The 144179-nt window shown below is 42.9% G+C and overlaps 7 protein-coding genes across 11 annotated transcripts in view; 4 read left to right on the top strand and 3 right to left on the bottom strand.

Moving 5' to 3' along the window:
- Positions 1-5309, bottom strand: part of atad2b (ATPase family AAA domain containing 2B) — a 636500-nt gene extending 631191 nt beyond the window's left edge. For both annotated transcript variants that reach the window (XR_014570787.1, XM_083791050.1), the window contains exon 1: positions 5098-5309. Coding sequence is in view for 1 of the 2 variants with exons in the window: in XM_083791050.1 (XP_083647176.1) it covers positions 5098-5196 (99 nt within the window). In the remaining variant the exon portion in view is untranslated. The remainder of the gene's footprint in view (positions 1-5097) is intronic.
- Positions 5310-7464: 2155 nt separating this feature from the next.
- ubxn2a (UBX domain protein 2A) lies at positions 7465-15764 on the top strand. Of its 4 annotated transcripts, none has more exons than XM_083790422.1 (7): positions 7465-7599; positions 8064-8124; positions 9952-10063; positions 11063-11172; positions 11660-11797; positions 13876-14037; positions 15382-15764. In XM_083790422.1, the coding sequence occupies exons 2-7, from the start codon at positions 8081-8083 to the stop codon at positions 15563-15565; spliced, it is 750 nt and encodes a 249-aa protein (XP_083646548.1). In that variant the 5' UTR covers positions 7465-7599; positions 8064-8080; the 3' UTR covers positions 15566-15764. The 4 variants fall into 4 exon arrangements, with proteins under 4 accessions (XP_083646548.1, XP_083646551.1, XP_083646549.1 ...); XM_083790423.1 differs by having other exon boundaries at positions 7535-7599; positions 9960-10063; positions 15382-15762; XM_083790424.1 differs by having other exon boundaries at positions 7563-7599; positions 9966-10063; positions 15382-15763.
- Positions 15765-25518: 9754 nt separating this feature from the next.
- Positions 25519-55968, top strand: mfsd2b (MFSD2 lysolipid transporter B, sphingolipid). The gene is made up of 14 exons (XM_083789717.1): positions 25519-25946; positions 35854-35988; positions 37144-37268; positions 44532-44655; positions 47254-47332; positions 47501-47688; positions 49495-49585; positions 50876-50997; positions 51629-51712; positions 52172-52255; positions 52905-53014; positions 54160-54303; positions 55114-55290; positions 55844-55968. Exons 1-14 carry the CDS (start codon positions 25566-25568, stop codon positions 55890-55892), a joined length of 1893 nt encoding a protein of 630 aa, XP_083645843.1. The 5' UTR covers positions 25519-25565; the 3' UTR covers positions 55893-55968.
- Positions 55969-57065: 1097 nt separating this feature from the next.
- On the bottom strand, positions 57066-64727 carry wdcp (WD repeat and coiled coil containing). The gene is made up of 4 exons (XM_083789716.1): positions 64643-64727; positions 62077-63989; positions 61674-61794; positions 57066-57311 (listed from the first exon to the last, which is right to left on the bottom strand). Exons 2-4 carry the CDS (start codon positions 63958-63960, stop codon positions 57085-57087), a joined length of 2232 nt encoding a protein of 743 aa, XP_083645842.1. The 5' UTR covers positions 63961-63989; positions 64643-64727; the 3' UTR covers positions 57066-57084.
- A 611-nt stretch (positions 64728-65338) lies between these two features.
- Positions 65339-82335, top strand: fkbp1b (FKBP prolyl isomerase 1B). The gene is made up of 4 exons (XM_083790191.1): positions 65339-65510; positions 69474-69521; positions 80259-80371; positions 80880-82335. Exons 1-4 carry the CDS (start codon positions 65474-65476, stop codon positions 81006-81008), a joined length of 327 nt encoding a protein of 108 aa, XP_083646317.1. The 5' UTR covers positions 65339-65473; the 3' UTR covers positions 81009-82335.
- A 993-nt stretch (positions 82336-83328) lies between these two features.
- Positions 83329-120239, top strand: mmut (methylmalonyl CoA mutase). The gene is made up of 13 exons (XM_083789917.1): positions 83329-83390; positions 85849-86285; positions 91044-91411; positions 92024-92181; positions 93515-93686; positions 96027-96275; positions 96679-96790; positions 102114-102229; positions 106045-106160; positions 107450-107581; positions 108374-108521; positions 115770-115937; positions 119481-120239. The coding sequence occupies exons 2-13, from the start codon at positions 85892-85894 to the stop codon at positions 119607-119609; spliced, it is 2262 nt and encodes a 753-aa protein (XP_083646043.1). The 5' UTR covers positions 83329-83390; positions 85849-85891; the 3' UTR covers positions 119610-120239.
- A 5262-nt stretch (positions 120240-125501) lies between these two features.
- opn8b (opsin 8, group member b) lies at positions 125502-141335 on the bottom strand (the record flags this gene model as incomplete). Its single annotated transcript, XM_083790626.1, has 4 exons — positions 125502-125879; positions 127135-127460; positions 128682-128975; positions 141266-141335. The coding sequence occupies 4 exons, from the start codon at positions 141333-141335 to the stop codon at positions 125502-125504; spliced, it is 1068 nt and encodes a 355-aa protein (XP_083646752.1).
- Between the last annotated feature and the right edge of the window lie 2844 nt (positions 141336-144179).

The raw sequence follows: 144179 nt of genomic DNA, 5'->3' as shown, positions 1-144179 counted from the left end.
CTTTTGCAATAAGCAGTGCACTAGCGAGCTAAAACGGCTGTCACTTTTCATTTGAAATTTGAAGTTGAATTATTATTCAAACCTGATGAAGCATTACATTCTCAAACTAACCAAAAAATGGAGTAGCACTGCACCCTGACAATCAGTGTTAAAAATACACTTTTTTCACCACTGCCAAAAGCCATGACCAAATTATTTTCGAGTTCAATTCAAACGATTCCTTTTTATTTTCAAGGAATAGTTGAGCTTTATTCTCAATAGCATCAAGTTAATTTAAAGGGTCAATAACATGACTTGTCACATTTGGGTTCTGTGATTTCCTTCTATAAAAACATTCATGAAATTTTAATACAGAGTCCTTTTGTTTTTTGGTGGTCTGGGCATTTCTAAAAATGTGGACCTTCAAATCATTCATGTCATACTCTCATATTGCCATGGATTCTTTCTTTTAATTTGCTTATCTGTGAGTCAGACTATGACATACCAATTCATTGTCATACTGAACGGACGAATCCAATAGAGGGTATGCGCATGCATAAAGTGAATGGCAGATCGAGTGGCAAAGTGAGTGACAAAGTGAATTTAATGTTGTTTAAAGTAATTTAATACAATAAAATAGGACCTTTCTGTTTGGATGTATGGGCTGTCAAGGCCAGAAAGTAGTTCTTTGCCACTCAGTAGGGCGAGCCGAGCATGGTTCCTTCCTCGGGTTGAGTACAGAGTGACGTAGAGGGTGCGCTGTGACTGGCCAGTCGCTGTGATTGACAGCCTACACCGAAACCTAACCCTAACCTTAACCTCAGTAAAACTATACCTAAACCTAACCCTAACCTTAACCTCAGTAAAACCATACCTAAACCTAACCCTAACCTTAACCTCAGTAAAACTACACCTAAACCTAACCCTAACCTTAACCTCAGTAAAACCATACCTAAACCTAACCCTAACCTTAACCTCAGTAAAACTATACCTAAACCTAACCCTAACCTTAACCTCAGTAAAACTATACCTAAACCTAACCCTAACCTTAACCTCAGTAAAACCATACCTAAACCTAACCTCAGTAAACTATAACTAAACCTATTAACCTAACCTCAGTAAAACTAAACACAGTGGCTGGGGGCGTTTCCAAGAACCCGGAAGAACGACGGAATGCGCAGAAGATCCCCTCCTCGCCTCAGTAGGCATTCCCGCATTACTTCCGGGTATGATGATGATGTCACATGCATAGTTTGCATACCCTCTATTCGACTGTCTATGACAATTCTGAGTCAGTGACATCCCTAGAGCACAGGCCATTTTAAGTGAATCCTTTCACTTAGGGAGTTCCACTCCCTGCTGAATAAGCACCCTGACAAACTTGTAGGAGTCGGGGAACATAGTGAAATTATGTTTGTTGGAGGCACCGCAGAGTAATCGAACCATGTGTCCATGGTGGTGGGCAGGTAGCCTACTTTACTCATTTACCATCCGGATGCCACTCTCCAACCATTTATCAATAAACAACTGTCTGTATATTGTAGTCTAGCTCTAGCAGATGGCAACAGATTCCCTGTGCTTGAAAACATGAAACCTGTTAAATTGACAGAATTTGCCCTGTAAAGTTAGCCATTTCTGTTAACAGTACACAAACAATGGTCATTCCTTTATTTTAAGCGTAAGCAAAGCAACAGCTTTGCCTTGACCAGCCACACTCCAGTGATGGCCCAAACTTTCTGACACTGCCAGAACTCAGTCATAACCGGCTACAACAGTATGAATCACTTTTTCTTAACCCCGTTTGACTTAACGACCCAGGGCAAGACTCTTAAACATTTTTGCAGCAATGTGGAAATGTGTCTGTGACAGCACCAAGATGCCTGATATTGTACAGTTGAGTGTGTGTGGCCAATGATTACCTAAGCTAAAGTTCAAGCTAACAGCTGTGTGCACAAGGTACTTTATTTCCCTTAGTGATTCCTGTAAGGTAAAAATATAGCCATCATGTATTGTACTATTGCTTGCAGGCGGTTCAAATAATTGTACAAAGCTTCAATTCACCAGCGTCATAGACTTTACAATCTGATTATGTATGTACCAAAGTGAATATGAGTCGAGAGAACGTATACATGATCTCTTTGGGGTTTCGTAAAAACAACAACAAGAAAAGTGATGTAAATAGGTTTTCAATGTAATGGGTTCCCAGGACCAAGGGGTGGTCTTTTAGTTGAAGTAGGTGTAGGGTCCCAGGGACATTTTATGAATCCTACTTCATACAGTACTGAGTACAGTATTGCATCCCAGGACCCCCAGAGGGTGACATGATTGCGTCCTTTCTCAATTTAGTGAGTCTAAGGATGCAGCCTATTTGCATCACTGTCAGATGCACAACACTGCTATGTAGCTCTGTGGCAGTTATACGACAGTCAATGGGTAAAACCTAGGTAGAAATATAAATCACTATCGCTATCCCATTGGTACCTCATGGTAGAAGCATAAATCATGCAGGAATTATAATTATGTCTTAGGCCGGGGCAAATGGCATGGGGGTCTTGTGCTTGGTTAGGCAAGTGTGAGAAATTAAAAGAGACATATTGTTTCCACAACCTGGAGGTATTTATTTAGTGATCAGTCAGAAAAGCTTACAATGAACATAGTCTATCTATATACTTCAAGATGACAGCAAGATGACAGCATGTCTCTGGTCTCGTAACCATTGGCAACCAGCGTACCAGCCCATCTTGTCTTCTGCCTTGCAACAACCTCACTTGACCCTACATGATGGATGTACTAAAAGCGTGCCTTTCTCATGCAACTCGCCTCAGATAACATGCAGGGCTCAGAGCACAAGGGGCCAAATATGTCCAACAATATTTGGTCCGAATCAATCAGAGTACTATACCACTTTCCACTAGGCCACTAAGGCCAGACTAGTTCTGTTGGAACAAATACAACATAGCATCTCAAAAGAACATACAAAGCAATCACTTATTTACAATATTTCTACGAGTATAAAAGGGCAGGTTTGTCGGTATTCAACCTTCACCAAAAATGTGAATGGGGATATGAAGCCAAACATAAAGAGGCTCATACTTCAAGGTTGAGGAGGGGAGCAAGTGTTTTTTGACAATTCCAAGGAAGGGACAAGGGAGTAGGAACAGAGGAAGCCTGAGATAAGATGAATCATAACAGTGAGCAGCCTATTCTTGATGCTACATGTCCTTCACACTCTTTTAACTTCCCCACTGACATGACAGCCTCTCTGCACTGCTGTCACGCAGACACCTGTCTGCAATGTCTGGGGAGGGGTCTGTCTGTTTCCATGCAACAACACAGGACAAAAAGAACATCAGGTGCATTACACATCAATAGACAAGCACACAGGGGAATTTTATTAAGGTGCGGTTTAGTCATTTAATTATTGCATGATCCATCTAAATTATTTTCTCTTTTATAGATGTGATTGGCCTAGATAGTGAATTAGTGATCGTGGCAACATAAAATAAAACATAAAATAAAACATGTTAAAAATGAGCCAGTTGCTTGATGTAGACGACCAAATCGGCTAACCAATCACATTAATTCAGTTGTTCATGAGATGATGTATAATGATATATAAATCACACCCGTATATAAATCACACCTGTGTTCTTATCATTATACATCATCTCATGAACAACTGAATTAATGTGATTGGTTAGCCGATTTGCTCGTCTTGGCAATGGCATTTAATGTTTGTGTTGCCACAAAGTTAAGTCATATTTGAGGCACATATGACCTAATTTCTATAGCACCCCTCAAAAAACAACCACCTTTAAAACCATACGGAGAAATGATCACATCTATTGTGTAGAAAGTATGTAGTCTAAATAATAATAAAAATATACATCTTCCATATATTCCATTCAGCGGTGGTAATTTTAACGTAATACAAAGGCTATATTGCATTTGTTATCAGCAACCTGGCTTACGCTCCACTCAACTGGACGCAAGCCATGGCAAGACTCAAAGTTCTGAAGCACATAGACCCCAGTTCAAACCTCAATGCACAAAACTTTGCCAAACAGCCCATTAAAGCTAAAGACTCCGAAAGTCGATTAAAATAAATAATCTTAATAGGGCAATGAAAGATGTCGGGCATTGTTGTGTCTCGCAGCAAATACGGCTTCCTGTCCTCAACAAGTTCAATGTTTGTTTACATTTTCAGACCCTGTGTGCACACAGTGTGCAGACAAAGACTGTCACTGAGCCCAGGTCAGAGGATCACAACATCAATACTGCAATATCTAAAAGGCTTTTGTAGCTGCACCTTTCGACCCATGTGTCAAATCACACAACGATACGGTAGTGGGCTTCGGGGGGCATAAGGCATTAACAACACAATATAAGTTCACAGAGTTCAACCTCCTCCTAACGCTAAATAAATTACGTGGGTCAGCCAAGAACTGTGTGAACCTGGACTCCCTTCCCCCACAACAACCTAGCTTCGTCAGCTAGCTCCCAATGCTGCCTTAACGTTGCCTTTTTAGCACATAACCGCTAAAAAATAATAACGTTCCCATTTCTAAGGTGCTTCCCGCAGCGAACACGCACCGTGTCCTCCTCCCCGTGGAGCAGTCATTATTTTATAGACAAATAAGACACCAAGGCGGGGCAAAAATTACCCAAACACACACAAAGGAAGCTCAACTTGCAGCTAGTAGCCACGAGTTGACGGTGGCTACCAGTCTGCGAAAATGGACCAGTGTTAGCGTATTTTAATGCAAAACCCAAGCTTATGACAATGCATTCAACACATCTATCGCCCGTCTACCAGGTTCAGTCGGTGTCACGCACAGAAAAAGAGTGTTTGTTGTTAATATTTCACTATGAAACACCTGAAGGCCACAGCCAGCTAGCTGTAGCCCCGGTGTTCAAAGAAAAGGGAGCTCACCGGCCACCGGCTCATTTATTATTATACTAAGTCGCGCGAGCGTCTGCCTGTCGCTCGACAAAAAAATAAATTAAACAACGTGTTTATTTTAACTGGAAGAAAAATATCCTGACACTTATTTTTGTCGAGCGAAACGCTCGCGCGCCTCTTAAGTATAATGCGAAGCTGCTTCTTTCTTATCTTACATGGTGTTCCTCAGAGTTTGGCTCGTTTATTCTCGCAGAGGACCGGGTCCTCGATGAGATGAAGTTGGTCGGTCGCGACCTCTTTCTTGTGTTCACCATGTTTTGTCTTTTATTCCTTTTCCCCTTTATTCAGTCACTGACTAAAAAGCGCTTCTTCCAAACACTGCCTTCCTTTCCTTTAGTGGGCTCAGTAGTAGCATCGGGGCGCCGCCATTTCTCTTTCTCTTGTCGCTCTGCTGCTGTCTGCTGTCAGCCAGCAGGGTTCGCCAGTAGAGGTGGTGTTATGCCAACATTGGTGACTCTATCAGAATTCTGCGACTGCAGAACGAGCGGCTCTTTGCTGTGAAAATTGGTCTACAGCGGATGCGGGAACGTTACGTGTGTACTGTGTATCTTATTTTGTTATTTATAATGTATGCTCAAATTACTGGAAACTCTAGACCGGATCAGGCTAAATAGGGAACATTTAAAACACCACACTTATTTTTATTTTATTTTTTTAACATTTCAGCTTTTCCTAGCGCACCATTATCACGGATCTGCCTTTCCGGAATGGCAATGTGAAAATGTGTGGTGTCCGGTATTTGAGATTGTTTGTTGTAAAAGTGAGGGTAAAGGTTGAAAAACCACTTGTATTATTGCCAGGCATTTACAAATTTAGATATATAAACTGCCTGGAACCCATGAAATAGAAATACCGATTATTTGTCCTGAGAAGATGTATTTTGAACATGGATGTAGTATGACACATGTTATTCCTTATTCGTTCTTCAATGTCTGACCTCGGTCATGATATGATCATCTGACCACCAATGAATTAGCTGAAATTGCAAAACAGGCTTAAGCTGTCACAGAATTCAATAGATGACCAATGTCGGTATAACACCCGGCAGGTGCATTTTGCCGGCTAGACGTGGGCTAGACAGCGTTCGTAAAACAGTGCCTACTATACATACATGATTATTTGGATGAGAAAATAGAATAGGCCTGCCGCCTACTAGTCTTACAATTACCGTTTTAGTTTTAAATTTGTAAAATAAAGCGGACATTATTGCACAGCAGCACGTATACCATAATAGTAGGCTAAACGACAGTATATATCCTTACTCAAATTGAAAAATGTGGTTCCTTTTCATTGTGGATGTAAGTGCTTCTGTATTAGTGTATGCTGCATAGTTTTGCAAACGAAACATAGCCCATCGTTTTTCACTTTTCTGTGAGTGGATGAGTTTAAACTAAAGACAGTACAATATGCCGTCTGCCGTGCTGTCATAAGAGGCAAAGTGAAGTAGCCTACTTTTGACCTGGGTTGCGCGTCCGGAAAAAATGCTCCCTTCAGCACCATAGACAGCGACACTGCAATAATGTCACACACAAAAAACAGGCTACAATTATAAATTCGAAAATGCTTGCAGAAAATGTAGCCTATGTTAGGGGGCTGTTTGGAGTTTAAGACAAAGTCTTAAATCAAGTATAGGCCTATACAAATTAATATTGTAGTAGCCTAATACTATAGATATAGGGTGGCATGCTTTTCTTTCTTTCTTTGTTTCTTCTTCTTTTACTTCCCAAAGGTGTTCCATTTTATGTGTTGATGCAGAATGGGTATAGCTACCTTTCAAACGAAAGCACAACTCAATACAAAAACTGTTACTGTGGACGACACTATGATAAAGCATTACACTTGTTTACAACCATTTTCAATTCATCAGAATATTTAGAGATGTATTGAAATATACACTTCTATATAAAAAAGAAACCAGGTTGGTTGGTTAAGATACCTGCTGTCAGTCAGCATGCACACACACACACACACACACACACACACACACACACACACACACACACACACACACACACACACACACACACACACACACACACACACACACGGTGACGTCTTGATGAGAATCACATTATAGTCATCGGTTTAGACTCAAGTCAGTCTCTGAGCCATGCAAGCATTATAGCCCAGACTGTTATCCCATGACCACCTCACCTGCAATACAAATAAATGACCAGAAGGGGGATATAATAAATACGGGGGTATTTCTTATATCACCCTTCTCAGCCTTCTGGTCATTTATCTCCCCTAAGACCCATGTGCTTTTGTATTTATTTATGTATTGATTTATTTATTTGGAGGGGGCAGGCAGGCAGACAGACAGGCAGACAGACAGACAGACAGACAGACAGACAAATACTTTACTTATAGGCTACTAATGTAATAGCTTAGTGCTTGCTGCTTAGGAAGACAAATATATATTCAGATTTCGTCAAAAAACTTGCTGAGCAGTCAGCAGTGTAAAGTGTTTCAGCTTTATCACGGCAGTTGCCAACACAGTTGCAGAATGCAGTCGTACGGCATGCGTGTTGCCTACGTCACAGATATTGCTCAGCAGAAGACTGCTGCCCTAAACTTACGACTGCAGTAGCCCAGTAGCCTACTGCACATCTGTGTACCACTACCCAGAGGTCGGATTTATGAGAAAATACGATCTGGTAAAAAAAAAAAATCATGCTAATTGAACTTTAGATACAGGAATGTATGCGTATATGTATTTTTTTCCCGTTTGCGTTATGATCGCCTTAATTTTTGTCGCCGATATTATGCAACGCGAACGCGTTACGCCAGCATGCAGCCACTGCATGCATGCTCGTCTCGCCCCTTATGTAATAAACATCACATGCATGATGCTTGTTTCTCGATGGGTGATGATTTTAACGCATGGCGTTAAATTGCATGGCGTTAAAATGGTGTTTTAAGATGAGAAAGCATCCCTTGTATCAGTAGGCCTATAGCATTCCGTTGTGTGAAATGTGAATGTGAAACAACAACATCAGCGAAATGATTCTGCGCTATCAGGCATGACAGAGCGATCAATCATCATCAATGATCGGTCTGAGTTGATTGGCTTCTCTCACATTGTTTGCTTTGCACATTTGTCCCATGTTTCCTCTTTTAGATGGGAAACACAACATCATGAAAGACGTAGGCACAATAGGCAATGAGAAAGATGAAAACTGGTGAGTATTTCTGCTCGGTTGACTCACTACGACTAGATCGTAATTGTGGCTACATAGTTTTCCAGTAGGACTTCTTTTGACTCATTTCCCATGTTGTTTTCTGCTATAATGCTATAAGCCTCAAATAATAACAACAACAATAAAAGGATAATAATAAAAATAGTAGTAGTAATAATAACCAGTGAGGCCTCATTCACACTTTACAATTTAGGGATTTAGCAGAGGCTCTTAATCCAGAGCGATTTACAATAAGCAAAAACAAAAAGCATGTTGGCAATACATCACATACTGTACATAAAAAGTAGTTTTCATATATGCGTAAGCTAGAACGTAACAGTGGAATGAAACTATACATATAAACTATACTATACTATACTATACTAATATACTAGAAAGTGCTATGACTACATCAAATGCAATTCTAGTGCTGTCTACGTAACATGCTATAAGTCTGTATAAAATGCTATCTAAGTCTACATAAAGTTCTATCTAAGGGGCTAGGGTAAATGTCCGTGTCTTGTTTGTGTTTAATGGCCACCCCAATGCATTTCCAATGGCAGTCACATGGTTTGACCAAACATGTTTCTCTGATGGAGGGGAGGGGGGCAGAACACAGCCATCAAACAAAATTGTTTGGTCAAACCATGTGACTTCCATTGGAAATGCATTGGGGCGGCCATTAAACACGGACAAGACACAAGACAGGTGTTGTTTAAGTGTGAATGAGGTCTAAGACACCTGAGGGCGAGAAACGACCTCACCCTAAAGGGCGAGGTCACGTGCACACAGCAGACTGTTGGGCGAGCGCTGGCGCTTTGGCATAATTTCCGGGCCTGTTGAGAACTAGTTTTCTCCGGCTGCCGGGCGCGGCTGCACTAATAACTTTGGGGCAGGCCCGTCTAGAGTTTAAATGGACAGGTATCAGTCAAAAGGGAAACATCGAAGAGGAAGGATGGATGGGGAAGGATCAACATATGGAATGTCATGACAGGTCAGCTCCATATGGAGATCTAAGGGTTTGAGGTTTGAGGTCAGATGTAGAGTTGTTGGCCAATATCGATGACATCAGGGATCTCCATATATGGGCTTAATATTGATGACATCGGGATCTCCATCCCTGATGATGTCACGTGATGTCACATGCTCCATCCCTGATGATGTCACGTGATTTCACATGCTCTCACGTGCTCTCTCAACCGACCAACATACTGACGGGAATTGCACGATTCCATAGTTAACTGCGTCCTTTGGTCGCAATAATTATAATAATAATGAGTTCTAAAGTGTTTCATCTTGAGATAGGTTAGGCTAAGTCATACCAGTCAATATTTTGAGAATGTTTCACATTATTATGAGTTTCTCATTTTGAGATACTGTTATTATTGTTATTTTCAAAACGTTGAGACATATTCTACCAGCAGTGCATGTGTCATTGTAAATGGAACATTCAGTCAAGGGAAATGGTGCATTTATATAGCGCCTTTATCCAAGGCGCTTTACAGAGATGTGCATTACATTCAACCATTCACACACACACATTCACACACCGATGCCGGAGGAAACCATGCAAGGCACCAATCTGCACATCGGAAGCAATTAGGGGTTCAGAGTTTTGCTCAAGAACACTTCGACACTAACTCTGGGGGAGCCCAGGTTCGAACTGGGAACCTTGCGGTTCCCATCCGGTCACTCTAGCCCTGAGACACTGGGTAAATGTCACATTCGAATTCTGCCTGTAGCCTATTGTCAAATTGTGGTTCAACCAAATAATGGACCTAAATAATGGACTACGTAAATTAGAATAATGACTTCAGCTCTTCCCTTAAGGGTTGAAGGTGCAGAGGAAGAGGAGGAGGATTCGATGAGGCGTACGTTCTCCGTAGAGGACCTTCTAGAAGAGGTGGAGAAGATTCACAATGACGCCTCAGGGAGTTCAAAGGTCAGGGGGGAGTAGAACATCCACCGTTATTTAACCCATTCTGACCTGAGATCAGATTCATAACGAGGTTTCCGCCAGACACACACTGGTCTGATTGACCCATTCTGACCTGAGATCAGATTCTAAAAAATGTCAGTCGCTCTTCGATTTTTCAAAAATAGCAGACCTACAAGCTCGTATCGCGCCACTCGGTGGCGCGATATGAGCTTGTAGATCTGCTATTTTTCAATAGCTAAAGCATAACATGATGCCGACACCAAAATGGGTGCCCGTTCAGAATGGGTTAATCTTTCCACTCACTTCTTTACATGTCACATTTTGGTGCAATCACACAAAAACATAATTCCTTGTCACGTGTGAGCTTTCCAGGAAGTCAAGATTTTAATCCATGCAATGTATAGCTATTTTTGTGAGCTTGTAATGTAGATCGACCATTTTTGCCATTTATTGTCTTATGTTTGAAAGAGAAAGTGAAATTAGTTAAGTCTATCCTTGGATCTTTATATCCTTTTTCATCTATTTTCATTCCTTCATGTTTCCCTCGTGAACGTAAACAAGGGAATGTCTTAAACACTTAAACTGTATATACTGTGTTGTATGCCAAATAGCAAAAGGGACAGACCTACAAGTCATAACATTTCGCAACACGACTCATTGTGAGTTTGCTAATTTCGCTGCATGTCCACCTATTTGTGACGAATGTTTGCCACTTTATGCAGAATGTTTGTCTAGTATGACGCTCCTAGAATAGGGACACTATTTATCCAGGGACATCGGGGACCCTGGTCAAGCCTATTTACATGTAGTCTACCTGTTAGGGCAGCATAACTCACATCTTCATGATTTTCTTGAGTATGGAGTTTGATGACCTCAGCAGATTTTCAGCATACCTCCACCACTGTGGAGGTGTGTTGATCAGATTCTGGACGGTTGTGATGCAGGGCAATGCCTGCAAACCGAGTCACTGACCGGCTGGTTATGGCTCTCTTTGTGTTTCAGGTAGAGTTGGTCGTGAGGCTGTGGAAGGATGGCTTCACCGTGAACGACGAGGAGTTTCGCAGCTACTCAGTACCAGAGAACCAGGTTTTCCTGGAGGCCATCAAACGTGGGTGGGTTGGAGTTCATTGTTTTTGACACACACATGCACAGGTTTGACCTTGAAGGAAAGGTTTGACAACTTTCTATTTTGTTTTTTCAGCACAGTATGTCACAGTTAAACACCGATTTAAGTAAATCAATGTCTCCGTCAGTCAGTAATAAGTAGGCTATGTGAGTGAAATGCCCAATATTATTAAAGTTCTCAAACCAGCTTTAACAAACTGATTTAATAAATGGGGCCTAGAGCATGAGGGCCTCCTTGTGTCTAAGCTGCTAGGTATCGACTATGACTTAAGCACAATACCTTAGCAGCAATCTATTATAATTGATTGTCAATTAATCAATTAAACCCATCAGTCACCTACGGCCTAGGGTGAAAAAGTCACACCAAGAGATCACAGCCCCAGACAAAGCATACACTAAAGGTCTCATTTGTCATATTGATCTATCTGTAAAAGTCATGACAGCTTGCCTGGTCTTTGATTTGTTATGATTCAGGGAGCTCCCGACTGAATGGGAAAGCCGAGCGGAGGAGCAGGAGCTGGAGATCAACGTGGAAGATCTGACAGAGGAAACATACGTCCCCAGAAAGAAAGTCTTCCATCCCTTCAGTGGGCGAGGGTACCGGCTTGGCAGGTAAAATACACACCTGCCACAGATTGAAGTCACCCATGCTGCGTCTCTTAAAGGACCACTTCACCACGTTTCAACCTATCTTCACTAATGTTCATGATAAAATAGCACAATTATTTTCCTACTCAGTCTGTGTCTCATAGGGCATTTCCGTCCACCAGTGACATCGTCGATGGGGAATCCAAGCTAATAGAAACTGCAGGCTTTCTATTCCTGAAAAGTTGCAATGCGAAAATGGAAGGCATCGAAAATCTTTTACAAATCTTGTTTAAAAGGAATCTGCGATGATGAAATCTATGATGATGTCACTGGTGGACAGGTTTCTGAACTGCCAACAGCCCTACTAGACACAGACTGAGTAGGAAAAAATCTCACCCGTGTGAACTCCCCTCTCTCTCTCTCTCGAGGATATTCTTGGCTCTTTAGTCGACAACTATGGCGCTGTCCGTTGTGCTGATCAGACACACAGGTTCGGATCTGATTTCAGATTTTTCATTGCATCGCGATCGAAATATAAACGTTTCTCGAGGAAGATAGCTAGTGTGAGCTAATGCGTCTGCGCGCCTCCTCCGAGCAGGGGAAACGGAAACACTTGAGTAGTAGTAATCTCCCCAATTCCGTCCCCGTGCAAGCTATTTAACCCATTCTGACCTGAGATCAGATTCATACGAGGTTTCCGCCGGACACACACTGGTCTGATGAACCCATTCTGACCTGAGATCAGATTCTAAAAATGTCAGTCGTTCTTCGATTTAAAAAAAATTAGCAGACCTACAAGCTCGTATCGCGCCACTCGGTGGCGCGATATGAGCTTGTAGATCTGCTATTTTTAAATAGCTAAAGCATAACATGATGCTGACACCAAAACGGGTGCCCGGTCAGAATGGGTTAACACTTGGCCAACAACCACTGTCGTCATTTTAACTTTTTCTCCTTTGTATATATAGTTATTTTTATTTGTTGATGACATGTATCAATGTGTGTGTTAATCTGCGACCGAAGGTCACAGATTACTATGAAAACCTGCAAAACCAGTCAGTCACGCCTCCATATATGGCCACGCCTCGTGACATTACGCCTCCATATATGGTCACGCCTCGTGACATCACTCCTCCATATATGGTCACGCCATGTGTTGATTCTTCCCCACATGTCCTTCCTCTTCGATGTCTCCCAGTCAAGACACTGCCCCCGCTGCCACCCTTAGATCTCCATGTATGGAGCTGACCTGTTAGGACATTCCATATGTTGATCTGACCTCACCAAACCCTGTACACTCAAGACACGCTCCATATATGGCCAGTACAGAATTCATTCCATATGTTGATCTGTTTGCCGTGCGGGATATGTATTAATTTATTCATTCATTCATTCATTCATTCATTCATTCATTCATTCATTTATTCATTCATTCATTCATTCATTCATTCATTCATTCATTCATTCATCCATTCATTCGTTCATTTATGTATTTTAAACATATGTTTATTGATTTTTCTTTACAACATAGTATTTTCAAAGCAATTATTCACATATATTTCTGATATGCATTTATTTTGATATAAGATATTTGTTTTATACAACCTCTAGTGTTATTGCAATATGTTGGAAAACATCTGTTTACAAATAGATCATGGAGCAAGTAGTAGTAGTATAGTGCAAGCATAGTAATACAGTAGTTGCAAAACTCGCATATTATTGTAATATTCTACTGTACAATAGCTGCTGTATATAATGTAGAATATTATTTACAGCAGCAGTGGTGTTGAATGGCATGTCATACCATTCAACACCACAAGGTGGCGGTCTTGCTTCAGGCATCTAATTCATAAACTGAGGGCTAGAGACAGACACTGTGTGTGTGTGTGTGTGTGTGTGTGTGTGTGTGTGTGTGTGTGTGTGTGTGTGTGTGTGTGTGTGTGTGTGTGTGTGTGTGTGTGTGTGTGTGTGTGTGTGTGTGTGTGTGTTGTGTGCGTGCGCGTGTGTGTGTGTGTGTGCCAACTGAGTAAGTAAGGTCTGTAGTACAGGGTGATCATTGACCTCTGACTGTCTGATCTCTAATTGTCTGTCCATTGCCCCAGCGTTGCTCCCAGAGTGGTGGCCAGGTCACCATCTGTGCACGAGGATGGAGAATCTCCTCCTATCCCCATGGTAACACTGGACCACGCCCTCCCTGTCACCTCCCTGCAGATTTGGTTGGCCGACGGCAGGAGGCTAGTGCAGAGGTTCAACCTATCGCATCGGTGCGTTCAACTCTTTCTGGGCTAAAGCTGTTTAATATACATCTGATACAACAGCTAGTAGGAATGACTAAACTGAAGACTGGGTTGCTTAATTTGTATGTGAATCCCTGTATTTGTGCATACAGCCGTAGGCCATAGATAGACACTCAGTAGGGACATAATTAACTGGATCTTTCATTTAACCCATTCTGACCTGAGATCAGATAAAAAAAATGTCTATTACATCCTGACAGTTTCATTATTAACCCATTCTGACCTGAGATCAGATTAAAAAAATGTCAGTCGTTCTTCGATTTTTTCAAAAATAGCAGACCTACAAGTTCGTATCGCGCCACTCGGTGGCGCGATACGAGCTTGTAGATCTGCTATTTTTAAATATCTAAAGCATAACATGATGCTGACACCAAAATGGGTGCCCGTTCAGAATGGGTTAAAGAATAAGTGCAAGATTAGAAAAGGTTGAGGCTGGCCTGGCTGGCAAATTACAAGCATACACAATCATCGCGTGTGTGTGTGTGTGTGCGTGCGTGCGTGCGTGTGTGCGCGTGCATGCAAGGGGTCAGCCGTTGGAGATGATGTAATACCTGATCCTAGCGTTGTAGACTATGGAGTAGTGAGTGAGGCCCATGCATAGTTAGTTAGTGCTGCATGGTGCATGTTATCATCTGCCATAGTGCATGGGCCTGCAGAAAACATCATCTGAGAGAGGGAGCAATGGGGTGGATCTATAAAATCCCCCAGAGAGGGATTGCATAACTGAGATGCAGAGTTTATATAACGGGTTTAGTGCAGGGACCTTCTTAACCCAGAGCTAGTGCAAGTGCTCGTGTGTGTCTCCATATGGCAGCTTGCATATGTATGTATGTATGTGGGGCTGTTGTTAATTATAAATGATGTTGCTAACATTGTGATTTAAAGAGAAATTGTGTATATTGCTGATGGAGAGTGGCGTGTCTTGTCTGGGAACGCTTAGCCATTGAGGAGTCAAAATGAAACTCAATATAGCATAGCATAGTATAGTATTAACCCATTCTGAACGGGCACCCATTTTGGTGTTAGCATCATGTTATGCTTTAGCTATTGAAAAATAGCAGATCTACAAGCTCATAGCGCGCCACCGAGTGGCGCGCTACGAGCTTGTAGGTCTGCTATTTTTAAAAAGAATCGAAGAACGACTGACATTTTTAGAATCTGATCTCAGGTCAGAATGGGTTAATCAGACCAGTGTGTGTCCAGTGGGAAACCTCGTATGAATCTGATCTCAGGTCAGAATGGGTTAAAAATGACTACCCCATGTATTATTCATTCATTCATTCTTTCTTTTCTTTCTGTCTGTCTATATAGGATCAGTGATGTTCAGCATTTCGTGGCACGCTGCCAGAGGACTTGCCCGCCTTTCGTCCTCACGACGTCCCTTCCCTTCCGAGAGCTCAGCGAGGTAGAACTCAGTCTGGAGGAGGCAGACTTGGGCAACGCAGTCATCGTCCAGAGGCCCCTGAACACACAGTCTCCCTTCGGACACTCATGACCAACAGGGCCCCATAACACACCACGGCATGCCCCATTCAGCCCCGCTGAACCCGTCCCCCTCTTCCAACTGCAACTACTCCCCCTTTGCCTGCCTCGTCCAACAATGGATGCTGTGTTGAGGCGGTGGCATCGTAAATACCTCTCTGCGTTCACGTCTGGCCTGGGTTACCTGCCCCTGCCCACCAGCCAGTCGGAAACTGCCTCGGTTAACCCATTCTGACCTGAGATCAGATTCATACGAGGTTTCCGCCGGACACACACTGGTCTGATGAACCCATTCTGACCTGAGATCAGATTCTAAAAATGTCAGTCGTTCTTCGATTTTTTTTCAAAAATAGCAGACCTACAAGCTCGTATCGCGCCACTCGGTGGCGCGATATGAGCTTGTAGATCTGCTATTTTTCAATAGCTAAAGCATAACATGATGCCAACACCAAAATGGGTGCCCGTTCAGAATGGGTTAATAACACACATCTCCATATTCACAGACATTACAAATGCCCTGATGTTACTTATATAGACTTTGTATTCCTCCACTGGGGACGATGTTAACCTACTGCACAGAAGTACTAGATAACTGCCAGAATAAAGGACATTTTAGACACAAGGTATTTTAAAAGCAGTGACCTGACCACACTCATTGGTTTGATCCAAGGAACAAAGAAAAACAGCTTAAGCATGGCCACCTTGTCATTGTGCTTTTCCACTCCAATATACCGGTTCAACTTGACTACTTGCTTTACTGTACTTACTTTTGCACTGCAGGTAGGACGCTTTCCAACCCTCTTGGTAGGACAGTGCTAAATAAGTTAATGTACTGTCTAGGAACGATATCCATTTTACCTTCCAACAAAAACTGTTTCCGATAACATTTTAAGTGTAAAATAGACCATGCAGTTGCTTAATTTTAATTAATTTCACAGTATTTATTCAAGATCCTCCATGCAGTATATTGGAGTCTGTCATGATGTAATGACACCATGGTTGTGACAATTCTCTCTGGCCAATCAATAGTCTGCAGTGTTTTCACATCACCTTTTGATATTGACTCAACTCATTTGGAATGTGGGACAGTGGACAGTGATTTTCTTGGCTTACTGGCAGCATGCAAAGTGTGGTGCTGATCAATTTGCAAGATTAGCCATGGACACAGACATATACACATCTTAATGTTAGTCTTACCCAAATAGGGAGGGAAGGCAGGACCGTGAATCTGACATTTGTGTGTGTGTGTGATCAAAATGTGAAGAGATTTACATCCTTGGATGCATGCATAAGATCAGTTCATGTGATTTGCGAGAATAGACCACGGACACAAAGACCCTCTTCCAGTAGGAGCCACAGCATAAGAACATATTTTGGTGATTTACTTCCTTGGCCTCAGCATACACAAGACATTTGGCTCTGATCAGTCGAGTGGTTTGCGAGATTCGTCTCAGACAGACACACACAGACAGAATTTCTTCTAGACAGCTCTCCCCCTCGGTGCCATGCCGTAAAAAGCACTAGGTAGTTTAACCTAATGGAAAACCAAAAAACGTCGAGCCGGTAGCATGCAGTGGACAACATTGCAATAACAGTCTTTGCTAGCACCTTCAGCTGTCCCGGAAACCATAAATTAAATTACCATTTTCCAGCACCACCATCAAAACTATAAATAACTGAATTTGTAATGAAAGACTGGTATTATAAATGGTGTCCCAGCCAATTCACACGTTTTAGGAACTTTTGGTCACATAAAGCATGGTATAAATACACAGACAAAACTAAATTAGTTTAAAGGTGTGTAGAGCATTATAAAGCTATTCCATCAACACTGCTGGCGTTTCCTTTATTTTGACGGATGTGCCTGTATATCCTCCTGACGTATCAAGCTTTGAGTCTTCCTAAACTGTGATTTCTAACTTTTATGCACTAAATACAGTGAAAGCAAAGGGTTTATTAAAATGTCACATTATGTAATATTTACAGTATGTTTCAAAATGATCTGTATACGAGATGAGAACTTTGCCCAACTATTTAGGGCTGTGAATCTGTGATATGTATAGTTGTTTGCCAGCGGTTTCTTGAATGTTTTCATTCATTTGGTTGAGGGTTTATTTTGAAAACCACATTGACTTCTTTAACCCGCTTTTACTCACTAATCTAAAATAAATATCCTATGAAAACCCCTGCATATGTTATCAGCTTCACGTACGTAGCATCACATCTGCATTGTCATCAGGGATTTTTAAAGAGAGGTGTCATCATCAGAGTGAAGGAATCTGCTTTGGGATGGAGCCAAATCACAGCAGGAGTTCAATAAGCAAGCAGCAAAACTGGGACTTCCAGAATTACCACACCTGTGTGTGGACGGTATGATCAAAACCATTGAACTGGGAGCTGATGTTAGTTCTCACCACACTGACATAGTTGTGTCTCAACACTTGACATTAATGGTGCCTCCCTAGCTGTTAATGGAACATAGAATTGGACTCCTTTGTTTGCCAGTTGCACTTGCCACATCTAAGAAGGAAACAATGAGTGGATACAGTGAAAGGAGTTTAATCCCACCAATTGCCCTCTAGGGACAAATAAAGTTGAATTTACAGTGTTCATTTCCAATGTAATTAGCCATTTGTTTTAGATTAGATTAGATTTGTGCCACATTGTTTCCGTGTGTGTGTGTGTGTGTGTGTGTGTGTGTGTGTGTGTGTGTGTGTGTGTGTGTGTGTGTGTGTGTGTGTGTGTGACTGTGTGTGTGTGTGTGTGTGTGTGTGTGTGTGTGTGTGTGTGTGTGTGTGTGTGTGTGTGTGTGTGTGTGTGTGTGCGTGTGTGCGTGCGTGCGTGCGTGCGTGCGTGCGTGCGTGCGTGCGTGCGTGCGTGCGTGCGTGCGTGCGTAGTTGCAATTATCTTTCCTCATAGTCTCTCCATGGCCTGGGGAAGTAGTTGAACACCATTACCCATCTTCAATATTTAAAGCAGCATGGACATAACAGAGCATGATGAAGCATGAACACACTCCAAGCTGAGGACTCGAGGCTGGGAAAGAATCAGCACAAATGTATTTTGCCTAATAACCTCTGCACAATGACTGTCCTTCCCGTTAGGGTCTATTTGTACAATCTCTGAGTTAAATTAACTTTGATTTTACAATATACATTGGGGTCCCAGAGATAGAAATGCCATTAAATGGGGAACCGTAGGGACGTCATTCAGGTCAAACCTGGCGTCCTTGAAATGAAAATGGTTGAACTGCTAGAACCGTAAAAATTCTCTTATGGGGGATCATTGGCATATATTTTCTAATGGGGGTCCGCAGGCTATTGAGTGTCAATTTGAGGGTCCTTGACGTGAAAATGTTTGAGAACCATTGTCATACTGTATACATAAAAACACAAAAACAAATCTATGCTCTAGCCCTCTGCAATTCGCACCTGGGTGTGGTATAGTACATACAATACAGTAAACGCAAAAGCATTGTTTCTTTTGTTTTGTTTTTCTCCTCCAGATTATAGCGTAAAAGAGGACACATTTCCTCTCTGTTGCATATTTAATTAGAATAAGCACGCATGGAATTACATTTCCTCAAAGCCCTATACATTTCCTTTTCCTCAAAGCATTTTACCTATAATTTTACCTCTACTAGCCTTTCATTTCGTGCATTCCTCTTCACGCATTATCGGAAACATACCTTGTGCTAATGCAGCTCATATGCCTGAGTTCTCTTTACTATTATTGATAATAAATGTGTGTGTGTTTTGGAGGGGCATAGTGATTTGAATGTTTGGAATGATGGAATCTGTGGAGAAGTCTGGTTCTCCATGAAATATTTGTTGCCATGGCCCGGGAACATAGATTTATTGTGGATAATAAACCTTTCTTAAAATTAGGGTGCTCCCTGGTGCTGAGAATATAACCCTCTTTTGTGGGGAATGGAGGACAAGCGCTGAAATTATACGTCCAAAGACCAAGTTCTCTGTTTTAGCATGCTGAAATTAGATTATGTGCATGGGTGCGAGCTCATGGCGGCTTATTGGTGTACCAGTCCAGTACTATAATGAAAACAAGGCCAGTTTTAAAAGGACCATTCCTATAACCAGTGTCACTAATACAGGTTATTGTCCATTGTTAACAGCAGCTACATAGTTTATATAAACTTTGACCATTTCCCCCCAAATTGCTTTACATTTTAGATATTGTATTTGTTTATATTTGGACCTTTAAAAAAAAACCCTACTAAATGTAGGCTGCCTGATCAGCTATAGTCAGCTTCACTGCAAATGTTTTCTCCACACTGTTTCAACATGAACGGTATAGTGCATGTCATGTACTGTATTTAATGGGCTAAGATCTGCAGTACTAAAGTATACACTGCATACTCTTATTGTGTGCAGAAATGCATTGAAGGGGGGCAATCTATAGCTAATAGTGAAACAGCAAGTCCCCCAACAAATAAATGAAAAATGGTCAAGAACAAAAAAAAAATGCTTTAGTTTAGAATTGGGATGCTGGTAATGCAAGTGAACTGGGCTAAATGTGATGTGGTGGGCCTCGGTAGAACTGGACCCTGTAGTTTCAAATGTATATTGGCAAGTAGGCCTACTATGCCATTTCCATATGTGTACTGTAGATTATAACTGAAACTTGTGGCTTGGCTATTGCTATCTCAACAGATACGTAGTTGACATAGGTGCAGTGATCGCATGAGACGGAATGGATGATGACGATTGGGATGGTGGTGTGATCAGACTTCTCAAGGAGGCTGACGCCTCACTTTTACAGTACATACAACACACCTGGGAACTATTTACCAATGTTTGATAATGCGGTCACTGTCACGCACAGCGGCTACCTGTCCTTTATCCTGTTCCAAAACATTGGTGCAGCTAATTACTTCAACATATCATCAACAACTGAAACCAAGCCGCATTTTCCAGATTCCATTCTTACCACATCATACATTGACTGGTGCGTGTGAACATTCGTATCAAACAATTATCTGAAGTGAAGTTGCTTCTGTAATCTAATAAAGTCTAACACACAAGAGAACTGGACACTTTAGCGGTGTGCAGAAATTGTAAAATTAAATTAGCAGGAAAATGTATCAAAAACACCCAAATCATAAAAGTAGGTTATTTGTCTATATGGGCAAATTGGGCATCCACCATTCCCTAACAGATAACTAGTGCTGCCAGTACTTCAAACAGACAAATACAATGCAGCCCTACTGATATAAAAATGTGGGAAGGACACAAATCATAGAATAAGCCAAAGACTAGACAAAAAACTAGGCCAAGTCCTAATGTGTGATTAGTGAAACAGCTATGCTGAAAGGACTCATCCACACACTGTGTTTCATAAACAATTAACATTATGTAAAATTATGTTTTGGTCCAGGTCAAGATTGAGGCTTTCATGAAATAGGGGTTTCTGGAAGATTGAACATGTATTCTATTGGTAGTTTGACCACTTCAAATACTAAATATTAAAACAACAAGTACGCTATCTACAAGCCTACAGTAGACTTGTAGATAAGCCTATTGTCGATGCATGGCTGCATGTTAGAAGACTGCTGACTTCTATGGAATCCAAATGACTGAAATCAGTCGTGGCGACTGAGAACTTTAATACATGTAGACTAGATGCATTCTTGATCCCTGGAAATGCATGTGTCATAGCAGAAGTGAGAATGAAAAACAAGAGAGGTACAGCCAAGAGTAAAGTCAAGGAGCAAACCAAATAAAACAACATACTGAGCTGCTGACCTACTGTAAATATTTTCAGTGGATCTCAATGAGTGAATGAGAGAAAGAGTGAACATATTATTATGGCCAGGCTACAAGACCACAAGAAAAAAGTGAAAAATATATTTAAAAAAAACAAAAAAACTTGAGTAGTGAAGTGACAATACAAATCCACAGAACACAGCGAATCACCGGGAACCCAGGCTAATAAAGTGTGCAAAGTGCAAAAATGTATAATTTGATTAAAAATAAAATAATGAATTTAAGAAGATGCCTCCAACAAAAACCTGTCAGGGAAACTAAACTGCCAAACACACTGATATGAATTACTAAAGCAAACAAAAAAACAATTTGTGTGGTTGTGATTGGAGCTGCCTCCAGTCCCTGCTTGCCACCACTGTCCAAGCAGGACCAAGCTAACACACTGAAATACAGGATTACGAGCACACACACACACACACACACACACACACACACACACACACACACACACACACACACACACACACACCAGAGGCCGGCAGTAACAATACAATTAATCTACGTATATATAAATACACAATGAATACGGTATGAATGTACATCTATTGGTTGTCTACAAGTGCATGTATACCTTATGGGTGGATATACTGCACATTCTATTCACATTATACATTTAATGGATATAGGGTTTTTTTTACGGCTGTGGCAACAAACAGCTAAGTACATGGCTTTTACTACATTCTATAACAAATCTTCAGTTGTGAGGAAGGGCTGGAAGGCATGTCTGAGATGCATCCATAATGAACCCCTCTATTGTTCTAATATAATGTCTGCTACAAGCAATGACTCCTTAAGATTTCTTGTCAAACCAAAGTTCTGAAATCCTAGTTCTTTACTATATATAAAAATCACACTCGTGTGAAGTGAGGGGCGCTCTTATCATCATACATCATCATACATCACATTTCGTGCTCAGTCAATCAAATCATCACTATGGGGGTGATCAGCCAATCAAAAGCCAATGTTTGTGTTCACACAAACCCAGGAAAGCTGGGCACAGGAGGGGCTGGCGCTCCTCAAAAAAGAAAATTGCTGTCACAGCTGATCACAAGGCTTTCCCTAGAGTTGTACAGGTTGTATGGATTGGCACAAACCTCTCTTTACCTGCACAGTGTAGCCTTTGTGTATTAGGGAGGAAGCTGAGCCTAATAACCCAAGAGCAATACAAGGACGTCAGTGACGCCACACTTGATGATGAAACTTGTGTGTGTCTTGGCGAGAAGGATGGCATGTTGCACTGTCCTGGTGTCCAAGGCCCACCTGCACCCATCAAATCAACTATAGACTCTCCATGCTGTCCTTTTTTGATGGTTTTTGTTTCTTTCGCATCTTCAAAACATCTGGCCAATATGATCAATTTGTTCCTCGGTAAGTCTACATGGACCTGAGCTGATTATGTAATTGCAAACAAAAGCAGAAAGCACAGCCTTGTTGCCAATTAATGCTTGATAGCTCATGAGAAAATACATTCTCCAGGACACATCTCTTTCACTTTATGATGATGATGATGATGATGATGATTAAAACCCCTCAAACTGTCACAGTAGGTGGATCTGTGTGCAGGCGTGGGCTTGCCTCCCAGCTTCCAGCACACCTGTCTGTGGTCACCTATAACCTCGAGAAAAATCCCTTTGAGAAAAATCGGTTTGAGTTAAAAAGAAGTTCCAGATTGATGGTTCCTGCCTGATGACTACAACACATTGACTATAACATGACGTAGCGATATCATCTGCTCCCCGACTGGACCATAAACCTCAAAAGGAATGCTGCTCCGGCTAGGTCAGCTCATCGCTCTCAATCACCTGCCGGCCATGAACTCATCAGCCCTCACAGTACTTAAACCTTCTCCACTCATTGCCAGATCATTCTGTCTGACAGCCGGACACCGGACACAGAGTAGTGCTACATGCCATCCTCCTCGCCAAGAGACACACAAGAGTCATCATCAAGTGTGGTGTCACTGACGTCCGTGTGTTGATCTTGTATTATTGCAAGTTGCCGCATGGCTCAGCTTCTGCCCTAATGCACAAAGGCCACACTGTATATGGAAAGAGAAAGTTGTGCCAATCAATACAATCTGCGAAAAACTGGGGAAAGCCTTGTGACTGTCTGTGATACTATACAAGCAGTTTTTGTTTAAATTGGAAAAACAACTGCTTTCACAAAATTTCAGAAGCACTTAAGTCGGAGAAACTGAAAGGCTAATAAAAGGCCCTATAAGTCACTTTGTTTGACAGCAAATCTTGAGAGTCGTTTATGGTCAGTAGAGGAATGAGAAAGGAGTTCATTGATTGTGCCACTCTGGATGAGTCTTGTACTGTACTGTACTGTACTGTACTGTACTGGTAACCACCTCAGACATGCATGCCTGGAATTCAATTGTCCCCAACATGAAGATTTGTTTGCAGCATGTATACCATGTACTAAACAGCTGTTTGGCGCCATAGCCATAACAAAAACAGTATAGGCTACTTTGGAATCCTGTATGGGGAGACGTGGTTTGCAGGAGTCTGGAGTCATCATGTACAGTAGGGATGGACAACGTTGACGATGGAGAGGGCCACTATATTTCCACACTCACTCCAGAGTCCAGAGGGCCACATTGTGTATAGGCCTACTGTTGTAGGCAAAAAATAGCCGATCTACAAGCTCAAATGTTGCTATTTTTTAATTGGAAGTGACCTTTTTATGCATACAGAATACAAATACATTGGACATAAAATACCATTACTGTCTGTATGCATATACCTTTTGGATATTTATTTTCCTATTCAATGACCTACTGTATAATATACATTTCAAATAAGACACTGTACCATTGAAGAGCCCTACATTGTCAGTATTTTCTGTTCTTGTTCTACCATGCACTACCAGTACCAGTCCAGTCCAGTATCTGGGTAGTACAGAAACGGAGCTTTTGATGTTAGAGCATGCCATTATAGAGGCCACACAAGCATAATTACCGGCCAGTACGCTGCCTAATCCGTTGTGTTGTGTTGTGTTGTGTGCGACCGTCGCCGCCGAGGGGCGCAGTTCCTTATCTGCAGTTTCAAACAGCTGAGTGAAGACATGCAGACAGGCTGCATCCTCCGCAGTCTCCTCATCATCATCGCACAGTATGAGAACCTCTCCGTCTGACTGACTGGTAATCTGGTTGACCGTCTGTCCTGGCGCCGACTGTTTGTTTTTTCTCCATCCACAACGGGGTAAGGTAGGCTTCTATTCATTCCTTTTCGGTGCATATTATTTACATCACACACGTGTCGTGCAGAGTATTGTGCATGTTGATGCACTTTAACGGAGCGTTCAGCCAAAACAATCCCGATACGGGACAAACATCTGGACTCCCGTCTGTATCTCGGGTAGGAAAGTCGGACCACAGCCGTAGCCTATACAGCCCGCTGCCCAAGCCCAACACCTACATTTTAAAGGCTAACTTTAAATGAATCAGTGAATTGTATATGATAGCCTAACCTTAAATGCCATTATTGATGGCTATTAATTGTTTGAGCGGTTACCTATTATGCCCACTCAAGCCCAAGTGTGTTTGTGTGAGCCTGTGTCCAATAATGTGCCTATGGCTATGTGCATGTATCAAGTTTGCATGACTTGTGTTTGTGTTATTGTGTGTGTGTGTGTGTGTGTGTGTGTGTGTGTGTGTGTGTGTATTATTGTGTGTGTGTGTGTGTGTGTGTGTGTGTGTGTGTGTGTGTGTGTGTGTGTGTGTGTGTGTGTGTGTGTGTGTGTGTTGTGTGTGTGTGTGTGTGTGTGTGTGTGTGTGTGTGTGTGTGTGTGTGTGTGTGCGTGTGTCAGGATACACTACACACTGTATTTTATTACGCTTTAATATTTTATCCTATAGGTTTAAGTTAGCCTATATTGGGGTTTTACAAATCAAATGATGTCTGTCTGCCTGTCTGTCTGTCTGTTTCTGTCTGTCTGTGTGTGTGTGTGTGTGTGTGTGTGTGTGTGTGTGTGTGTGTGTGTGTGTGTGTGTGTGTGTGTGTGTGTGTGTGTGTGTGTGTGTGTGTGTGTGTGTGTGTGTGTGTGTGTGTGTGTGTCACGTGCGCATGTGTGCGTGTACGTGTGCGTGCATGCATGTGTGTGTGTGTGTGTGTGTGTGTGTGCGGCTGTGTCTGTCTGTGTGTCTGTCTATACTCAGTCCCTATAGCATCTGTGTGTGACTCCGCCTGTCCCTCCTGGCCTCGTTCCAGAACAGTGTGGCGTAAAATGGCATCAGAAAGCAGCGGAGCTGTCACTGCAGACGAGCAGGCGGATTTCCCAGCCTCTGCCCTGCAGGGGCCCGCCGCCGACGACCACACCGCGCACGACGAGCACAGACGCGCGCACACGCCTCCGCGCAGCCAGAGCCACAGCCAGTTTCAGCCTCCGCCGCACGCCCAGAGGCTCGCCCCTCGACCTCCAGCTCCCACGCGGAGTCACAGTCACACTCAGTTCAACGGCGCGGCGTCTCAGAAACACATCACCGCCGGGCCCCGGCTCACACACAGCATGTCAGCCATGAAGGGAGAGAGAGGAGGAGCACTCAGCTCGGCCAGCAAGCAGCTCATCAAACCCCCCGATCCACTGTTCACCAAACCTCCGCAAGAGGTAAGTGTGCATTTATTTAATTTAATTTTTTTCTAACTTCTATAGTGCAAACGGAACCAAATGGACTTATACACAAGGTGTGTGTGTGTGTGTGTGTGTGTGTGTGTGTGTGTGTGTGATGTGTATATATATAGTACTAATATTATGTGTCTGTTTTTGATGTAGTTACAGAACAGTATAGATACAGGTCTCTTGAACCGGTGATGTTTCAATTACAGGTGCTGTATGCAGTCACATATACCGGTGTGCCCCTCTTTTTTTTGTTTATTCATTTTTTACACCCCTCTTACAGCATTTTTTATTATGTGTGGAGTTCTCTATCTATGTAGACTGTAGAGCTATGCCATTGCTTTGCTTACACTAGGGAGAGTCATTTGACAGGGAGTCTGAATTAAAGGACATGCATGGCATTCTATACGTAGATCAGCCCACGGTGTGCAATCCTCCAGTATATCAGTCTAACCGGCCTTTGGCGTTTGTCATTGAGCAGTTTGGATGTATTACTCTATACTGAGTGATTTGGGGCATGGCGGAATAGGTGGTTGAGAGATGGGAAAAGGGACCTGATGCTTATCTAATGATGCCATTAATCAGGTTCATTGTTTCCCTTGGAGGTGTAAACTCCCAAATAATCTTCTTGAGTGACTGGAAGTGAATTGCAGTCATCAGTGGTTCCACCGACGGGATTATTTCCTTGATGATGACAACGAGGATTGCTTTCTTTGTCTGACATCATTGAACCTTTCTTTACACAAAACAAAGTCCTTTGTGAAGGGAAACTGGCTCACTTCATGTTTGCATACTCAGAATGACAGTCCGCAGTTTTTTCACTATTTTAGAAGATTTAGGTTTAACCAATTTAGAGCAGACCTGAGGCCCGTTCTAAAAATACCTTCTAAATCCTGAATTAAGAACATGTCATTTGTTGTTACTCTACAACTGCGTATTCTGTGGAGACTTATCCTCACCCTATGCTATGATCTGAATAGTCATTATTATTACATTCTCTCATTCTTATACATTTTCTTCAAGCCAGTGAAACAATAGTGAAATGTTTTGGGAATTGAAAATAAGCGATCTACAAGCTCACTTGTAGCTTGTGGTAGAGCATCTAATTCCACAATCTTTCATGAAGTATAAAATAGGGCTTAGTCCATTTTCCTGCCCGCGGACCCCCTGGATCTAACTCAAGGACCCCCGGGGGTCCTTGGGAACACCACATTGAAAACCACTGCTGTATAGAGGATGACTGCCGTTGTGCCATAACCCATTCTGACCGGGCACCCATTTTGGTGTTGGCATCATGTCGTGCTTTAGCTATTGAAAAATAGCAGATCTACAAGCTCATATCGCGCCACCGAGTGGCGCGATACGAGCTTGTAGGTCTGCTATTTTTGAAAAAAATCGAAGAACGACTGACATTTTTAGAATCTGATCTCAGGTCAGAATGGGTTCGTCAGACCGGCGTGTGTCCAGTGGAAACCTCGTATGAATCTGATCTCAGGTCAGAATGGGATAAGGCACATACAGTACAGTAGCAGCAGCCAGGTCTGTGGAAGTAGGTGATTGTGCGTGTCAGTGTGTCAGCGAGCTGTGCACGAGGAGGAATGTGAATAAATGGAATGCTTACTTATTGATGTCGTTCCTGAGCACACATGGCTCAAGGGCATATATTGCAGAGGAAAGAGACAATGCTACGGTACATGCTGTGTGTACTACTGTCCCTTTACCAAGACATTATATAAACGATAAAAATCACACCCGTGTGAAGTGAGGGGCGCTCTTATCGTCATACATCATGACGTAAAATTATTTAATTTCCAAGAAAATATTGTTTCAGAAGATATTTAGACTTCCAGGTTCATTTATGCCATCTCTGAAAGACAAGCTTATTAATATCCCTATAGATGATGATGTAATTAACACTTTGAAGAACCAGGGCCCCTTCTGAAGCTGGTATAACTCTCTTTTTTTTTGTCAAATATGTTTTTATTGAACAGATTATAAATTATTACAAACATTATGATATGAAATCCTTTTTTTATGAAACAAAATGAAAGAAAAAATAAACAAGACAAAAAAGAGAAAGAAATCCCTTAACCCTCCCACCCATACTGCTCAGTGACACTGCATACTATATAATAAGATGATAGAAAGCTCATGGAAAACATCTGAAAAGAAAATGGCGTACAGTCAACCATATCAATGGTATCCTGTCTATTAATGGTTTCTACTCAGGTAATGGACAAGGGGCAGCCAAACCTTAATCAAACTGTCTCTCCCTGTTTCTCAGGAAATACCTTATTCTCTCAAGATGAAGTGTACTAGTCATTTCATTTAACCAGTGCTTAAATGCAGGAGCCTCCTCCTTCTTCCAGTGTGTCAGAATGCGTTTTCTCGCTGTAATCAGACCATATGAGAACAGTTGTTTCTGTGCTCTCGTCGGTATAACTCTTATTGATGTAAAACTTAAACGAAATAAATCTTACAAGATGTTTTGTTCACCGGCCCCACCCAGGCTGCCGAGCAGGCTGGATGGCGTGCCGTGGGTTCGACTCCCGAGCCTGACGGCCTTTGCAGCGTGTCACTCCCCATCTCTCTCCCCCATTTCCTGTCTGTAAACTGTTCTTTTTAAAGAAAACCGTTTGCTCACCGTTTTGCTCAGACAAATATGACTGACGTAAACTTTGTGTAGGACAAAAATACCGATTTGCTCGTCCACATATGACGTAAATACACCATTCATTGTCAATGGGAATATTAGTTTGTGCAAGATGAAAATCTAAACTAATAGCATAGAATATGTACAGTATGTATATATAGTACTGTATGTAAATGGTACAAGCAAATAAAGTGCAGTGAAGGAGTTGTGCTGAATCATATCAGTTTAGCGTGTATTTAACTTGAATACAACTCTGGGAACTGTTCTAGGCTGTTAAGAACTGGAACAAATTAAGATGAATGAACAGCCAGCTTCCCTCAAGAGGATAAGAAGGGCTTATCACAAGGATGAAGGGCTTATCTTTGCGATGAACCGAATTTAAAGTCAAACCATTCTCTAAATGATGCTATTAAGCCGGAAAAGAAAACCTTGAGATGTCTTTTGTGTGTTTGATCAAAAACATCCTGGCGGTTGCTGCGTCAGAGTGTGGCTCTGCTGTTGTATTCTTCCTCTGTAATTGTCATAAAGATGATGATGAACAGTAGCAGAATACTCTTATGAGATTCCTTAATTGGACCGGTGCCATTGGTGAGACTGGTGGGACTGGTTGTATACAAATCAGGGATTATCTTGTCTCAAAACTTGTGAATACATGGGATTGCAGTCTATCAATGCTTATGACAAGAAAGAATGTAATACATGACTTTACCATGATTTATACAAATCCATAAAATGCTGTCGGGTGGGTGGGGATGCAAGTTTCAGAGATTTGAGGAAACTCGTTTATGAAAGTAAGGAGATTACAGTAAATGCTCCAGCTTTTAGGAAGAAAGGAAGGAAGGATTATGTTTACTATGAGTATGTGACTATTAATTCTGACTAGGGGGTGACTACAAATAAAAACAGCATATTGTAAAATAATTTCACCTCAGTGAGGGTTTCAATATACTAATTTGAAGCAAAGGATTCCATATAGTATTATATGATTTACTACTGTATTCTCAGGCCAGAGTGATCATATTTGCAACACATAAAAGCATACAAAATTTATTCTTTGTAAGTTATCATCAGCCATACTATACTGTATAGTATATAATGTATGATTTGCAATGTACCGGTATCTAATGTGAAAATGGCGGAAGCTATTTAAAAATATGTGCATTTGTTACTGAAGAATGCGTTCATATTTTCTGACATAAACTAGACTTCTAAGTTTTTCTCTTGGCTGTTCCAAGTATTACTGTATTTTAGTTTCTATATACAGTATTTCAAATACTTCTACTACTTCTTCTTCTTCTTCTTCTAAATGCAGTCCATGCCTAGCACACAGTCACAGCTAATCTTCCATTTGAAAGCCCCTGTGAATCTCTGAACTACTGCTAACAGACACAGCGAAGAGACGTGTCACTATAGCGTCTTAGTTGAAACCATTCCTCTCTACTCTAGGGAAGCAGAACATGACAGAAATGCTATAGCGTGCTCAACGGAGCACATCTCTCTGGAGCTATGCAGACTATTCTTTGGGATTCTACCCACCATCGTGTGCCAAGTAGGACAGGCTGCTGTGATGACATGTTTAGCACAAAAGAGATTTATCACAGTAATTTCAAGCCATCTGCTGCTGCCAGCACAGTCCAAATCAATTGTTCCTTTATGTAATCCATAATCCATACAAATAAATGATGGGCTAAATGGAACTACTGTCGAAGCTAATATATTCTTCATTACTTCACACTTTATTATTTTTTGCCTCTGCCGGCAACAGCCGAGGCCGGCCATTATGCCATTATGTTTCTGAGTTGTATGTGTGTCCGTCAGTCTGTCCGTCTGTCTGTCTCACTGTCTATCCAACCCAGCATTGTGAAGGTGATACCTCAGGAACGCTTTGAGGGAATCTCATGATTTTGCATAAATGTTCACTTGATCTCAAGGATGAACTGATTACATTACTGTATGTGGTCAAAGAAAGGTCAAATGCAAGGTCACTGCTACCTCAATCAAGTATGTATATGAATGTGTTCACACACACACACACACACACACACACACACACACACACACACACACACACCAATCACAGCACTATATGCCACACATCTATGCACTCAGGAGGAGTAATCAGAGAATCCTACAGTAAATAGAATACAACTTTAAACAGCTTTGCGCCTTAATTTCATGAACTTTAGTTTACACTCCACTGAGATGGCATGACTAAACTGATTTGAAGATGTTTTTAGGCTGTCATCCTCTCCACCATCCTCCACCCTCTGTCTGTGCATATCTCCAGCCCATTGCAATTAAAATTCCCAGGCACACAGTCCAAATAAAGATTATCAGAATACGGTAATTATCATCAATTATGGGCTCATTTACATTAGAAATCTGCATTTCTTTGTACTTGTTTTGCTGACAAACCGAACCTTGCAATCTGCAAGGTTCGGTTTGTCAGCAAAACAAGTACAAAGTACAAAGTAAAACAAAATGCAGATGCTGTGTAGACTTCTAGAGGTGTGTGTGTGTGTGTGTGTGTGTGTGTGTGTGTGTGTGTGTGTGTGTGTGTGTGTGTGTGTGTGTGTGTGTGTGTGTGTGTGCGTGCGTGCGTGCGTGCGTGCGTGCGTGCGTGCATGCGTCCTGCAAGCTGGTGTGTCCAGACAGAGGGGATATCCTGTTTATGTCTTCTGTGATAAGAACCTAGAAACGAAAGACTGATATGAGAATATATTTTGAGAAGGAGAGAGCGACAGAGTGAGAGAGAGAGAGAGAGAGAGAGAGAGAGAGAGAGATAGAGAGAGAAAACATTGCTGGCTGCACACCGTGAGTATTTTTGCACATCATCAGTTAAGCAGCAGTCTCCAGACACCAAATGTCTTTGATTTCTTCGCTCTCCAATTAGCGATAATTGCAGTGAGAGTGGGGAGAAGAGAAGAAGGGAGTTTTGAAGTTGGTCTTTACTTTACCTCTGACCCTGCTTGTCTGGCGTTTGAATAATTACACAGCTCCTCTCCTGGTAATTGTCATCCTGGAACTCATCGATGTTTTCATGAGGAAGGAAAAGAGAAAAGTCAACCCGGTAATAACAGTATGTGGGTTGGGAGCTGTGGTTCCTTTGGTGATTTCCTCCTTTCATAAACCCGTGACAGAACTCGCTGCGGGCCAAGCCTTGCACACTGCATGTGGAGTGTGTGTGTGTATGTGTGTGAGTGTGTGTGCAATGCATGCGTGCATGAGTGTGTCTATCTGTCTGCTTCTGTGTAAACAACAAAGGTTACTGCATGGGAGTGTAGCAAAACTTGAAGGGGATAGGAAGATGAAGAAGTGTGTGTGTGCGTGCGTGTGCGTGCGTGTGTGAGTTTGTGTACACACACAGACTGCCTCGTAAAAGACTGCCGTAAATATTGGGCTGCCTACTTGGCTGTGGTTTGTCTTCTTATTCATGTGTGAAGATGAAAAAGTCCCTCCGCTATAGCTCCATTCATGGAACATCACGTTCACACAAATATACACAGTGACACACAAACATATGTGTACACAACTACATGCACGCAGCACACATACACACATCCTTGTAGCGCTATACTGGTGAGGAACGCCCTCTGAATTCCATTTACTAAAGTTCATTCATTAGCGTCTATAACCCTCAACTCAACATCATGCCTAACTTTAACCTGAGGCTAATTCTAACGCTAAACATAAATCCGAAATCTAGAACAGGCTCTTCCAAAGCTAGGAACAACTAGGAGTTATTTTAACTCCTAGTTAAAATAACAATGAAGATTTTACAAATAGACCCAGCAGGAGCTCTCAATAGACCCTCATGGACTCTTGTGGGGTCCATTTGTACACTGTTAGTTAGAATAACTAAGTGAATTTTACAAATGGACCCTTACAGGTCCTTATGGCTCCATTTGGTCCACTCTCTGTGTGAAGTTGCCCGAACGGCCAAGGCTCCAAGAGCAGTCAGAAATGGTACTGTAGTTAAGGGCTTTTATTTTCCCCAAACTCCTCCACCAATCTCCATACAGTTTTCTTCAGTGCAATTCACATATCACAAGCAAAAACTAAATACTGGCCAACAATAGACCAACAAATAAATACTTATGCAAACACAATTGAACAAGACCAAATAGGATGAGAACTCTCTTCATGTTAAACCTTGGTCACACAAGGCCCTGTAGCTCTCCCTCAGGACTGTTACCCGTGTTAAAGCCCACAACCAACTGACTAGTCTGTCCCTGCAGCCTCCCTTAAATAGGAGTGGATCCTACCACAGGACAGAATCAATTAACAACATTTCTTACACATAAATAGTTATAAATACTTCCATAAATAATCCATTGTATAAAAGTAACCTAAACATACCAAAGATGTGTTACAAATTACAATTAAACAAATATAAATAAGCATGAAAACTCAATGACAAATACTCAAAGCACAAGAAGTAACACCCCTCTCCTGCACAGCACTTGGCCCATTCCTAATCAAGGGAATTTCCACCCAGCAGTGCAGGAGAGAACAAATCAGTGAATATACTTTCAATGCACAAGGTTAAAACATTAGTCCTTTCATATTATAGAAAGCAGTTTCATGTGTTCAATTCATTTGTATATAGGCCACGGGTTGCCCCGTGACACTCTGAATTAAACACAGTACAATCCAATCAGCAGGGGGTCCCTCTCTGATCCTCCTAATCTCACACATCAACAGCAAAACAAGGCTTCAAAGTAACCACTGTCACTGACGCAGTGCAGGAGATTGATGGGATGAGGACATTTTAGGATTGTGGTGGGACGTGTGTCTGTCTGTCTGTGTGTGTGTGTGTGTGTGTGTGTGTGTGTGTGTGTGTGTGTGTGTGTGTGTGTGTGTGTGTGTGTGTGTGTGCGTTTGTGTGCGTGCGTGCGTGCGTGCGTGTGTGTGTGTACATGCGTGTGTCTGTGTGTTTGTGTGTATGTACTAGGGACACATTTTGGACACACTGGGGAGTGGGGACGCATGTCTAACTGGGGACGACATTGATGTACCCAACTTCATTTTTACACCAGTTTTATGCATTTTATGGTTATGGTGAGGGATATGGAACAAATGCAATGTCCCCAAAAGTTTGGAAAACTTTGAAAGTGTCATGAAATGGTCACATTTCAAATACAGAGCCTGACGCAATTTTCAGGTTTTTTATATCAGCTACTCATGGGTAGGCGGCGTAGGCCTATCCATTACTTTATTGCAATACATTACTCACACACAACACAACACAACGTTCTATTTGAGAATTCTTGGAATGCAGTTCTCAGGAACTGACTGAGAATGATGCTACCTCCGTGACCCTTTACGTTACATTAGATGCACACTTTTTATGTGACAGTGACACACCTTAAGGGTGTTCTTTGAGCTTAGCATGGAATTCTGTCTGCCTATATGCACATATGAGCACACCCTTCTCGGGTGAGGTAAGTAATTAAGGCATCATCAGGCAAGTTCTCATTTGCCTTTGGGAAGTCAAATCCAAAATGGCTTTTAGTCCATTTTATGTTTAGAACCAAACACAGTAGTAGATAAATGTTTAAAGTATAATTTCCAATTAAATAGGCGATGGCTTTTCAGTTAATGATTTTGATTTCCTCAGAATCAGCACTGGTCGCAACATCCAACAATGTCACACCTGATGTGATTCAGACAATGAATTATTTAATTAACATTCCTCTAGCAGAGAGCAAGGAACTTTATGCAACCAATGGAAGTGGAGTCATCTCTGTTCTCCTGGTGATTCAAACTTGGCCTGGCTTGTCCCATGTCCGCAAGAGGTGGCTGAGACTCGTACTTTTTCTTCATACTGTACATGTGGCAGGTGCAAAAGACGTGTAAGAAGGTGACCGTATGTACTGTTGACACTGATGTGGTAGTACTGTAGCCTCACGTTGCAATACTGATATACCACTGCGCTGCACTGCTGCCTCTGGGCAGATGCATATGCATTATGCAATAGGGGCGGATAAAGTCTGGCTGTGCCAGGCTAGTAGTACTGCCTCTGGCTTCATTCAGCAAGACGGGTTCCGAATCCGATAGTAGCCAAATAACTATAACACAATCTCCGAATGCTATATACTAGAGTCTGGAACTACACCTCCCGAAATCTGAGTAATCTGTTTGTCATCTCAGTGAGATATATTTCAGTCAGATATATTTTTAAATATCTTTAGAGCATCTTTTTAAATTATCTCCATTTCTGCTAAGCAGCAAGCTATATGCTTAGATAATGTATTTATTCATTATTTATATTAGGATAAATTTGCGTGACTGTAAAGACGAAACGGAAGTGGGGAGGAGGCTTCACTTCCGCTTTATATTTTACTCATGATCAGAGCTTCCGTGCTCCAGACTGTACGGCGGAAGCGTCTGAATATTGCGAGAGGCAACAGTCTGGCTCGTCGAGACTATAGTCCCGATGAGCTGTGGATTGCCTTTGCTGTTGGATCAAGCTTTCAGTACATAGAGTTCATGAAACACCACAATGACTCCAACACAGTGTCTGACTCTCCCAGTCTTTCACCGGGTGTGTGACACCCTATCTCTGTTCGCTTTCAGTGAACTCCTATGCATGCCAATTGGGGTCACAGGGTCAGTGAAGGATCAATGTTCCTTAGTACCAGAGCGATGTGTGGTGCTCATGTTCTGTGTGACAGTGAGTGCACAGAAGTGAATGATGCCAGGAAACAGCTCTTCACACAGAAGTCAAGAACACTAGCTCAGGGCATTCCTCCAACCCAGCTCAACTCGAGCAACACATCAAGTGCACTCGCTACCAGGCCAACTGTTGGAACCAGGCATTGGTCTTGGAACCAGAGATGCCATGGAGAGCCATCTGACTGGGGCTGGACAAAGGAAACAACTGGGTGGCAACCAATTTGGACCACTCTCTCTGAAGCATCAAAATCGTGCCATGAATGAATCCGCTGTCGCTACATGAAAGGGTGTACTGGACTGTGCCTCGATCTGTTCTGGAGACAGAGTTGCATTTTGATTACCATTATCATAACACAACTTTCTTTTGCCTTGTTTTTCTTCTCTTTGCTGTACGTAAGATGTGACAACGAAGAATCCTTGTCGAACCTTCATTATTGTTGTTTACTATTAGACTGCCACCATGGGTTTATTCAATTATTGTTTTGTATTATTCCTATTCTGTCCTATTCTGTGCCACAGGGAAGTCATATTATGATGGTAATTGTGTTTTCATTGTACCCTCCTCAGTGCCCACAGACTGATCTGAGTCAGAAGTTATCAGTGTGCAGTAAGCTGTGTTTTGCCATCGGCGGAGCGCCCAAGGAGGTGGCTGGAAGCGCCACAGCTTTCTTCCTACAAATCTACCTGCTCGATGTCGCCCAGGTATAAACGACAAATGTGCTAAAGAGGATGAGAGAATGTACGTGTGTGCGTGTGTGTATTTGTGTGCATGGCTCTGTGTGTGTTCTTTTTACCAGAGCTGTGTGAAGCACAGCTGAGCTGGTTTATGATTGATCGCTTTGCCTTTCTGTACTAGCAAGCTATCTTTCTCATTGGCTGCCATATAAGTGGAGGGGTGGCCGTACTAGCAAGGTATCTTTCTCATTGGCTGCCATATAAGTGGAGGGGTGGCCGTACTAGCAAGGTATCTTTCTCATTGGCTGCCATATAAGTGGAGGGGTGGCCGTACTAGCAAGGTATCTTTCTCATTGGCTGCCATATAAGTGGCCGTACTAGCAAGGTATCTTTTTTATTGGCTGCCTCGTCTCTAGTTTTTACGATATTTTGGGGCTTTTTGCCTAAATTGATAGATATACAGTAGTCAGACAAGAAATGTCGAAAGAGATGGGGGGGGGGGGGGGGGGGAAGACACACAGCAAAGGTCGTCGGGATCGGGACTCGAACCTGCAACACGCTGTCCAGCTAGGTGCCCAGACTGAACGGCTGCGCCAGCCGCCCGGGCCTCTGTGTGTGTTTTTGACCAAGTAGGGACACATTTTGGACAGTTGAGTGGGGATGCATACATGTCTAACTGGCGACGTCATTGATGTACCCAACTTCATTTTACTCCAGTTTTATGGTTATGGTGAGGGGATATGGAATGAATGTCCCCAAAAGGTTGGAAAACTTAGAAAGTCAAGTGTGGCTGTGAATTTCATTGTTTGAGAGTTCTAAATTAGAGGGCCGACAGCCCCGCCCCCACCTATTCATTTCAATTGAAGGTGCGTGCACAGAAGTACCTCTACTTCCTAGATTGGCTCCATTAAATAGAGCAGGCTTACAAAAGCAGAGGTCCTGCAATACCAGAGATGGCTTCTGAGGCTCCGCTTCAGTCATTCTCTGACGGTTCTTGGGGCTTGTTTGAACTATACAGTGTATGTCACTGTTATGTCCCTTCCTGCTTACCTTACCGTGTGTGCACGTGTAAACATGTATAGTAGGCTACACAAACGCACACACGCACGCACAGGTAGCCTATACCTGGCTGCACATGGTCTTGTTGTTCACTTGCTCTGTGTCCTGCTCTGTGTTCTATAGATTAACCCCTTCCAGGCCTCCATGGTGCTGTTCATCGGCAAGGCCTGGGGAGCTGCCACCGACCCTATAGTGGGTTTCTTCATCACCAAGAGCAAATGGACCAAGATCGGCAGACTCATGCCCTGGTAAGCTTCCACATTTCCAATCCAATCGACTTTCCAAACTGTAAACTTTCAATAGTTTATTTTAATTGAAAGTACTTCGTACTAAAGTACTAACTTTAGTCCTGACAGGGACTCACATGATTCTGTGGTGGCTGTGGATGGAGAATGCCCTTGATTGATTGATTGATTGATTGATTGATTGATTGATTGAATACTTTATTAACAGTTTGCAGAAATAACAGAGGAAATAACCCAAGAAAGCACTATGGCTCATTTCCATTGGGGTCCTGTGTATTCAATTCATCGAGACATTTAAAGACAAACAATAATATACAAAATATTTATCATATGAATGAGCATGTAAAAAAGAAAGTGAGAGAGAAATATGAACAGTAAACAGTTGCTGGTCATTTCTGGAGATAAACTTTTACAACTTTTTACAAGGGCAAGTTGTGAATTGCATGCAGCCACCTGTAAGTGCTCGATCTTTCAGAGCGGTTTTGAGTGTCCCATTAAATGTTTTAGGGGGTTATTTTAAACAAGCAGCCTTCTGTCTCTCATGAGTAAGAGAGAATACCACACACATAAGGCTACAGTTCTTCTTGCAATTGAGCCCAGTGTCCGACTCCAGACCAAAAAAAAAGAAAAAAAAAGTCAACTCAACTCCAATCTCCACAACCTGTTCTCTCTGTTCACTGTCCTATCCGATTAAAACATTGATAGGTAGGTAATTGTTTCATGAATTCTATTACTGCTTCTAACCTATTACTGTTTTTTGTGTTTTTATGGGTGTGGGCTGTCATTGGAAAATACAGTAAAAGCCAAGGAATTACAGTCTCTAATTAATGACATGCCGAGACACTAATCTGCAATAGACATTTTCCAAATTTTGCATTGCGCTTCATTTGACGCCACACCTGTTTTCTTTGTCAAAGGTGTCACATACTGTCTCACGGCCATTTGCGTAACAGGCCATCGCGCAGGAATGCAGAACACATAATTATTCACATGAATGCTTATTACAAAACCCTTTTCGGTATGATTGAACTTCAAAACCTTTTGATCTTTTAGACAACTATGAATACATTGTAAAGGATTAGCATTTCTATGACGCCTTTATCCAAAGCGCTTTAGCAATCATCCATAGCACCAACCTGCTCATCGGGAGCCTTCAGCAATGCATCTTGCTCAAGGACATTTTGTCCTTATTAAGCCAGGAGGAGCTGGAGATTGAACCAGGAACCTAACTGTTTCCAGATGGCCGCTCTGCCTTCAGAGCCACTGCCACCCAAATTACATACTACAAGCTTTTGTGTCAAACCCGTTACAGATTAATTCTCGTTACCGATGTCACCATGGGAGTGAAATTGTCATCCTAGTGGCACTAGGAGGTTGGAGGTTACAGCTCTCTAGTGTGTTGGATTATATGGAGGTATTAGCGCCATTCTCTAATAATCACTATCTCCAAAGATGATTCTATAAGTGCTAGATTGTATGTAAATCCTCAGTGAGACACTGAGAGTGTAAAAAACGGAATTGACAGGCCGTAAAGTGTTGTGCGCATACATGAGATTTAAGGTGCGTGAGCATAGCCGCTGGTACAGTATGTGTTCCTATAGACATAAGTGCAGGGACAGTGTCAGTGCAAGCACATGAAGATTATGATGACTTAAGGAGCATCGGCAAGTGCTGTTCCAAGCTAAAAACCAAACTGAAGCAAGTGTAGCGTGACGCCATTCACTTACTGTACTGTACAGTAATGACACAGCCTGTACCTACAGTAGCAGAGGGGTCTGATGTGTAAGTGCATGCCACAGATTATAGCCAAGCTGACAGTCCGCTGGTGGGAGACCAATCAACCAGACTTAGCATCAGACAGATGCTAAGTCTGGTTGATTGATGCTATTTTGGTTGTGCGTGCGTGCGTGCGTGCGTGCGTGCGTGCGTGCGTGCGTGCGTGCGTGCGTGCGTGCACATTCGTGAGTGAGTGAGTGAGTGAGTGAGTGAGTGAGTGACCGCACTCGCAGGTCCGTGTGTGCACGCAATGTGGCGTCAGTCACTTTCTATTTGTGTGTGATGATGAACACTGTGAGAATACCAGACCCTCCCTTAGCATTGCCCATCCGCTGGAAAGCCCCCTTCACCCATCGGACAGGAAGCCCTCATCCCCCACTGGCTGTCACACCAGACAGAAGGTGATCAGTATCTCTGTCCTTTAGGACAGAGTCACACCAGACAGAAGGTGATCAGTATCTCTGTTGTTTAGGACAGAGCCATTTCCCCCTCAAACTGGCATCCCCCCTGGGCTCTGTTCTGTTTATTGTTGTGTGCGCTTTCAGACACCCACTAATGCAATGGCACAAGGGATTGTTTTTAAAAGCCATTTTTGTGTCTGTGGAGAGAGACAAGAAGGAGAGGGGCAGTGAGCGGGAATATGAGATGCTACGGTACACACAGGTCTGGCCTGGACTGCAGTCAAGTCTGGGATGCTGCATTAACAGGTTCAGTCCCCTGGGTGCCTCGGCAAGAGGAATCAATGAAACAAACATTGGTTTCTACAGAATCCCCTCCCACTGCATTGCTCTTCTGTCAGAGCTCCATCCTGTTGTTCTCACCTCGTGGTCACGCTATATTTCCTCTCGGCTGAACCCATCACAGGTGCAGAGAGAAGCGGGTCAGGAGAATACACACTTTCTCCTCGCTCTGCTTCCCATCTCTAATTAATTACGTTAAAAAAATGTATTGACACAATTCCTGGAACAACTCACCCTTGTCTGAAATCACACACAATCTTACTGTAATAAGTCACACCCAATGGTGCAAACGTCTAACTTCTGGGATCCAATTCAAGCTTTGTCCACACACACACACAAGCGGTCCAAAACACATAATTGACAGTTTGTTACACATTGGGGGGATTTATTTCAAACACTGCTACCAGAATATTTAGAATAACGTTTTTAATTTTGGAACTGAAAATTGCAGAATTACGGTAACTATCCAGATAAGCCATTGTGCAACACCCGGGCAAGAAGGAATTCAAAACAGTACTGCAACACTGCAAATACCTAGTCATTATAGTGGATGTGAGAGTTATACTGTATGTTAATTTTGGTAGGCCTATATAAAAGAAATGTTAATATGTGAAAAGTCACACTGCCAAAACAGAGTTCTTATTGCACAGTAAGATACCCAACTTCCATAAGCTTTACAGTATTTCCAAGTTGTAGCTATAGGTTACGCAGCACCGGCATCGTTGTTCATTGTTCAGGTCTGGTTCAGGCCATTATGCGGTATCTCCTGCATTGGACAGACTCCACAGGCACAGACACTATAACCACAGGCATCCACAGAGGTGTTGCTGTGTGTGGAGGTCACAGTCATTCACTCTCCACCTAGAAAAAAGGATTCCTCAATCACATTCCGAAAAGGGGAATAGGCAGCCCAATGGAAACTTACGGTATCCCAAATACCATACAGTATACTGTATATACACTGTGTATATATACTGGGCTTGCTCTGGTTGCACCTGGAGAAAGGTTGTGGTCACTGCTGTTTATGTTGTGATGACTTGAGTTAATTATAATGACAGCATGTGAGCATGTGTTGTTGTATGAACATACAGTATAGTGCAATTAAATCATTTATTTGGCCACTTTTGTGTAAGGTTTTACAAAAATACTTGAATATTGAAACCTGTATACAGGTTATATACTGTGTACAGGTGAATACTATTTATGGTTATTGGAAATGTGTGTTTGTGTTGGGGGATGATGCAAGTGTATGAGTATATATGCTACAGGAACCAAACAGCAGCGTTTTTTTGTTTGTTTATCTTTTGTTATCCTTCTTGCAGAGGTAACCCCTGTTGAAGAGGAGTTCTGGAATGATGTACGCCTGCAGCTAAGATTTAGCTGGGACCAATGTGTTGAATTTGAGCAGTAGAGTTATGTACAATGTTGAATTTGGTCTATTGGCTAGGGACAGAGGGGGATGCTTTATTTATTCTACAGTAGTTTAACTTTTGATGTTCCCTGGCACGCTACAACAACTGCCGAGGGCAGGTTTGTTTGGAGCAAAGTAAAAGAAAGCAAAGCTCAGGTTTTCATTTCACACTTCACTCCTCCCAGAACACTCGCCGATATGCAGACGGTCGGGGTGGGGGGGGGGGGTTGGGTGGTTATATCTTAACCCTGCACACATGTGTTCATGTGTGTGTGTGTGAGCCGTGGTTACCTCTCTGAACACAACCATCTTACAGAACATTCTAACTGTTCAGGGGGCCCTACCTCCCATGACCAACCACTCAATACTGCAGTAACAGCGTTGTCAGCCGCCTTTTGTTAGACCAAACAATCAGGAGAAGAGCCAGAGGGCTGGGCCTGCTGCCTCAATGACTGGACGATGCTGGAAATGACCATTCCCTACCTCTGCTTCTCCCTCTTTCTCTCTTGTTCCATCTCTGCACTCATTCCTCACTCTCTCACTGTCTCGTTCTCTGCATGGGAGCTGTGTGCGGAATGCAGAGCGTGGGTGGAGCCCTCAGAGTGAGGAGGCGGAGTCTTTAGTAATGAAGGGGTGTGGCCGAACACCTGACTGCCTGACTTCTTTTTTGTTTTTCGCCATGGTCTCTAAAATGGTACATTGTCTGTGGTGATGCTGGTTCTGCACAATGACTCTGCCGCTGTCCCACAATCCAACCGCACGTGTCAGAAGAAAGCTATTCGTTTAGCTTTTTCCCCCGAAGCTCTGATTACTTAAACCTCCGGTCTTGGGTTGGTTGCATCCAGTGGGTGATATATAGTGGCGTTTACAGAGCAGTCATACGGCGGTTCGCCTCCCTTCCTTTCTTTTCTTGTTGAATCCGAAAGGCGCAGCTGTTTTCCTTTGACCATAATGATATGTACCAGTTGTTTTCCTATGAATTATACATAGCCATATCACTCCTGCTGAAGGCAGCAAAACACAGCAGAAACCCTGTGTGTGTGTGTGTGTGTGTGTGTGTGTGTGTGTGTGTGTGTGTGTGTGTGTGTGTGTGTGTGTGTGTGTGTGTGTGTGTGTGTGTGTGTGTGTGTGTGTGTGTGCGTGCGTGCGTGCGTGCGTGCGTGCGTGTGTGTGTGTGTGTGTGTGAGTGACTGTGTGTGTGCAAGTGTGAGCTGGCGTGGGTGTGTGTGTACCTGTCTGTGTACTCTGTCTATATGTGTGTGTGTGTGTGTGTGTGTGTGTGTGTGTGTGTGTGTGTGTGTGTGTGTAGTGTACAGTATGCATGTACGGTATGTGTGGCTGCTTCTGTAAGTGCACGTCTTCGGTTTGTGGTATTTCACTGTCCTTCCGCACAGCCCAGGATGGGCTGTGTACAAACACATAATCACAGCTGGTTCACTAAGCCTTCCAGTAATCTGCTGGAAATTTGGTCTAAAATTGTTATCAAAGTTATATAACTCTCACTTTTTCTAAATAGGCCATTACTAGCACTGTACTTGGCCTTTCCCTGGTTAAACAGACACAAAGCAATATGTTAGTTTTCAGAGATTAGACAGTTTATACTTTTAATAAAGATTTTATCTTAATTCTTTTAGTGGGCGGGGGCTGGGTTTTGACTCAGACTTGACATGCCGTTTTGCTACTAAAAAGTAGAAAATACACAACACCAAATAGGAGACTTCTGGTCTGGCCATCTGCACTTCATGCATGGGCAGACCAGGATTTGCATAATGTATGAACTATTACTAAATATAAATATGAATGTGGGCAAACACACCCTTAGACGTCTCTCTGCAAATGTATTATTTGCTGCCTGGGAATGAATCATTCAATAGCACCGTTGCGGTCTTCTGACTACAATCGCCTAGAATGTGAGGGTTTTCAGGGTCACCTCAGGCAGCTGAGGAAATTCAAGGTGTCAGAGAAGGTACTGAAAACTTTATGCTATATCCAATACAACCCAGAGCATCCTGTCAGGGGCCATGTCTGTATATATGGTACAGAAAGAGCTCCCGTCAGGGGCCATGTCTGTATATATGGTACAGAAAGAGCTCCCGTCAGGGGCCATGTCTGTATATATGGTACAGAAAGAGCTCCTGTAAGGGGCCATGTCTGTATATATGGTACAGAAAGAGCTCATTCCAGGAAGGTGATGATCGGTCGGTTGAGTCCACAGCTGGGAGCTCTCTCCCATTTCTGGACATATATGGATGCAAAAAGAACTATGAAGGACAAACATAATCCTTGTAAGTCTTAGTAGTCAGTGTGGTTCCCAAACTTTTTAGCCTGTGGCCCAAAAGAGAGATTAGATTTGCCCGGGACCTCTAACTATAGTGAAAATTGCAGATCAGCTCAGATCAGCAATTTTCACTACTTTTTAAACATTTGCTCTAATTTATGGAATTTCTTAAGATTATTATTTTATTCCTTCAATGAAATTACTGAAGAAAGAAAATCATTGAATTTGTTTTTTTAATTAATGAAAGAATTTGCTTGTATGTGTCACATTATTCACATACAAGTCACATGGAATCTGATTTATCAGGTTGTTGCATTCAGACTGAGAATCAGACTGAAATCAGATTTGAATCAGATTTGAAACCACCTCTGAATGTGATTGTTCATTTGTTTTCATTTGCTGCTTTCTTTCGTTTCAGCGATTGTAGTGATTTTTGACAGGGGGGCGGGGGCATTCGAACATGGGGCTACATATGCATTTATTTTTTAACATTTTATGGTGATTTTTTTTTTTTTTTTTACTATAATCCTACTAGACCCCAGGAAATTACATCTGGCCACAAAAGATCACGGGATCTACTGGTGTGGAGGTAGAGGTACTGGGGGCTCCCATACTGTGTGTTGTAGGCTCAATATGTCAGTTTGTCACCACCTCCTTCACACCAGTAGTTCCCGTGATCTTTTGTGGCCAGATGGGGTCTAGTAGGACTATAGTAAATAATAAAAAAATAAATCAACATAAAATGTTGTAAAGAAATACAACATAGCCTCATGTTCGAATGCCCCCACCCCTAGTAAAAAATAGTTAAAATCGCTAAAACTAAAGAAAGCAGCAAATTAAAAGAAATTACCACCCATCTTTTACTTTCTCTAATAACAACCTAAAACATTAACTTTGGTTGAAAAACAAAAACAAAGTTGTCCTTAAAACAATTCCAATCTGAATGTGGCACAGATCTGACTCAGGCTAGATTTGGCTGCCAGTGTAAATATGGGGCCATACTATAAACCCTTCTTGATTCTTCATTGTGCGTCGCTGTGTGCTCCTGTGTCCTCCTCCAGGATGGTGGGCTGCACTCCGTTCGTGGTGGTGTCGTACTTCTACCTCTGGTTCGTTCCTCCGATCGCCGGCAGCAGGTTCCTCTGGTACTTGGGGTTCTACTGCCTGTACCAAACGCTGGTCACTGTAAGTATATATGACTGCTGTCACCTCAAGTCCAGAAACACCATCACCATCCGTCACCGGGGCGAGTACATTAGAGATGTACAGGGAAATGCACTTACAGTACAGTAGATCCAGATCTCTCACATTGCACATCAATCCATATACAGAACTGGACTGGACAGGGCCTTAAACACTACAACGAATGGAGAAAACAGACGAACTACAATATTTCAATATACATAGAGACAAAAAAAAGAATAAATCCACATCACACAAAGGCTAATGGCTAATGTATACTTAGTCATATGACCATATTGCTCGTTGAACATAACTGAATGTAAACTGAACTCTTGTTATTTTCAGCGAGCGACATGGTCGTACCACAAAGTATACAGTCAATTTGGCCTTGCCTGGCTTGTAGGCCATGTTAGTAAAATGAGCCGTTCAGCTTTTTGCTTACCAATTGCAAAAAAGGAAAATCTTTGAAAACGAAACCACTGCCGGCCTTATTTTAACTGCAATTGTTATTAATAAATGTTATTGTTTTGTTGTAACTCACCATGAATAATGAGGGTCTCTCCCTCAAAGTGATTCTGAGGTTAACATAATGATTTGGTGACGGAATGATACATGAATGAACATGATAGAGTAAATAACAAAGCAGTGCTACTGTTTACATTTCCATTCATCTCATGCCAAAATGGTTTTTTTTTGTTTCGTTTTGTTGTGCAATTAAACAATAGATCTCGCAACTCCAACATGTCCATAGAGAGGTTTGGTTAAGAGATATAGAAAGTTACAGACTAAAAGCTCTTAGATATTGGGACCTCAACAAGGATGTGTATTTATTTCTGGTTTCCTTTTGTTAACTGTGGTCCAATCCATTCATGGGTCCCTCTCAGAGGTGGTGTGCCTCTGGCTAACCCCCATAATGCACTGCAGAGTGCACAGACCGCTGTATAGCCACACTGTGGGCCGATGTAATGGCATGTCACTCTAACTACTTGATAAGTATATGACAAGTCCCGGCCAGGAACCGCTGGCTGGGTAAATGCTGGTTACCACTTTTAGCTTCTCTTCATTGTCTCTGGATGTGTGTGTGTGTGTGTGTGTGTGTGTGTGTGTGTGTGTGTGTGTGTGTGTGCGTGCGTGCGTGGAGCGAGCTCTGGGACAATACAGTTGTTATTGTTCTGAATTTGAGGGCTGTCATACGTGAGCGCATGCAAACATACACTAATGCTCATCAACGGAAGGGAGCCTCTGATCACAGGGCTGCCATTACATTGATTAGTTCTCCCTGTCGCTGCAGTGTAGCAGTTTTTAATTCTATAAATGGACGTTTCCAGCAAGGCCCCACAAATGACATGCTGCATAGCCACCATGAGGCCTGAAGGCTTTCATGGCAGGACGTCTCACGGCCGCATTTATTTTGGTCGCGGTTCACTATGGACGCTTGGGCAGCCACAATGCTGACTGGGCTGCAGTGTAAATTAAAAAGTGAAGAAAGGCCGGGGTTGTGCGCCTTATTCCCTGGGATAGGTGGTGTACAGCGAGGGCAAGTACGGAGAGCTGAGGTTTGTCGGCACGGAAAGTCAAGTGTTTACCATCGTTGACGTATTCACGTTTGTGTCTGTGGTATTCCCTGCCAGGCGTGTGAAAAGGAGGCAGTCAAAGAGATGGGAAGGTTACCGTTTACGCCGTTTCGCACGCATCAGTGTTGATTTCGTCGACTAAAACTAACAAAAACATCGACTACCTTTTTCTAAATATTTCGGCAACAAATAAAAACTAGACTAAAATGTTAGGAAGGGACTAGTGGACAAGCAGAATAACCAAGGCAACAACGACTTGCACTCAAGCACTCTTATTTAAACTCAGAAAACCCTCCCAGGGCAAATATAACATAAACTCCCACTCTCTGGAAACACAGCATTATAATCGAGCAACCTAACCAATAACACAGAGTCCCTAATATACCTCCATGCTCATTAACCAAAGTCTCTTCAGCTTAGAAGCGCAGGTGGACACAGTTTCACAATCAGCCAGGGGAAGAGGGGCAAAGGTAGGGACGACGGTCCAGGCGTGGTACGTCCTAGGACAGGACGTGACAGTATAAGTCATTTTACAACAGTTGCATGCTGAAAATAGACAATCTACAAGCTCACAACGCGTCGCAGCGCAACGCGTTGTGGGCTTGTAGATCGTCTATTTTTCAGCATGTGAAAAAAACTGTCGTTACGACGGCATCAAATACATTTTAGTCTAGAGTAGACTAACACTAAAACACTAAATGTGACTAAAACTAAATTAAAACTATTCAAAAGACTATGACTAAAACTAAAATAAAATGTTGCTCAACAATCAAGTTGTTTCAAATTCCACTTTGAAACATTAGATTCAATAGCAGAATTTACTGCCACTCATTCACATTTCAAATAAACTCATTATTCTTGTCAGATGAAATCAGTTTAATCAACAAAGTACATATCAGTCTCCCAAAGATGTCTCTGTGCCTGCTCCCCAAACAATTGCTGTCTCCTTTGCTTGTGGGTTATTTTTATTTTATTTCATTTCCTGTCATGTTCTAACCATACATGTTGTGTCTGGGCTCTTTTGCAGTGTTTCCACGTGCCTTACTCTGCCCTTACCATGTTCCTGAGCACAGACCAGAAGGAGAGGGATTCAGCCACCGCCTACCGTAAGTCAATTAGCATGCATCGCATTGTTTGATGGAACCGAATAGTCATTATCATAATAGATCGTGTCACTTCAGGTCTTTGAGTTTGTTTGTTTTTGTGATGCGTGTTTTCTTTGTTCCGTTTTTTCGATCTATGGTTTTGATGCGTGTGTGTTTGCATGATGGTAGGCATGACCCTAGAGGTTCTGGGAACGCTGGTGGGCGCTGCCATCCAGGGCCAGATCGTTGCCGGGGCTCACACCGGGAAGCACTGCTTCCCGGTGACGCACAACGCAACCGCTGGTCACCTCGGCAACAGCAGTGGAGCGGAGATCGTCAAGAGTCTGGCGCACTCGCAGGACTTCCTGTCGCATGCTGTAAGTATCAGCTTTTACCGGCCCTGACCTGACCTGAGGTCAGATGCCAGCTAAGTATAACGTGGATGGATTGTCGCTCACCAATTTTTCTTTTTTGAATGAATAAAATATTATTTGACCTCTCTAGTACAGGATGTTAATATTATAACTAGCACATATCGGCAGTGGTTGAAGTGTTTGCAATTACCTCTCATCCAGAGAGAGACAATGGATTGTAGTTTTAACAGAAAAATAACAGAACAAGATGCTTTTCTCACATCATTTTTTTACCTTCAAATCTGTTATTTTCCACTAACGACACCGTCATGCAACTAATCGTATAAACGGTGTATTAATACTCAACATCGCTGTTTACTTTCACTGTACTTCGTTCGGAGGCCGGAAAAAGGCAGCAAGCAATACACCAACGTCGAGTGAAAAGGCATGTTGTATTAAATTAAGTTCATATTTACTGACTGTCTAGCAGTCACCACCTCAAAATGACCTCGCGTTCTATATAACCACTGTTTGATATCTGAACCCTGCATCCGGAGCCAGCTCCCCTTTTCACTCTGACCACAAAAGGGGTTCCCTTTCCCTCACATGAGACCGTTCAAACCCCTGCTCCACACTGAGGGGCCCTCTACAATCTGTATGCCATTAAGCCTATTTATAACCCCACCCGAGAACACTTGAAGGCACCCCCGGTCCCCAAATTCAATAAGTAGGAAAATGTTGTAGTTTATTTCAACTCCACCTCCAGTCTAACTTAGACTGGGAGGCATAACACAACATGATGAGACCATGTTGCTGTTTGCAGGAGGACCGTGAGTAAACAGGACTAGAGACAACCCGCAAGAGCCTCACAGTGAATCCCTTCTGGGACTTTCTGAGAAGATGAAACGGACCCCGGAGCCCAAAGTGTCCCGTGTTGGATTCGGTCCCCGCCACAGCTATTCGGGTGTTCAAATGGTTCCTTTTCCAATGGAGTCTGTGTGAACCCTATCGGGGCGGCCCGCTCACTGCTCCAAAGCCGTTCCTTATAGCAGCCCGCTGCATTCCTCCGTGGTCAGGGGTGAGGGTGGCACACCGTCTGGGGGCGCTCCCTCGGTCCGCGGAAACGAGCAGCGTTTGATGTGAATAAATAATAAACCACTCCGCTGTGCCACATGGAAAAATAGCAAACAACCTTGAGTTGTTTAAGGCAGTACAGTTCCTGTTGGGTTTTTTTAGGCATTTTAAGTGTGTACCTTTAAGTGTGTATTTTAGGATACAGAACAGCCGGAGGTTTCTTTCCTGTTGATGTAGTTATTTGTACAGTTTGGCTTATCCTGGGCTGAGCTGCTGGAAAACAACGGCAACAGAAAGTTGAGATTGTCACTTAATATAAGTCTGTATAATGTCTGTTTTGATGACCAAGATGTTTTGTCTGAGACCATCGAGAGCACAATGAACTGAATATTAACCGCTTTTAATCCCGCATCTCGATTCTGGGCATGTCATTATAAGCAGAATATTGTTTTAAATTCGGATCATTCTATTTTCCGAAATCATCATCATCATCAATTCTCAACGACTTCCCAAAAATCTATGTTAAATAAAGCGAAAACAGCCGATCTACAAGCTCACAACGCATAGCAATGCAATGCATCAACTGGCTATATTTTCGTGCCGTGACGCCATTGTACGACGAAGCATAAAATGATATAGTTATATAGTTATATGGTCATGGAAGAGGTCAAGAATAGAAGGCGATGTGTTGCATTTTGTGCATGCAGAGAAGAAGAGACGGATTGATGTTCATTTCCCCTATACTCCTCTCTGCAGAAAGAGGTGTACATGATAGCGGCCGGAGTTATCGGAGGAGTGTTCCTCGTTTGCACCGTCGTGATGGTCCTGGGAGTCAAGGAGAGAGATGGTGAGTGATTGTGTACATGCTTGTTTGTGTGGGAACATACTATACTACGTGTGTGCTTGTGCACATGCCTGTGTGTTTTACGAGGCGTGCCGTGAACGCACTGACCCTTCACCCCGTTCCAAAGTGCCCCATCAGCAATCTTGCAGCCAATGCTGTACATAATAGAGTATCTCTCTCTGTGCCATTTCTGTACCATAGCCTATATAATCTGTACTTACTTGGATAGAATGATTGAACAGAATCACTGTGAACCACCACTGCCTTTGGGGCTGCTGGTGTGATGCCCTCCCTCTTTCCCCCGCTCTATACTGTATTTCACTGTACTTTGCAACCCCCCCCGTGGGGGGCAAAACCCAGCGTCCACCGCAATGCAGGGGCACTTCTAGTGTTGCCAGAGTCAGCCAGACAGCCAAACCCCTCTGCTTATCAACGAGGATGGATCTATGGCGTTCTATTGCTCGCGTGTTATTTGATATGCACAGTGGAATGACTTCATGGGGCGTCACCACCAGTTACACATTGGACTAATAGTCACAGTGAAAGAGAAGAAGGTAGCACTTAACAGTCATTGTCCAAGTGGCCGATGTTTTCAGATGTCATTGTCACTGGTTCACGTGATCCACTTCGCACTTACACCACACAGATCCTAATGTCCCTAATTATTCTGGGCATGGCATGATAGGCAAAGATATTATTGTGTAAAAAAAAAAGAAGATTAGTGGTATAGGCATAGATTATAGGCATTTGTGGTTAAACAGGGGTGTGTCACAGGCGGAAACAGTCATACATGCACGATAAGTGACTCACCATATAGACTCCTTAATCCATTCTGAACGGGCACCCATTTTGGTGTCAGCATCATGTTATGCTTTAGCAATTTAAAAATAGCAGATCTACAAGCTCATATCGCGCCACCGAGTGGCGCGATACGAGCTTGTAGGTCTGCTATTTTTGAAAAATCGAAGACACTTTTAGAATCTGATCTCAGGTCAGAATGGGTTAATAATGAAACTGTCAGGATGTAATAGACATTTTTAGAATCTGATCTCAGGTCAGAATGGGTTAAGGTTTAACCAAATGGACTAAATATAGAGTAGGTCACATTGAAAAATTAAGAAGGAAAAATACAATCAAATTCATGAAACTGTACAGTAGTTTGATCTTGAGATCATTTGGGGAAGCGGGGGGGGGGGGGGGGGGGGGTTATTGCATACTTTTGATCATGGACAGGCTTTCCTCTCCTGTCTCCATAGTTTGTGAGTGACCCCTGCTGTATGTATGTCCTTTCAGACCCGTACACTTTTAAGACGGACAAACAGATCCCCTTCCACAAGGGCTTTATCCTGGTGATGAAGCATGGCCCGTACCTCACCCTCACCGCCTCCTTCCTCTTCATCACGGTGGCCATTCAGGTAAATGCTACGCCTTTTTTTTTTTACGTACTGTATTTACAAAGCTCTTCTCAGACATGACGCATAAGGCATTAACTGTAAATGGGGGATGGTGGGTGGCTGCATGGACGTTGTGGGGGGGTGATCGGCAGGATCTGAAATGTGTCTGAATGGTGGGCGCTCAATGTTGATTAGATCAGCGTCGCTGAACACTCTTTAAAGTTAAAAGCGTCTGTCAAATCGTATAAACACAGCATGTCATCTTGTTGTTTGTATTGTGGCAAAACATCATCACTTGCCTGCATTATATTTTTGACATACAGTATAGTTTATTCTTTAACACATTTCAGACTCTTAGATGTCTGAATCTTTCCACAAAGTTGCTCTCTCTCTCTCTCTCTCTCTCTCTCTCTCTCTCTCTCTCTCTCTCTCTCTCTCTTTCCCCTCTCAGAGGAGGTGTCAGTTGTCATTTCTTGCAAGCCCAGAGTTGGGATAATCCCCTGCATGGAAAGGCTGTCAGCATCTTTTCTTGTCTCCTCTTTGCTTGGCACTCAGCACAGGGAGACGTCAAGCAGGGATGGTGCTGCTGAATAGATAGGACGGATCAGGCAGGTTCTGAGTGGCTAAATAACATTTAATCTGTGCTTTCCAGTTGGTGCAGAGCAACTTTGTCCTGTTCTGCACTTACGCTGTGGACCTGAGGGATCACTTCCAGAACATTGTGCTGACTATCCTGGTGAGTACGACCTCAGATCAGACGAGAGGACCCGCTGAATTTAAGCATATTACTAAGCTGAGGAAAAGACACTGTCCTGTTCTTCTTGGGAACACCTATGGAGATGGGATTCTGTGGGAATTACAGTGCATGTGTACTAGTAACAACAGACCATATATTTATTATAGTGCATATACAAAAAAAAAAAAAAACTAAAAAGTACAGGTGATCCAGCCCTTAGACTTAGATGTATTCACAATGCTTTGCCACGGTTAGTTCTAAGAACAATCTTTAGTTTTACTCGTACCCCGCCAACCCCTTTGCAAGAGCTGCTCCACTTACAATACTAACTATGAGCCGTTGTCTTCATTACTAATTAATTTCACGGAAGATATTGATCGAGCTGACTGACAAGCTCGCACAACCAGTCACTTCACATGCATACCTAACACACATATCCGGTTGTACCCGTTTCTGCAGGTTTCTGCTGTGGTGAGCATCCCTCTGTGGCAGTGGTTCCTGGAGCGCTTCGGGAAGAAGACAGCTGCCTTTTGCGGAATCACGGTTCGTAGTGTTTTCATCTCTTCTGCGCTTCAGGTTTTCTGAGGTGCTGAAGCGGTTATTTATACCACGAGTGCTGTTGATGCTACAGTGCCCTCTTGTGGACAAAGATAGAAGGCAAGGCAAATGTAAAAAACATGGAGGGGAACTCTTTCTTCAGTTAAACTGCTTACGAAACTTGTAGATCCACGAAAAGGATATTTTTTATACATTTGAAAACTTCTGTACAACGGGTACTTTTACATTAGGCATTTTAAGTACATTTTGAAGCCAGTTACTTTGGTGCTTTTACTCAAGTAAATGTTGAACTCCAGACTTTTACTTGTGAACAGAGTATTTCTACAGTGCAGTATTGATACTTTTACTTAACCCATTCTGACCGGGCACCCATTTTGGTGTCAGCATCATGTTATGCTTTAGCTATTTAAAAAATAGCAGATCTACAAGCTCATATCGCGCCACCGAGTGGCGCGATACGAGCTTGTAGGTCTGCTATTTTTGAAAAATAGAAGAGCGACTGACATTTTTTAGAATCTGATCTCAGGTCAGAATGGGTTCATCAGACCAGTGTGTGTCCGGCGGAAACCTCGTATGAATCTGATCTCAGGTCAGAATGGGGTTAAGTACTTTTTCTACCACTGTGTGTCTCCAGTGGATCATGCCCTTCACGGTGATGCTGGTGTTCATCCCCAATGTGGTGGTGGCGTACGTGGTGGCCGTCTCCTCCGGACTCAGTGTGGCCGCGTCGCTCCTGCTGCCATGGTAAGCATCTTAACGTTCCAAGAGTTGAAAATAGTGACTACATTATGCATGTGAATGTTATAGCCTCGTGTAGCCACAGCCTTCATCGGCCTTTGCGATGCATATTGCCCCGGGCAGATTAAGTCTGGCCCCTCTCAATTGTGGGAGGACTTCACGGCCGAAATGGTGACGATTATAGTATCTATAGTACCTTCTAAATCAGTAGTTCTCAAACTTTTTTAAGGACCCCCATGTATTTGGCCGCGGACCGCCCCGTCTGAAAATGTTTTATGCCAGGAACACCCAGAAGAGAAGAAAACGTCTAAAATAGCTGATGTAGATCTGCTATTTTTTGAATAGCCAATGCTAAAATAAAAGAATCACACCTGTGTGAAGTGAGGGGCGCTCTTATCATTGAATTAATTTATGTGATTGGTTGTTGGAACACTTGCTAGGCTACCATACATCCAAACAAACAAAGCCTCATGTCCCTCCCCCGTAATCTTTGGTTGGTGACCTGTCAAAGGGCAACCCTGACCCCAGGATTTAGGAAACACGGCTGTAATACATACACACACACACTTAGCTATTACAACACAGAGTGGGGAGCAATGTCATCCTCTGTCTGTTTGTCTCTCTGTTATTCTATCGTCTCCATGATAGACCTCCTCCACTGTCCCCTCCCTCCGTCAGACCCAAATTACAGGGTCTCCCAGGAGGGGGGGGACTCGTTTGGTGTGGGAGGGACATTTGTTTACCCAGCGTTTATCCCCACTGTGTCCCTGTGGGCCGGTGGCACTGCTGATCATTTGATGGTGTCATTAGTTCTGTAATTGTAAGTCCACCGTCTTTTTTCAGGGGCCCATTAGTAGACCACGCATCCTCAGACGGTGCCGCCTCAACTGGGTTGTGCAAGACCGAGGTCTTAGCTTTACCGTCCCTATATCATAAAAGTGACGCTGGTCATTAGTGGTGAGGCACAAAATAAAACCTCAAAAAACAAACCAATCAGACGAGCAAAGGAAAAATGAGGAAATACGAAATACACTATTACATTTTTTTTTTATATATATATATATATTTATTTATATATATATAAAATATTATTATCATGTTATTATTAACATTCTGTTTTCCTGTGTGTGTGTGTGTGTGTGTGTGTTCAGGTCCATGCTACCAGATGTGGTGGATGACTTCAGGCTGGCTAACCCCTACTCCAGAGGTCACGAGGCCATCTTCTACTCATTCTACGTCTTCTTCACCAAGTTTGCTTCCAGCATCTCCCTGGGAGTCTCCACCCTGTGCTTGCAGTAAGCCTTTTTTCAGTTCATAGTTTGGGCATTTAACCACTTTCTGCTTCACCAGGCATTGGTGTGTATGTGCGGCGGAAATAGCCAGTCTACACCGTGTTGTGAGTTTGTTTTTGCTATTTCTTTTGAAGTTTTTCTTTTTTGTGTGTGTGCAAATTGTCATCTGTAAAAAGTATAAATACATGCCAAAAATAGGGACACCGGGGTTAACGTGGTTAAGAGTACGTTGATCTCATCCTTATGAAGGTCAGAATACAGTAAAGTGCTATGATGTACCTCGCCTAATTTATTTGTCTCCATTTCAAGCGAGATTAGTCATTTCTTTTTTTTTTTTTAAGATATATTTTTTGCGGCTTACGCCTTTTATTGATTTTTTGAAGGGACAGACAGTAGGCTGACAGGAAACGGGAGAGAGATGGGGGGATGACATGCAGTAAAGGCCGTGTCGGGTCCGGGAGTCGAACCCGCGGCACACTGCGACTGGATTACCAGTCCGGTGCCCAGACCGTTACGCTACGGCCTGGGCCCGAGATTAGTCATTTCTGAGAGACAAAGTGTTTGATCAATTAGAGAGAGTGCTAAGAAAATAAGTATAGCATGCGCTACGTAATAATAATAATGTGCTACAATGTCTTCTTAACACCATTGCTAGTCGTATAGCATTGTCCTCGTTAGCGATACTCATTTGCTCTACTCAATGGCGTCATACTATATCCTCATCTGCAACACACAAACGTTAATGTCTGACTTCAGGTCGATGTCCTGTAACCTGAGTGTAAAAGGGATGTGTGTGTGTGTGTGTGTTTATAGATTTGCTGGCTATGACACAGGCGCCTGCAGACAGCCTGCCCCCGTGGCCTACACACTGAAGCTGCTCATTGGCGGAGCGCCGGTGGTCTTCATCATCACGGGGCTGATGATCCTGGTCCTCTATCCCATCAGCGAAGACGTCCGACTCAGGAACAAAGTCTGCCTGGAGGAGCTACGGTGAGCAAGCCATCATATCGTCCAGAATTCAACCCATTAACCCATTCTGACCTGAGATCAGATTTAAAAAAATGTCAGTCGTTCTTCGATTTTTCAAAAATAGCAGACCTACAAGCTCGTATCGCGCCACTCGGTGGCGCGATATGAGCTTGTAGATCTGCTATTTTTAAATAGCTAAAGCACGACATGATGCTAACACCAAAATGGGTTCCCGGTCAGAATGGGTTTTAAGAGAGGCATGAGGCAGATTCGACAAATATCCTCTACATTTCTCAGTTCTCACACTTAAGACCTTTCAAAATAGGCTAGCAGATGTACAAGCTTCTTCGTGACATGCTGTATATCTATTGAGCATAATCTGCTATTTTTGAATAGCCAATGCTAAAATGTAAAACGAGACAGATGCTCACGGTTTAAATGGGTTGATAATTGTATTGCGAAACCATTTTAAATAAGTGCTACAAAAAGTGTTATCATTACTGCTATAGAGCCGTGCAAGTGGTTTGCGATACTGCTGGGGTTCTAATTTGTATTTCTTTGCTGATTCCCACAGGAAACAAGGCCTCACTTCCAGAACAATGGAGGATTTAAGTAATGCGTGATTTGAAAGTTTGACCGCGAGGGATTCTGCAAATCCAACGGCCACGTATTCCAGAATCCAACTGGGATGTTCTCCATTCATTAGTGTATATTACACTGAGCAAAATAACCAAACAAGTTTGTTTTATTGTAAACTATTTTGAGTTTAAGTGTTTTTCACATGATCATGTAATGTACAGCTATATATAAATAGAGAGAGATGCAAATACTTAATTTATAATAATGAATGTATATTACTATTTGCTGTGCTAGGTTCTATATAGCTGGTATTTATTAACGGTATCTGATTACAACAGCTTGATGAACTAAATAAATGCTATTGACGTTGGGTTAGTAGAATGGATGACTTGAGTTATTTGTCCTGAAAACAGACAACACGAGACAGTAAACATTGAAAGGCAAAGAAATAGCAAGGCAAACACCAGAATACACTCAAGATTGCAGTCCAGTTTAATTGTCAAAGCGCCACCACTGAGTCTCATGTTCCCGCGGTGACCCCCATCACAACTCTACACGGTTCCTTTCCTTATAAGATTGAGTACAGCAGTCATTCTCAAGGTGGGGTCCGGGGACCCCCTGCGGTCCTTTAGGTAGGGGGTTCCTAAATGATTGATAGCGAGGAACCAAATGGCCCCTTAATGGGTGTGTAACTCAGTGACCCAAATAATGGACCCAAATAAGGGTCCATTTGTACTATTGTGGCATAATCCATACCAAGCCGTGGGCCCTTGAATTTAAAACGTTTGAGAACCACTGCATTACTGCACTCAACAACAGTCAGAATTGACAAAACACAATGGCAGGAAGGATTGTTTTTGTTTTATGTTTCTGCCCTCTAGTGGTGGCTTGTGTTACCACACAGCCTGGTGTTGTGACCCGAAACTGGGAAGAAGGAACTGCTTGTGACAGAGTAATAAAAAACGCCTGTGGTTTAGTTTAGTGATAGAGTGATATTGTAATAGCATTAGAGGCCTAAACGGTAGCTTAAAAAAAAACAACAACGGAAGAAACCCCAACAACTTTCAAACGTGCAAACAGTTTCCTGTAAAAAAAAAAAAAAAAAATGAGGAGAAAAAAAAAACAATGTACATTCCTAGAAAGCGAGAAGCTATCGCTCACAGCAGCTCTGCTCTGGTTGTTCGTATGAGTTGAATCTCTGTGCGTTTAGGCAAGTGGGTAGAACGAGTCTCCTTATTATGAGTCCAGGGTGCTGGACTGCTCTGGACTTGTGCTGGGCAGAGTGTTCACGTTGGGGCCGGCGGTTGAGCGGGTTGGGCTGGGCGGGCAGGAGCTCTCCGGACTCACAGGGGCACGCAGGGATGGTTTCCTTTTGCCGTTCCGTACCATGAGCTCCTCTTTGGACTTGAACGTCAAGGGCACAAAGCCGTCCGCATCGGCGACCAACACGACCCACAACGGACCTGGAGGAAGAGAAAACATACAATGATAAGCGGCACGAATGAGCCGGTATCCACTGTTTGTTGTCAACACTGTTGACATAAATATTCCTCTAATTAATCATAACGTTGCACTCATCTAGGGCTGCAACTATCGATTGATTTTGTATAATCAACTTAATTGATTAGACCGATTAACCACTTTTGGAAAGCTGTTGGCAGTAATATACTTTATTGTAAAGGATGACTTCAAAGCTCTAAACATGCAAAAAACACTCTTATGGTCTTTTAAACATGGAGTGCCATGATTTCTGTACTTTGTCTGTTTTGTATGCGTCTATTGAGTTAACATTACTCTAATAGACCCACTAGTGTGGTTATAATATTCAAGCCAAAAGGCCCAATCAAAATACCCCAATTTAGATTTTAGAGACATCATAAACAGCTGTAGATGAGGCTTAAGTTCATATGTTTTTATGTGTGGGATTACAGCACTCCATCTTTAATAAAGTGAGAGTGAAATGAAAATTCAGGGTAGAAGACAGGGTTAAGCAAATAAACATGGGATTGGGATCTAAGAGAGTCAAACAGGCAGTGCCCTCATTACCCTCATACCTGACTAACTACTTCTCCAAAGTGAGGGACACACCCACAGTTCCAATACTAGAGGGAGCGACAGGGATCTGGTACTACCCAAATATAGAACCAAATTCTACTAATACTGACACCATCCACATCCATTAAAAGATGGTGTCTTATCAGGAGATCACAAGGGGAGATAAATGCAATTCCCCAAAGAAAGGAGGTCATTCACTGCTGCCATTTTTTTTTAAATCTTTTGTACATAGTGTTTTTGATTTTTTTTTACATTTCACATATCACTTATGGACCAAATATTACCAAAAGCACTAATACTATACATGCAATACCTCGTTTAGAAGTACATTTTGGACCCCCTCTCTCTTATGCAACTATAGCCCGTGTGATTTTATTCTTCTTCTCCATTATTGCTCAGCCCTACTTGTCTCATAGGCATGTAATGAGGTTTGGGAGGAAGGCGACGGAAGATAACAAATCCCCTCAATTGTGTCACCGACATCATTGATGCTGTGTTCATCAGCATGGCGAGCCGGTCATGAAGAAGCAGCAAATACACAGGCCGTTTAACCCATTCTGACCTGAGATCAGATTCATACGAGGTTTCCGCCGGACACACACTGGTCTGATGAACCCATTCTGACCTGAGATCAGATAATAAAAATGTCAGTCGTTCTTCGATTTTTCAAAAAATAGCAGACCTACAAGCTCGTATCGCGCCACTCGGTGGCGCGATATGAGCTTGTAGATCTGCTATTTTTCAATAGCTAAAGCATAACATGATGCTAACACCAAAATGGGTGCCCGGTCAGAATGGGTTAATTAGAGTAGTAGTAAGCTGCTTCTGAATTAGGACGTGTAATCACCTCTAGTCTTTTAATCACCTTCCATTTATAGACTCTGCATGTTGACAGAGAAACTATTGCTCAACAATACCACGACGTCATAACGAAACGCCCCCATAATGACATAAGATATTTTCTTACTCCCGTGAAGGAAAATAATGTACCGTATTTAAAAATGATAGTTGCGAGAAATTGAGGAAGCCATTCAGTTGGGACTTCACTCATGGCTTATGTGACCCAGGTGACCTAGAGCGAAGCCCTCCATGCCAAGCGTCTACTGAAAATACCGTTTCCTGGAAGTTACTAACCCTTTGTACTCTCCCTCTGTCAGGACAGAACTAAGATTACTATAAATTGCTTCTTCGTGAAGATGAGACTATCGTCAAAAATCAACCCATTAAAACCGGGAAAGCATCTGCGATATATACCTGTATATGTCACATTGGTTGGCTATTCAAAAACAGCACATTTACAAGCTCATAGGACGTCACTTCGTGCCACGCTATTAACTTCATGAAAATCATGAACATTATTTTGTGCAAATCTTTGAATAATATATATACAGTATATATATATATATATATTTTTTTTTAAACATTTTTAACTAAAATCTTTGCTTCTGGGTGTCCCTGGAGGAATACAATATTTTTGCGATGGGGTCAGTGACCAAATACATATCGTTTTGGGGGTCCTTGTACATATGTTTTTCAGAAAACAGTTTTAGAAGACATCAAGCCTTAGGGCTTGTACATACTGCACGATATTTACTCTGATTATGCTGTCGGGAAGCATTTTTGGCGCTCGCCGACAAAACCCCTGATCTGACGCAAGATCGGGCTTTGATCGCCGAGGTATTGCTCGCTGTGTGTGTGAAAGGAGCTGCGAGAAGATCCAGCGCCGATAAAAGCGCTCGCCAAATCCTTCCCGAGCGTTTCCGAATATCTAGCAGGTTTGATATTTGGCTGTCTCGCCGACTGGACATCATACACATACAGTATGAACTGGGTTGCGACCGCATCCCGAGAAGGCCTGTATTACAGCCAATGAGAGCTCAGGAAAGCTGTGCTCACAGACAGAAAGTCTGTATGTCTGTCTGTCTGTCTGTCTGTCTGTCTGTTTGTATCGATAGATAATAATATATAACATTTATTCCGGGTGTCATAGGTAGCTATATTAGCCTAATATACTAGCTGTTAAATAGTCTATAAACCAACGCATCTCACTTGAATAATGTTGATATTAAAACGCAGGACAAACATTTGGACCACCACATGCGCGTGTGTGTGGGCAGTGGTGGAGGAGCGTCCTTGTTGCCGAAAGGTTGCCGGTTCGATTCCCCGGACAGGCAGGGAAAGTCTGGGTCCGGAAGTGATTGGTCATCACTCACCCAATACCGCTGAAGTGCCCTTGAGCAAGGCACTGAACCCCCAACTGCTCCAGTGGAGCTGCTCCAACAGTAAAAGGCTGAGGTTGTACTGGTCAGCTCCCAGGTTTTAATGTGTGTGTGTTTTTATGTGCAGGGCGTTGCTGAAAACGAGAACTTGTGCTCAGCTACTAGTAGTGTGTGCACGAGCAATGATTTAATGAAAATCAAGATTTTAGCGTCCTGACTCCTGTCTCACTTTATTTCGCCCTGTATGATCCTGTGTGTGTGTGTGTGTGTGTGCGGAGAGAGAGAGAGAGAGAGAGAGAGAGAGAGAGAGAGACGCAGGCTACATCCTGTCGGACATCACGGGATCCTGCACCCATACGTGAGACGTCAAAATGAATTGAAATAAAAAACAAATGTAGCATCATGTATGTATCGGGTCTGGATCGCATCGACTTGCAGTATGTGATCCCTAGTCGGTGATCAATCGTTTAGTGTGAGTGACACAAAGATATAATGACAGCCGATTAAAAAAAAGACTCCCGAGTCCTGTAGTGTGAAATACATAACAATCTGATGACTCGCCGACAACTTTAAAAGTCCTACAATGTGTAGGGGCCATTAGTGGGAGACTCAAGACACCACATTGATGGAAATACAGTGCAGAAAAATGACAGGTAAGGTAACTACTTTGGACCCCCAAATAGCCAGAGTATCTGAGCATCTATTCAAAATGTAACTAATTAGAGGATAAACCCCTTGAGATGCAGCATCTTGTTTTCAAGGGGCTATTTTATTACTAAGTAATAATAATAATAATAATAATAAGCACACACAACTTTGTGGCCTAGGGCTAGGCTGTTATCATCATCATCATTTTTCGACCACGGTCGAGATCATACATTTCACAGACTTCCCGCCAGACTTCCCGGTCCTTCATTGACATCCCCAGTTCCTGCTTACTGATGCATGTGTCTCTACCGATGACATCAGTAAGTGGCAGATTTCTACCTCTGGTGACTGGTCTCTGCTTTGAGGCAGGATTCCAGAGAAGAAGGGAAGATATAACCTCATGATCAGCTCTGTAGCAGTGGCCAGCAAACTGTGTGAGCTGTAGCTTCTTCTTGTGGGGTTTATTTGGCGGTTGCTGTAGCTCGCTCTTCCGTCACAGACATTTAGAGGGGCAGGTGCTCAAGTGAAAAAAGGGCACCTTGACTGTGCAGCGGATTTTGGGGCGGGAACCCATTTTGGTGCTTTATAGCTATTGAAAAATAGCAGATCTACAAGCTCATAGCGCGCCACTGAGTGGCGCGCTACGAGCTTGTAGGTCTGCTATTTTTTTTAAATGAAGAAGCACTGAAATAGAAACATAGCTTTAGATTGTGGGGGCCTAAATAATATAGTAGAAGCGTTTTTTTTTTTTATGAGCAAAATTGCCAAAAGGGCAGGGGGTGCTCTAGCACCCCCTAGTGTCTATCTGTGCACGCCACTGCTAGTTATAACTAAAGGGCCCCTCTGTGTTTGCCCACCAAGTCTGAAATCAAAACCAGTGCGTGGGGCTTGACGCAGACGTACCATACATCATCTCCACCATGGTGAGGTCGAAGAGGTCCTGCACGACGCGGAGACACAGCTTCCCCTCACACAGCAACACCGGCCTTCTCTCATCGATGAACACGTTCTCCGACAGCTGCCTCTGCACGGAGGTGAACACAACACGCAGGGGTGTCAAAATGCATCACATGTACAAGAATGTTCACGGTATACCAACAAATGCCTCGTCATTTCTCACGCAAACCGATCCCTGCCATGGGCCAATCGTTCTTTATCCCATTAAGACCCGAGGCCAACTCTACAAACGCCTTCTCACTCAGTAGTTCTCACACACTTTCAAGAATAACCAATAACACCAATAACCAAATAAGCACGGTAATATTATATATTTAAAGCATACAGTACATTTAAATAAACAGCATACCTGACATGTGACGTTAACATATGGGGGTTCACATGCGTTTGGGTATGCGCTCTGCGGCTTCCTCCCATTCTGGGTGTATTCTCTCATTTCAGTCAGGCAGTGCTGTACTTCTGCACAGCGGCTAAACAGCCTTTCCATGGTCTGAATCAGCTGCTCCAAAGAGCGCTCATTCACAGCGCTCGTTTTGTCGCCCGGGGGCAGCGTGCCCTCGGCGCGGAGTCTGCTCGGCGGCTCAAATCGTGGCGAGCTGGCGCGGCTGGAGTCCCGGCTGGCCGCGGCAAAGGAGGCCATGCGTCCGCCGTGGTCCATGTTGAGACTGTCGATGGACCGTTGTTGCTCCGACGTATGTTTGGAGAAGTCCACGGAGCCGGCGACAGGGCTGGGAGGATCGCTCAACTGTTCCACTAATCTACGCCTGCTGCCTGGTGAGCGGACTACCCCTCCGCCAGGCAACAACAAGTCCTTTATCCCCAAAATCTCCCTGTCATCTTTAGGCAGGCGATGATCCGAGTGCCTCCTAATCCCTGCGTCAGGGGAGGTTTCGAGGCTGTGGGAGGCATTTTTCACGAGCGGGGTCTCTTCGTCAAACAGCTCTTTAACCATGATGCGCAGCATGTATTTGTCCGTGTTGGAGGATTGCAGGAAGGTGGGGTCCGTGGACTTCTGCCTCCCTACAATCACCAGCAGGGTCTTGTTGTTCAGGAAGCATACTCCTTTGGGCCTCTCGTTCTTCTGCAGAGAGATCTGCTGAACATTGGGCATTGACGAGGCCGTGACGCAGTACACCAGCACCATGTTACAGGTGTTGGATGCCACCGCCATCGTGGAGCCCCGTGGGTCAAAGGCGATGATATCTGGGACCAGAATGCCAGGAATGTTGACCTTCCGGGTGGTGGTGACCTTCCGCTCGTAGGTGACCAGGATCAGGTGTGACGAGTCTTGGCCGGAGCCCGTCATGGTGTCGCGGCGTCGAAGGCTTATGAGGGGGCTGGGCTCGGAGTGACGGTGCCTCTCCAGGAGGTGTGTGAGATCTATGGGTCCAGGGCCGGGGGACATGCCGGAGGATCTGTCGGACTCAAACGACCTCCTCCGGGAGTCCACGGAGCCGTCGTCGTCCGACGCGACCGAGTGTGACCCCCGGGCGCGCAGGTGCTCGCCCTCCGCAGGGAACTCGAAGGCCATGCCAGCGTTTAGCCCGCAGATCTTATCCAGAGGCAGCTCCGTGGCCACTGCCACCTGAGCCTCCCCTGTGGGCTGTATGGCACAGATGTAGCCTCCCACGTCAAAGATGGGGCAGAAGGAGCAAGCCACTAGACTCTTCTGCGCGTCGTTCCATATGTAGGATTGCAGTGCGCTGCCGACGGCCACCACCAGACGGGCGCCGTCCTTTGTCCAGCAGGCGCAGTGGATGAGGCCGCTGCCTCGGATGTCCGCCTTGACCCTCCTGTTGTCAACCCTGACCGCGAACAGCACGGAGGTGTCCTTCTTGGACAGCACGGCCATGATGTCCAGGCGAGGGTGCCACACGCAGCCCTGGGAGAGCAGGGGGAACGGCTCGCTCATCTCGCAGGTCTGCGTGCAGAGCAGCTTGTTCTGCTCCAGGGCGCTGAGCTGCAGCTGCCACACGGTGACATGCTTCTTGTGCTGAACAGCGAGCAAGGCGGGGGACCCCGAGCAGCCCGGCGGGCCCCAGGAGAGGCCGAACACGTGCTCGAACTGCCCGATGACGTTGGTGTCACCGAACGTCGCCTCACCCTTGGTGCAGCCGAAAGACGTCAGGCAGACCTGCTTCCCGTCCGTCCACGCGATCCCGTGCACTGGGTGGATGGCCTGGTGCAGGGTGTTGACGCCTGTCCTCAGCAGCTTTGCCTTGCCGAGGTCCATGCCGATTGCTCACGAGAAAAAGCAGGCTTCTTCAGAGAGAGAGGGAGAGGAGGAAATGAAAGAGGTGTCACTCAAAATGAGAATATTAGAAGAGACTCCATACGATTTGAAATGGCCCTTGCTTGCTCCTCTAGGACTGTTACCCACTGCCACCTACACACACTAAGAATAGCGTTAATCCCCTCACCCTGTGTTGTAAGGAGGGACTTACTGCTGCTTATGCTTGAATGACCTATCACGGTATCCACAGGATAATGACATAGTAATTATAGTACAGTAGGTGTGCCCCTCATCCCATTACTGCCATTTAAATTCAACTCAGTCATGATATACAAAAATCTATCGCAAACTATAAATACATATTGCTGTAGAAAATAAAGTTACTTTTAGGATGTATTGGTGAAAATAGCAAACGTTTGTAATAATAAATAGAACTGTAACACTGGAAAGCCAAATGGGGCTTTTAACAACTTAAGTAACAACTAACAGCCATTTGAAGTTTAGTTATTACGGTTTAAATTCCGTTTTAGGTCTCCAGAGCTATAGTTGAGAAAAAATACAATAACAAATTAAATGTCTGTCAGGCAAGTAATTCAAGCTTCATACTTGTCTAATTTGTTAACACATAATGCACATGATGTAGCGATTGTAGCCTATATAATTGAACAGCAAAATAAAGTACCTTTTCAGTGGCAAGGTGCCACTGCCAGATATATCGAGACTTTACAATTTTCCGTTCACGTTTGACGTTTCCCGGCTCAGCTTTCCGCATACTTGACCTGGAAATAAAAACAACAACAACGAATATCTCAGTGCATCATGGGACTTTGAGTTTATTAGAATCGTTCAATTTGTATTCGCACTAAAATTGTTGAAATTATTTTGTCCATAGGCCATGGATATATTATTAAATAAAACGTATTTTGAATGTAGTAAACGCATTTACTAAACGCATAATAATCGATTCTTATAATAGCGTGAAATACATGACAAACTAAATTGACGAATGCTGAAGACGACAATGTAGAGAGAGTTGAATATCTCGACGGATCCGTTCAAGGAAAATGCTCTGGTTGGCAACATGCTTCAGCGAAGTTCGTGACCCATGGAATACTGTGACTCAACTGGTAGCATTGTCCGCAAAATAAACTGGATGGCGCATGATGTGAGCGTTTGCTGTCGTAGTATACATTCAGATTCAGATAAACATATTCTAATTCAGGATGCAGTCTTTTTCAAGACTGCTGTGCATATCTACCTTATTTTCGTTCGCATTCGGCTCTTGTTTTTATTTGTATTTATTATTATTTGTTTTACAAACAAGCGACCTCTGGAGTCACACAATTCAATAGCTCACCAATAAGTACGTAACAGGTTACCGTTATCGCATATACTACAGTGGTCGTAGTGGGTGAATGCATGGTGCCAGCGCGCTGTATTGCCGCAAAACGGGTCTCGAAACGGCATTATAAAGACTGTATGCTTTAGCAGCAACGTTTTAAATAGAACAATTATGGGCGTGGAAGTCGAAACAATATCTCCTGGAGATGGTAAGTTCACCACGTTATTGATTTCATACTTGATTATATTCGTTTCGGCTGCACCCACCAGCCCAGACTGCTCCTCGCCTTATGGGGCATCTAATCCAAATATTGTAGGCTACTGGCTGCCGCAAATTAACGTTTAGGCAAACGATTGATGATAATAATAACTACAAAATACAGAAAATAGGCTCCGCTCCTTTATCCTCCCACTCACACATGCATGCGTTGCATAGCATACTGTAATACAGAGCTGCCATGTCTCACCCTTTGAGTGTGACAGTCACGCAATTTAACCCTTTACCACGCACCACGCCACACATGCCATTTCACACGCATTATAATGATAAATAACAATTTTCTCTGCGGCTCCGCCGCGTAATAACGCACGCTCCGCACAAACGGTAAAATAGCCGATCTGCATGCAGCGCTGATATATGCATGAGGGTAAACAGTGGACCAAAAACGTCAGCAGGGTCCCTGACTGTGTGACGCATGGAAATGAGCCATGCGGAGTTGAACATAGCTTCGAAATATTTTTCATGGAAGACAATATAGCCCCCACAAGTTACAACAAGTGAGTAAGTGACCTGTGACTATTTCTCTTCTATACTGGTGTGTGGCGTCTCTTGCGTGATATGAGGAAGTGGAACGGTGCCAACTGCCATAGCCCGTGCACATTATAGGGACAAAGTCGTGTGTGTGTGTGTGTGTGTGTGTGTGAAGTGAAGTGAAGGGGGAGGGGCCGCATCGCGACTTGTTTCTGTTCATAGAGAGAGAGAGCCCACATTATGTGTTTGAACTAAGAAAATGTAAAAATAAGGAATTTTCCCACATTCCAGTTTTCTGACATATTCCCCAATTTCCACTGAGATTATGGGGTGAATGAATGTGGCCAGACCCATCTTCTCTTTCTGTCATAGTGACATTGTCCTGCATCAGATCATGTCCAAATCAGGTTCTCCAATTATCTCCAGTAGCCTCTGCAGTTTTTTGAAGATTTTTTGAGTGGTGCAACCACTCCCTTACGGAGCTATGTGTGTGGCTGGCTGGGTCTGAGCACTATGTGTGTGGCTTGCTGGCTGGCTGGGTCTGAGCACTATGTGTGTGGCTTGCTGGCTGGCTGGGTCTGAGCACTATGTGTGTGGCTTGCTGGCTGGCTGGGTCTGAGCACTATGTGTGTGGCTGGCTGGCTGGCTGGCTGGGTCTGAGTACTATGTGTGTGGCTTGCTGGCTGGCTGGGTCTGAGCACTATGTGTGTGGCTTGCTGGCTGGCTGGGTCTGAGCACTATGTGTGTGGCTTGCTGGCTGGCTGGCTGGGTCTGAGGAGCATAGATAGATAGATAGATATCTTTTTCATTTCTACTTTAAGCATGAGGAGGCTGTCAGTGCAGGGAGAGCAGCTGGCATGGAGGTGAAGACATCAGTGTTAAGGTTAAATATCAACGTTAAAACGGGCCAAATCGACATAAAAAAGCCAATTTGTTTTCGCCGCCGCCCTTCGGACGGCGTCGAACACATTAAGACACTAGAGTCTCACTCTTGACATTTTCTGAAATATGGCAGCCCTGTGTAATATTTAATAATTATACATGTGTGTCACAGTGTGTGACATCACAATACCTTTCTGGATGTCTCGACGACCACTAACTAATTTATTTTTGCATGCTTATATATATAGTTAATGATTTCCTTCAATATTGCAATAGCTGTTGTATGTAACAAACATTATATCCTCTTGGTGTTTTTCTTCTTCTTTTAATTATAAATGGCAGGGTTGCATTATTATTTGCGCCATTGATTTGTGGACATATAGGCCTACCTCTTTCATTGTACTTTTCTGTATTGCTATTCATTTGTCCTGCCAGCATTCTGCCTACACTATGGTTTTTCAACCAAGTTCCAACACAATTCTGCTGCATGGGTCACAACCGTCTCACACACACACCGTCACACACACACACACACACACACACACACACACACACACACACACACACACACACACACACACACACACACACACACACACACACACACACACCCACACACACACACACACACACACACTCCAGTGACTCCGCAATCATGGGCATTTGATAATGTGATAGCCCCCAGTTTGCATTGCAAAGAGTATGCTTATACAGGCTATTATATATTGGGTTATTGAGAGTGATGGGTATAGTTTACTTCCACACTATGATGAATTCCTGTTCTGTTCTTTGACTATTGACGAGGAATTTCCATCATGCATTCACTCAAACTCGGTCACCAAAAGGACATTTAAATGTATTGACAAGAGTCTATAAATAAACGCTTTGAAGCTCGGAACCACGCTGTGATAACAACAGTGCCTGACACCTGTGACCTGGGATCATTTCCTGCTCACCTGTTCCCCTCCTTTACCTCTGCATCCTGTTCCTAAACCCCCACTCTCTTTCTGCCCCATGGGTGGGGTCTATCACTGATATAAACTGTACCTCTGAATTGTGACATTGTGCCTGCCTTGAGACCCGCCTGTGCTGCAGCATCCGTGTACTGCTGTGCACGTTAAATAAAGATAATCTCGCCTCCTGATTCCTCACGCGTTTAGTGTGTTTAAAACTACCACATATCACTATATAGTCAAAGAACAGAACAGTACAAATAGAACAGTCTGTTTGTAGCCTACGTCTCTAAATGTTTTGATGAATTGGACACGGACTACCCTCTTGTAAACAAGTGTAATGCTTAATTGGGTCGTCCACTCACAGTTAACAGTCTTTGTATTGAGTCATTGTGCTTGAAATGTACCGTAATTCTGCAAACTGTTAATAAATATTTCAATCGAAAAATCTATCAATCAATCAATCAAATGTCTGCACTCTGCAGGCATGAGGAGGATTTGGCATTCTTGCCAGGAACACCTCGCCAGACCTTAATACAGCCATTGTTACTTTATAAGCCTATTCGTGTGACAGCCTCACATGTTTACAACATGAACTGTCAAGTAGCACAAGCCAGGCAGTATGAATTAAAAGTGACATTATATCAAGCATCAATATTTCACGTGTCCCAATGTTGCCGTTTTCCCTAATCATGGCCTAATGATTTAATGCAGCATTCTAGCCTACTGGCATGTTGTTATTATGCCTACTGTTAAAGCAGAGGCAGTGGGGGAAGAGGAGGTGATTTTAGCGTCTTTTTCCTCTTACATTCTTGTGAGATTAAAATAATCTATTACGTTGGCGGCTGGAATTATTATTAGCCTGAAGATTTGCTTGTGTCAGTAAGTGACATGCAATGGAATATAAATTAAGCATAATACTCTCTGTATGCATTTCCTGTCTGTTTCTTAACTGTCATAATAATAAAAAAACAAAAATAAAACATGATTGTGATAGCAGGTGTAATAAATGTTGTAGAAAGAAACCTGAACCTCTTTTTTAGGTTAGGGTTATTATTTCACTTTAAAACACTTCTGGAGTAATTTCTTTGAATGTCTACTCAGGCTTTTGTACGCACACCGGACAGTTTTTATGTTGCTTGATTCAATATTTAGATATTTGATATTAATTTATCAGACATGCCCTCCTGCTATAGGCCATTAAGTCCATTGAACTCCAAACTCCATCTTAACCATGTTAGACTAATTGAAAACACATGTCCCTGACCCTGATTATATTGTCCTTCTATGGCCTGAGGGGCCATGTTTATTTCTATTGAATCAAGCAACTTAAAAACTGTCTGGGGTGCACAAACTGCACACAAAAGCCACAACAGATGTTAAAATGACTTCAGATTTAAAAAAAAAGTGAAATACGCCTAACCACAAATTATTGATTAAGCATTGGAAATCTGACATGGTAACTTTATCTCTAATACTCAAGGCACTTTAACACAAGCGGGGGGGGGGGGGGGGGGGGGTGATAAGCCATGTATTAAGTTAAATAACTGTGTGTTGACGCTTGCTTTCTTCTCTCTTCTTCACAGGAAGGACATTTCCAAAGAAGGGCCAGACATGTGTTGTTCATTACATAGGTAGGCTAATTCATATATTACAGATGGTTTGCTTTCAGCCGTATCAAAGACCTCATACCTTTTCCCTGATCTGTTTATCCAGGGAGGAAGTTTGTCCCTGCATGGATTTATTTTGTCGGTCCCAACACGACATTGTGCAGTGCAACATATTATCATGCTGTGTGTGTGTGTACACTGAGCAAGCTGTCAATGCCCCAACTACAACATCTTGAGGTTGTTTTGGATGGACAGGGAGGTTCTGCGTCACATGATCTGAATGATGTTTGAATGGTCTTAACAACCTGCCAAGAGGAAATCTTCAGGGAATGCAGTGCACACACACACGCACGCACGCACACACACAGACATGAAAACACACACACACACACACACACACACACACACACACACACACACACACACACACACACACACACACACACACACACACACACACACACAGCTTGTATTTTGGTATGTACTGTGCACGCACGCACGCAGCCACACACACATACACACACACACAGACATGAAAACACACACACACACACACACACACACACACACACACACACACACACACACACGTACGCACGAAATCACACACACTGCTATTGCCTGTTTATCTCATGTCTGACTGGCTGCCCAATTTTAGAGGTGGAGCACGCAGAAGCAAAGAAGCCTTTTGGGAAATGAATGTGGGTTATTCTGTGCCTCAGGGTCGAGAGTCCAGACAACTAGGCCAGACAAAAAGTAAACAAAACCTAGGCGGCATGTGATGTCATCACTCAGTCTGCACATCACTGGCTTTATTATACATTCTATATTAGCAGTTATGACGTCTGCCATTATGACTGCTGACCGTAGGAACTGAATCCTGCAACATCTGTGTGTGTGTGTGTGTGTGTGTGTGTGTGTGTGTGTGTGTGTGTGTGTGTGTGTGTGTGTGTGTGTGTGTGTGTGTGTGTGTGTGTGTGTGTACCGACAGTATGTGCACGCGTGAGTGACTCTTCTTGACTAATTTGTTACATGATGGTGTTAATAACATAATAGCCTAAATCAGATTTTCAACCTAAAACATTTTCAGCGCCCCCGCAATAATCTTTGCTTGGCGCTTGATGTCCCCATAAGTTTGAAGTCTGAAGTGTACTTGATCGTATGATTACTGTTGAGCAACGAAAATGTGTTAAGCAGATGACTGAATATTTTGCCTTGTGTAAGCTAGCTTGGCGCCTCCGATTGACAGCAGATAAAGCAGATAAACACACAGGCAGACATACAGGGATGTAGGCTGCCAACAAATACAGATATACTGATAAAGAGACAGACACGTCTGACTTCTTTTCCAGACAACAGGTGTTTTAAGGCCTACGTTTTCAGGTGCGGCTCTTCTCTTTGTCCACGTCCAATTCCTTGCATTTCAACAGAAGTAAACCTACTGCAGTAGAGCCTGACCGATATATCAGCCATTATTTTACTTTTCTGATTACGTCAGGGTCTGCGATCATGCAGCTGAATTTGTAACTGCTTTCAAGGTGGTGTCCCTATTCTTTCAAAAGTAAAAAAAAAAAAAAAACATTGATCTTGATCATTGATCGGTGGTTTAGGATCCCTTAATTTTTACGGTCTAAAATTAGGGTTGGCATCAAACCAACAAATAATCTGGCATCCGTCGGGCTCTGCCTTTGATCATGTATGGACAGGACACAATGCCAGTCTTGAGTTGAATGGTGACATGCATATTGCCCCAGGCAGATTAAGTCTGGCCCCTTTCAATTGTGGGAGGACTTCACGACCGAAATGGTGACGGTTGCATCCTAGCGATGTTTTTTAGTTGTTTGTGACCGCTCACGTCTGCAGGAGAGTGGACCTTATTACTGGGATTCTAAAGCACCCAGAGACTGTGCTGCAACTATCCATTATTTCTTAGCGATTATTCTAAGGATTACTTTTTTGATTAATTGCATAATCGAGAAGCACGTTTTTTATGCAGTTGTTCTTTTTTATGTCAATGAATCTGCACATTTTAAATATTTTTGAAAATAGATTATTTAAAGATTTTTACTATTAATTATTATGAATTAATACTGTAGCATTAGATTACTTAAATTTATCACAGTCTAAGCCAGGTCCAAGAATGTTGTCCCCACTTTCACAGATGCACACTATACTTGAACTGAGAGAGAGAGAGAGAGAGAGAGAGAGAGAGAGAGAGAGAGAGAGAGTGTGTGTGTGTGTGTGTGTGTGTGTGTGTGTGTGTGTGTGTGTGTGTGTGTGTGTGTGTTTCCTCACAGCCAGACCCATGGCTTGCCCCCTTTTGACTCCTGTAAGAAAGTAACCAAATTAGCTCAGGCTTCACTTACACAAGGAGGTGGCCATTCCCAAACAGGCAGCGTACCCAATCAATTAGTAATGAGATCCCCCTCTCTGTCTGTATTCACTTTCTTTCTCTCATACCCTCATACAGGAGGGTCTTCATGCTGTAGCATTGATAGCAACATTGCTATCAGTATTGTCAAAGACTAGACTTAGTTTAATCATAATGGCTTCCTTGAAAATAAAACAATCATGGAAGGCTTTAAAATAATGAAATGTTCTCACTACGTTAACTAAACATGCTAGCTCTTACAGTACCTGTAATGCACACACACACACACACACACACACACACACACACACACACACACACACACACACACACACACACACACACACACACACACACACACACACACACACACACACACACACACACACACAACTGTGCATTTAGACTGGGAGTGGAATCGAGGCATCCGATCAGATTTTGTTCAGACTGCACTGTCTTCACGTGAATAGGATTTGTATCAAATTAGATCTTTAAGACCGACTGACTACACTGTTATATGCAATTATAACGATCAGATCAGATTTAGGAGAATTGACATTGTTGACCTAATCTGCATTGTTTGCTGTGGTAACGATGTAATGACAGACAAAGGAAATTGTGAGCGGTATGAGCAAGCTTCTTTAGAAAAAAGATTTGACAGATCGCGAACAGATCACATTTCATCATGTGATTTATTTTTGCAGTTCAGACTTTATTAAAAACCAATCTGATTCCAATCTGGACTGGCCAAAAATCGATCCGCTATTTTCAATTGATACATTTGAAAATTTGAAAAGAGACATTCTGCATAATGACTACTTTTCTACTTTTGGAACTTTAAGTACATTTTGATGCCAATACTTTTTGCACTTTTACTCAAGTACATTTTGAATTCCATTGAAGTAGTGAGACTTAAAGATGCAGTACTTTCTCCACCACTGATTGCCGATGAGGTCATGTCACGCTGAGCAGCATGCCTGCCTGTTGCAGGGCTCCACGGGACGGGATGGGGCGGTGATATCATGTCCTAAAAGGGGACGCTCCACGCCATGTTTGAGCTCTGCCCCTCCTCCTCCTCCTCCTCCTCCTCCCCGCAGCTGAAACGTGATGAGGTGGGGGAACCTATAGCGGCACCTGGTGAGGGTGTCGCACAGAAATAGACTGCTAATATAGACTGCGTATACAGCTGTAATTTAGCAGACGGGCGAACTCTCTCCTTTCGGGGGCAGAATGTTGTGGCTGAATGCCATGTGAAATGCTGCGTGGACTCCGTGGAGTGTACAGTACAGTACGTTGTGTAATGTGGTGTGTGTGAGTGTGTCAGAGAGAGGGAGAGAGGTGCAGGGGAGTCCACTGGACAAGACAGTTGTGTGACACGGAGTTGAGTTGAGGGGAATAAACCCCATACAGTTCAAGTGGTGCTGTGCACTTCAAGCCTATACTGTACATATAGCTGACTGTGGACCCCTCAGGACCTTTTTTACTATTTTATTTAATAAACATTTTTGAATAGTACAAATGGCTATGTTGATGTAGATTGGCTAGTTCAACCATTTTAAACTGTTTTAAAAAATAGTAATACAAAATAAAAAAGGAAGGCAAAGAAGTTTAGGGATTAAGGGGTAAGGCGCTGGCGAAAATAGGGACATTTAAATCTCTTCTCTCTGAAAATAGCGAATGCAAAAGCTCACTATACTCATTGCAACGTGGCACGTTGAGCTTGGAGCTATTTTAGCCGAATGTTTGCCCCAGAATAGGGATTAGGGAGAAGATTAGGGCTCATGTTGTTAACCTCTATTCAGGGGGGGGTAACATTCACAGAAAATAGTGGGAAAATAGTGGACCAAGTACAGAGCATACCTGGTCAAGTATAGAGTTGAAATAGCTTGTACGTACCAGACACCCAGATGGATTGTTTCCAGTTCCCTTGTTAGTCCATGCATCCTCTTTTATTTTGCAGACGACCTGTGTGGGTGTGTGTGTGTGTGTGTGTGTGTGTGTGTGTGTGTGGTCGAAAAGACTACAGGACAAGTCAAGGTCTATGTATGTGCTTTCGCCTTTATTTTATATTTTTTATGGAGGGACAGACAGTAGGCTGACAGGAAATGGGGAGAGAGATGGGGGGAAGACATGCAGTAAAGGCTGTCGGGATCGGGAGTCGAACCCGCGGCACACTGCCAGACTGGATTACCAGCCCTGGTGCCTGGACCATTGAGCCATGGCCCAGGCCAGGGCACAGCTTATTTTGAGGTCTTCCGTCTTTCAAAGCTCTCAGCAGGATCCTACCCAAAGAGCAGCATATACACATGCACAGTGTCACATTAAACATCAAAACATCTCATCCATGTGCTTGGAAATGCCAAGGAATAAAGGTAAGTCTTGAGGCGTGATTTAAACACCCAGAATTTTTCCCCAGTGAGGGGTGGGAGAGGCTGGACAGCAGACGGCTGGATTTTGAATTTCTCTAACTATAAACTTTCCTGACAGCAGACAGCCTAAGTACAAATATAATTTATGAAAAGCTACTACAGTGAAGTCTGTTCACAGAAGTTGTTGTAGGATATGTGGGGATTATCTGACGAGGTACCATTTGAGGGGGCAAAACCTTACATATACTAAATAATACTAAATTGTTTATAGGGTCAATATAAGTTATATAATATAGCCTTTCCACAGGAGTATCTTTTTATATTTTTCTAAAAAGAATACAAACAGCCAATAAACTCTATTTATTACAAAGTTATCCCCCTCACTGGGGAGAATTCCGGGAGGAAAGACGGGCACGCACCGGGGTGAGTCTTCTTGTTACCTGGAGGGTGGCGGGCTTGTCTTATGTGCAGAGGCAGCTCATTCCAGAGCTTGGGAGCTGCCACTGCAAAAGCTTGGTTCCCTCTGAGCTTCAGCTTGGTTTTATAGGCACCACCAGGAGAAGCCTGTCAGGCCAGGCCAGTCATATATTTGAAGGAGGGCAGGCAGTGCATCTTCATGAATCATCATTATCCCTCCATACAGGGACAGGGAGGCCCGGAGGAATGCAAGAGCATGTATGTAGCGTGTGCCAGATTCAGAACATACGTACAGTAGATTAATTCCCGCATGCAGGCCACCGTGGTGGTGGCCTGCATACTCGCCACTTTTATCTGGAGTACCGGTCTCATCGCGAAGCATTCTGAGCTTGTAGATTGGCTTGTAAAAGTACAATATTTGCCTGTCGTGGAGTATAGAAGTAAAAGTATTGGAAATTGGAAATACTCAAGTAAAGTACAAATACCTCAAAATTGTCCTTAAGTACAGTACTTAAGTAAATGTACTTAGTTACGTTCCACCACTACAAAATATGGATTTTCAGAAAATAAATATATTTTCACATTTTGCTGCTCAAAAGTGATGAAATAGGCTGCTCTGGTAAACTGCCAAATTTATAAGTAAAATTTATATATTCGTTATCTTTTTTTTGTCTTGATCCGTAATTACGTCTGTCTATTTTACCTTTTGTCTGTAGGTAATCTTAACTTTTTCATTCTTGGAAACTGAAAGTGCTATATAACATTCTCATTACTCAGTAGTTCATGACAAGGTGCATGACAGCAGTGGCAGTGATGCGTAGAAGACCAGATGATTACAGCGCGGCTGCATCTCTGTGATGCTCTCATTGTGACGTGACGACACTTACAAGTCCTGATTATATCCGTCAGCGGCTGCTGTTTGATCTATGATTCAAACCACCAACGGGTCTTTTTTCTCAGAAACATGTCTGTCTGCAGCTTCGGAATATGCCACCACACATACTGTATAGTGTATAAAGCCTGTCACAGAGAGATAATATGGCTTATACACACGCTATCTGGTTTCGTCCGGACCTTGGCCCAAGAAAGGCTGCTGGTCCTGGCAGCCGTTCTAGACACTGCGCCTGAGATGAGGACACAGTAGACTGGGTAAAAATAGCTGCCCTCCCTCGTCCGTGTGCACTACAGCTTTTCCAGATCCAGCCCGAGCAGTCGCGGAGCTTTAAAAGCTCTCACGCCACTTAGGAGAGGCTGGGAGTGGGCCTCAGGAAGGGACAGGCCCTGTTTTTATTTTCACTGTGAGACCCCCACCCTGCTCAAAGAATGATAAGTCGGCAGTGATACGAGTGGTGCTCAGATTGAGGCTGCTCATTGGCTGATGCATATTGTAGACTGTGAGAACTACTTAAAGGACCACTTCACTTTTCAACCAATCTTCATATAATAGGTCCTCACTAATAATCATGAAAGAATGGCGCAAATTGTTTTCGATTCAGTCTGTGTCTCATAGGAGGTCTGTGGGCAGTTCAGAAACCGTCTTCCAGGGACATCATCGATGGGGAATACAAGCTAATAGGAACTGCAGGCTTTCTAGTCCTGAAAAGTTACAATGCGAAAATCTGAAAATGAAATGAAAATCGAAACATTTTTGTAAAATCTTGTTTAAAAAAAATCTGCCTAATGATGATGTCACTGGAAGACGGTTTCTAAACTGTCCACAGCCCTCCTATGAGACACAGACTGAGTAGAAAAAGATCGTGCCATTTTATCATGATTATTAGTGAGGACCAATTATACGTAGATAGGTTGAAAAGTGGTGAAGTGGTCCTTTAAGCCTCGCACCCTCTTGCACTCCAACACAAGTCATATTGGACATTAGAGCCCGACCTGACTCCAGGTTCTTGGCTCCGATGCAGATTCCACATTTTCCTTTGAAAAAGTTTGATTTGATTTGTGTTGTGAGCTTATAAATCTGCCATTTTAGAAATGTTTTGGAAATGTAAGATGTTTGACTATAATGCCCGGGCCAAAATAGGGATATAGGCCTACGGTTCAAAGTGGTAAAAAAGTAATAATGTCGGGCCGCGTAATGGCCGATACCGATGTTGTCAAAAAGATCAAAGGACATTGAGTTGAGTCTTGCCCAGCCATAGCACGGTTGAATATGTTTGCACCGGGATCTAGTTGGTACAGATCAGCTCTGTCTGACTCGTGTCTCCGTGGGAAGATAGTAGCAGGTGGTAATCTTGGTGTCTGTGCACCCAGTGACTGTACGCTTGGCCCCGGCCCAACCTGCTTGATATCTGGGCGATATCTGGGCTAAGTTTAGGGAGAGTGAAAGGGGAGAAGCAATGTACACTAAGTACCAAGCATCATATCTGACTGGGGACGAGCTATAGTCTGTCTGTCTCCAGAGTTGAGTTATTACGCTACGTTTTATGCCGACTATTTACACTCAGGTGCTATACTGCTATTGCTGTGTGGTCAGTGGTGGACATAAATCACAGGGTTGTCTTCAGGCCCACTAAAGGTAGTGGTTCTCAAAGTGGTCCTTGAGGAGTTACGGATCTGTAACACTGAGGGTGTTACAGTGAAGATTGGGGTCCCAGAGAGATAAAAACTGTATCAAATGGAGGTCTGTGTACAGTAGATGGACTGTCTAGAGGGAGAGAGGGCGCTCTCTCTCTCCCTCTCTGCAGAGCGTCTGCCTCTCTCTACAAGGCAAGACTACCAGTCCCCCCCCCCCCCCCCTCTACTGGCTATGTTTATACTCCGTCGTACCGTGGTGTCGCACACCGAGAATAGGCGATTTACAAGCTCACAACAGCGTGTTGCAGAGCGACAAATTGCAAACTCAGTTGGACAATGTATGTATGACCGAAGCATTTTGACCCATTCTGACCTGAGATCAGATTCATACGAGGTTTCCACTGGACACACGCTGGTCTGACGAACCCATTCTGACCTGAGATCAGATTCTAAAAATGTCAGTCGTTCTTCGATCTTTTTCAAAAATAGCAGACCTACAAGCTCGTATCGCGCCACTCGGTGGCGCGATATGAGCTTGTAGATCTGCTATTTTTCAATAGCTAAAGCATAACATGATGCCAACACCAAAATGGGTCAGAATGGGTTAATAAGAGAATCGTGAGCAGCAAAGATTGGAGATATTTTAGTGACATTAAACAAAAATAAACAAGGAATTGCAGGAAGCCACTTATAATGCTGAAGTGCATTTATTATTTATTGTTATGTTGTTCACAGTATAGCATAGACTAAAAAGTAACACTTGTGTGAAGTCAGTGCCACTATTATACGTTACAAGACAGGAATGCAGTGTGTTATTGTATATAAAACAAAACCTGTATTTATATTGGCCACATGATGTCTCATGTCGTCATTTTAGTGCTCTAAACAAAGCCCTCACAGACTTGGCTGTCATAATAATGCCGTGCTTTGGAGGGGCTATTAGTGCCCCTCAAAAAAAACAAAAAAAGGCTTCAGATAGTTGGTGATAAGCAAAAAGCTTTTGCTCAGGAAGCGGTGAAATTAATAAATTAGTTACACTCATGGATGGATGGTAGTGCATGTCAATTCATCATTTTATCAAATCAATGTCGAAGACACACTCAATTTACAAATGAAATCAAACTACCGGTACTCATTTGGCTAGGAACCCTGTGAAGAGCCCAAGCGTATTAGATGGTAGCAACCACGTAGAGCAGGGGTCCTCAACTAGAAATGACGAAGGTCCACTTTTTTTTTTTAATAAGACCGAGGTCCGGTCCCATGCGCGCCGTCCTTCGGAGAGCGGGTCTCTATGCCCGTTTAGTATGGTCAAGCCAAGCTTTTTGGGTGGTCCGCAAAGAGGTGGTCCGCGGTCCGGTCGCGGACCGCGGTCCGCCAGTTGAGTACCCCTGACGTAGAGTCTGTGGGGGCCACGGGGCTGCAGCCCCCATGAAGACTCCCAGGGCCCCTTTAGGCCCCCATGAAGATTTTTGTGGACATTTTACATTTACATTACAGATTTTCCGAACATTTTGGACCTCTGGGGAGGCGGGGCTGCGGGGGGCCCCCATGAGGATGATGAAAACACTCCGGATGGTAGTACTGGACCAATTCATGTCATTGTCTATTCATAGCTTCATTAACAAACCTACCTGAATAGATGAATCAACGTTAATCTCACATTGCCAGATAATCAGGGATCTTCACCTACTGATATATTTGGGGAAATCCAAATTAAATTATTGCGTTTGGAAGGTGGAGAAAACCAGTGGTAACAAACCTACAGTACCTACAGCCTTACTGCTTTGAAAACCAAATTATGATATGGACTACCCTAAAATCTTTCTATTGGTTCAGTGAAGGTGTTATTTGTCACATTTCCGAATAAAAGAGGGTCTGGCTAAAAAAGGCCAGACCTTCTGTATGTCCCTTACAAGCCCTATACTGAGACGAGATCAAGTTAGGCAAAGAAAAACATAGTACTCCCCCAGTGGAGCTGTCCTTGGGAGAGACAGTGGGAGCTTGTTGGAGGATGTGGTTATGTAGGCCTAATATTATTATCGTGTCTGATAATGTGTGTTATGCACAGTGTGGCGCTCTGTTCTCCTCTTCTGCCCGTGGTCTAGCCCATTCTGACCTGAGATCAGATTCATACGAGGTTTCCGCCGGACACACACTGGTCTGATGAACCCATTCTGACCTGAGATCAGATTCTAAAAATGTCAGTCGCTCTTCGATTTTTCAAAAATAGCAGACCTACAAGCTCGTATCGCGCCACTCGGTGGCGCGATATGAGCTTGTAGATCTGCTATTTTTAAATAGCTAAAGCATAACATGATGCCGACACCAAAATGGGTGCCCGGTCAGAATGGGCTAGATACAGGCAAGCAGTGGCCTACTTAACTTCAAAAATAATCCAGTGAACCAAGCCATGGCTTCCTGTTTCGCGTTCCCTTTGTTCATTTGGATCATTTGAAATGAGCCCAAGATCTTGATAAGGGGCCCTCAATAGAATAATTCTTGTTTTGGGGCCAACACTGCATTATTGAGAGCTTGCCCGCCTCTTTGTCTTTGATCCAGAAATAATACCTAATTCCATATAGCATTCCAGCATTGTAGGAAGAAGGGTGTGGATAGACCTGGCATCAGCAGGGTCCTGTTTGGCATTTGTTGCATAAAGGTTACAGTTTACAAATCACACATGATGTTGTTTTGTTCCACTCAGGCCAAAATCAGCTGTAAAACAACGGATGTTCCTCGAGTGTACATGATCTGGTCTGTCTGTCTGTCTGTCTGTCTGTCTGTCTGTCTGTCTGTCTGTCTGTCTGTCTGTCTGTCTGTAAATTCATTTATTTATTCATTTGTACAAGTGCATTGGGGAATGTTACTACTATCCTGTTAGTCAACATTCACTTTGCAATAATTATTATATTTTAGACAGTAAGTGCACCAACTCCATCTTTTATAATGCAAACATACCTTGCAATAAAAATTATCCAGATTCTTTCATTGAAAAGTAATATCTACTGTGTTACGTCTTGAAAGCAACTTATACACATCACTTCTCTCAAAGACCTTTATTTTCTCTCTGGGCAGGTATGTTGCAGAACGGAAAGAAATTTGATTCCTCCAGAGACAGAAACAAGCCCTTCAAGTTCAAGATCGGACGATCGGAGGTCATCAAGGGCTGGGAGGAGGGGGTCGCACAGGTAGGAGGGGAGTGAGGGACGACATCAAGGTGCTGGGAGGAGGGGGTCCACAAAACCTTAAAGGGATTGTGACATTAAAAAAAAGGTTTTGGAATTGTTTTTTTTAGGTTTTCTAATCTCAATTGCACCCAAAAAACATGAACTTTTAACATTCAGTAGATTTTCTGTGATCTGGGGTTTTCTGGCTCAAACAGGTGCTCTGATTTGCCGGCAGTAAGTGACATCACTTACTGCAAATCCCATATATGTCAATGGGATTTGCCAGCAGATGTCACTGTTTCACTGTGTTGCCTGTTTTCATTGTAGCTCAAAAGGCCCAAAAAACCCCAAAGAAAACTTCAGACCACAGAAAATCCACTAAATGTTCAAAGTTCAGGTTTTTTGGGTGTAATTGAGGTCATAAAACCTAAAAGAAAAAAGAAAAATAAAAATAAATGAAAATGAATGTCATAAAACCTTTAAGACATGTCATACTGACCCACTCTCGTTTGTTTCTCTTCCTGCACAGATGAGCCTGGGCCAGAGAGCTAAGGTCACCTGTACGCCAGACATGGCCTATGGAGCGACAGGCCACCCCGGTGTCATCCCCCCAAACGCCACGCTCATATTTGACGTTGAGCTTCTCAAGTTGGAGTGACGCCACCCAAAGTTCTAAAGGTTTCAAGTCCTGTAGCTGTGTTTGTGCCACCAGACATCCTCGCCGGGGGAGAGGATAAGATGCATTTATACTCCGTAGAAAATTAGGGTGGATGCTTGCCGACAAGAAATTAGCTTGCCGACAGTTCTTGTCGGCAAGCGACAATATGGAGATCACTATGGACATTAAATGAGGCTTTAACCGAGCACTAGCATCCCTATTTGGGGGGGGGGGGGAATTCTGCAACAAATAGCAGATCTATAAGCTCACAGCGTGTCACAACGCTACAAATTGTGAGCTGTTAGATCGTCTATTCTCAGCGAAGAGGTTTGCCGTAGAGGGGAAAGTAGCCTACATGGTGGTAATAAGTGGTCTTAACAGCGGCCAATGCTCCCCTCCATCAATCATCCAACCATCCATCCAACCATCCATCCATCCATCCATCCATCCAGCTACAGTCTTTGATTTCCACCTTCATGTTCTTCAGATCACCATTTAATGACTATCTACTGCTGCTTTTGTTTTTGCCAATTTGTCATGTTAGTTACTACAAGGATTTTAGCCTTTTTACATAATATGCACACGCACGCGCGCACGCACACACACACGCACGCACGCACAGTCACACACACACACACACACACACACACACACACACACACACACACACACACACACACACACATACACAGTTTGGCTTCATTGTCTTAACCACTTCCAACCTGACGCCCCTATTTCGGGCATGTTATTATATAGATGAAGATTTTGAAAAATTGCCTAAAGCTCACAATATGTGACATTTTGTGAGCTTGTAGGTCTGCTATTTTTTTAATCTTTGAAATAGGGCTCATCATGTGGTTTTAAAGTTGTCAGTTGGTTTATCAGTTATTTGTTTTTGTATTGTTTTATTTCATTTTAGGTTTTATTTTTATTTTCTTTGTTTTTGTTGAATCAACAAAGAATCATCTGATGGAAGCTGTACGACATGCAATCAAAACATACTGCCTTACAGTTAAATAATAATAATAATAAAAGAAGAAAAAAAACAGAGAAAGGGTACATTTCTAAAGTACAATACTGAAGCTCTGTATATTAACCGGGCATTAACAACCACTGTCTGCATTGCCACTTTGATAAACGTCTGTCCTGCTGAATGCTTTGAATGACGTTGCTGTGTTTAGTATGTTTTATATCCCTCATAAACATTTACTGCAAGTGTACCACAGAAGGAATCCAAATCCAATACTGTACAGATCTACAAGCCATGGCTACTATGACCGTTTGATCGATCAACTCTTAATAAAATGGCAAGTACTGTGTTGAGAGATGACGTCTCAGGCTTTGTTCTTGCGTGTGTTTTTTGTGCTTGAACTCGGTGTTAATTTTGTCGAATAATAACACTGACGAAAATGAAATAAAAACTACCAGCTAGTTTATGCTTGGTTCTGTGTGGGTTCAGCACCCCGAAAATAGCAGATCTACAAGCTCACAACGTTGTGCTGCGACACGTGTTGTGTGAGCTTGTAGATTGGCTATTTTCGGAATGCGGCCGAGTATAAATCAGGCATTACTATGCCATCATGCCAATCAACTGTAGTTTTAGTTGATTAAAATCGTACGATAGCTTGACTAAAACTAAAACATTTCAGAAGACTAAAATGTGACTAAAACTAAATAGAATTTTATTAAAAAAAAAGACTATGACAAAAAGTTTTTGTCAAAAACTAGGCTAAATAAAAAGGATCACAGCTTACTTCAACTTCAGTTTATATTGTCACATCAAGGTTTAGGCCCTACACAAAACGTTAGGGCTGAAGAAAAACTGAAAAATAGTCCTCATACTGGATCATGCTCCCATCATCATATTACTACCATATAATAAGTACTGTATAGTGTATAACAATAATTACACATGGGACCATGTCCCAACTTTTCTTACATGACAAGTTTGAACACCAGGTATAACAGTGTTTGAAATGATTTTGTGCAAGCTTCCATTCTAAATAAAGAATAAGAGTGAAAGTAAGAATACGAATATAAAAAATAAAATAATAATACAAATAAATTAATAATAATAATAATAATAAGGGTAATAAATAATAGATAATAAAAGGGTAAGAATCTGGATGAGACATTTAAACGTACACAGTATGTCACATCAGCGTCTCCTCCTGGCCAATTCAGTGTAGCACACTGAGCACAGTGGAACATCTCTTCAGTGACGAAGAATCTTTGCCTTTGAATTACATCCGGTGCTATCGGGTCAAAAGTCAACCCCTGACGGCGGCTTGCGATTGGTTGACTGTCCAATGTTATGAAACCTGATTGGACGAAGCGACTCACGCCTGCTTTCCTCACAGCCACGCAGAACATAACAACAAGGTCAGAAATGTTCCTTAATCAGTATGAAACAATAAAACATGCGTACTTTACAGCATGGAAGAGTGTCAAATATTGTCTATAGGTTTGTTGACATTTTGTTTGTGTCCTTATGCATAAAAAAGCCCGGTAATTACTTGCTGGTACGACTCGAGGCTGCTAGGCAGCTGAGCTGTTGGCTATCAGGATTGAGAATTTGAGAGTTCTCAAAGCCAGAAAGTCAGCCTCTCTTCCATTGTCTTATACATTTATCTGGAAGGCTTGACAGGCTGGAATGGCTTAGGGTTGACGATAGCCCCTCTCTAGCCCCTCTCGGAACCCTCCGTAAAGCCTTTCTAGTAGCATTGGGTTCTGCTTGTAGGGCTACTTGCAATGGGTCTTCTGGTCCACAAAGCACCAAGATACCCATGTCTAAATAGTAAATACTTCCTTAATGTGAACGAAGTCCATGCACCACAACACCAGAGGGAGTTCAACTAACCATGTGCAACCCAGATTCGGCACAAATAAGGGACTAAATTAATTTCGCTCCTATGCCACCAAAATGTGGAACGCCCTACCAACAGTCATTAAGACATGCACATCCCTTGACTCCTTCAAAACCGCTCTCAAAGGGCACCGCCACCTACGGACGGCTGCAATTCGAAACTGCACCCCAATCCCCCACCCACCTCTTTGTATTTTTTCCCCCTTGTTACCAACTTGATGATGATTTCCTGTTTTTGGCTATATAGAAGTGTATATTTGTCTCTAATTGTTATGATGAATTGAAAACGGTGGACCCTCTTGTAAACAAGTGTAATGCTTTATGGTGTCGTCCACTCACAGTTAACAGTTTTTGTATTGAGTTGTGTCTGTGAGTTATTATTATTATTATCCAGTAAGGCTTATGCTGACTGCGTTCAGAGGACACAATTATTATGATATATTATTATGTCATTACAGTCTGCAGCTCAGAGCTGCCTTACTGAGAATACATACAGTACAGCAGTGGTTCTCAAAGTGTGGTCCTGGGACCCTCAGGGGTCCTTGAGGGAGTTCCAGGGGGTCCCCAGCTGAATGATAGTGATGAACCAAATGGACCCTTTATGGGTAATGGGTGTCTATCTCAGAGAGTACTGTACACAATGGTTCCATTTTGTACACTCAGTTAACCCATTCTGACCGGGCACCCATTTTGGTGTCAGCATCATGTTATGCTTTAGCTATTGAAAAATAGCAGATCTACAAGCTCATATCGCGCCACCGAGTGGCGCGATATGAGCTTGTAGGTCTGCTATTTTTGAAAAATCGAAGACACTTTTAGAATCTGATCTCAGGTCAGAATGGGTTAATAATGAAACTGTCAGGATGTAATAGACATTTTTAGAATCTGATCTCAGGTCAGAATGGGTTAAATTAACATTGACTCAAGACTCAAGACACAAGATTCAAGCATCAAGATCAAGAGCACCTCAACACATACGAACCAAGGTGTCTGACCTCACAACCCAGACCCCTTCGTACCGTATAGGACTCCTACGCTCCGAGGTGTCTGGCTTTACAACCCAGACCCCTTCGTACCGTAAGGACTCCTACGCTCCGAGGTGTCTGGCTTTACAACCCAGATACCTTCGTACCGTATAGGACTCCTACGCTCCGAGGTGTCTGGCTTTACAACCCAGACCCCTTCATACCGTATAGGACTCCTACGCTCAGAGGTTTCTGGCTTTACAACCCAGACCCCTTCGTACCGTATAGGACTCCTACGCTCCGAGCTGTCTGGCTTTACAACCCAGACCCCTTCATACCGTATAGGACTCCTACGCTCCGAGGTGTCTGGCTTTACAACCCAGACCCCTTCGTACCGTATAGGACTCCTACGCTCCGAGGTGTCTGGCTTTACAACCCAGACCCCTTCGTACCGTATAGGACTCCTACGCTCCGAGGTATCTGGCTTTACAACCCAGACACCTTCGTACCGTATAGGACTCCTACGCTCCGAGGTGTCTGGCTTTACAACCCAGATACCTTCGTACCGTATAGGACTCCTACGCTCCGAGGTGTCTGGCTTTACAACCCAGATACCTTCGTACCGTATAGGACTCCTACGCTCCGAGGTGTCTGGCTTTACAACCCAGATACCTTCGTACCGTATAGGACTCCTACGCTCAGAGGTATCTGGCTTTACAACCCAGATACCTTGCATAGCTGCACTAAGACCACCATGCCAATTACACCTGTTAAACATCCCGGTTTAAGTTCTAATCGGACACCACTGAGTCGATCCCTAAATCTAACATTTGAGTAACAGTCCTTATCGATCCTATTTAACAATGCTCTTAACTCATCCTGCAATGTTTTACTTTGTTTGTCTAATTTTGAATATGCCTCTCTGGCCTCTTTTCCACCAAAATAAATTTGGTTCTAGAACTGATTCCTTCTCTCTGTCTCTGTCTGTGTTCTGCTTTCTCTTCCCCAGGAGTGTGGGTTCCATGTGTGTCTGAGAAGACACAGCAGCGATCATGCTTCATGCACAAAGGGCGTGCGCCGCCCTGGCCGCATGCCGCCGCCTCGCCGACGTGGCGTCCTCACGGCCCTGTCAGTTCCACACCGCCGCCACGCCTCACCATCAGGACCGGCAGGAGCTGCACGCAGAGTGGGCCAGCCTGGCTAAGAAGCAGCTGAAAGGGAAGGACCCAGAGGATCTGGTGTGGCGCACGCCGGAAGGCGTCAGCATAAAGCCGGTGTACACCAAGTCGGACTCGGCCGCGAGCGCAGACGAGCTGCCGGGCGTGTTTCCGTACACCAGGGGGCCCTACCCGACCATGTACACGTTCAGACCCTGGACCATCAGGCAGTACGCAGGCTTCAGCACGGTGGAGGAGAGCAACAAGTTCTACAAGGACAACATCAAAGGTATACAGCTAGAGCCCGACTAGTCTGGCGTAACTACTCCAGACAACTACTCCACAAATCTCCAAAAGCTATATATAGAGAGTAGAGACTGGAGCTACACCTCGCTACCGAAACCGGAGTAATCAGTTTTGTCATTTCCGCTCACAAAAATAAATAAATACAGTATATAAAAAAAAAAAAAATCGGTTTGTTATTTCCATTCTGCTAATCAGCAGCAATATGATTAGATCATTTTCATATAATTGGGATAAATTTGTGCGACTATAAAGACAAAACGGAAGTGAGGAGGAGGCTTCACTCCCGCTTTATATTTCACTCATGATCAGAACTTCCGTGCTGTGTGACGGAAGCATTTGAAAATAGCAAGAGGCAACAGTCTGGCCACGCCGATGCTGATTCCAATTGTTGACAGGCCTCGACCACTGATTTTCAGATGTTGTATTTTTTTTCCCATTAACGTCATACCAAAAATAGGGACGCCAGGTTGAAAGTGGCCGGTATATCAAGTTCTATAACATAGACAACATCAAAGGCAGCCCACACTGGCTTTTGTGAAAGCAATTTTCCCACACCTGATTGTGTGCGCCATGCTTGGAGGAAAGATCCCGCCTAGTAATTCAGAATAACATGAGCTGAAGCATATGTTATTTCCATAACATAGGATAGACTTTATTGTCCTGGTGGGAAATCTGTCATGGACACAAAAAGTGTGTATCTGCTTAAAAAAAGAAGAAGAAAATACAACATAATGCATGCATACAGTGAGTCTATACAGAATAATTGCACACTGCACCTTGAACAATATATCCAGTTAGTAAGTTGACGTAATACTGTGCGGTGTTGTAAGATCAACTGAAAATTGTAGTAACGAAATTACGTTAATTATGTGTACAGTTATGGATGTGCTGGAGCGTTCTTTTCCTAGTGACAGAGCATGGCGATTTCAATGTTCCCCGCGTCCAGGTTTTGTTTTTGCCAAGTGATCCATGTGGCTCCCATAGAATATAGTTAAACATTTTGGAGAGGCTGCATGCTGCTCATCAATGTCACTTTCCTCTGCAGCGGGTTGGAGAGTAATTAAGCCGTGGCTGTCTCCTGTTTCTGTAGCATGAGGCAGCTTGATGTACACAGTAGAAGTACACCGCCTGGACATGCCCCTAGTATGTCGCAGGGACTTCAATGCAACCCTTGATGCTGAGTGCCAAGCAGGGAGGCATTGGGTACCCTTTGGTACAACCTGTCCAGGGAATTTAACCCCTGACCTCCCAGTCTCCAGGTGAACACTTGACCACAAGGCCACTGAGCTGGGGTTGGAGAGACACGGCCCAAAGATTGTTTATGGATCACACATGATCATGACGTTTTTGTATGTACTGTATGTAAAGGATACACTGGAAATCTGAGAGAATGCAACCACACAGCAAAAGTCAGTTAACCCATTCTGACCTGAGATCAGATTCTAAAGAATTCTAAAGTCTTCTACACCCTGACAGTTTTCTGAAAAAGCTATGTTTCCATGTCAGTCGTTCTAAAAAAAAATAGCAGACCTACAAGCTCATAGCGCGCCACTCGGTGGCGCGCTATGAGCTTGTAGATCTGCTATTTTCAATAGCTAAAGCATAACATAATGCTAACACCAAAATGGGTTCCCGCCCAGAATGGATCAATGTTAGTCAATCTTTATTTTTATTTTTATAAATATATTTATTGGTTTTTTAAAGACAAACAGACATTACACAACAAGAACATAATAACAAACAACAAAAGAAAAGAAAGAAAATAAAATAAAATAAAAACAGCTCAGGCACAACACTATTATAAATAAAAAGATTGAATATACAAAGACATGACAAGGACAATGAACCATAATGACAAGTGGCTTTCGAATTTTGATATTCAGGAAATACATCCATACAGTACATAAATACATATATTAACTAGACAAAGTGCCAATCGGCACAGGTCTCCACCAGGGCAGGTCAGGTTGTGGCCTCATGGTGGCGCTATAACAGGCTGTTGAGGAAGATTTGGGCCGGAGGTTCGTGTTGGAGGGATGCAGGTACAATGTTTTTCCATGTGTGCATACATAAGTTGTATACAGATCGATGCAGTTATAGCTAAAAACAGGAATTGGCCTGTTATAGCGCCACCGTGAGGCTGATTTTGAGGAAAAAATTGTGGCATGTCGTCCTCGGCCTAGTGAAAATGTGCGTGTATAATTTAACGGAAATTGCACACTGTGTTTGTGATTTGTGGCCTTTTTTCGAAATGGACTAATCGTGTGAGCTTTGGAAGCCAATCTTAGCCAATCAGGATGGAAGATGGGAAATGGTGGCGCTCCGTGTTGATCACATGACTATGGAGATAGTGTATACCGATTTGCCTGAAATTTGGATAAAATCTGAAGGAGTAATAATAGAAAATGTGTTTTACATATGTCGGCCTCCTGGTGGCGCTATAAAGAGCAGATGTGAAAAATTCCAGGCAAAGGTTTTTCCTTGGCCTCTAGGGAGTTGGCATACAAAGTTATCCACAGATCCGTGCAGTTAGAGGTAAAAACACTTTTCGGCCAGTTATAGCGCCACCTTGAGTCTGAGTTGAAATTGTTCATGTGGCATTTCGTCCTCGGCCTAGTGGGAATGTGGGTGCACAATTTCACGGAAATCACGCGATGTGTTCATGATTTGCAGCATTTTGTTTGAAACTGAGCACTCCTGTGAACTTTGGAAGCCAATCTTAACCAATCAGGATGGAGTCTGAGAAATCTGAAAGACCGGTTTCGTTGAATGGCTCTAGAGAGACTGTGTACCAATTTGCGTGATGTTTGGACAAAATCTGTAGGTGTACTGTGCAAAAACTTTTTTTGCACAAAGCGGCCTTCTGGTGGCGCTATAACAGGCCGTTCTGGAAAGTTTGGGGCAGAGGTTCATCGTTGGCATCCAGGGAGTGTGTGTGCAAAATGTGGCATCGACCGGGTTAACGGTGGCCGAGATTAGCTGCTCACGGACACACGGACGGACGGACACACACACGGACGGACACACGGACGGACGGAGTGCAAAACATACTCTCCCCACATGCCTTCGGCCTGGTGGAGACAAAAAGGCAGACAATAGTTATCATAGGCACCAAATCATTACAACAAGAGCAGACCCATGCATGCTCCACTCAAAGGCGGCAACCGCAATTTGTTTCGTATAGGCCCACAAATCTGCCCAGCCCTCATCATGAATAGAGACGTCCAGATCTTTTTCCCAGGACTGCTTAGTAATCTGAGAGGATATAGATGAGTAGGAACTAGGAATTCAATACGTCACAGAAAATTAAAATTTGTTTCTTAGATAATTGCAAAGAGAGGGCTCGTTCTACCTGTGAAGCGGAACTATTGGCTAAAAGTGTCCTCAGTAATAAAATGTCTAATTTGTAAATACCTGAAGAATTCAGATTTTGGCAACCCATGACGCTGCTGCAATTGTGTGAAAGACCTCAAGAATGTCAATTCTTAACATTTCATAATCAAACATACACATTTGTTGCATGTTGAATTGATCAGCTGTGTGTGTATTTCCTAGAGTCAAAGCCTTAGTGTTAACTTATCTATTTGTAATTTTGAGAGTTAAATTAATTATGCCTCTTAAGCTACGTTCAGAGCTCGGTTTGTCCAGTTTGTGCTGCGCCAGGTTGCGCCGCGCCCGTTCGCGCAATTACCGTCTTTGCATTGACTTTGTATTGTAATCGCGCCGCTCTAACCATTCAAGTCTGAATGCACCTTTAGTATGTCAGCAGCACAATTTTTTACTGCATAGATAGCTGGTTGTCTATGTAATTTCCTCTTCTTCCTCCAGTCTGAGCCACTGAAGCTGTGTTTGTGTGGGTGTTTATCCATATGCGCACACACGCTCTTTCCACCTCTGAATCCTATTTCCATCAATCTTCTTTCCAGGGCTGCAATTATTGATGACTCTTTTGGTTAGCCAAATAATTGAGAATTACTTTTGATGTTGTAAGCTTGTACATCTGCTATTTCTTCCACCTATAATGAATAGGTTGATATATATTTTCTTATAATCGATTCAAATCGATTGTTAGATTAATACTCTAATACTAGCCATGTGTTGTATGGAGAGTCGTTGCTGCCTTCAGGAAGGAGATGTTGGTGTTCCTGTCAGGAACACCTCAGTATTTGGACCCGTATGCAGAATAACCAAGGCAACAACGACTTGCACTCAAGCACTTTTATTTTAACTCAGAAAACCCTCCCAGGGCATATACTGCATAACATAAAGTCCCACTCTTGGGAAACACAGTGTTATAATTGAGCAACCTAACCAATAACACAGAGTCCCTAATATACCTCCATGCTCATTAACCAAAGTCTCTTCAGCTTAGAAGCGCAGGTGGACACAGTCTCACAATCAGCCAGGGGAAGAGGGGCAAAGGTAGGGACGGCGGTCCAGGCGTGGTACTGTACGTCCTAGGACAGGACGTGACAGTTCCAGCATACAATAAGGTCAGACCTAAGAGGTCTTTTGTCCATCAGTCGACTTTGAGACTTTGAGGCCAGGACTAGACTGAGCTGTGGACATTGCTCTTGCCCTTCTGTAATTGTATTTTCTTTTCTGTTTTGTGTTATGTCAAATGTGTTGCATACAAGGCCGCTGGGTCGCAAGACACATTTCAGTGCAAACTGACAATAAAGTACTATATCGATCTATTAACTGTTGTACCTCCTCCGTCTTCCCTGACTCCCCCGCTCAGCCGGACAGCAGGGCCTCTCGGTGGCCTTTGACCTGGCCACGCACCGCGGCTACGACTCGGACAACCCCCGCGTCCACGGAGACGTGGGCATGGCGGGCGTGGCCATCGACACGGTGGAGGACATGAAGATGCTGTTCGACGACATCCCGCTGGAGCGCATGTCGGTGTCCATGACCATGAACGGCGCGGTCATCCCCGTGCTGGCCATGTTCATCGTGACGGGGGAGGAGCAGGGGGTGGACAAGGCCAAGCTGACCGGCACCATCCAGAACGACATCCTGAAGGAGTTCATGGTCCGCAACACGTACATCTTCCCCCCGGAGCCTTCCATGCAGGCCATCTCCGACATCTTCGCCTATACCTCCAAGGTATTCTCTGTCCACGTCTAGGGCCCGTCACCATAATGACATTTTACTTGACTTAAATACTTGTGATTAACTGATTTTGTTGTGTTTCTGTCGTTGAACATTATAAATAAAAATCACACCCGTGTCATGTAAATGGTGCAACTCCCGTGTGGGTGAGAATTCCGCTGGCTTATGCTGTCTGTGGGAACGCAGTTTTTAGAATCATAATATCTCGGATGCTTCTTTGAAACGGCTTTCAAACTAAATATTTAGTCTGGCGGTCAATTCAGACACCAGATGGGGGTGTTGGTGGTAAATTAGTTAAAACCTCATAAACATTAATAGTGGAAATAGCAGATCAGCTTGTAGATTTGCTCTTTCCACTATTTCTGAAAATGTGTATGCGATTATGCAAAAACTATTGTGATCATCTCAAATAATTGTGATGTGTCTGTCTGTCTGTCTGTCTGTGAAGTACTCACTTGAGTAAAAGTATCAATACCACAATGTAGAAACACCCTGCTAGAGGTAGCAGCCCTGTATTACAAATGTACTTGAGTAAAAGCACAAAAGGCATCAAAGTACTCATTATGCAGAATGACTGACTGTTTTGCTGACCAACCCTTTTCACAGCACATGCCCAAGTACAACTCCATCTCCATCAGTGGCTACCACCTTCAGGAGGCCGGGGCAGATGCCATCTTGGAAGTGGCCTACACCATCGCCAATGGCCTGGAGTACTGCCGCACAGGGATCAGCGCGGGCCTGACCATTGATGACTTCGCTCCCAGGTAGATTCAAGACTTTGGTTTTTGTTCATTACATCTCATATACAGGTACGCAAGAGTCAAATTCTTTCAACATTCTAGCAACAATAACAAAAGGCAGACATAAAGAATAACAACAAGGGTAGTAGTAAGGTAAAGACGAAATGGCAGTAATGGCATGTGACCAGTGATAGGCTATTGAACGTGGAATCTGAAAACAATGTACCTTGCATAATGCTGGCCTATTTAGCACACTGTTGTACATGATATAGATAACAGCTCATACAATTCACGGTTTATTTATTCCTGTCAAAGGGTCTTGTAACTCAAATTCAAGACATCTACAAAGGTCTTAAGTTAGCGCCAGGGGCCAAGGAGATGAAAAATTAACAGTGGACCGAAGTGTGAATAAAGTTGTAACGGTCAGATATCTCTATCACTGCTACTAATTATTTAAATCACGGGTTGTGAATGATCTCCTATAGGATACAACTGATAAAGTGGAATGCAAAGAAAATAGCCTAAATAAGCAAGTAGAAAACACAGTCAGAAGCAAAACTCACGTTAACCTTTTATCTAGTAATCATGGAATCAACAGTATTACAGACAGAGTAGAATGAATGAAATGAATGAGTGATCCGAAACGAGTGTGCGTGTCTCACGCACGCACGCACGCCCGTGCTTTATTGTTTTAGTATAGTTCCGTGGTTCCAACCAAAGTCTGTTGCCCCCCGAGTTCCTTCCCGAACGTTAAACTCCCTCCAAAGTAAAGTAATGGTGAAAAAATAAACTTAATCCGTCCCAGCAGCGAACGTAATCCAATGTATAGGATACTCCAAACGAAGAGGAAGTACGAAACCCTTCTGATCCTCGCGGGACGTTGAAGTAAATAAAAGACGAACGATCTCTCCGGTTGCAGATGTCTCGAGCCTCTTCCAACTGTGAGCGTTATCGTTCGGGTAGCTATAGCTTCCAGTAACGAGGCATTAAAGAACAAACGTATCTACAGGTCCCTCGTAGACTCCCTGTTGTTTGTTTGTCTCTCCCCGTCAGGTCTACCTCAGGCCGGTAACCTCCGCCTACTTTATGGGCGTCAGTCCAACTCAAAATATATCAAATCATAAACATAGTGTTTAAAACCCCCCAAATAATAACAAAATCACACAATAGACAGCACAGAATTTATAGGACCTTACCCTTGACATATGGCGTTAATTAGAAATATTAAATAATAGAACATGTACTTTTAAATGTTGATATAAAAATAAATCATCTTTAACTTGTGTGGCAGTTGCTACAAAGTTTGCGATCTGTTGATTATGTTGTTTTTGTCTCCTGACCTTCTACGTGATGTCAGGCTGTCATTCTTCTGGGGCATCGGGATGAACTTCTACATGGAAATCGCCAAACTGAGGGCGGCCAGGAAGCTGTGGGCCACACTCATTAAACAGAACTTCCAGCCCAAGAACGCCAAGTCTCTGCTTCTGCGCACACACTGCCAGACCTCAGGCTGGTCTCTCACTGAACAGGTAAACCGGTAGTAACGTGCACCAATGAAAACACATCATGATGAGAAACTCTTCATTGGCAAGCAATGAGTTAGCCTTTCTTTTTAATGTTTTTTTGTGGCTTTCGCCTTTATTTGTTTATATTCTTTTTATGGAGGGACAGGAAATGGGGAGAGAGATGGGGGGAAGACATGCAGTAAAGGCCGTCGGGATCGGGAGTCGAACACTGCCAGACTAGATTACCAGCCAAGGTGTCTGGACCACTGAGCCATGGCCCAGGCCATGAGTTATAGCCTTTTGAGTGCTCGGATCGCCTCCTTGTCTTTAGTATTCCAGTCCCACTGATCTTTGAAGCACCAGCCTACTTTACATGATCATTTTTTGCATCTCCATCGAGCACCTGGTTGATTTTCTTTCTGTCTAATAATTAGTCAGGCTTCAGAGACAGGAAATTGATAATGAACGTTGTCATCAAAAGAGTGGTTAAATTCACTGGTGAAAATGTGGGGCGTGTTGGAGCTGCCATCGTTAATGGACTAAACTGACAAAGTGCGCAAACTGACTCAGCTCACAGGAGAGAGCATTTCAAGGACTTTCAAGACCACATTATGCAACAGTCTAAAGTGCTTTGCAGAGTCGAACGTAATCACAGCAAGAAGCACTAATTGGGAGGTCAAGGGAACGACGGAGCTATGCACATAACATGTGCGTGTGTGTGTGTGTGTGTGTGTGTGTGCGTGTGCGTGAGAGTGTGTGCTGTTATAACTCTGTATTGATGCATTGCAATGCTGCAATAAACCAGCTTACACAAACATTGCAAATTTGCAAATGTGTCAATTAAATTTACTGTGCGCTGGAGAAGATGTTCCACCGCAGAGCAGGCTCTTGGCACACATGATGCGCTCCAATTCAGCTTTCAACCTGTGTGGCATGTCATTCTTCCAGCTTTCAACCTGTGTGGCATGTCATTCTTCCAGCTTTGAACCTGTGTGGCATGTCATTCGTCCAGCTTTCAACCTGTGTGGCATGTCATTCGTCCAGCTTTGAACCTGTGTGGCATGTCATTCGTCCAGCTTTGAACCTGTGTGGCATGTCATTCGTCCAGCTTTGAACCTGTGTGGCATGTCATTCTTCCAACTTTGAACCTGTGTGGCATGTCATTCTTCCAGCTTTGAACCTGTGTGGCATGTCATTCTTCCAGCTTTGAACCTGTGTGGCATGTCATTCTTCCAGCTTTGAACCTGTGTGGCATGTCATTCGTCCAGCTTTGAACCTGTGTGGCATGTCATTCTTCCAGCTTTGAACCTGTGTGGCATGTCATTCTTCCAGCTTTGAACCTGTGTGGCATGTCATTCTTCCAGCTTTGAACCTGTGTGGCATGTCATTCTTCCAGCTTTGAACCTGTGTGGCATGTCATTCTTCCAGCTTTGAACCTGTGTGGCATGTCATTCTTCCAGCTTTGAACCTGTGTGGCATGTCATTCGTCCAGCTTTCAACCTGTGTGGCATGTCATTCTTCCAGCTTTCAACCTGTGTGGCATGTCATTCGTCCAGCTTTCAACCTGTGTGGCATGTCATTCTTCCAGCTTTCAACCTGTGTGGCATGTCATTCTTCCAGCTTTGAACCTGTGTGGCATGTCATTCTTCCAGCTTTGAACCTGTGTGGCATGTCATTCTTCCAGCTTTCAACCTGTGTGGCATGTCATTCTTCCAGCTTTCAACCTGTGTGGCATGTCATTCTTGACAAGCATTCTTGTCTGTACAAAGGCTAGACAGATAGCGTACAAACTCCCAATAATAAAGCCGTTTCTTTAGAAGAGTAGTTTTTACTGTAGGTTTTTGATTTGTAAGACTTTTCAAATGAAAACATTACAAACAAACATAAGCTGCTACCTAGTAACAGTTTAAGCTACAAACATCTTACTGTTCACTACTGAAAGCATGTACACATATAGATGATGTAATGACAGACAACTGTAGCTCACATGGAAATTAGCAGAGTAACTAAGTTACAAAAATAACTAAATTGACAACACATTACTTTACACTTTCTTAAACACTTTGGAGCAATGATATTTGAGTTTACTCACAGACATACAGTATCTACTTGAGAGACTACTCAAAAGGTAACAAAGGGATTCACTAGTTGCTTTTAGTTTCATTTAAAACAAAACCTAAACTGGAACATACCAGCAACTGGAATATACTCCAAGAGGGAATGAAATGACACAAAACAACCACAAATATCAATTAAAGAGGTCCAGCACAATCTCAATAAATGGATGGAATCACAAAGCTGTGAAAACCATAATACTTGCCCTGCCTAATGAATTGTATGACCACCCGTTGTGGTCCCTTTCAGGACCCCTACAACAACGTGGTGCGTACAGTGATCGAGGCCCTGGCGGCTGTGTTTGGGGGGACCCAATCACTCCACACCAACTCATTTGACGAGGCGCTGGGCCTGCCCACGGTGAAGAGTGCCCGCATCGCCAGGAACACCCAGATCATCATCCAGGAGGAATCGGGGATCCCCAAGGTGGCCGACCCCTGGGGCGGATCACACATGATGGAGGCCCTGACAGATGACGTGTACAACACGGCCATGAAGGTAGGCCATAACTGTACATTAACTCATGCATGCATACTGTATCGTTGCTGTTGGGAGGAAACCACCTAACCCTGAGGTTTTTGATTATAATTTGTTTCATAAATCAGTCACGGGGGGGGGCAACAGTTCCAGCACTGCAGCAGAGAGCTCCAGACTTCTCTTTTTCGTGCAACATTATATCCGATTTTAGCTGTTTTAATTGCAGAAAAACCATAGACCTTATTAGACCATTCAAGCCCTTTGAATTCCACAACAACAAAAAAACGTAGTACTTTATTATCAATTATTGCACCATTCGGCTGGACATAACAGTTTTAACAGCAATAACAGTTAACTGCTGCATTTGGAAATACACGTGGGTTTGACTTCAGCATGTCGTTTTTTATTCCCGTATCCCATGTAGTTCATTAATGAGATTGAAGAGTTGGGAGGAATGGCCCGGGCTGTGGCTGAGGGCATTCCTAAACTCCGCATCGAGGAGTGCGCTGCACGCAGACAGGCCCGCATTGACTCAGGTACTGGAAACACACACACACACACACACACACACCCCCCAGTCAAAAAACACTTTGTTTGAAATAGACACTCATTGATGTAAACTACCTGTCAGTGGGGAGTGTTGGCTGGGAGGAGGAGTAGGACTAAGGCCCTATACGTCCTCTCTGGGGGGGGTTACTACCTGTGAGTGGGGAGTGTTGGCTGATGAATGAATATCAACATCCTAATATATCCTGGGGGGTCAAATTATGACAGGCAATTGTCATAGAAATATCAACATCCTAAACAAAACTAAGACTAAATATACTGACAATTTCGTCAACAGATAAAAACTAGACTAAAATGTTAGGGAGGGACTAGTGGAGAAGAGTCATTTTATTGTTGCATGCGAAAAATAAAGCTCGCGACGCATTGTGAGCTTGTAGATCGGCTATTGTAAGTGTAAAATCAGCCATTATGATATCAAGGCCCGCCAAAATACATTTTAGTTGGCACTTTGACGAAACTAAAATCAAAGTTCAATCAACACTCTTCAGAAAGCATTCTGCCCACATATTTGAATGATGGGGGTTATTGTTAGTGTTTTGTGGTCAATGGTGAAAACAGGCAGGTAGGGCTGTCACCATTAGGACATTTTAGTTAACGGTTAATTGTCGCTCCAGTAATTGCGAATAACCATTTAATTGCGCTTCTGGTGTTGAACATTTGGAACATTATGCATACAAAAAATAATTTCTGTTTCGCTTTAGGCTTCGTTAACAAAAGGTGCACAGGGCACATAACGGACAAATAACTTGCGTCATTTCGTAACTTTATACTTACATGAATGGTGGAAATAGCTGATCTACAAGCTCAAAACGTGTCGCGTAGATGTGTTCACAATTACTTTGTAGTTGTTGAAAATGTATGCCTGTTTTTCAACACGGTAATGATTATGGCAATTATGCAAAAATAGAATTGAGATTGTCTAAAATAAGTGCGACTAGCCGATTACTTCCGCTACGTGGAAGTACGGCGGCTGTGCCGCCCACGCCGTAGCTGTCAAAACCGTTACGCAAACAGCCTCCGGCGACATTGGTTGCCATGGTGACGTGTCCATGCAGCATGTAACAAACATAAACACTATTATTATTATACACCCCGTCGTGCCGATATTGCTTCATTCTTACATGCGCTGGACATGATCAGCAGTGGAAAGAGTAAGGTCCTGGAGCAATCTGTGTTGTTCTAAAAAAACGTTTTAATAAACATGGTTAATATGACACATGGTATTAGTGCTATTTCTTCATTCAGAGCATGCCAACACATTACACAGCATAAGAGAGGTGATGGAGCAATCGGTGTAAGTGTATGACAGCTATAATTTCAATAAACATGGTTATGACATGGCGATGTAGACACTACGTGTAAGTGTAGGTTCTCCCGTAGTAGAAAGGGCTGCGACGGAGAGCAGGTTTATGTATCGAGCACTGATCCATCTCCGGTCGCCGTAGCCGACTGCCGTATCCGTCGTTGCTTAAAGTCGCTACTGGTACGCTGTTGGCAGGCGACTTCTGTCACACGCACACAAACGCGTGCACTGCACACACATTAAGCGATCGTTTGATGCTTGTTATGAACATGATGTGTTGAAGGACAGTGGAGCCATCTTGGCATTTTAGAGGTCTAATGCCACGCATTTTGTGTTTCTGTTTCCTGCTGTTAAAAATAGACCAAGGTCCACCCACCCAGGCTTGGATCAGAATGGGATTATTCGAAATGTCGGTGCATTGGGGCACCTCCAATATTTCAATAGTAGAAGCTCCGTGAATTGTGAGAAGACACATATTCCCATATGTGTCCCATAATATTATTCCCCTTAATAGAGAAGACTCTCGGCGGACTCTTGTAATAGACTGTCTCCATGCTGACAAATTGTCATTTGTCTTCATTGGTGTTGGCACGTCTGGGCTGAAGTCCATGCGTTGTCATTGGCCCTTGTAGGGCTGGCAGAAACATCCCTGTCCTGTCCTGTCATTGGCCCTTGTAGGGCTGGCAGAAACATCCCTGTCCTGTCATTGGCCCTTGTAGGGCTGGCAGAAACATCCCTGTCCTGTCATTGGCCCTTGTAGGGCTGGCAGAAACATCCCTGTCCTGTCATTGGCCCTTGTAGGGCTGGCAGATATATCCCTGTCCTGTCATTGGCCCTTGTAGGGCTGGCAGAAACATCCCTGTCCTGTCATTGGCCCTTGTAGGGCTGGCAGAAACATCCCTGTCCTGTCATTGGCCCTTGTAGGGCTGGCAGATATATCCCTGTCCTGTCATTGGCCCTTGTAGGGCTGGCAGAAACATCCCTGTCCTGTCATTGGCCCTTGTAGGGCTGGCAGAAACATCCCTGTCCTGTCATTGGCCCTTGTAGGGCTGGCAGAAACATCCCTCTCCTGAGCATGCAGGATAATACGTTTTTCAGACGTGTCGTTATTTCCCTGGTTGTTTCCCAATCCCAACGTGCCAATTGGTTATAATACATTTATTTTAAATATTAGATTTGACTTAAAAGCACCTCAAAGTGTGCTATGACTAATGTACATACTTACCTTACTCTTTACCTTACTAGTTGTTGTTATAACGAGCTCATGTGAAATATTTCATAACATCCAGAGTGCAACAGAGCTCCGACCTGGGTCTTTTTCAACTGGCAGATAAAAGAACCACAATCGATCTACAGAATGTCGTGAGCGTTTCATTTCAAAAGGAATTTGTCCCCGCTTTTTCCTTTTATCAGAAATCTTTCCAGCAAAACTGCCACAAGCAAGATGACACCAAGGTCTGTTATTAAGCGGTACTTCAGTTCCATGTACCTCCTCTTTGTTCTCATCCCTCTCTCTTAGCAGGTGAAATGAATGATTCCATAGATGAGAGAAGACTCTGCAGACTCTTATAATAGACTGTCTCCATGCTGAAGCTCATTCTCATTTGTCTTCATTGGTCTTGTGACCCCCCTGGCTCAACTTGTCCCCCTTGAATAAAATATTCATTATTTCTAAAATATATATATATATTTTTATTTTAGTTATAGAGGGCAATTATAATATATGAAGGCGTATGATATATGGCTTATTACAGTAAGAAAGCACTCCGAAGTCCTTCTACTGTACTATATTCTGACCGGGCACCCATTTTGGTGTCGGCATCATGTTATGCTTTAGCTATTTAAAAATAGCAGATCTACAAGCTCATATCGCGCCACCGAGTGGCGCGATACGAGCTTGTAGGTCTGCTATTTTTGAAAAATCAAAGACACTTTTAGAATCTGATCTCAGGTCAGAATGGGTTAATAATGAAACTGTCAGGATGTAATAGACATTTTTAGAATCTGATCTCAGGTCAGAATGGGTTAAGAGCTAACTACAAATAACACTATTGGACATACAAGTGAAGTGTGTAGTGTGTACAGTACACCTCGACCCAACAGTGACGATATGCCTACAGTACATTTGAGTCTTTGATCCTGTACTTGGGAACACAGGCTATAACCTGGCTGTCAGATGCCAGCATGGGATATTAGATGGGATATTGGATTGGAGTTGTGTAGTGGACTGTCTACAGATGAAATAGATGCAGGTAGAGAACGAGGCTTTTTCATCTCACAGTGGGATTGGAATGAGTTTCTCCAGTCTCCTGTTGTCAAAGGGCCTACTAGGCCCATAGTGCGGGACCCTGAAATGACACAATGAATCAAACATTCTGCATTCTGAGTGCACCCTTTATCGACTCACCCTTTGACCCAGGCTGGGTCAACATGGGGCTTTTCCCTGTGTACATGGCTGGAGTGATGCAGTGGTGTGTGTGCACATGGACTGTCTTTGTTACAGAGAGGAAAGAGACACAGGTAGTGGAGAGGGAGTGACAGCGTGACAATAGGAAATCAAAGGGGTAGTCATGGATTTTTCAATTTACTGAACTCGGTGGGAGTGGAATTGGATTCTCCAGTCGCCATGGTTTCAAAGACGTGCCTTCCCATTGTTCCTTGGTACAGTATACGAACCAATTAATTAACTTAATTAGTTTTATGTGAGCCTCATTGTCTGCTATGTACATCAACAGCACTTTTACAGCACTTTAATGCTGCAGGCCTGGCTTTTAGTCAACCTAGCTTTTGTATTTAGTTTCAGAAGATGTTTTCTCTTATGTTCTGTGTCACAAATTGGCTGGTCATGTTAATGTTTTTGACTTTCTACGTTACCCTTTTCCATTTCACACTTTGTGCCCCACCAATCCACCACTAAATCCACAACATGGCGCCAGTGGCAAAGAAATCTGCGCTATGAGCTTACAAAACACGGCACTTCCGCCTGCCCCGGATGTGATAGCCGTCCATATCTGAGCCAGATTCGCATTACAGGGGATGTGTCGACCGCGGATTGCATTCACTTTCTTAGCGTGATCAAAGTTTAGACTTTTATATGTACCATGTACCTGTCTAAATACTTCCTTAGTGTAAACGAAGTCCACACCCACAACACCAGAGGGAGTACAACAAACCATGTACAACCCAGATTCGGCACAAACAAGGGACTAAATTCTTTTCGCTCCTATGCCACCAAAATGTGGAACGCCCTACCAACAGTCATTAAGACATGTGAATCCCTTGACTCCTTCAAAACCGCTCTCAAAGGGCACCTACGGATGGCTGCAATTCGAAACTGGCCTCTGTAAAATCTGAATCCCCCCCCCCCCACCCCATTTCCCCTCACTGTATATGTATCTTTTCCCTTTTTGCTTCCTATATGATGAATTCCTGTTCTGTTCTTTAGCTACATAGAAGTGTCTATTTGTATGTCTCTAAATGTTTTGATGAATTGAACAATGTGGACCCTGTTGTAAACAAGTGTAATGCTTAATTGGGTCGTCCACTCACAGTTAACAGTCTTTGTATTGAGTTTGTGCTTAAAATGTACTGTAAATTTTACAAACTGTTAATAAATATTTCAATCAATCAATCAATATAATGTCTCAAAGATGACAGTTTGTCTCATTTTGAGGAGAATAAGGACTATTAAGCGTGCACACGACCGCGTGCGAGTCGGATCCGTGTTGTGGAGGTCTAACATGCGAGTAAAAAAAAGAAATAAACAAAAAAATTAATTAACGGATAGGCGGGGGGAGGAGAAATTAACGTAATTCTGCGTCCCTGGCCTTTATTGGGTTAAGGATGGATGGATATTATTTATATAGCTAATTTGCTAAATACAGCACTCCACTGTTCTGCTTTTGAAATAAAACAAATGTACATTTTTCCTGGCCATGTCACCCAATCGTTGCTAATACCACATGTGTTGTCCTTCTGGTGTGGGCCAGGTTCAGAGGTCATTGTCGGGGTGAACAAGTACCGTCTGCAGAAAGAGGAGTCCGTAGAGGTGTTGTCCATCGACAACACCATCGTACGTCAGAAGCAGATCGACAAACTCAAGAAGGTAAGTGACGCCCCATAACAAATTAATTGCCTCTGACGGAAATTTCCGTCATTGAAAATCCAACCGTTGTCTACCTCTGATTGTCTTATCGATATGGAACGGGTACAAATGAACATTCAACACTAACCCGGTTGCTAGGCAACGTCTTTGTCACTCCCAGCACAAGGACGAGTGCGCGCACACGCCATAGGGTCCCATATAAAGTTGAATCTTTGTTGGCTGTTCTCTCTGAAAAATGCACCGCTGTCTGTGGTTTTGACCAATCCATCCACGGTTCGGATGTGATTCTGTGATATCGCTCCCGACATATTACCGTTTCTGGCGAAAGAAAAACATCGTCACTTCCTGCTAACATAAACTGCTGCTGCTTCCCTTGCTTTGCGAGGCTGGGAGACCCGGATGTAAATGACTAGATATCCAGTATTTTCCATGGCGGAAGGTAACTACCCAAAATCACCTCTAGGTGTACTTTATGGGTCTAGTGCTGATCCATCTTTACCTGACAGACACAGAGAGATTCCAGGTCAGCATACTTTTATTAAAATAGGTGTTAAATATCTCTTTATTCTCATGGTCAGTCAGGGCTGTACATAATTATTTTGGGCTAGTTCTCAAAGGAGCACCTGTACATGCAAGTTTGTGCGCACGGCAGGGGGGGGTTACGGACGTTTGTACTCTGCCACAATGTTATGCTGCCCACACGGGCAGATGTAAAAGATCTAGGTGCTCACAGACAGTGTATTTGTAGGCTAGTCGTTAAGCAGCAGGAGGACGTTTGTTAGCAGCTCAACCACTGAAACCAAAACAAAAGTCCAACACGGATAAAAGTAATTACTCACCAACTGCTGCAGGTTCCATGTTTCAGTAATCCCAGTGTTGTTCAAGATGCATGGTTTTCATATTGTAAATAATTGTGGTCGCGTGGTTTAGCGACTACCACTATGAGAGGAGCATGTAACTTTGGGAAAGTGTCATAGTAGCTTGTTTACAACTGAAACGGACTTCCTGTGCACTGATTTCCTCTTCAAAATAAGAGCCACATGTAATGATTAGTCAACACTAGTTTTATTTCTTTTTTTTTATGATTCAAATTTTTATTGCTTTTTCAATTTAGTTTCACAAACAGTTAAGACAACAAACAAAACAAAACTAGACAATAAAATAATAAATACATCACACAACGAAATCTTTACAGAAAAGATAAAACAATACAGACAATACAATACAATACAATAAAATGATAATAAAACAAATTAATAATAAAGAAAAATAAATAAATGCCAACACACCTGGGTAATATCAATTTACACTTTCACGGAAAACAAGAAAGAAAAATAGACGTTGCGCTCACACCACAGTGGGATTGACAGTAATATGCATTATGTATCCTCCCCATTTCCGTATATATTTGTCCAGTCTGTCGGACCTCCTATATGCCATTTCTTCGTATGCTGCAACCTTGCCTAATTCCACAAACCAGTCATGAAACGAGGGACTCCCTGACGCTTTCCAACCTCTCATTAGCACCTGTCTACCAATCATGATAGCCGTGAGGATGAAATTGACATAATCACAGTGAGCAACCTGCTTTGGGTCACCCAGTATGTAAAGCCTAGGGCAGAAGGGAAAATCAACCGTTGTCATTTCTAAGATACAATTATGAATTTGTTTCCAATAACTCTCAATTACAGGACAGTCCCACAAAGCGTGAACCAGGGTGCCCACCGAAGATGGATCCTTGCACTTCCAGCACTCAGCTGTGTCCTTAAGACCCAGTCTGTGCAACCGTGAGGGTGTCCAATAGAAGCGGTTGAGAATTTTAAATTGAATCAATTTGATTCTAGTATCTTTAGACATTTTTGTTGAATTTCTGCAGATTTCATCCCACTCCTCCTCTTCAATATCAATATTCAAATCCCTCTCCCACACAGTTTTTGACACGCCAGGTAACCTGGCGTTTTCAATGAAGATGTTAGAATAGTAAAATGAGGCCTCGTGACCTGTACCAAACACCATGGTGATGCCATGCAACAACTCAGAATGCTGAGGCGGAGTTCTGGGTGAACCAAATATTCCACATAGTAGGTGCCTTAATTGCAAGTATTGCCAGAATGTAGACTAGTTTTATTTCTAAGTCTACTTACAGGACGTTAACATCACATTTGAGGTCCTTTTGAATGCCTGTCAGATTTCTCTACATAACTGTCTCAGCTGTTGGTGCACAAATGTGCCTTGCATGCCTTTGATCTACCGTGCAGAAAACATATTTGTGGAGTCACAAACAGGATAACACAAGATCTTCACACTGTACATGCGATCTTCATACAGCAGTTTCATCTTCGTATTATTGTATAATATAATGGGAAGAACACTGTGCCACTTGTAGTGACTATTTGACCTTTGCACAAAGAGAGCAACATTTCGCTCCATTTGCCAAGATGTCATATCGAAGGTGATTGTTGGATAAGATTGAGGTAATCAAAAGAAAGTGGTCCTCCATGCCTGTGACGCTATTATGTCATGACAGTGACCTCAGGGTCATTTTCTTTCACATCATGCTGAGATGAGTCATTTCTAAAGGTTTTCCTCTTGATTTGATTTTGTACTGAATAGACTGCATTCAATATTTCCGTCACAACTCCATGAAATACAGTTACAGATTAGGTATTAGCGTGCCATATATTAAATGTAATAATGGTCAATAATCAAGGCGGATCTGTCATATTTTCTATATTCCATTCTTATTGGCAGATTTCGTACATTACTGGCCCACAAACCTACCTGACCTGGCGGAACACTTTTTCTAGTTTACTTTTGAATCAATCCCCCTGCAATCTCAGGAAAGCAAACGGCAATTCATTGCGCTCTAAACGCTGCTAATGCATCTCCTGAACACATATGACATGCCATTTGTCTCATTGCTTCTGTTAGAAGGTCACTTGGCATACATTTGACGAGGGTAGCCAACAGATCAGGTTCAAATTAATAGTAAGGCTGACCCGGGACGGCCTAGGCTGGTGGTCCAGTCTGACAGCGTGTTGCGGGTTCGAGTCCCGATCTTGACGACCTTTGCTGTGTGTCTTCCCCCCCCATCTCTCTCTCCCCGTTTCCTGTCAACCTACTGTCTGTCTGCCTTTCAATAAAGGCAAAAAGACCCCCAAAAATATATCTAAAAATAGAAATATTAGTAAGGCTTGTCATTTCCTCCAAGGCTTGTATGTGCCACAAGACAAATAACTTAAGACTGTATTCTGTACTTTGAACCACAAATTAATTCAGATTAAGCTTGTATCCTTTTTAAGATGGGTTCAGCTAACTCGAATTGTTTTGGGGAGCTGTTGAGTGGCTAATAATTAATAATAATTTAACTAAATAATTATAAAAGCATGTTGCTACTTTATAATAATGCTCAGCTACCTGCTCTCCAGAATGTCCCTTGGAGAATATGCCATACTGCTGTGGCTAACATACAATTAGCCTGGGGTCCACCTATGCTTTCTATGGCATAGGCAGCTCCCGGCAGGATCCGCCGGGAGAATCTAAATGCAGCTGTGCGACATGAGACTAATTAGTTGGAGCGACAGAGAGAGAGAGAGGAGTGTGTGTGTGCGTGTGTACGTCAATTTAACAAAGGTGCAGACGATCAGAAATCAGCAGAGTGATCGACGTTTGCGCTACTCTATGCCAAATTTAAGTGGTCTCAGACCCAGACTTAATTTTTCTCTTTGGAAATAAAAACCAGCATACACATTGTATGCATGAGCTTAGTTAAGTCATTGCTGTGGTTGTTATTTCATGTTTATCTTCCCTTGCAGGCGAGGGAGAGCCGTGACCCCGTGACAGCGAAGAGTTGCTTGGCTGCCATCGAGGAGTGTGCCCGAACCGGGGAGGGCAACCTGTTGGCGCTCGCCGTTGAAGCAGCTCGTGCCAGGTCAAATTGATGACTCCATCTTAGCCTGTTGCACTTGCCGTAGCACTTAGCCTTGATGACCTTACAGGCGTATGTAAAGGCTCAACTTATGTAACTTGGATAGCATTTTACGCAGACATAGAACTCTATATAGTGTATATGCATTGTTTCATTGTATAGATATTCCACAGTTAGGTTCTTATCTTACGTATGAGTCTGGATGACTATTTTTATGTATTTGATGTATTACCAATTTACCATGTTTTTGTTCTTGCTTACTGTAAATCGCTCTGGATTAAGAGCGTCTGCTAAATGCCTAAATTGTCATTTGTTGACATTTCCAAACAGTTCTCCTGTTTTACACACTGTTAAATCTCTCAATACAATACAGGCCGAGCTCAAGTACATTAAACTAGATGACAGCGATACAGTATAATATCATCTTTTTGAGTGGTGCAACCACTCCAAGGAACAGCAATGTCCGTGTTCACCTATGTGTTGGTTCACCTATGTGTCCGCCTATGTGACGTTAATGAGCACCAGTATGACTATTAGTACCAGTAGGGGCGCTGTTGTGCCCAGAGAGAGAGATAGTGCTGCACTGTTGCCTGCTAATGAGAGAGAGAGAGAGAGGAGGGGGGGGGGGGGGGGGGGGGCGTTGCACCACTCAGTTCACACGGGTGTGATTTTTTTAATTAATACCTTGGGCCAGGGCTGAGCTCGTGCTCATTACTTGTCAACTATTGTGCAGCGGTGAACCTCCCTTCTTTGACAATGACAGGAGGAGATGAGTTTGTGTTACTTTAGTTAACGTTTGTTAAGTTAGTTTCTGAATGTCTGACACTCTCACGCTATGGACTGAAAAGCTGCAAACACAGACGGAACACACATGTCACATAATAGTACTGTACAGAGAGAGGTAAACTTAAAACTTGTTTTATTAAACATAACTACAGCCTGACACAGCCAAAAATACTCACACATCAATAGGCTACCGAGTCCCGACTCTCCATTAGTGACATGTAAACAACATGCCATGGCATGAAGTACAGTAGAGAATAAAGCTATTTGCGTGATAACAACACAGTTCTCACAAAGAATAACGTCCATTACAGAAATGCATAAGCATGCATGCTGTACTGTGTACAGAATAAATCCACGTCACGTCATCCAGCAGCAAATCACTAATTAAGGGCGAGAATAAAAGGAGTGTTGAGGCAGTGTCGGTGTGATCACAGGACACAGTGATGAGCATTGATGAGTGATTTGACTGTGTGTGACAGCCAGCATAATGTGCATTTTTCTTCCAGGTGCTCTGTGGGAGAGATAACGGACGCCATGAAGACGGTGTTCGGTGAGCACAAAGCCAGCACGAGGATGGTGAGTGGCGCTTACCGCAGCGAGTACGGGGAGAATGAAGAGATCGCCCTGACCCTCAGCAGGTAATTTACTCGCGTGTGTGTGTGTGTGTGTGTGTGTGTGTGTGTGTGTGTGTGTGTGTGTGTGTGTGTGCGTGTGCGTGTGTGCGTGCGTGCGTATAATCCACGTAACTCGAAAACCGTTCGCCCCACCGACTTCAACTTTGACACACGCGTTCCACACCGTCATAGGCAGGGACTGCAGTGCAGGGCCTTAACCCATTCTGACCTGAGATCAGATTCTAAAAATGTCTATTACATCCTGACAGTTTCATTATTAACCCATTCTGACCTGAGATCAGATTCTAAAAGTGTCTTCGAGTTTAAAAAAAATAGCAGACCTACAAGCTCGTATCGCGCCACTCGGTGGCGCGATATGAGCTTGTAGATCTGCTATTTTTCAATAGCTAAAGCATAACATGATGCCAACACCAAAATGGGTGCCCGGTCAGAATGGGTTAAGTCGGTGAGATACAGAACCAGCACAAACGTCTCTGTCCGGGCTCTGCACAGGGCCCAGATCACCCCTAGATCTCCATATATGGAGCTGGCCTGTTCTGACATCACGATGTGTTCTGACGTCCATTCTGCATAAACTCCCTATTTGGGCATGCCTGACAAATGACTCCATATATGGGCATTAAAGGGACACAGACATAATATCTGGTGGGGCATGCAGTTTCTACTTGCATCGTTCCAAGTTACTGCTGATGAAAAACAAAAAGTGTTGCAATTATCAATATAATTGTAAGTGTGTGTGTGTGTGTGTGTGTGTGTGTGTGTGTGTTGGTTAATGTGTGTTCTCTTTCTTTCCAGAGTCACAGAGTTTAAAAAGCAGGAGGGCAGGAACCCTCGCCTGCTGGTGGCTAAGATGGGTCAGGATGGCCACGACAGAGGGGCAAAGGTCATCGCCACAGGGTTCGCCGACCTGGGCTTCGACGTGGATATTGGTCCTCTGTTTCAGGTTAGTGCTAGGAAGGGCGTTCATTGCAATCAACCCATCATTCTAACTCTACAGCAGTGGCTCTCAAACTGGGGTCTGGGGACCCCCAGGGGTCCTCAGGGGCTTCCAGGCGGTAGCCCCTGTGAGCATGTACTGTAGATCTGAACAAATGTGGAAAAACACAAATATTGTATTGAGATCCCTGGCACAAAAGCTGTAGCATAAAAAATAAGCATATGTTGCCTCCCACAATTTTTTTAATTCTTCCATCCTACAGTCTGTACAACAGAAGCGCTAACCGCTAATAAATGTGGGATTATTTTGATTAGATGCACTTCTTGGCGTCACAAGTCAGCCCCTAACAAGGTAACAAGACTTACATATGTTGTTGATTCAATTTGAGACAGGATTTATTGTGGTGAGCATGGCTAAATAAAATAAAATCTCAATCAATCAGTACATTGTGTACATGTGGTAGCCATTTTGCGCTGGCATCATAAATCCCTGAGTATGATGTAAGATCAATGTGATAATGGGCAATGTGGTAGGTGAGTGGATGGCAGTATGTATGGACCACACAGGGTGTGTAGGGCTCCAGACTAACTTTTTTCACCACCGTCCCAAAATACAATTTGAACCGTCCCAAAGTGAATGTATACCGTCCCGGGAAAAAAAGTTAAAAAAGGACCACTCAGATTGCGAAATGAATAACTGTATTCCTATTGTATAATAGAAATACAATACATGCAGTACATTATTTGTTTGGCTTCATGTTTCTTCAGTAGATAGAGAAAATACACTGATTTAGTCAAAATGCTCCCAGATGAAAAATAGGGCTGGGTTAAAAATGTTAATCGAATTAGAGGCTTTGTAATTCATTAATCTAAATTAATCACATTTTAACCGCTTATCAATATTCAACCTGAGAACAGTGATATTTATTTTCAAATGGATTTTGTTATTTTGGTGAATCAATGAATAGTGACTACAGTAGCTATACAACTTTGGTGGTAGGCTGCTTGATCAAGACCAAAATATAAACGTGCAGTAATGCAGGTAGTCTATGAATACTCAAATGATTTACATGGGTGGCATGAGAAAACAAATTAAAAAAACTTTTTTAGGGGGAACACTAAGATGAAGAAATAAAATCAATAAAAACTGTGGAATGAGAGCGTTTTGAGTGTTGGGGCTGCGGGGCAGCAATTCCAGAACAATATGTTGCTTCAGAGGATACCAACATATTATTCAATGTGCCGTAACCATTTCATCTGGTCAGCTGTGGGTTGGACCGACGTGGGTCCAACTCCTACTTGGACTAACATTAGCCCCATATGGAACCCGTTATAATGTAGCTCTATCAGAGGGAGAGGTTCCATGCGACACATGTTAAAGCAGCTAGCAAGCTATAGCCCCATATGTGCCCTCTCCCTACGCTCATCGGAGCTGCGTAGGGAGAGGGCACATATGGGGCTACTAGCAAGTCTAGCATGGAAGCTAACGTTGGTGTAGTGTAGCGGTAGCCCCGTGTCCATATGGAACTTTTCCCTCCGCTATACACACAAGACACAACCATGGTTAAACCACGCTTCCAACCGATAGTTTTTCAATGTAAATGTCCCATCCACGGGGCAGAAGTAATATAAGCAGCTTATTGATTCCTTTGGATGAATGGTGGTGTGTTCATGTTGTCAACTTGTCTGACTGACAGTGACGGCACTGCAGATAGTGCAAAAAGTGTCAGCAGCGCTGATAGTCTCATGCTGCTCAGCGCTGCACGCGATATACGCATTTTCAATGCAAAAACTCCTCTCGTCCCGAAACCGGCCCGAATGAGATACATTTACGTCCCAAATAGATATTTTATAGTCCCCGGGACGTCGGGACGCCGTTAATCTCGATCCCTGGGTGTGTTGTGGGTGCCAGAGTAACAAACAGCAGTGCAAGGAGAGTCTTAATACCTGCATTATATTCTGACTCACACAGCACTAGCACAAAGCACTACTGCGCATCCCATCCACAAGCTCAGCTTGCAGATTGGCCATCTTGACAGAACAGCTGCACACGTCACAGCTTTCCAAAGACCAGAAATTGTCACCGCACAGGTGACACATCATTCTTCCGAAGCACTCAGAATTCAGAGTCCAGAGTGCCAACAGCACTTAATCCCTCATGTAGGAACATCAGTGTGGAGACGTAGCAGACTAGCCATGCATCATCATCATATATCTGAAAAATAAAGAAAACCAGTGGTATACACAAGCAAGATACATCTCAATAACCTAAACTAAACGGAGCCGGGCATAAGCATACAGGGCATTCTGTTTCCGCAGGAGCAGTTACAACAAAATCCCTTTCTATTCCATCAAAGTTGGGCCTGGAACTTAATGCATCAATCAACCATATTGTTCTCCCGTTCAGCCCCGAATAGCATACTAGGATTTCCAGAAACTACAGGCACAATAATTAGCAGGCACATTATTATCTTGTATTATCTTCAACAAGGGTAGGCATAATAAACTTTACCAGCCTACACCCATTCGGTGTCAACCCTGATCATGTAACACAACTGTCTTCTAAACATGTAGTACCAAGTACCAAAATAAACTATTCATCCATAGACTATTCATTTATTCAATTAACCCGACTCTGCACAATAATTCTGAACTTAGGGCCTTGTTACCACAATAACTAAATACTGTAGAGTGCATGATTCTGAAATCACAATCGATATGTAGCCATGTCGCCAGATCCACTTCGTCATAGGAGATGCAATTTAAGATGCAATATAATTGCTTGTAGAACTGCTATTAAAAAAAAAAAAAACTCTTGTCTTATCAGTATGCACTATATCAAATGTATCATCTTAAATCGTAATTCACTATTCACTGTCCTAATAATTTCCTTAAAAAGAGAATATGTGCTCCATTTTACTCAGACTACGTCAGGGGAGAATATTTGCTCCATTTTACTGCTTGGGGAATTTACATGCAATTTTACCAATTAATATGACCAATGTTAGACCATGAGCTGATCAGAATGAGGCAATACACTATTTTAACAATAGTGATTATAGCTACCATTTTTCATAAAGGCTTAACCCCACACTATAATTTATAGTGAAGTTAATAGACTGGGCTATCGTGGTTACTATTTACCTAAATTACTTTTTAGCTCCACATTCTGACACAGACAATTATGTCCACAATGCATTTAACTATTAACCCTTGGCCTACAATTCACGGAAAAAACGGAATTAATCGAAAAATCTAAACCTCCCGTTAACGGAAAAAACGGAATGACAATCAATATCAGTTATCGCGGGGTCAAAAGAGCAAAAATTAATATTTTTTCGCTAATATCACTAATGTTGGATGTAATTTACCAAAAAACGGCCGAAATCCGCGTGATCGTGCGCTATCGTGCACGCGCGCCGTCTCTATGTGCGTCGCTGTAAAAAATGTGATATTTTGCGATCTTTTGGGGTTGATTTGAGGTAAATTTGACTTAGTTATGAAAAATATAGCATTAGCTTAGCAATCCGGACCAGCCAACCTATTGACTAGGGTCAAAATACTACAGGTTGTTGTTGATCGTTGAACCGGAAGTGACTTAGGAAGATCTGTCTATTTTAGCCAAAATCAGCATAATGATGCTTTCCCGCCATCTGGTGGCGAATCGAGAGAATACATTTGCAATGAATGAAAAAAGAAAAACATCTCTTCAATCCTCCAGATCTTTCTTGTATGTTAAAACGATGAATTAAAAATATGCCAATTTGTTACCCAAACTAAAAAATTGGGACTGGTAGTCCAAGGGTTAAAAGAACAATGCCCACTACATGTGATACGGATATGCTTAAGGAAATCTGTAGATTTATGCTCCTTCTACAGCTATCTGCCTAAACATGTCGCACCATGGTGTCTAATGTGGTCAGATATTTTCACTCCAAAGCAATACAAATACCAATATTATTATTCTTTTTTCTCATCATACACGTACACATTTGATCACTCTTCAGACATACAGTATGTGTTTTAGCATAACTTCCTATACTTTTTCCATTCCTCATCTAGAGGATTATATCATATGACACTTCATGTAGAATGGATTCATCTATCCAGTTACACTAATTATTATTTCCATATCAATCTTCACTTTAGGCTCCAGGCTGTTAACTATTTAACATCACTTTTCACCTCTCACACTCTTTTTCTCTCACTCTGTCTGCCTCTCTCTCACACACACACACACACACACACACACACACACACACACACACACACACACACACAGGCAGACCACTTCATTCAACACTCAGCACTCAATCAGTTGTCATGACATTCACATCCATTTCCTTGACAACTGTTTACTCCCGCTGACATACTGCACAATCCAATTGCCAGTGTTAAGTGATGTGTGGAGATGAATTGCCCAATTTAAATTCTGACCACCCCCTCCAGAGATATACAGTCGTTTTGGGTTGATCTGGTCTCCAGGACACCTTGTGGTGTTTTGATTGTTAGGCTGGGTCTCCATTGAGTGCGTATACGTCACGCTGCGTTTGGACGGCGTCAGAAAATGAACCGTGGTGAATGGGTGATGCCGTCCAGACGTCGTCCAAACACAACCGCCGGCAGTGGAGCACCCTTAATTGATTAAAAAGGGAACATTCTCTGCGTTGACGATGACGCGGCGCTGATGGACGCCCGATGGCTGCAGTGGACGCTGAGCCGCTAATGATATTCTAACATGCTGGTTAAATGCAGTTGACAATTTCCAGTCAATCAGTAAATGTGTACAGGATAATTACCTTCATGTGGCTAACTTTCCCTCGGGGCCTGTCGCTGTGACTGCCAGATTACCTGCACCTCCCAACCTCCCGCTCGCAAGATGTGTCAGTTGCTTCCCTTGTGAGAACCACAGGCTTTGCTGTGTGTTCCTCACAAACTACTTTCTACTGACTGTATACTATAAATAAAGCCAAGAAAATATAATTGAAAATCAATTTGACATCATATGTATAAGTTTGTCCTGTATATGCAATGGCCAATGTAATGTTTATCCCTTCATCATGTCTTCTCATACATTACCTGTCTATTCTAAGCTTAGCATTTGCACAAAAGCAATTCCATGATTGCCTACGTTATGTTGTAGATTTACATTGCGATTAACTCTAACCAATAAAAAACACATTGTAATCGGTATAGACTAGACTCAGTGTCCGCTTCTGGAGACAATCTTGCAGTCGCGTGGAGATTTTGGCATGTTGATTCTACTGTAGGCGTGTGTCATATTGGTATTAATAAGGGCTTGATTCTATGCGCGGGATATTGTCATAGTTAATACGTACTGCAATGCTAAATTAGGTCAAAGATAGAGCAATTCTTTAGATACTGTACTATAAAACTCCTTTATGGATGCATTGATTAGAGAGGATTTTAAACCACGTGAATTGGGACTTTAACCCATTCTGAATGGGCACCCATTTTGGTGTTAGCATCATGTTATGCTTTAGCTATTGAAAAATAGCAGATCTACAAGCTCATATCGCGCCACCGAGTGGCGCGATACGAGCTTGTAGGTCTGCTATTTTTGAAAAATCGAAGAACGACTGACATTTTTAGAATCTGATCTCAGGTCAGAATGGGTTAATCAGACCAGTGTGTTGTCCAGTGGAAACCTGGTATGAATCTGATCTCAGGTCAGAATGGGTTAACAATCACAGCGTAAGTGTGAGAACATGTGAGATTGAGACAAAGAGAGAGATTATAAAGACCACTACACAACACCGCTGGACTGATTTGCCCAATTATCCTCACTACTGAGGGGAATAACATACTACAAACCACTCATAATTAGGTGAGTGCATTCACCTAATCCTATTATTATTTTCATTACTATTAGTTAGGGATGCACCGAAAGGGAAATTCTTGGCCGAAACCGAATACCGAATATAGGAAACAGTTGGCCGAAAACCGAATCCCGAATATCCGAATATGATTAATAATGTATATCTTTTTTTCTTACCATTCCTGTCATGTCCGTACCTTAAAGTGACCTGATTTATGGCTAAATAAATGGTTATGGCAAAACTTAACTTAAATAATAATCACTATTATGGGTCCATAAAACATTTATTCAGCTCGTTTGAATCCATTAATTGCATACACTATTAGGCCGAAAATGCAATTTTAGCCATTTTCTGCCGAATATTTTCTGCGGCCGAATATTCGGTGCATCACTACTATTAGTATTATTATTTATTGTTTTGTGTTTCATTGCAGATACTACTGGTCTCAGATGTAAAGTGTTTAGAAGAGTTTGGGAGAGCCTCTATGTTGTGTATGTTCTCGATGTTGTTATGCTTCCTGTTTCTGTTAGTGGAGTTCATTTAGACATTCCTGAAAGGTTCAGGGGCATCTGTACATACTGTACGTACGCTGAGGGAGGCTGTGTAGGTTTGAAAATGTGATCATTATTGTGCTCAAAAATGTACAGTAGGCCCAGGCCGTAGCGTAACGGTCTGGGCACCGGACTGGTGATCCAGTCGCGGTGTGCCGCGGGTTCGACTCCCGGACCCGACACGGCCTTTACCGCATGTCATCCCCCCATCTCTCTCCCGTTTCCTGTCAGCCTACGTTCTATCCCTTAAAAAATCAATAAAGGCGTAAGCCGCAAAAAAATATCTTAAAAAAAAAAAAAAAAAGTACAGTACATGCCCATTGCCCACAGCAAACAGTCATTAGCTACAACAGCAGTCTTCACACACACACACACACACACACACACACACACACTTTACGTGAGGTAAGTGCACATGTGTGCGACCAGTCAATGGACATCACAGGGCAGACAACAGCACATAAGTGCACTGCACCACCCACATAGTACTCGTCATGCTGTGTTCTTGTCAGCTCTGTACTCTGTGGAGTAATTTGTGTCGGCGTGCAATGCGCCACTAGCATATGGGCAAAATGTCGGGGGAAATGCCAAATGTTTTTTGAAGTGGAGACACATGCAAACATGGGAATGTGAAGCGGTTCAAACGCCAGACCCATGAGCGATTTCTGTGTCAAGTCTGAAGGCAACAATAGGACAACTGGTCTGCTATGAGTTGGTGCTGGACACACAGTATTACAGATTTGGCTCGGGGCTGCTGGCCCGAGTTAAAGCAGTAAAGATGTATGTCCCCCACAGAGTTGGGATTGCAGTTGAAAATTGTACATCATTCTTAGAACCTTTTTGAACTTGCTGTTGGGTTAACAGACTCCCCTGGAGGTGGCTCAGCAGGCGGTGGACGCTGATGTACACTGCGTCGGGGTCAGCACACTGGCAGCAGGACACAAGACTCTGGTCCCCGAGCTCATCAAGGAGCTGAGGAGCCTCAACAGGCCTGACATCCTGGTCATCTGCGGGGGCGTCATCCCACCACAGGTACTTTAACCCATTCTGACCTGAGATCAGATTCATACGAGGTTTCCGCCGGACACACACTGGTCTGATTAACCCATTCTGATCTGAGATCAGATTCTAAAAATGTCAGTCGTTCTTCGATTTTTTCAAAAATAGCAGACCTACAAGCTCGTATCGCGCCACTCGGTGGCGCGATATGAGCTTGTAGATCTGCTATTTTTCAATAGCTAAAGCACAACATGATGCCAACACCAAAATGGGTGCCCGGTCAGAATGGGTTAACATATTTGTCTACTCTCCACCAGGCCAAAGGCTTGGGCGGAGAGTATGTTTTGCACCCTGTCCGTCCGTCCGTCCGTCCGTCCGTGTGTCAGTGTGTCTGTCCATGTGTCCTGTCTGTGAATAGGCTAATCTTCGGAACCGTTGGCTTGATCGCAGTGAAACTCTGCGCACACACACACACTCCCTGGATCACACAGCAGAAACTTTGCCCCAGATTTTTTCAAATGGGTCTGTTAGCGCCAACGTGAGGCCGATTTTCACAAAACATTTTTCTCTAGAACACCTACAGATTCTATCCAAACATCACGCATCTCTATCGTCATTAAATGAAACTAGTCTTTCAGATTTTTCATTCTTCCGATTGGCTTCCAAATTTTGCAGGAGTGCTCCGTTTTGAACAAAATACCTCAAATCATGAACACAGCGTGTGATTTCAGTGACATTTTGCGTGCACATTCCCACTAAGCCGAGGAAGAAGTGCCACTTGAAAATGTTCAAATCAGCCTCATGATGGTGCTATAACAAGCCAAGTTGCATCTTTACCTATAACTGCACCGATCTATGTCAAACTTTGTATGCACACTCCCTAGAGGCCAAGGAAAAACGTCTGGCCTGCATTTCTGATTATTTTATATCGGTCGATTTTATCCAAATATCACGTGCATGATCTTTATAGATCAGATTTCTTTCTATACTTTCGCGGTTAGCCAAGATTGACATCTAAAGTTTGCAGGTGTGGCCCGTTTGGAACAAAATGCCTCAAATCATCTTATGTTTTTCTTTGTGATCCTTTCCTTTCCATTTGGAAACACAGTGAACACACTTACAAGTACCATCTTCTGTAAGACATTGTCTGTTGGCTATTAACAGTTCTTCTTAACCTCTGATTAAAGAAATGAAAGAAATACAAAATAAATGAAACGTTATCTCTGGTCATTCGTCGCGACTTTAGCTGTTTCAGACGGGGAGCGAGTGGCGTGCTTTAGTAATTCATTTTCAATGAGAGCTGGGAGATCACTCACTCCCGTCCTGAAACTGCCTTTAATGCCACTCAAATGCCACTCAAAGTGAAATTGCATTGTTGAATGATTTTTTATTTATATACTGTAGCGCCTTTCCAAACATATAGTTACAGTTGTTTTGGATGTCTTTTATGATTGCCGTTCATAACCTGTCTGTAAAGCACTTTGTAACTATATGTTTGGAAAGGTGCTATATAATTAATTTAAATGTACTCTCTCATAGTCTCTTATCACTCTCTCCAGTAGGTATACTGGTGGAGAGAGTTATTATGTCACTTGCAGATTGCCACATGGCATTTATTTATTTAAGTCCTTTCCATTGTTCTTCTTCCACTGCTGTTTCTGTGGTGCAAAGTAACTAGCACATTTACTCAAGTACTGCACTTACTGTGCAGTAGCTAAAAATTTGAGGTAGTTTTACCAGACGTGAGTATTTCAATTATTTTGTATTCTTTATACTTCTACTCCACTACATCTCAGAGGCAAATATTGTACTGCGATTATTTGACAGCTTTATTTACTTTTCAAAGTTACATTAATATTACAAATCATACATTAACCACTCAGTCACTATTACTATACTTTGGCTATTCAAAATTAGCTGATCTCGAAGCTCACAGCTTGAGAACTTGCAGATCAGCTATTTTCTAAACATTTTTGACAAATTGAGTACTTCTACTTTGGTTCTTTAAAGTAAATTTTGACACCAAATGCAATAATTTTGTACTTATATTATTGTGTTATTGTTGCTTTTACTACTAAAATCTTGAGTACTTGTTGCTGTTGGAATGTGTTTCTCTGCTCCGTCATCACCCTTCTCCATCCGTAGACTGGATTTGGTTCTTTGCGATTCATCTCCCTCACTCTGAAGCGGTTGTTGTCTAATTCTTCTGAGCCGTCAAGTCTTGAACTGTAGCAGATTATTAACGCCAAAATCAAATATAAATAAATTCTCACCTGCTTTTACATTAGAAATAATTTTGTAATCTATATGCAAGCTGTCCCACGTTCAAACGTACCGACCACAGCCACAGTAGTCGATCATGTTTTAACCCATTCTGAACGGGCACCCATTTTGGTGTCGGCATCATGTTATGCTTTAGCTATTGAAAAATAGCAGATCTACAAGCTCATATCGCGCCACCGAGTGGCGCGATACGAGCTTGTAGGTCTGCTATTTTTGAAAAAAATCGAAGAACGACTGACATTTTTAGAATCTGATCTCAGGTCAGAATGGGGTAATCAGACCAGTGTGTGTCCAGTGGAAACCTTGTATGAATCTGATCTCAGGTCAGAATGGGTTAAAAAATTATGCTCATGGTCGGCACCATTCTCAGAAGACCCTGTGGGAAGAGAGGGACTTCACAGGAAACGGCAAAGACTGAATTAGCCACATGGGTTTACCGTTTAACACCGGTTCCTAAGCAGAATGCTAATGTCCTTTTTCTACACAATAGTGTGGAAACCTTGTATATCCAAAACAGTCACAACTCACAAGCTCTTGTTAATACATTTTATTGGTTAAAATATATAAAACACACCTCTGTCAACCTGGTGTCCCTATTTTGAGCACAAATTGTACAATTCTAGCACAAATTGTGTAAAAATTCTACAAGCTCACGCTGTGAGCTTTTTATTACTTTTGTGTGACACAGCGAAGCATAAAATATAGCATTCATTGATGAAAAACAAACATATGAAACATGGAGATACAAGGTTTCTGCCCGACAGTGATGATATTGTGATGATACACCCCCCACAGATCATGTCGGCATTGGTGCGTGACGCTGTTGTCGAGCAAGCTCATCTGCTGATGATGAGCTTGTGGGTCGTTCATTTTATGGAATTGATGGAATTCCTGGTAAATGAAACCTTTTCGGATGTAGTAATTCCGAGAGAGCAGCCTCTCGAAAGCTTTGGGAGATGTTATTTTGTAAGAGGAAATTAAGAATATGATCTATGATGTCTTTCGCGTCCCATATGGCTCATGACATGAGCCATCGGCTGCCCAGACAGTTATGTCTATCTCATGTAAGTCGGTGATATTTCTGTTCCCCTGGAAAATGGGCCACATAATATATTCAAACCCAGCGTATGATACCTTTTAATTAGGACAGGCGTTTCAAACCTTTCAAACTTGTCCATGCCTAGGATATATTTTGTTTGACAATAATGAGCAAACTCCCTGTATATTTACATCACATTACCGATTTGTTGTGATGCTTCTAAAGTGTGCTGTGCCCCCTCCCCCATGTTACAGGACTATGAGTTCCTGTACCAGAGTGGTGTGTGTTCCATCTTTGGGCCAGGCACCAGGATCCCTCAAGCTGCAGTTCAGGTCATCGACAACATTGAGAGAAGCCTAGAGAAGATCCGCCAGGCTATGTAAAATTTCACAGCAATAACGGTCTGATCCTGTCCGTGTCAACCAACCATCATCGATCTGACTGTGATCCTCCCCTCTGCTTTTGATGGTCATTCATTTTCATCACTGCATTGCGACGCATTGTGAGCTTGTAGATAAGCTATTTTCGCTATTTGTATAGGGTCTTTAAGAACCTCCTCCCCCCTTTGTTTTTTTTTGTTTTTTAATCAAAGCATAGGAGACTGATTTTGCCTGTCTTTCTCTGAACGCACAGAATATATTGTATGTCAATGATGTGATTAACTGATAAGTGGCACAGATGAATGGCCTCTTCAGGTTGAGATGAGTCTGTATATTATGAGATTCAGTATGCACGCTTTATCCAGACGCCTCCTTGACACCGTATACAGAAAAGGGCAACAGGTTTATTCATTAACTGAATTTGAATTACATATCAAAAAGAGCCTGCAGCTTCACGTCCAACATAATGTCACCAAGTCCTTGACCTTCTGTTAACCCATTCTGACCTGAGATCAGATTCATAACGAGGTTTCCACTGGACACACACTGGTCTGATTAACCCATTCTGACCTGAGATCAGATTCTAAAAATGTCAGTCGCTCTTCGATTTTTCAAAAATAGCAGACCTACAAGCTCGTATCGCGCCACTCGGTGGCGCGATATGAGCTTGTAGATCTGCTATTTTTCAACAGCTAAAGCATAACATGATGCTGACACCAAAATGGGTGCCCGTTCAGAATGGGTTAATCTGTTAATTACATTTAGCTGCATGATTTTATTATTTTCTGTCACACCAGTAACATTTCCCAAATGGTGCTGATATTGCAAATGCAATTAACAGCTCGATTGTAGCGAAGGAACTCCCAGAAGTTTCCGGAAATATCCGGCTCTCTTTTTTTTCTTTTTCTGACAGAGTTGTATAGAAGAGTCACGAGGATATTTTTAGACTTCATAAGCATAACTACACTTAACACAGACGGCAGATTGTCTGTTCAGTCATTCAGAAGTCATCTGCTTAAACATCTAAAGAGGGAACATACAGCGTGTGACTTGTGGTTGGCTAAAGTTGAAATGGTGCACGTCAATTATGCTTAGTTTGTACCGATCTGAGAGACGCTTTGGTTGATTTCTTTAAGATCTTAACCACATTGTCTGAGACTGCTCATTCTCTGACTCCAAGGAGGTTAAAGCATTCATGTGTTGGTGTGTGCCAATACACACACCGGAACTGGGCCGGGCTCCCGGGCGCGTTCCTGGGGGGTCTGGATGTTCCCGGGGACCCCCACACGGTAACTCTGTCATTTCTCTACCGTTTCGGACGCGGGGCGGCTCGCCGGAAACCAGGGTGCCGGGGCCGGAGTTGCACCACTCACTTATTTTGATATGTATATTGGATTCAGCGGAGTGCACTCCACTGAGAAAACACATTGTTTATGCGCAACCGCCTTTTCTTAATTAGTCCAATAGCTCTCTGTATATTGTCTGAATAAAGAATAAAATGCCCCCAAAATATAGTCTCACATACACGTTTTTCCCTAATCAAAGTAGAAAACACTGATCCGTCTTTCTAAATGGGTAATTTAATAACTTTTGAAAATAGCATTTTTTTTCTATGTGATTCTGAATGATGTTATGTTACATTTTATGTTACATGATTTACATGATGTTATGATGCTCTTTGGATTGAACAATAAAGTTGCGTTTAAACTTGCACCAGCGGACCTTGCTGGCCATTCAGAGTGCCTGTTCAGCAGGTAGGAGAGATTTTAGATGACAAGAAACGATGGTATTCTACTCCAGTGGTTCTCAAAGCTTCTAATTCCAAGGGTCCCCAGATTGCTCTCCATTCGGACATGGGCCCCCATGACTCTTGAGAGGGTTTACAGACCTGTAAGGTAAGCCCTGAAGAGTTACAGACCCGTAACGGTCCATTTGGTTCTGTCGAGGAACTGTCGAGATTTTTTAAATATGCCTTGTTATTAATTTAAGAGAACTCGCCGTTTTAAATGATAGGAAGGAAGATATAAGTAAAACATTTGAGAACTCGCATGATATACACTTCAGAGCTCTCTCTCCACCAACGACTCTGGAATGTCTGCTAGATTTTGCATCTCGGCTTGAGAGCACTGTACTTACTACTGTACAGGTACTGTTTGCTCAGATGTGTCTAGCCCATTCTGAACGGGCACCCATTTTGGTGTCAGCATCATGTTATGCTTTAGCTATTTAAAAATAGCAGATCTACAAGCTCATATCGCGCCACCGAGTGGCGCGATACGAGCTTGTAGGTCTGCTATTTTTGAAAAATCGAAGAGCGACTGACATTTTTAGAATCTGATCTCAGGTCAGAATGGGTTCATCAGACCAGTGTGTGTCCGGCGGAAACCTCGTATGAATCTGATCTCAGGTCAGAATGGGCTAGCATGACTGTCCAAAGACAGGACACCAGGGGGTCCTTGACGACTCGTACATCACGTTGACCATCGGCGCTTTCGAGCTTTTCCATTAAGCATGTCGTTTTAAATCAACAAAGAACCATATGGCTCTCGGGAAGCCGAGAACTCAATATTTGTAATTACGAGGGATGATGCTCAGTTAGACACTACCCATTGATCGTTTCTGTCGACAGTATAAATACTTTTCAGGATTAAAAAAAAAAAAAAAAATAGCAGATCTAGGCGCTCTAAACGTGACGTGACGGGATTGCGACGCATTTTGAGGTTGTAGATCTGTTTTTTTTTTTATGCTAAAGTTGGCAATAATTTACGATAAAAAAAGAAAGAAAATCTGGAGATAAGAGGTTTTCCGCCGGACACACACTGGTCTGATGAACCCATTCTGACCTGAGATCAGATTCTAAAAATGTCAGTCTCTCTTCGATTTTTCAAAAATAGCAGACCTACAAGCTCGTATCGCGCCACTCGGTGGCGCGATATGAGCTTGTAGATCTGCTATTTTTCAATAGCTAAAGCATAACATGATGCCAACACCAAAATGGGTGCCCGGTCAGAATGGGTCTTAATCTGGTGCTTCCAGATTACTGAAAAGACTTGTGATGGGAGACTTTGTTATGCAGTAGCAGCAACAAGGAGTTGAGCTGATTCGAGGATGATTTGAGGCACGTGCAAATGGTATCCAGACATGAGGCAATAGGGCCAGAGCGTACTGTGTGTGTGAGTGAGAAAACGCGCCATTTATGTCCGTCCATCAGTCTGACTCATGGTGTTTATTTCCACCAAGGCTCTTGTGGTCCATTATTGATTTGGTCCCTTATTGATTTGACACCACTTTCACACTAATTAGTAAGATTACTAAGTGTTTGCTGAAGACTTGGGGCTTTTAGGGGGATACATTTATGTGGCAGGGGAAATAATAGTAAAGATAATAGTTCCCTCAGTAAATGATAGCATATCCTGCATACACCTTCAACCGCTTATCCATAGTTGTATAGCGAGGGCAACAGAACTCCAGACTTCCCTCTCCAGAGCAACATTAGTAACTTCATTCTCTGGCATCCAGAGGCAATCCCGGCAGAAATTGGAGATATAAACGCTCCAACTCATCCTTGGTCTGCCCCGGGGTCTTCTTCCAGCGCGGGACATGCATCGAGGACCTCCCTAGGGAGACGCTCGAGAGGCATCCTAACCAGATGCCTGGACCACTTTAGGAGAATATGTTTTGAAGGCGAGGTTGGAAATGAATGCAATTTCTGTGTTATGGTAAATACTGAAAAGTTGGCTTTTGGCCTTAAAGGTCCACTCCTGACACTACATACGTACGCGATTTATTATTAAGTTCTTTATTTTCATTTCATTTAAAAAAAAAATGTAATAACATAATCCAATGTACACGGTCAATAATCGTTAGTTTGGGTCAAACTAAATGTCACGGTAACATTTTGTAATGCATCCCATGTTTATAACGCATTATGAACACACTTATAATTATAATCTTCTCATAAACGTGTATATTTATAAGCACTCATAAATAATCATTATACTTTATAACCTTAATCATAACATATTATAAACTTTATTATAATGACTTTTAATATCAAGTATTATAATACTTCATAACTTGCTATGTATTCCATGTAAAACGCATTATAAAAATTCGTATAAGACAATATACGTTTCTCATAAACATTTATAATTATATTCAAGTACTATAAATAATGATAACCTTTATCATAACACATTATAAAGCTTATTATACTGACTTATTAATGTCAAGTATTATAATACCTAAAACACTGTTTAAAATAGACACTTGTGCTTTCTTTGATTTGGGTCTGTAAAGATGATTACATCTGTCCAATAATTACATAGGGAGGGGGTGAAATTATGACAGGCAGTTACTGCCGTCAAAATATGACCCCCTCAGTAAAAAAAAAACACAAAATGAATATCAACATCTTAATACTGTCCGATACGGAGGGGGGTGAAATTATGACAGGCAGTTGCTGCCTGCCAGTCAATAAATAAATAAATATATGGTAACACTTGCTATGCATCCCAAATAAGCTTTATAACGTGTTATGATAAAGTTCATGATTATTTTTTATAATCATGAACTTTTTATAATAATTTAACATTTATAAAGATTTATTATAAATGTTTGAGAAAATTATATTGTCTTGGACATGGAATACATAGCAAGTTATGAAGTATTATAATACTTGATATAAGTCATTATAATAAAGTTTATGTGTTATGATTAAGGTGTATTATGATTATTTATGAGCGCTTATAAATATAATTATACATGGTTATGAGAAGATTATATCTTATAAGTGTGTTCATAAGGTGTTGTAAACATGGGATGCATAGCAAGTGTTACCAATGTCACACACCCAGACAACTTAACTTAAACAAAAATGAAACTTTCCTGTGATTTTGCATTGAATCTAAACAATCCTGGCTGGAACAGATTAAAGGACCACTTCACCACTTTTCAACCTATCTTCATATATACAGTAGGTCCTCAATAATAATCATGATAAAATGGCACAATTCTTTTCTACTCATTCTGTGTCTCATAGGAGGGCTGTGGGCAGTTCAGAAACCCGTCCACCAGAGACATCATCGATGGGGAATCCAAGCTAATAGAAACTGCAGGCTTTCTAGTCCTGAAAAGTTGCAATGCGAAAATGGAAGCCATCGTTCTCACGATAATACAAATCTAACCATTTTTGTAAAATAAATATTATTTCTGAACTGCCCACAGCCCTATGAGACACAGACTGAGTAGAAAATAATTGTGCCATTTTATCATGATTATTAGTGAGGACCTATTATATGAAGATAGGTTGAAAAGTGGTGAAGTGGTCCTTTAAGATGTTGCCAACTTGCCATCATTGTCATTTACCCTGGGAAAGTAATTGGCACCAAGCACAGATTAATGAAACACTATTACAGAAAACTGACAACGATTACTCTCAGAATTATGTTCATGATGAAATCAGATCCTCTCCCTATGTCCACAATAACCACTAAATATATTTCATATAATATTTAACATTGAACAATTTTACACCCTAAAAAACAAAACAAAAACATCATCATAGACCTTTGTGAGGCATACATGATCGTTAGGAATCTTTAACATATTACAAACTTAATTGGCTGTACTTATACAGTATATTGTATAGCATTTGCATATTCTTTATAGTGAGGTTTTAATGTTGAGTCTCCTGGTACCAAAAATGTGCTATACAAATAACATTTACTTGACTTAATGTTTTCGGGCATTTGCTTCCAAACCACACTGACCGTATGTAATCCCAACAAAGTCTGCTTTCCGTTTCTCTCTGACTGCATGAATGGAAATGACTGCAGCACTCTACCCTCGTGTAATGTTTTCATTCAGAAAGAGGTGTTGAACATTGATTCATTTTCAGATGGGTATGTGCTGCAACTGACCCACAGTCTCTGTGCTCACTTGGAAGGTCGAATTAACATCATTAGGCCTGGCGACCTTGGCCTTCTTCTCGTTGGTCACTATGTAAATACCATCGTCTTTGACGTCGTCGGATGCGTGGCATGCGTTTGAACCTCCACATAACCAGCCTAGCTTCTTCAACTCGCCTTTGAATGTGTTGCTGAAGGCGTAGTAGATGAACGGATTGTACATAGTGGATGTCTTGGCAAACATGCAGGGCAGTAGGCTGACTTCAGGGGGGATGGAGGCACTGTCCTTGAAGATGGACCACAGACTCACAATGCCATAAGGCGCCCAGCAGCCGATGAAGCCCACACTGACCAGAAGGGCGATCTGCAACGAACCAGACAGATGTGTTCAGTGAAAAAACCTTGAATCGCAAGATTATGAAAAACGTTGCCTGGGGCTCAGGCTGCTTTAAACATATCGCAGAAGAACGTTGTGAGCTCCCGCTCCGTTCCTCATAGCCTGTGAAGAAGAAAATCCGTGTTTACCTATATCTTTGCAACCTTCAGTAACAGAGCTATCTATTTGTTTTCTGACTGGTGTGATTTTAAATGTGCTTGCCATGAGGTAATCTGTGCATGTTAGATTCACTGTCAAATGCGTATAACGTGTTTCTGTTGTGTGTTTTGTGTTTATTTTCGCGAACGCAGTGATTGCGAAGCCAGGCAGAACATGTCTGTCTGTGTGTCACGGTGTGACACCACCCGCCACCAGAGGGCGCAGTTACTATGGAAGCCAGGCAGAACAGCACAGTTAGCTGTATAACGTGTGCGCAGTTAGCGGTCTAACGTGTGTGTATCAGTGTTTCCACACCTAAGCGCAAAACAAAAAGAAGCTGCGGACAGAAGAAGCTGTGCGCAGGTTTTTGCGCAGGTTTTTAGACAGCTGGTGGATGGAAATTATGCTCCACCTTCGCGGACGATTGACGCGGAGGAGAGTGCTTCCGGGAATCTGGCCGTCGCGCAAGTCGTCCGCGGAAGTGGAGTTTCTTTTAAAAACCCGGAAAATGAAGCTGCGCGCAGCCGAGAACGTGCGGCTCTTTAGATAGTGTGGCAGCACCTTATATGTGTGTGTCTGTGTCACACTGCCACAACAGCGCTTAGTTGTCTAACTAACGTGTGTGTACCACACATTGCTGTCTAACGTGTGTGTGTGTGTGTGTGTGTGTGTGTGTGTGTGTGTGTGTGTGTGTCATGCTGCGCTCACACAACAGCGCTTCGTGTAGAACAGTGAGTGAATGGATATTCAGCAAGCTGCAAAACCACACATAGCTGTCTGACATTAACCTTAGCTCTAAAAAGTATTTCACGAGGAACAAAAATCCAGAAAATCTGCCAATTTGAATAAAAACTGATGCTGCTGAGCAAGAGAAGTGTGCGGGATGTTTGTCCATGACATTTTACTTTTTTCATGATTACTTTAGTTGTCACTGTCCAAAGCACCTGCATCTAAACAAAGTTGATGTGCAACCCTAACCCTGTGTACATAATTAAAAGACATTGAATAATATGTTTTGTGTGCAACTGTTCTGAAACCATGTCCATGGGAGCCAAGCCAGCACTCTCTAGTTAAAGCAACTTACTGTCAGCAGCCTGCGATGAATCTTGACAACATTAGGTATCTGGTTAGTGTTGACTGTTTTCTTGTATACGTAGAAGATCTTCAGGACAATGCCAACGTAGCAGAAGACGATGATTGTCGAGGGCATGACCAGGTTGAAGAAGAATATGGAGATGACGAAGGAGAAGCCTTCGTTTTTCATCTGTCCCCAGGCCAGCGAGCAGGACAGGCCAAAGGGCTCAGGCCCGAATCGACCCCAGCCCAGTATGGGGCACAGGGCCCAGAGCAGAGCGTATAGCCACGTCCATGCGCACAGGAGCTTCACGTTTCTGCGGCTGATCTTCTCATCTATACCACAGAGATGAGAGAGAGGTTCAGGTTCATATTTAAATGTGGTATACTAGCTCATTTAACATGCAAATCCCCGGGCAGTCCATGTGCAGAGCAGCAGAGGGCCAAGCAAGGCCCTAAATCTCCTTTGTTTTTTTGTTTTTTTTTGTACTTTATTCCTAATGCCTTTGCGTAATGTTTTCTGTCATTATTCATTCTTATTATTATTGGCACGGAGCCTACCAGAAATGAGGAACACGGAGGGTTAAATTAGTACCCTAGCCCACCAAACACAAGACTCTCGTGCTCCAGGGTTTACATTCTTTAATCCATGTTTTGATCCGATTGTATCGTTAGCCACCGTTTGCTAACGCAACACCAAGTAGGACAGTGGCTGTGGCCATTTTGAAAATGCGCTCGCAACCACTTCCATTCTAAGCCCTGCATTTAAAGCTCTGTATCTCAGAAACGACATTGAGGGGCCTTTTCTCTGGCAGAGTTCAGCAGGGAGACAGCAACAGGAAAGAAGCTGTTCCTGAGCCTACTAGTACGGGAACCAATGTGTATTAAATGTCTTATAAGCATCAATAATATGCTATAGCAGGACATTCTTTAATGGTAGGGTATCATTTTATAATACCCTATAGCATGACTTTGTGAGCTTTAAGTAAAGCGACAAAACTTTGTATAATATGCTATAGCATTATTATTGATGTTTATAAGACATTATTCCATTTAATAAACACATTGGTTATAATGCATTATGACACAGACAGTACAGTAGTTCTCTATGTGCCTTTATAACCACCTAAGTTATAATAGTTATAATGTGCTGTTCCACTGAGCATAATAATGCATTATGACCAGCACTTATAATATGTTATAAACGTGGTTATAAGTTGTTATACATGATTACAATATTATACATTATAATGCCTCATAAGCACATTATAATGCATTATAAATGAGCTTATAATGCATTATAAAGGCGACCTTAGCTGTCATCGGCCTGTCCTATATATAAAATAATAATGATAGAATAAAATAATCAATCTGTAAACAAGAGTCTAAAATCTCTGCTATTGACCTAACTTTAACAAAGTGGTTTGAACCCAGTCAACCCACTGAGATTGCAATCCTAGTATCTACCAGGCAGCCGAGCTATACATTTCCATCCTTAGAGCACCGCTAGCAGCCACCCAACTGACCCAAGCCTCTTCCCACATGAAAAATACTTACTGGGAGAATGCATGCTGAGGGACACGATGAAACGTACTATGGCTATGATTGTAAGGTTCATAATGCTAGCCATGCCGAAGAAGAATCCCGCCAGGCCGTAGTAGAGGCAGGTGGCGTCTCCCCCGAGCCAGCGGTGGCTCCAAGCGGACGCTACAGCTAAAGGGTACATAAAGACAGCCGCTCCCAGGTCCGTCACTGCCAGATTCACGCTCAGCAGCTCCGGAGGCTTCATGCTTGCTGACCTCTTGAAAGCCATGATGAGGACTAGAAGGTTCCCCACAATGGAGAACACAGCTGAGGAGAGGTAGAGGAGAGGTGTTATTATTATGTCACATCATTTTGGGGGGAAGAATGATAGATAATGACTAACACCTTGGCCTAACAGCATTCAATTGTGAGCGAGCATCGAACAACATGACTAGGGATGGAGCTCGTTAACTTTTATTGACCTTATTGATCAGGCTTATCGAGCCCACTATCGAGAATCGACAATACATTCAGAACAGAACCAGTATCTTTTACTATAGGACCTTCAAATACGGAGTTGCACCACTCACTTCACATGGGTGTGATTTTTTTCCTGTGGGTAGGTGGGTGGGAACATGGGGGCAGGGGGAAAACTGGAGGGGAGGTTTGAAAAAATAAAATAACTCACAAGAAAGCAAGAACGAAATTTGTGGAGAGAAAAACGAGGTCCCGCAAAGAAATAGAAACAAAATACAGGTATATGGATATAATCTATGCATGAGCTATTTTGTATTATTTAACATCTACTACTCTTTTTCTCAATTCACTTCCCCACGGCCCCATCAAGGATGCACGTCTTCTCGTTACCACTGGCAACCGGAACACTGTACATTCTTATTCCCATCCCCTGCACGTAGAAGAGCTCATGTGTCTGGATGCCGTCAGGTGTGACGAAGACATTACCATGTTTGTTCATCACACAAACAGCCCCCGTCCGTCCGTCCGTCCTCCCTCTCGTCAACACAGTACGGATTTACTGCAGATTACGGATACAATAAACCCGGCAAATTGCGATGGGACTTCACTCCTCACAGAGGTGAAATGATCAGGTTCAGGTTCATTTATTTGATTGTCCCCATGGGGGCGATTTGGTTTACAGCAAGTCATAACACAGGCAGGTAACATGAAACACAAAAACACAGTAAAAAGGCACATAGTACACATAGAACAATAAAACAGGATGGCAGTTCAAGGTATCAGTGTATAACATTATAATTCATAACATTTTCAGAACAGTTCATACAAGTGAGTCAGGTGACAAGTTACCTCCTCCTCCCATCTGCATTTAGAGCCTGGATAGCTACAGGCACGAAGGAGAACTTATACCTATTGCTTTTGGCCCCTGGAACTTTTAGGTGAATGCCAGAGGGAAGCAGCTTGAACTCAGAGCTGAGGGGATGGGAGTTGTCCGTACAAATGGACTTGGCTTTCTTACGCCACAAGATAATTCCCCCCACATATATATTTATACAGTATGTATGCTATGAAAATTACATATGTTAGCCTTTGTTGAGGCTAGTGGTGCAGGCTATATATCGTCTGTCCTACTCTTCCCACTCCCGCCCAACACTGCCTGCTGACAGGTGCCGCACCAGCGGATGGAAATTGAAAGAGGTCTTTCAGTCTATCTATTGATCTCTGTGACCTCGACCCTTGTGACTCCTCTGTCCAGACTCTTAATTGTTTAGTTTGAAACAGTTGTCATTCCAAGCCAAGGTCCAAAAGAGAATAGGCTTCTCTTCAGTGTTCATTTTGTTGACTAAGACTAAAAGAAGAAGAATTTGATATTTACTCGACTAGATTAAGACTAAACAATTTCAGATGACTAAATATAGTACTAAAACTAAATGGTGTTTTATTAAAAAAACTAAGACTAAATCTGAATTAGCTGTCAAAATTATAATAAAATTAAATCTTTCCAGGCTCAGTACGCAGAGGCGGCACAAAAGAACGCAGCCACGCATTTGATCTGAGGTTAAGTGAATTATTAATCAAAACAAAACTTGATGCCTCTGTTATATATCCTATTTATACATACACTATACAGTACACACACCAACATGCCAAATCTTACGCTGATCAGAGCAGTGGTAAATAACCTATGGTCATTTGAGTGCCCATACTGTACAGTATGTGTGCAATTTAGTTTGTCTGGTGTGACTGTTCTCATGCCAGAACCCTGAACAGTGTTTTGAAACAATTGAAGCAACAGTGCACCTGTGGCCCCCCCATGTAGCCCCTGGTGTGAATATTCTCATGGCAGACCCCTGAACAGAGCAAATCCACTTTGGCTCTCAAATCCTGGGTGTCAATGTTTGTAACATTACCCACTCTTTAGGCAATATTATATGGTCCAATCTTTTGCGAGTTATAATACACAAGTCTTATCTGTATCACAGACATGCAAAAGCGTAGCTTTTCGGAGAAAAGGTTTAAAAGCTGTTTTGAAACCAAAATGGGCCAGAAGGCAAAGTTCTCTGACTACCGAGCAATCTTCGTTCCTACTCTCACCTATGGTCATGAAGTGTGGGTCATGACCGTCATGTCATGACCGAAAGAATAAGGTCGCGGATACAAGCGGCTGAAATGAGTTTTCTCAGCCGTGTGGCTGGCATCTCCCTTAGAGATAGGGTGAGACGTTCAGTCACGTGAGAGAGACTCGGAGTAGAGTCGCTGCTTCTTCGTTTTGAAAGGAGCCCGCTTATGGTTCCGGCATCTGGTTAGGATGCCTCTCGAGCGTCTCCCAATAGGGAGGTTCTCAATGCACGTCCCATTGGGAGGAGACGCCCAGGCAGACCAAGGATCAGGTAGATGGATTATATTATATCTCTAAACTGGCCCTGGAACACCTCGCGATTCCCCAGGAGGAAGTTACTAATGTTGCTCTGGAGAGGGAAGTATGGAGCTCTCTGGTGGAGCTGTTGCCCCCGCGACCGACTACGGATAATCGGTTGAAGATGGATGGATGGATGGAAACCCCACCTGTGTGATTCATGCAAATCCGTTGAGAAATATGTTTCTGATGCACTGTAATGACCGTAAATATGCCGCGGCGCCACCGGTCGAGAAGCACGGGCGGCGGTGGCTCAGGGGTAGAGTGCCTGGATGGTAACCGTAAGGTTGCCAGTTCGAACCCGGGCTCCCCCAGAGTTACTGTCGAAGTGTCCTTGAGCAAGACACTGAACCCCTAATTGCTCCCGATGTGCTAGTTGGTGCCTTGCATGGTTTCCGCTGCCATCGGTGTATGAATGTGTGTGTGACTGGGTGAATGTAATGCACAATCTCTGTAAAGCGCCTTGGATAAAGGCACTATATAAATGCACCATTTACCATTTATTTTTTACCACGAGGTATAGCCTAGACTAGAGATAAAGATTGAGAGAAATGTACATGTACAATTGTATAATATGGACTTGTTAAACAGTATAAATATGGTTTATAGGCTGATAATCGACTTATTTACTTTGTCTTTTTTTTTGTCTTTTTTTTTTATCCCACGATTTTGTAACCCAGTTTTCTTTTCACCCAGTGCCAATTATCTAATGTAATCCTGGGCGCTACACTTCCTCTGCCAACCTGGGGGGGCAGCGGACTGACCTCATGCCTCCTTCTATGCATGAGGAGTCCAAGCTGCTTCTTTTCACCTGACAGATGGGAATTTCCCCGGCCGGACGTAGCGCGTGGAAGGGACACGTTATTCCGACCAGTTCCTTTCCCCTCCATCAGGCGCCCCGGCTGGCCAGGGGGAGGTAGTTTTAGAGACCAGGATTACGGCATGTTTTTGTGAGGGTATCTACCCTAGGGGACACGGGGAGAACATGCAAACGACTTATTTACTTTGTTGTCAACATCTTGATCAATGTAAATGGGTCTCTTTTGCCGTTCAACATGCGTTGAAATGAGGAGATCTACAAGCAGATCTGCAAAACACATGTTATTGTAGGCTGTTATTATAAAACCTGTAATCAATACATGGGTACTAGATAAAACATGTCTGCTGGTTATATTTTGCTAGCTTGCACTCTCTGTTGGGAATATTTGTGTGTCTTCTATTTTTGACATTGGTCACTAATAGATTTAGGGTGTGACTGAAACAGAACAGAAATTAAATGCTACATTTGGTAGGAGAACAGAGCTAGATACATTTTTCATTTGAAATGATGTATGCATGCAGCATGTCTACAGGTAGAGTAAGTAGTGTGCATGCCTCAGATCGGGATCGTACAATTCTTAAAGGGTTTGATATAATGAGCATGAGAAGTCAGTCACACAATTATAACGGACTATATTAAATGAATTGCTCCAGGTAGGCTACTGTACGTACATGAACCATGAAACAGCTAGGCTTTTGAGCTCATTATAGACACAAGCTGTGCCATCATCAATATTTCTCCACACACTAATCCGGTTAATTTGGATGATACAGAGAATCTGTGAGTCTTTTTTGATCTTTGTTAACAGCAACCTCTAATAGGCTACTATTAGCTGCTGGGTACTCTAAACACAAAACTTTGACCTGAGTAATTGGATATCCTCATACCTATAAGCTAAACATTGACTGAACTCATGCCAAGCAAAATATGTACTGTATTAAAGTTATTATTATGACATATCGCTAAGCCATTCCACACATACTGTGTGGCTTCACTCAACGTGACATACAGTTTTTATACATGATCAAGGAGTACTAAATGCAGTGCAGTGATCCTGGGCTAGGTGCCTTTGGAGGTAATTAACCCATTCTGACCTGAGATCAGATTCTAAAAGTGTCTTAGATTTTTTTTAAATAGCAGACCTACAAGCTCGTATCGCGCCACTCGGTGGCGCGATATGAGCTTGTAGATCTGCTATTTTTCAATAGCTAAAGCATAACATGATGCCAACACCAAAATGGGTGCCCGGTCAGAATGGGTTAAAGACTAATGGATTTTACCCAGGGCTGGATCCCGAGTGCACGCTCCCTCGAAAACACATTATTCATTATGATTTAAGTCTTAAAGGATTTACAAAACAGGATTATCCTCTCTTACAAAGAGGCGATTCACACTATGGTCCCGGGTGCGCACTCGGAACCACTTGGCAGATGTCGTGGTAGTGTGAATAATGCGTATAGGCCTACCGTTCCCGGGAGCGGATCACGCATGGGGGGGTGGGTCTCTGGACCATTGAAGTGTATTCGGATACGGATCATTCCAATGTGAATGCATGCGTACCTGTGAAGGAAGTGGACTGTTTCTTTTTTAGAACGTGACATAATCTCTAGTCGGCGAGCCAAGAGGCATTGGATTCATTGGAGACAATGTCGCAGAGTTGATGGTCAGTGTCCGTGCGCGCCAGCCATCAAGGCACTTTGATCTGCATTTCATGTCGTGAAAGGTGCTATACAAATAAAGTTTTATTATTAAAATGCCACTTGACAAAGGCTGCAGCAAGGTTGAAAAGTCGTTAATTTATTTCATGCTGCTGAATAAAGACTTGGAGCATTTTTAATTTAAAGAATGTAATGATTTTGTGTTTTTTTTGTCTTTGAATTAGCCTACACACACATACAGTACAGGCATGCTGATGCATAATGCACAAAAATGACTTGAATAAGCTCACTAGCTCAGGCCTCATTTCTCTAGTCTAGGCCCTATAGGTACTATAGCCTATATAGTCAGTTTGAATTTCTTATGTGTTGTTTTATGTTGTGATGTTTCATGTGGATCCCAGGGAGACTAGCGACTGGGGATCCGAATAAATATGATACAAAATTTGTATCTGTACTGGACTATATGGGGACATGATCTATCGTCATGCCTCAGGTTTGAGTGTCTGGCTGCCTCCACAGTCAATCCTCTGGCACTGTTTTCCTCGCCTATAGTGGGAATGTGGGTGCAAAATTATCGTGGACAATCGCACACTGTGTTCATGATTATTCAAAATGGACCAATCCTGCAACCTTTGGAAGTCAATCTTCCCATGGTTGCAGGCAACGTATTTCCTGTAGGTGGAGACGGGAGGCATATATGATCCGACGGAGCAATGATCCGACGCGCATTGGTCCGAGGTGCGCTGGGGGTCGGGAGAGGGTTGGGTTTAGGTGTGCTGCCCCGGGGGAGGTTAGGGTTAGGGTGAGGGTCTGCGCTGGGGGTCGGGAGAGGGTTGGGGTTAAGTTTAGGTGTGCTGCCCCGGGGGAGGTTAGGGTTAGGGTGAGGGTCTGCGCTGGGGGTCGGGAGAGGGTTGGGGTTAGGTTTAGGTGTGCTGCCCCGGGGGAGGTTAGGGTTAGGGTGAGGGTTTGAGGTAGGTTGTCGATCGGACCAATGCTCCGTCGGACCAAACACATGCACTCGACGGAGACGACATATCTGAGGTGTAATTAAACAGTCGGCTCTTCTACTACATTGAATGGGAAAGTGACTGATGTTAGTCTGTTCAAACGTTACTCTTTTACCTGCTTTTTACTAACACTAACTTTACAGATGTAGCCAGGCAGAGTTTTAGCCTCAGGGGCCACCATACAATGCCTGCACTGTCATTTCCTCATTGTCAATCAGAGTGAGTATTTAAAGGCCCTGCAGTCAGTCTACCAAACATAGGCTCTGGGTGTTGCTGGCCTGGCTGTGGGTCGTCCGACCTGAGCCTCATTTGTTCTGCGTTTTAGCTTTTCCCTGACTGGGTGAGTAACATGATGCATGATGTTGTTTTTGAGCATTGTGTATATAAGCAGTATTTTAATCATTTTTGTTACTACCCAGGTTTAGGTCATGTGTCTCGAGTCCTGAAGTGATGAGTCCATGGGCCGAGAGGGATAATATGAAAGAACATAGCCCTAGAACGGCTCTTGTTGTTACATACAGTATGTACAGTATTTCACATACAAGAGCCATAGTACACCCTCCTTGATTTGTGGTAGAACTTTAACATGTGCGGCATAAATGTGATAAATGCTCCGTTTGTACTCACCCATTAAATAATTCCAAAGACGTGGTGTGAAAAATGGTCCTCTAGTTTTATATCCATGTGAAAGTTCTGGCACAAAACGTGTATTTAGTCAATTATCTCCACTTTTTCAAGAGATGCACACGGACATCTTTCTCTCCGGGCGAGGGGGGCCGGAACAATCGATGAACTGATTTTACAAATACGTCCTGTTTACCGCAGACGTCATCACCAATTGACCAGGGAAACACAAAAGTTTGCAGTCACACAATTGGCAGGTGCTTTGCGATAGGTGCTGGGTAATTAATCACACCACCTGCCAATTGTGTGACTGCAAACTTTTGTGTTTCCCTGGTCAATTGGTGATGACGTCTGTGGTAAACAGGACGTATTTGTAAAATCAGTTCATCGATCATTCCGGCCCCCCCTCGCCCGGAGAGAAAGATGTCCGTGTGCTTCTCTTGAAAAAGTGGAGATAATTGACTAAATACACGTTTTGTGCCAGAACTTTCACATGGATATAAAACTAGGGGACCATATTTCACTCCACGTCTTTGGAACTATTTAATGGGTGAGTACAAACTGAGCATTTATCACATTTAGGCCGCCAATTTGGAACCCGACCAGAAAGTAAGTGGGACCGTTCTATGCCTCTGATACATGACAATTTACGAAGTATAATTAAATGATCACAGGCATTCTAGGTCTAGAAAGAACACAGACACTTGAAGGTATATATGTAAACAATTTGGTGTTCTGATTTGGTTGATTTATATTGTACTAAATGTTTGTCTCCACTTCCTTAGTAATCGCCACTGCTGTTTAGTTTAGTTTGAGTTTATTGTTTCTTTTCTATTGCCGTTTGTGTTAAATGAGCTGTTAATTTTATGCTTGTTTTACCCCCACACTGTAGCCCACGACCAAGGTTAAAGGTTTGCTGTGTTGTGAATGCGAGCACCTCTTTTCACGGTGTCGCCCTTGTTTCTTGCATGCTGTGTACTTCAGTGCGTGTGTGTGTTTAGATACTGTTCCTAGTCGTTATTTGGGTAAAGGCTAGTTCCCCTACAGCTAAGCTCCCCTATGAACGTTTGGTTGACTGTTTTGCCTGCTGGCCCCACTGGCTCCGACTGTAGCAGTACATGTTTTAATACTATAGAATTCTGACTGGAGTATTTGGGGGTTAACCTTCAGTAGCCTATATTTTTTTACTCAGTGGTTTTAAGACATTGCTTGCATTGTACAGTATTTTATCCATAATTAGGCATTGATTAAATTAATATTTGTATTCTCTTGTTCTGTTCGTAAAATCAAGTAAATATTCGAGTCCATTTGCTGTTTCCTTAAAGCTATTACATGTCCTCATGTTGGAACTCTTGTCTCAAGTCCATATGTTGGGGAACCCAATTTACTTGTCTGTTTGTTCATGTCCTTGATTTATATCAGGGTGACGTAGTCTTTCTATAAATAAGAGTATCCTTAGTAGCACTTGATTACACAAAGATGCCCAGAACATCGGGATGAACCTGTGTGGTTTATGGCTGCTCCAACAGTAGTGGCAACATTCAACTATGGAGAAAAACAGAATGTCAAAAAATACACTGTAGTGGCTGAGACCAGAGCCATAGACTAATGGTTGAGACGACCCAATCTTTCTGTTGTATGAACACAAGGCTGCTGTACTTTATACCTCATAGTACTGCTTAATATGAGCATTGTGTTGTGGGTGTCAGTCAGTAGCTCACAGTCACGGTGTGTCACGGTTGCTGCATTGATTATTCGCCTATACAGTAGCTGCATCCAGAAGTGCTGCTTTATGCAATATTGAGTATATTGCTGACTAGCCTGTATGGAATAATGCATTTGTCATTTGTTTTTATGTTATTGTTTATGACCTAATCATCACATAAATCTATACAGATCTGGTTAGATTTTGGTTGGTCTAATTGTCAGGTGAACGTCTAAAGATTTCTGGATGGGGCTAAGCCCACATTGATTTTATTTGGTGATAATAAAAAGAGAACGGAGCACTTTCCGACATACAAATCAGAATCACGAGGATGAAAACAAAAAATGCGATTTGGCTAAACCACATAATAATAATATCCTGCCTGTGAAGCACTTTGAACTGCAACCCTGTATGAAAGGTGCTATATAAATAAAGCTTAATATTATACATCAAGTGCTTTACAGATAGGTCATGTAGGTTACGTCACACATAAGACAAGACAGTGAATGTGCATGACATCAGACGTTGAGATAGGTCCAGCATTTAAGATATGTGTTAAGAGAAAAAAATATATATATAGAATAATAATAAAATACATGATGGGAAGCCTCAATAAAGTGCTACGGCAGGGTGGAGAAGGCTAATCTGAAGAGGTGTGTTTTTAGTTTGTGTTTGAATATGTTGGTGGAGTTGGCCTCTCTGATTTCCTGAGGAATTGTATTCCATAATTTTGGTGCGTAAAACGAGAATGCTGCCTCTCCTATTTTCTTTCGTGTTTTTTTTCTTTTTTCTTTTGTGGTTAGTAAACCTGCTGTTGAGGATCTTAATGTTCTAGATGGAGTGTATGATGGTAATAAATCTGTTATGTATGCAGGGCCTTGGCTGTTGAGTGTTTTGTAAAGTAGTACCTTAAAATCTATTCTATGGGAGACTGGAAGCCAGTGGACGGTGTGTAATACTGGTGTGATGTGTTCTCTTTTCTTTGTTTTTGTTAATAATCTGTCAGCAGAGTTTTGTATGAGTTGTAGTCTGTTTATGGCCATTTTTGGTAATCCTGTGAATAGAGCGTTGCAGTAATCTAGGCGGCTGGTGACAAAAGCGTGGATGATTTTTTTCAGCATCTGGTTGTGTTAGGAAGGGTCGTATCTTGGCTATATTTCTGAGATGAAAAAATGCAATTTTTGTTATTTTGTTGATGTGGGATGTGAAGTTGAGGTCTGAATCTATTATTCCTCCGAGGCTGGTTACTTGTGGTTTAACCCACGCGGCTAGATGTCCTAGAGAGTTCATCACCTGATCTCTTTTTAGCTTAGGGCCTACCAGTAGCACCTCTGTTTTATTTTAGTTTAGTTTTAATAGGTTTGCGCTCATCCAGTCGGTTATATCCCTGAGGCAGGCGGTGAGGTGGCTTACTGCATCTGTGTTGTGGGGTTCTATTGTGTGTCATCTGCGTATGTGTGATAATTGACGTTGTGCTTCCTAATGATGTCTCCTAGAGGGAGCATGTAGAGAGAGAACAATAGGGGAGCAAGGTTACTCCCTTGAGCTACATGACAAGACATCACAACAATACATAACTATACAGACGGATATCGATACATTACATAACAACACGAGCTCTTTCTAAAAGTATACATGTAGCCTACAGGTATGTACATCCACTGCATACTATTCCAATAGAGTTTAACAGTTTATTGAGTGTCTCATGCAGTCTGTAACTTGCAGTGCCCATAAGGGATTGTAACACATGTTGTGGGATGGGTTTAGAGGGGGTTGCCCATATACACAGGTTCTTGGCCCATGTGGGTGGCATTATTACGTTATAATACTAATTCAAGTTAGGGGTCGGATCTTTGTGACTGATACCGATAACAGGGGACAGAGGGGACAATCACTGATATAGTGATTACTGATTATGCAACCGATATAGTGATTTTTTTTTTTGCTGGAATGAAACCGGGATGAATGAAAGATGAGGACATGAGGATTGATATTGAAGCATCTTTCCATTTTCCATGTGGCTGCTGGAGGTGAAATCCTCCAGTCATTTTATGTCATGAATAATTATCGTCTGCGTTTGAACGTATGACCCCTGAACCTGTCATGAACTGTGTAGTGTGTACTGTATAATTTTATGTAGTGATGTCCTAGTGTTTCCAGTTTTGCCCTGTCTTGTCTCATCTCCCTGATTACTAGTTTTCTCCACCTGTGTCCTGTTGGGGCTCAGAGTGTTTCCACTAAGGAAAGTAGGCTTTACAACCCGCCTTTTTGTTGTACCACAAGGCCAAAGGGATATCCCTCTGGACTGGGGAAGATATTAGACTTTTGAGGCCATCAGGCAGAGGCTCTGAGCCACTCTGCTACACTCGCCTCCCTTTTGACCTCCTCCCACGGGGGAAACCTGATCCGGGTCACGGCACCAATGTAACACCCAGGACGACACACAGGACTTTCCGCGTGAAAGTCCAACATCATAACCTCTAGACCAAATGGATATCCCTATGGACTGGGGGAGATATTAGACGTTTGAGGCCATCGGGCAGAGGCTGTGAGCCACTCTGCTATACACTGGCAAGTCCTGCACAGAAAATAATCAAGTCAGACCTATATAGAGGTGTCGTGTCCGCAACCAGTTGTGAGCTTGTAGAGTGGCTATTTTCGAGGTGTATGACCCATTGACCATACTTTCTTCTCACCGACCACGCTATTTGATGCGATTGCATTAACATGCCTCTCTCTCATGTTTCATCGCAATGAACACGTCGTAGGGGACGTCCCGATAGGCGAGGAAATGCATGATTCTCACATCCATGTGGGACCTGGTCCGTGTGGTACAGATTGTCTGCAGGTATCCACAGGTGGTATGTAGCCTGCCCTGCTGTAATGTGAATAGAACTGATGAAGAGATCTGAGGCTTACACAGCAACTCTGGTTCTCTGAGTGAGTGGAGAGACTGGCTCTCCGCGAAAGAAGCCATTCCAAAATTCGTGTGAATCAAGGGTTATAATCAAAGTGGCCATGCCCGGGTGGGGCTTAAATACCCCACTGATTGCAATCGGGGAAGGGCCACCACAGATGACCGGGTGTCCTAAAGAGTATCCACGTTCACTGCCCCGTGGGGTCAGTTCCCGTACATATTGAATAATATGTAGTGGAGACTGGAGAGCTGCAGTCTCGAACACGATGGAGAACATTAATTTCAGTGGGGTCGGAGATATTGGGCAATCTCAAATAAAATTGCATAAGAAATTAGATAGAACCATGAAACATGGTCTGTGATGAACACTTTCTGCTTGCCAAAGTAGGCTACAAATGCTGTACTAATATATGATACCTGCCTGCATACTTTTTCTGCAAAGACACGTTTTTGAGACATTGAAGCAAATGTTTTCATCTATAGGCTACATTATTTACCTTATACTATCCTTCATCAACCCGGTTGCATTCATAGACCTTAAAAACAAACTGGGGCTACAAACTCAAACTGACTGCCGGGGAGTGAGAAAACACACTTGTCTCAGACAAACGATGTCACGTTCTTCTTTCAGTGCAGTGTTTGACAGATATAGTGAGGCATGGTGATGGTCCTGGAACCCTAAAGGAAAGAGAGCTGGGTTAAAGAAAACTGTTGCCTATGCTGACCTAAGCTGACTACGTATCTTTATTATTTCACTATTTCTCCATATATCTCTCCATTCAGAAACATATAATCAAATACGGCCATACCCATAGTCCAATTTCACTGTGGAGAGGAGGAGAAACTTCGCTGGGAATGTTAATTGCTCATTTGAGCAGGCAAAAACGCATGGTCAAGTCAATGCGTCCTGCATATATAGCCGGCAACTCCAATAATCATAAAATAATATAGCCTAATAATAATAATCCATAATAAACAAAGGACCAGACTTACCAATAACTAAAAGGAAAATCCCTGTTCCAATATCGAGCGCAGGTGACAGTTTTGACGCATAGATATCCATCGGAAAGGTGAGCAAGTGCTAAATTATAGTCTACGGAATTATTAGAGATAATGCACTTTATTGAGGACGAAATCTATCCGCACCAATTGTGTAACCGTCCAATTGTATGAAATCCATCTGATCTATATGAGGCGAAGTGGCAAACCACTGGTGGAGACGCGCATGGACATCTCCTCGTGCGCAGCACTGCACAACGCGAATGATCCTAATCCTTTGTGGAGCGGTATAGTCCACGGATGGACGGACCGTTACGGACGCGTCGGTATGGACCGGAAGGTCCTTATTGGATGGAACGCCAAGTCTCGCCTGAATTATTGATGGTCCTCCTGGAGAAAAAGACCCTCTCTGTCTGTGCTGCATGGAGTGGAGACATCATCAGAGCGATAGCGCAGAGCTGCAGACATAATGTGTGAGTCCCAGTTCACAGTCACACCCCCATGCATTCAAGATTCAGTGAACTCCGGGACCCCACACTGGACACGTTTTTTTAAGCAATAGTCCACTTGCCAGAATGTGAACCCAGGCATGTTGAGTAAAGTTGAGACAAAGTTGTATGGGTCCCGCCCAGCATGTAGAAACTGCCGAATACTAACTTTATGCTGAGCAATTTTCATAAATTCATAAATACATAATATGTGAATGTGATCATGCCATTAGCAACGAAAATAAATCAAAATGTCACTCATCATGCTTTAAGTAGCATGTGACGTGTAACCTAGTTTTCATGATGCTTAATCCATTCCAAGAATATCGTTTTGCACAATAAACACTGGGCGTCATCACAAATAGGATGTCAGCACATTAGGCAAGTGGCTATGGCCGTTTTGAGCCCAATGAGTTTTTTCTTTTTTTTTTTGCAAAACTAATGCTTAGAATGGATTCAGCATCATGGACACCCCCTAGTTTGACACGTCACATGCTTCATAAAGCATGATGAAATGTATAGACTTTGCCTTCTAGGTATGTCCGACTGACGTTGCTATGAACTTAAGTGTTAATTAAGACTCAGTTATTTGGAGGTATAATTATTATTACATGTCAAGAATTAATATGTAGCCGTCACCCCATATCGCTATTTTTGGAGTGCCATCAGATTTTGAACTTCTAACCCAGAAACAGTCTAATATGGTAGCATTTGCCACACTGATAGCAAGACGTAGAATATTGTTGGGATGGAAATCCCCAACTTCCCCTTCTATGTGGCTTAAGGATATTATGGGATTTTTAAAATTGGAAAAAATAAAGTTTACAATTAGAGGGGGCGGAGTAGCAACTTATTACAAAACCTTTTATTCTAACATGTATAAACAAAATTAAATAAGAAGGTTGCCTCTCTATCCAACTTTGATTCTGGAAAGTTATGCAAATTCTGGCATATTTTCATATAATGCACAGATTACGAGCCCAATTTTTGAGCTCTGGCTCATGGACTTGACTTATTTTGGTATTGCCATTAATACCTGAATGCAGCCTGCACTGACCAGTAATGTAAACCAACCAGAATCTCAACTGAGAATACAGGTTCTGTTTCAAGCTCAAGTGCAGAGCCACTATATTTACATAGACTTCAAAGACAAGCACTTTCCTGTTGTTGTTCTGTAGCTGCTGATGCCCTTTTAGGATGACCAGAATCAAATCCAAACTGTTCATTTGAGGGACAGAAGTATGTGTGTGGAACCGGGGGGACGGGGCGGCGTTAGCAACTTATTACTCAAATGCGTTGATATCATATTCGACCATAGACCTAATAATGCCTATCATTTTATTATTAAACCCCTCTGATCACATTTGGTTTTAAATGCAAATTTTGGTCATGGGTAGTATGGCTGACTTGGTACCGTAGGGGATATTTCTCATGTTATTTTAACAGACTTAATAATAGGCTACATTTTGCAGGAAAAAGGCAATGAGAGCTTTACAACAGAAAGCCAACTATTAGGGGACTATAGGGCATTTGAACACTGCTAGTCACAATGTGGGACAGGGTCTCAATTTGTGGGACGCCTGAAAAGTCCTGGCAATGAGGGACTGTCCCACGCAAAGTCACCCTAGCCGTGAAGTTTATATTTTCATTGGGTGTACAAGTCATGTTTTTAATATGCCTTTATCAAATGATATAGAGACTAAGCGCCGGTCTTCTCATCAGGCAAGTCAGGCAAAAGCCTGGGGCATCAGGAGGGGACGGGGGCAGCAGAGCCCAATCAGGTAGGCTACTTTCGCTTTCAAGCGCTGCGCGCACCAAAACAGCTGAGCTGACGCTGTTGCTGCTGGGGCTGTTCTGCTCTGCTGCCTGCCCCCCCACCCCTGCTACCTCCGCTTAGTCCGCTAGTGTTTTTGGTCTTCTCGTCTGTAGCAGTTTTCGGGAGGGGGAAGTCTGTTTGGGGGGGGTTCCCGACGGCTGCGTGTCGCTTCCTCCTCTGACAGAGGGGAAGCGAGTAAGCGACGCCGTCAGAAGCCCCCTCGCTCAGGAAGGCCCCCTCACTCGTGTGTTGTTGCGACAATAACATTATACAGCCTATGTAAGAGGAATATAAACACAAGACCTTGGCGCAAAACTTCATATTTACCCTGCTCTAATGCAACAAAAGTGTGTTCTTACATCCTCCATTTCACGATTTCAGCACTCGTGAGTAAATTAATTTAATTGCTATTATGAAAGTGTTCAGTGACGTTGTACCCAAATCAACCCTCTGGTCATCAGGGAAGAAAGAAAAAAAAAAACACAGTGTTTAAAAAACGGGAAAAAGACAGAGGTATGAATGTGATTACTAAACAGTGAATGAATAAACTGTCTAGTTATTTGAGCTAAACAAGTAGCAACAAGCTAGCTGCTACTGCATGTTG

This window comes from Protomyctophum parallelum, assembly GCF_964188405.1.
Source record: "Protomyctophum parallelum genome assembly, chromosome: 19".
Taxonomy (NCBI): domain Eukaryota; kingdom Metazoa; phylum Chordata; class Actinopteri; order Myctophiformes; family Myctophidae; genus Protomyctophum; species Protomyctophum parallelum.
The sequence above is the reverse complement of the archived record's forward strand: the minus strand, read 5'-3'. Positions and strand labels throughout refer to the sequence as shown.

Bases quoted from the DNA above. Each gene is read 5' to 3' on its own strand.
- ubxn2a (XM_083790422.1), top strand. From the start codon at position 8,081: ATGAAAGACGTAGGCACAATAGGCAATGAGAAAGATGAAAACTG. The intron at 11,173-11,659 runs GTGGGTTGGAGT...GTTATGATTCAG, and splicing joins CTGGAGGCCATCAAACGTGG to GGAGCTCCCGACTGAATGGG. The intron at 14,038-15,381 runs GTGCGTTCAACT...CTGTCTATATAG, and splicing joins AGGTTCAACCTATCGCATCG to GATCAGTGATGTTCAGCATT.
- mfsd2b (XM_083789717.1), top strand. From the start codon at position 25,566: ATGGCATCAGAAAGCAGCGGAGCTGTCACTGCAGACGAGCAGGCGGAT. The intron at 25,947-35,853 runs GTAAGTGTGCAT...TACCCTCCTCAG, and splicing joins TCACCAAACCTCCGCAAGAG to TGCCCACAGACTGATCTGAG. The intron at 54,304-55,113 runs GTAAGCCTTTTT...GTGTGTTTATAG, and splicing joins GTCTCCACCCTGTGCTTGCA to ATTTGCTGGCTATGACACAG.
- wdcp (XM_083789716.1), bottom strand. From the start codon at position 63,960: ATGGACCTCGGCAAGGCAAAGCTGCTGAGGACAGGCGTCAACACCCTG. The intron at 61,795-62,076 runs GTATGCTGTTTA...ACCTCCGTGCAG, and splicing joins ATGTTAACGTCACATGTCAG to AGGCAGCTGTCGGAGAACGT. The intron at 57,312-61,673 runs GTACGTCTGCGT...CTCTTCCTCCAG, and splicing joins CATGGTGGAGATGATGTATG to GTCCGTTGTGGGTCGTGTTG.
- fkbp1b (XM_083790191.1), top strand. From the start codon at position 65,474: ATGGGCGTGGAAGTCGAAACAATATCTCCTGGAGATG. The intron at 65,511-69,473 runs GTAAGTTCACCA...TCTTCTTCACAG, and splicing joins AACAATATCTCCTGGAGATG to GAAGGACATTTCCAAAGAAG. The intron at 80,372-80,879 runs GTAGGAGGGGAG...CTTCCTGCACAG, and splicing joins GGGAGGAGGGGGTCGCACAG to ATGAGCCTGGGCCAGAGAGC.
- mmut (XM_083789917.1), top strand. From the start codon at position 85,892: ATGCTTCATGCACAAAGGGCGTGCGCCGCCCTGGCCGCATGCCGCCGC. The intron at 106,161-107,449 runs GTCAAATTGATG...TTTTTCTTCCAG, and splicing joins GTTGAAGCAGCTCGTGCCAG to GTGCTCTGTGGGAGAGATAA. The intron at 108,522-115,769 runs GTTAGTGCTAGG...TTGGGTTAACAG, and splicing joins ATATTGGTCCTCTGTTTCAG to ACTCCCCTGGAGGTGGCTCA.